The 139,227-nt window shown below is 40.7% G+C and overlaps 4 protein-coding genes across 6 annotated transcripts; 3 read left to right on the top strand and 1 right to left on the bottom strand.

Annotated features, from left to right (window-relative positions):
• Positions 1-19,667: 19,667 nt before the first annotated feature.
• MEDAG (mesenteric estrogen dependent adipogenesis) lies at positions 19,668-34,863 on the top strand. The gene is made up of 5 exons (XM_020788592.3): positions 19,668-22,182; positions 29,195-29,304; positions 30,557-30,669; positions 31,775-32,060; positions 32,723-34,863. The coding sequence occupies exons 1-5, from the start codon at positions 21,887-21,889 to the stop codon at positions 32,827-32,829; spliced, it is 912 nt and encodes a 303-aa protein (XP_020644251.3). The 5' UTR covers positions 19,668-21,886; the 3' UTR covers positions 32,830-34,863.
• Positions 34,864-39,139: 4,276 nt separating this feature from the next.
• TEX26 (testis expressed 26) lies at positions 39,140-56,806 on the top strand. 3 transcript variants are annotated; one of them, XM_072993755.2, is made up of 8 exons: positions 39,142-39,449; positions 43,125-43,209; positions 44,345-44,507; positions 45,110-45,266; positions 47,943-48,116; positions 51,413-51,574; positions 54,286-54,327; positions 56,251-56,806. In XM_072993755.2, coding segments are annotated over exons 1-8 (930 nt in total). In that variant the 5' UTR covers positions 39,142-39,304; the 3' UTR covers positions 56,253-56,806. The 3 variants fall into 3 exon arrangements, with proteins under 3 accessions (XP_072849855.2, XP_072849854.2, XP_072849856.2); XM_072993754.2 differs by lacking the exon at positions 54,286-54,327 and having other exon boundaries at positions 39,140-39,449; positions 43,128-43,209; XM_072993753.2 differs by lacking the exon at positions 54,286-54,327 and having other exon boundaries at positions 39,140-39,449.
• Positions 56,807-60,878: 4,072 nt separating this feature from the next.
• Positions 60,879-109,188, top strand: LOC110076435 (cilia- and flagella-associated protein 337). Its single transcript, XM_072993756.2, has 28 exons — positions 60,879-62,462; positions 67,805-68,084; positions 70,144-70,197; positions 74,147-74,230; positions 74,514-74,579; positions 76,975-77,205; positions 78,353-78,432; positions 79,962-80,054; positions 81,465-81,510; positions 85,299-85,368; positions 87,598-87,841; positions 88,541-88,643; positions 88,723-88,874; positions 89,608-89,710; positions 90,762-90,868; positions 90,984-91,063; positions 91,169-91,223; positions 93,141-93,186; positions 93,330-93,389; positions 98,669-98,831; positions 100,643-100,738; positions 101,566-101,624; positions 102,852-102,993; positions 103,663-103,702; positions 103,786-103,874; positions 106,085-106,269; positions 107,905-108,005; positions 108,083-109,188. Exons 1-28 carry the CDS (start codon positions 62,362-62,364, stop codon positions 108,261-108,263), a joined length of 3,111 nt encoding a protein of 1,036 aa, XP_072849857.2. The 5' UTR covers positions 60,879-62,361; the 3' UTR covers positions 108,264-109,188.
• Positions 109,189-109,940: 752 nt separating this feature from the next.
• Positions 109,941-135,814, bottom strand: HSPH1 (heat shock protein family H (Hsp110) member 1). The gene is made up of 18 exons (XM_020788591.3): positions 135,416-135,814; positions 131,494-131,551; positions 130,422-130,562; positions 129,495-129,617; positions 129,178-129,277; positions 128,744-128,877; positions 127,474-127,718; positions 124,851-125,079; positions 123,323-123,429; positions 122,063-122,196; positions 120,893-121,095; positions 116,862-116,993; positions 116,482-116,619; positions 115,237-115,362; positions 113,921-114,028; positions 113,639-113,758; positions 111,815-111,976; positions 109,941-110,796 (listed from the first exon to the last, which is right to left on the bottom strand). Exons 1-18 carry the CDS (start codon positions 135,520-135,522, stop codon positions 110,599-110,601), a joined length of 2,565 nt encoding a protein of 854 aa, XP_020644250.3. The 5' UTR covers positions 135,523-135,814; the 3' UTR covers positions 109,941-110,598.
• Positions 135,815-139,227: the final 3,413 nt, after the last annotated feature.

The following is a 139,227-nucleotide window of genomic DNA, read 5'->3' as shown; positions in this document are numbered from 1 at the left end:
TGCTTATGCACTAGTTACATCCTTTTCAGAGAAAAACATAGAGCAGAGCTCCACAATAGTAGAGTAGATTAATTGAATCTAGATGGCCGGGGTAAAAGCCGGAAAAATAAATGAATGAAATAAAAAGACTTCAATAAGCTGGTATCATGCTGAAAAGTTGCCCACTATGCATGGGGCCTCCACCATACCTGAAGCAGGAATTTTTGCTTTTTAGTTCTCTGAAGAACCACCTCTGTTCTCCCTTTGCAATCTTGCCACAAGCTTTTATTCAATGTTGGTTGCGTTTTGAAAAGTTACCTGCAATGCGGCAATGCTGCCCATAAAAAAAATGAATAAACACCATTCTGCCTGCGCTCTCCTTTAGATCAAGATCAGTATTTCTCATAAAGCACTTTCTGATTGCTCTTCATATCAGACAGTGCATAATATGTCAGCAGCTGACCTTTTGGAGTGGCGAGTCACTGGTGACATTTGTCACCCATTCAAAGTAAGAGGTTTTACCAAAACAAACAACCTGAACACTCGTGTGCGTTTAGCACCACTGATGCACTGCATGGTATGGTATTTAGTCATCTTTTTATAACCACCTGCATGCCTAGCATAGCAAGATGTATAAACATTGATCATCATCTGTAATTCAATCCAGATTGCCTTTTCTAGTCACAGCAGCAAGGTTGCCCGATCGAACTGGACCTGTGGAGCCACAGTGTCTGTTCTGTGAAGCTGCTGAAAGGTTTTGAAATAAGAAAAGAAAAATCACCCTGTGATGCCCTCAAAGGAATAAAGGAGGATCCTTCAAATGAGAGATGTCCTTTGCCATTAGGCGTGAGTGGCAACTTTAAAACCATAAACGGGGGGGTCCTGTTACCATCTGAATGCCCCAGCCATTCCAAAAGCGGGTTTCTCTCTAGGTGATCCGCCTGCTGCTTTTCTGCTCCTTCCAGCCTCATTATCTCAGACACAGTTGCCACCCCTGCAGGAAAGAACCCCATCCGCTCTTCCATACTGATATGTAAGTGTCAACTCTGCTCCGGGCTTCAGAGGCAGAGAAGGCTTCCAAGGAACAATAACAAGCTGCAAGACGAAGCAACCGTTTATGATTCATTAGACAGAATCCTTTCATTTGCAGACTGTTTCCCAAAACCCTTTTTTCCCACCACCACCACAAAAGACACCTTTGATCATGACCTCAAGGTGGACATCTACCTAGAACGCAGCTTTTTGAAAAAAACCTCCCCTTGCTTTCAATTTTCTAATCAAAACCTGATCTGAGCCTTGTCTAGCGTGTTGGGTTCAGGCAGCCGAATACATCCCGCTACCTACTTTGTGTTGATTTTTGTTCAGTGGAAAGCCTTGCGTAAAGGAGGGCACATGCAACCAATGGTGTCAGCTGAATGTTAGTTAGAGCGTGCAAATATTTATTTAAATAAATGTACACATAAATCAGAATGTTTGATCAATGACTGTGTTAAACATGTTTGACCCATGTTGCGTTATTTTTGCAGAGCCTGGAAATATTTCTTTTTGTATCACATCTCACAGAACACACTCACCCACCCTTCTGGTGCAGTCAGCAATCTAACAGGTTGGACCATTAAGCCATCTGTTTCAAAATAATTCTGTTCTGGTTGGCTGCAGCACACCAGGATTTCCAGCAGAGCTATTTCCCATCACTTGCTACTTTATTTTTTTTAAATTGGAGATGCTTGGCACTGGGATCGAACCAGTAACTGTCTGCACCCAAGCATGTCCTAATCCATGAAGCTAGGTCTCTCTGTAAATGGTCTTTTCCTGAATGATCAGCTGTAACAGTCTGTACTTCTGCCTTATTACATGAAGTAGTCTTGCTGTCTACATTTTATGAAGCTTACAAGTTCTTGGTGTGTATTCTTTCGCCTTAGAACAAAAACCACTCTAATATAGCTTGGCTGGGGAGTTCGGCTGTTCAGTAGCCATGGAACCTACAGCAACAGTCTGGAAAACAGAAACTAAAACAGAAAACAGGCCGAGAAACTGAGCAAAATAGAAGGTCCCACTTGCCGAGAACATTAGTGCAGGGAAATCGCCCCAGAGGGACACCACAGCTGCGATACAAGGCTATCTGCAAGTGGGACTGAAGGCCTTAGAAATGGACCTCAACAGATGGGAAACCTTAACAGCTGAGCATTCAGCCTAGAGGCAGGCGGTGCATCACGGCCTTTCCCAATTTGAAGAGACACTTGTTCAGCAGGCTGAGGCAAAAAGGCAGTCCTGAAACCAACAAAATCAGGGAGCTGGACAGGGGACAGATTGTATTTGGCTTCAGTGTGGAAGGTATTGTCACTCTCGAATTGGCCTTCTCAGTCACTAGACGCTGTTCCAAGACCTCTATTCAGAGCACGTTACCACCGTCTCTCAAAACTGAAGGATCCCTACAAAGGCTAAGATACTTGATACTGTAGAGGCCTAACAGCTCAGTACTTCCCAGCAGAACCAGGTTCCTCCAATTTCATGGAGATAGTAAATCCACTCTGAATTTTGGCCAATAGGAGCTGTCCAAGGTGTGGAACCTTATGCCCCCAATAGGTACACTACCTTGGATAACGCCTTTAAAATTTGGATGAAAACCCGTAACTGATTTTCCACTTTCTCCATCTTTCACTGTCTTTCTAACTTGAATTTACCTTATAGTGAAAAAAGAAATAAAAAAGGTCTGAATGGGTGTCTGTTACTAATGAAACCCTAGATAATACACAAGAAGCCATTGTGGTAGGATGGCCAGATGTAAAAGAGGGCAGGGCTCTTCTACATTCAATATTTGTAAAGTCAAGGGGATTTTCAGAGAAGCTGCTTGCCGGACCAGTGACACCTGCTGAAAGTCCCTCTTCTGCACAAAAATAAAAGGCACGAGAGCTGTGCCTTCTCCTGCATCCTGCTGCCTTACATTGTTTGAGCAGTGGTTAACGTATTAATACATAGCAGAATTCTAAGAAGACAAATGATCTCTATATTCTTTTCTCGTGCAGCCTTTCTGATCATAATATATGGCAACATGTTGCTGCAGGTATTATTTCATCTCACAGATGTTTATGTGTATGCTTGGGCAATTAGATCTTATTAGAACTTACTGACCAGTTTCCAACCAGTGAGTTATGCCTGCATAAATAAAATTGCGAAATTGTGGCCATAGATTTCTGCTAATTGACAAGGTGCTGGTTGTGTCCCTGGGCATAGGCCAAACAACCAGCACCTCATTCATTAGCAGCAATTTGCAGCCTCAGTTTAGGCAATTTCACTTCTACAAGCATTAATAACCAGTTGGATTCTCACCACCGAGCAGCACCATGCCAGAGAAATGATGGAAGTGCACTGCCCTCTGTTGCTATCCTGCTGGAATGACATTGGCCACTAATAGCTAATTTTCATGTTTGCTTTATTTGAAAGAAAGACAATGCAGCTTCTTAAGAGAAGGGTACACCCGCTGCAGATGGGACAGATTCATTACCTCTCTAAGTACTAAACAATCAAAAGTACCTTATAGTTAGGAAGATGGGATTCAATCCTCTGACTAATCCAACATAGATTGAATGACCAAAGCAAAATGTTATCTGTTACACCAGGTGCTTAAATGATAAAATATCAACAGCGATTTAAATGTAACATAATTTATTTGCCTTTTACAAGATGCCCTTTAAATGTCACCTGACATCTTGCAGCATCTATATTTCTGTGAACATCATGCAGTTCCATAATGCAACAGAGATGACATTACACAAATCTCAAGGACTTTGCAACTTGGCTATTGACATTCACTCTATATGTATCAATCCAGTACAAGCTACTGTATATTCCATTTTAAGAGGATGTTTACATAGTTATACTGCTAGTTGCAAGTAACTGCCCATCTACCTTTACTTAATTCAAACATTAGCACAATTCTAATCAACAAAACAGCACAGTTGCCAACGATGTTGTTTTTACCTGGAATACATACTTTACTATATTTGAGGAACCTTAAAAGCTTGTATTAAAAAGGAAGACATGCTTACTATAACATTCGTTTCTGGAGAGTACTTGCTATGTTGTGTAATATTTCTGAATAAACACTCTACTGTATTCTGGAACATTCATTCTGTTCTTATTTTGGTCATCCACCAGTTTATATAAATATGCATTTAATGCATATGTAAGCATGTATGTGTGTCTGAGGAAGTGGGCTTGCCCATGAAAGGTCACATTAAAAATACAGTAGTTAGTCATTAAGGTGCCCCATTGTTTTTGTCTTCATTACTTTTTTTATTTTTCTTTTGCTTTGGAGCTGATATGTTAACACAGCTTAACATGGCTGGCTCTTCTAAAACTGAATGCATGTATTTAGTCTTCCAGTATATTCATTCTAATATTTCTTCTCATTTCTAAAATATCAGTCCCTGCTCCCTCCTTGTTCCATGTTTTCATTAGCCTATCCACCATACCTCAATGTGAGTCTACATAGGCACCATTGGCAAAATCAGACTCTCATCAATGCACAGAACCATAGCTAGAAGTCCTTGCAGCCGAGGCGAATGGCTCCATCTCTCGTCCACTCCAGGATAGTCCCATCAAGAAAAATGAAAAGCAGAATGTGGTCTCCCTGGAAAAAAAATGTTTCTGCTTTGAAAAGGAAAGGAAAGTGATTTGGGCCAAGAGGGACTGCCATTTATTTCATAGAATCATAGAATCATTGTAGGGTTGGAGGGGGCCTTGGAGGTCTTCTAGTACAACCTACTACCCAAGGCAGGAGACCTCATACCATCCCTGACAGATGGCTGTCCAATCTTTTCTTGAAAACCTCCAGCAATGGGGCACCCACAACATGGGGCAGCAAGCTGTTCCACTGCTTAATGGTTCTCACCATCAGGAAATTCCTACTTATTTCCAGGCTGGATCAAATTTCCACCTATTGGTTCTTGTCCTACCCTCAGGTGCAACGGAGAATAAATCAATGCCCTCTTCCCCGTGGCAACCCTTCAGATACTGGAAGACAGCTATCTTGTCTCCCCTCAGTCTTCTCTTCGTTAAGCTAAACATACCTAGTTCTTTTAGTCGTTCTTCATAGGATTTAGCCTCCAGTCTCCTTATCATCTTTGTTGCTGTTCTCTGCACCGCTTCCAGTGCTTCAGCGTCTTTTTCGTATTGTGGTGACCAGAACTGGACACAGCACTCCAAGTGCGGACTCACCAGCGCTGTATAGAGGGGTACTATCACTTCCCATTATCTTGATGCTATCCCCCTGTTGATGCAACCTAGGACTGTGTTGGCTTTCTTGGCAGCTGCAGCACATTGCTGACGCATCCTTAGGCGGTGATGGGATATTTTGCTCCATACACACTCCCTCTATGTGTAATTGCATTTTACCATTTAATTTTTGAAACTTCATTTTTTTTCCAGTTTTAACCACTTTAAATAAATATTTCATGTTTAATTGGTTTTTAGCATAATTTATTGTACTTTTTGTACATTTGTTTTTAATAACTTATAAGCTGCCTTGAGTCCTCTAAACAGGGATGTGGTGGCGCTGTGGGTTAAACTGCAGAAGCCTATGTGCTGTAAGGTCTGTAGATCTTCAGCTGTAAGATTGAATCCAGGTGACGGAGTGAGCGCCTGTCGCTTGTCCCAGCTCCCGCCAACCTAGCAGTTCAAAAGCATGCAAATGCAAGTAGATAAAGAGGGATCACCTCGGTGGGAAGGTAACAGCGTTCCATGTCTAAATCGCACTGGCCATGTGACCACGGAAGACTGTCTTCGGACAAACGCTGGCTCTACGGCTTGGAAACGGGGATGAGCACTGCCCCCTAAAGTTGAACACAACTGGACAAAAATTGTCAAGGGGAACCTTTACCTTTACCTGAGTCCTCTAAGAGCAGCATAAATAAGTAAACAAGCAAACAAAAAACATACAAACAAGTATTATAGGTAAACTTGGCCACTTTGATCCTCACTTTTTATTTATTTATTTTTTTTGGCCACTAGAAGTCACAAGTGAATTTTTAATGGGGAGACAGGACATTTTGCCAGGAGAAAATTGGAGTTGGAGGAGCAGGTACAACTTTGCAAAATACAGAAATGTATATGTGGGGCCACCCAGATCTCTGGAAGTTACTCACCCTGCTGTAGCACATTGTCTCACATCATCAATATTTTTTTTAGCTTTTCAAATTCTCACATGTCAGTTCAGGCATATGCATCTACTCTACATGTTCTGCAGTGAAAAGAGACACACGTGATTCATACAATTTCTGTGAAATCACTGTCTCCTACTTTTAACCACTCTCCTGTTTCTTCTCTTTTTTATTGTGCAAAACAAAAAATATGTGCAAAAATCATACACAAAAACAATCACAAAAAAAACCACCCTCAAAAAATACAGAAAAAATAATAAAGATTAAAGTGTTTGCACCAAACTTGGTGAAAGAATACTGTAGGTCCAAGGAGCTACCCATCTGAAGCTAGTATCCATATGCTACACATCAAGACATTCAAGGGTGTATGTGTGTACAGACATAATACATCTGTCTAATAGTCTCTGACGGTGCACATGCCAAAGACTACAGTCTTCAAACCCATTAAATACAATGCAGTCCTATTGCCTTCAATGAGACTACTCATTTTTAGTGTCTTGGATGTGAAGCATTCCTTTTGCAGCATGTTGAGATTCTTGGAACATAAAAATACTGTAAGCATTCAATCTGAATTTATTAATGCTTGCAAATCTCCCGCACTTCTCTTTAATACTGTATTTTTCAAACTGAAATCTCACTGGCTCTATTTCAGTTAAATAATAATAATCACGTATTGGCACTGCAAGACATAGATTTTGCCACTAGATGAGAGGAAGACATTAAACCAGAGATGGGGACCTTTGACTCTCCAGATGCTGAGCACTGCTGTTCCCATCATGTTTTACCACTGGCCAGGCAGGAAGAGTAGATAAGAACTGGATTGCAATATCTGGAGGACCATCTGTTTGCCAGCCCTACATTAGATGTAACAGTAGGTCAACAAGATCTATGGCTTTCATGGGACTAGGGATCAATGGACACACACACACACACACACACACACACACACACACACACACACACACACACACACACACACACACACACACACACACACACACACACACACACACACACACACTTCTTGCAAAAAGTCACCAGGATCACAAGAACCCTCTCTGACACTTTTTTCACAAAACATTTTTAAGCCAAAATATTTCCATGTAACTCTGTTGTTAAAGGGGTTAGTTTTGTAACAATCAAATCCATGTTTAGCTCACTTCTACTGCAATGAAAGAAATGGCAGGTTGTGTGGGTTTTTTTAAAAATCCACAGCTGCACTGTAGTTTTTAACATAAAGCATTAGTATAATAGTGTAAGGCAACATGGCTGTAAGGACTTCTGAATGTAGATGACAGATGAGGCATTCCTCAAAGTCAGCTCTTTAGGGAGATTTATGACCCATGATTGCTCAGCAGAGCTGGTACACTTACCACATCCTTGCAAAAATAGCCTTTTCTCCCCAGTCTGCAGAATGGGCAGGAATAGTTTATATATGCACTGGGCGTATGATTATTGACCTTTCTAAGTGTACCTCTTGATGCCTTTTCTCTGTTGTATTAAAGGTGGGTAGATACACACAAATGTATCAAGAAATGACTAATGGGCTGTATCAATGCTCTAATCTGCCTTGTGGCAGTAGATCTCAGATTAGGGAACCATCACTGCAGTTACTGTATTAACAAACCAAAACATTTCAAGCAAAATAAGCTATTTAAATAATTTAAACAATTAAACAGAATCTACCCCAGCTAGACAATAAGCCCCAGGTGGCGCAGGCAGCCTGTCTGCTGACTACTTTACCCACACAACCACCCTGCGAAGTAGTTCTGAGTCAGAGACTATGACTAGCCCAAGGCCACCCAGTTTCTTGGCCCAGTAGAGATTTGAACCCGGCTTCAGTGCTCTAACTCAGTGGTCCCCAACCTTGGGCCTCCAGATGTTCTTGGACTTCAACTCCCAGAAATCCTAGCCAGCAGAGGTGGTGGTGAAGCCTTCTGGGAGTTGTAGTCCAAGAACATCTGGAGGCCCAAGGTTGGGGACCACTGCTCTAACTGCAGTCCCACACTGGCCTTCATTTTTCTACCTGGAGTCAGAAGACACCTCCAACAAATGCCTCTCCTCATCCTGGGAAGTAAAATGCAATCCTTATAATAATAAACATAAATAACCACCCACTGGCTGCTCTTTCACAACACCCTAAAGCTGCTCTCCAAGGCTGCCACCTCACTCCGCCTAATGTAGGACCAGCCCCAGCGGATATTTAACTCCACCAGACTTTTGGTCTTGGCTGCGGCTCTATATTTTTCATGAATCGAAAGCAAAAAGATGATCATAGAATATTGCCACAGGGCATTGCTGTCACCTTCTCTTACTGTTCAAGACAAGATGGAAAAGGTGTCACAGGATGCTGATCCAATTTAACAACCCTTATTTCTCTCTAGTCCCAACCTCACTCCTGTCTGGAAGGACCAGAAGCTGCACAAGTCTCAGGTTGCAGATACAGAACAAATAAATATGTTCCTGAATCATGGCTTCTTTCTTCACATCTGCTTGAACGTCTGCTGTCAGCCGAATTCATCACCATCAGATGGCAGTATTGTCCCCAATAACACACTTTTCTGTTCCACCAACATTCCCTTACAATATGAAACATATGGTTGTCAGGTTAATTTTGCATTATACACAAGGAAGAAGACAAAAGAACTACAAAGCACTGAGTCAGGAAACACACACACACACATCTTCAAACAAAATGTCGGGCCTTTGTTACATGGGAAAGGGTTATGTGTGAACAGAAGTTCCTGCTGCTCAAGATGGTATGGATTATTTCTGTGCTAAATCGCTAAGTCTAAATGAGCAGGCATATAACTCTCTGTATGAATGGATAATAAAAAAGAACAAGAAAAAAAATCTTGTGTCAGCCTAACAACTAACAGATTTGTTTCAGTGTGAGCCTTCCACAAATGCACAAATTGAAACACATGTGTTAGTCTTTAAAGCGCCTCAATACTTTTGTTATTTTCACACATGGTGAAACAAACTGACACAGATTTAGCTTTGAAGTGTACTTTTAAAAAAATCTTTCGCTGCAAAATATGGCAAGTGTACTTTAGAAAGAAGAGAGTTATCTGCATATAGTCCAGACTCCTAGTGGCATTTACATATTGTTTGTGTACATAGCAAGCTGTGGCTAATTAATGAGGTGTGCATTTTGGCTAGGCAACTGGGCTCATGACCAGCGCACAACTGAGACACATTCTGTCACCTGGTCAATTAGATGTCACAGATCACACAAACCTTACATGAATGCCAATAAGCTTCTAGCCATTGATGCTTATCCCTTTGGTGACAAAACTTTTGAACATTTTGAAAAATTGCTCTTAAGTCTCAAAACACTTCAAAAGATGGCACAGGATACAAGTCAACTCCCTATAGCCTGAGCTACACAGTTCTGTTAAACTGGTCAGTGGAAAAGGTGCTTTGTGTGAACATGTTTGGAATCGCACCCATTGTGCTCTTGTTGTTTTGACTTGTATACAGCCTGATAGTGTTAAAGCACTCTCTGGGCGACTTGCAATTATACTTTGTCCCCTAGTGAGCTGGGTACTCAGTTTACCAACCTTGGAAGGATGGAAAGTTGAGTCAACCTTGAGCCAGCTATCTGAATCCATCACAATCGAACTCAAGTTGGGAGCAGAGACTAGACTGCAGTACTGTAGTTTAATCACTGCACCACAGGGCTCACCATTGCCTACTTGGTCCTGGATAATCTCCAGGTCGACTCACAGAATTTGTCCATACATGCCTATACATTGGTCGGGAATTCAAAATGCTGAGAGCAGGAGATCGAGAATATTTATATTGGATTACTGAAATTTTGAAAATAGGTGTGAGGTTTCAAGTTCATTTCTATACAGTACTTACAGCAAAATATTTAGCTGAAAGTATAGCAGTATCAGTATTACCCCATCTTGTAAAAGGACCAAATAATATTTTTCTTTTTCACTTGATTACTGATTGGAGGTGTAGATGAAAACCAGCACACCACCAAGCACCTGTTTTGCTAATTTTATGCCCTTTGATAAGGCACGGCCAAGACATTTTAGTGCCTGAAGCACAGGAAAAGATGGCAGTATTTCCTCCGTTCCTTTTGCAGGATCTCCATTCCAGCAAGACTGGCAGTTGAGTGTTTGGTGATATTCATGAAGCTGTGTCCTTTTAGAGAGAGAAATGCCCAGGAAGCTAAGAAATAAGGACTGGGTGTGCCTTGTGTGTGTGTCTGCTACAGCTGCCCCCTAGAAATTGGTGTCTGGGGCAATTGTCTTATTTTGCTTAAAAGAAAGTCCAGGCCAGCTTTATAGAGAGTGTTAATTGGAAGACTGTTCCACAATTAACAGAAAGCTGATCTTTGCACTCAGAATGGATGTTTGTACAAGCTTCCTACAGAGGAGGGCAGACAAAGCCTTGAACGGGGTTCTCTTGATTTGACTCAAAAAATGTTTCTATGACTTTTACAAGCACTAGCAAGCCATATGTATTTGTATTTCCTCTGTTGTAGTTACCTGTTTCTATATAACTTCAGTGCCTTTGCTATTTAAGACCAGAATGGTTAACAAAGTTTAGTATATAATAACTGTCATCCAATACAAAACAATAAAGGATTTTTTAAGTCAAGCAGTTCTGCAGGTTAAAAAAAAAGAAACAAATTGCTCATGAAAACAAAGTTTTTATTTTCAATTGTTTTAGATTGTTCACTTTTTTAATTTGTTTGTCTATAACCTGACAGAAAATTTTTGGATATAGGTAAAGGTAAAGGTTTCTCCTTGACAAATGTCCAATCGTGTCCAACTTTAGGGCGTGGTGCTCATCCCCGTCTCCAAGCCGTAGAGCCAGCGTTTGTCTATAGACAGTTTCCGTGTCATGTGGCCAGCACGGCTATGCACGGAACGCTGTTTACCTTCCCACCGAGGTGGTCCCTATTTATCTACTCACATTTTTACATACTTTCAGACTGCTGGGTTGGCAGGAGCTGGGACAAGCGACAGGAGCTCACTCTGTTGCGTAGATTCGAACTGCTGATCTTTCGATCTTGCAGCCCAGAGGCTTTGTGGTTTAACCTGCAGCAGCACCACGTCCCTCATTTTGGATATAGGGTAGCATATAAATATTTCAACAAAATAAATAACAAATAAATAAAAGGAAAGTAAGGAGGGCCACCTTGCATGAGAGTGACAAAGTTTTGGGTCTAATTCTTCTGACTTAATCCTGGCAAATCTGGTGATACAAATAGCACATTTTATAAACTGCCAGCGATTCCACAGAGCTTTCTGCCAGGACAAGCAGACTGACTAATGAAGGCCATGTTTACTTCTTGATAGCCAATCACAAGGTAAACACAAGTTGTTTTGCAAGATGCTGGGAGTAAGAAATCTCACATTATGATGGTGTTTCAGCACTTCTGGCATTCTCACTTCTAATAATCTGCTTCATCAGGTTTCCCTGAGGTATCATCAGACACATAGTGACTAAGGTGAAATAAAGGAACTCTCTCCTTCTCTGTTCTGCTTTCTTGGTTTTGCTCTTTTCCTTCCCCACATTTCTGAAAACACCAATTACAAGCGGCATTTGCTGAAGCAAATGGAAGTAAGTATCACCACATGTTTAAGAAAACAATAGCACCACGCTCCAGCTCAGGATGACTCCGTTGCAAATGGAAGTAAACATCACATTCCAACCGCCCCCCACACACACACACCTAGAATGAGAGGTAACAATAACCAGTGATTCACTAGAATTATATTTCTCTTTGGCAGAGTTGTAAAAGCTCGGTTTCTGGGATGGGGAAGGGGGAGGACAGGACTCAATGCTGCCACATGTGAAGGAAAAACAAACAAACAAATATGAATAACTTAAAAAGCACTTACCAAAGCCAAACAAAGAGAAAGAGCAAGCCCCAAGATTCTGGAGATTGTTCCCACTCCCAGAAGAGAATTCAGTACTCAAAACATCAAGGCCAGTCTACCCTTAAGGCAGATGGTTTAGCTGCATCATGTGGCCGGTGTTTGATTGCGAGCAGCGAGCAGTGGAAACCTTTTGAAGGGTAGAATGGTGTGCGCCAGGCAGCTTGGTCTCCATCTACTAAGTGATAATGAGTTCAAAGAAGGATTTTTATCACACCATAGTCCTGGCCCTTAAGCTTCTGGGTCAATCTTGGGATATCTTGAAACTGCAGAGCTGGAAGGGACCCTAGGGATCACCGAGTCCAGCCCCTGTCAATGAGGCACAGTGGAGGATCAAACTCCCGACCTCTGGCTCTGTAGCCAGAAACCTAAACCACTGTCCTTATTGCAGAACATCCTATGATGCACTAGTGGGCCATTTATTTTTGCATCTTCATTTGTGTACAGAATAAATAGATATCAAACCCCTTAAGTTATACTAGACTCTCAATGCTGCTGATACTGCCCGTCTTGATTACTGATTGGAGGTGTATATGCAAGAACATATAAAGAATTGTCTAGTTTGTTTATCTCATCTGCTTTAAGGAATAACATTTCTCATTAATGGCTTAGTCAGAATAAGCTAGAAATCCTGCAAGAGAGTAGTCTGGATTCAAGAAGAGATGGGAAGACAGACTTCCTCAATGGCAAAAGTTCTTTTGGGCAAGAGAGAATTTATTTATGCAAAAATGTGCTTCTCTGTGTTCTATTTTATCTGATAAAAAGATAAAAATACAAAGAGCTATAAAGCAGTTTTTGCAAATGCCATGTTCTTGCCCTGAATGACATCTTGCTTATTATGAATGGGTGTATTGTTATGGTTCTGCTAACATGGGGATTGCAGGGTGGCTGGGGTAAAGTATTTTTAATTACAAAAAGGCATTCCCTAATAGCTGTGGATTCTTCTCCAGCCTTGGCATGTAATCATTTTGCAGTACCTGATTTTGCATAAATTGAAACCTTCAGTGTGAACTTTGGAAGAAGTAAGAAGGCCAGACTTAAGAGCCAGTGTGGTTCGTGGTTAGAGTGTTGGACTGGATCTTGTGAGAGCAAGGTTCCAATCCTCATTGAGCCATGAAATGCACTTGGAGGGCGGCAGGTACTTTCTGTGACCTTGACCTACCTTCTATGGTTGTTGTAAGGTAAAGTCTGGAAGAGGGGAGACATCTACCCTGCCTTAGGCTCACTGAGGGAAAGGTACGCTGTAAATGTAAGCAGCACACTTTAAATGTAATAATCAATACATCTAACAGCTATACATTTAATGGAGCAAGCCTATAATCAGATTTCTCTCTCTCTCTCTCTCTCACACACACACCCACCCACACCCACACCCACACACCCACACACACACCCACACACACACACACACACACAGAGAGAGAGAGAGAGAGAGAGAGTCTGGTATTCTCCAGATATTGTTGGATTGCAGCTTCCATCAAATCCCAACGTAGACTACTAATGGTGACAGATCATGGGAGCTGAAGCTCATAATGTCTAAAGCACATCCAGTGGAGGAAGATTGTAATTCGGTGATTCCCATCCTTGGGTAAACCAGGTGTTCTTGGACAGCAAATCCCAGAAGCCCTTGCCAGCACAGCTAGTGGTGAAGGCTTCTGAGAGTTGCAATCCAAGAATGTCTGGGGACCGAAGTTTGGAAACCACTGTTGTTTGTCATGCAAGCTGCATTTGATGCAAGTCCTCCTTCTGTATAATTAATCACGTGGAAGCTTCTATTGGATTGGAGCAAAGCCATGAAATGGAAGTCAGCACCGAGATGGCCTGGAACAGCTTCAAGATGAAGATTGCAATGTGCAGTAAACAGATACAATTGCCTTTGAGAGGGTGCATTAGATGGTGCTATGACTTCTTGGTTCTATTGTATGGCATAGAATTGGAGACTTCAACATGGTAGAGTAAGTCCAGTTGTTGGTTCAGGTAGAGATACCAAATGAGTGGGATTTGCCAAGTCACTCTTTTTGTAAGATATATTGATTTAAATTGGGTTTTTTTTCATGTTGGAACTAATAATTGGATTTAGCATTAAGGTTGTAAATGTGTTTTATGAAGCATTGGCTACACAGCTCAAGGCAGTTCATTGAGAGATGCCTTCAGTGTTGTACCCAAAATAAATTACACTCACCTATTTTGAAGGAGAAAAATTAAGTACATGAGCACATCTATTATTTCTCAAACACTACTTGAAAGCCAAGTAGTGAGGAATAGTCAACAGTGTGTGAAAAGGAGCACAGCAACAAAAGCAACAACAATAAAAAGGCAGCAGAATAATAAGCAAGATGTGCTAAACTGTAAGTGGGCTTTTTTATTAAGTATCTCAAGTCCAAATGCCTAGCCATGTTGCAAGCTCTCTTTATGAGTCACTCTGCAATAAAATAAGCAAGTCTCCATAGTGACTAATTCCTGTGGAGAGGGGGGTGAGTAATACCAGCATATTCTCCACATCCAACATTTTTTGACATCCTGTTTTGATAAAGCTGAGTTTGGTGGAAGTTTCTGGACAGTTTCATCACTTTTCCTATCCCTGTGGTTGAATATTCATTGTAAATAAACTACCATTCTGTCCTAGAATATTGTCACCATCCCATCTCAATATGTGCCAAAAAACACAACCAATGATTTGCTTTCATTTAATGAAAGGTCTCCAAATAGATTAAACTTACATAAGCTTCAGCAGTCACACCCCATGCAAGAATTTCCATGGTGGAAAAATCCGTTGTTTTTCTCTTAAAGATCCCTCAGGAAGAATTTCTACTGAAACATCTTAATGTCTACCCTAACTCAAGCAATGGAATCAAGATTATTTACATGTGCCTAACTCTATTCTGGACTATAGCCACATAGTTTATATAAGAATACTGTATTGTACTATCTTAGTTTTGATTTTGTATGAGTGAGACTGCCACATATTAGAGATGTGTGGCATTACTAAGACTAAGCATAAACTTTGGTAGATTATAAACCACTTTGTTAGATGCACAGAATACAATGTTAATATAATAATTTGGGGGAGGATTTCTATGACATGTCATATTTTTCTGCAACCTATGTTTTGGTTTATGGATGAGTTTGAACATGTTTATGAATAATCTGGTGAGTAAGGCCAGGTTGATCATAAACATGTTTGACTTGCTTATAGGTTCAAATGTAGTTTGCAGAGAAAATATGAAATGCAATAATAATAATAATAATAATAATAATAATAATAATAATAATAATAATAATAATGATGATGATGATGATGATGATGATGATGATGATGATGATGATGATGATGATGATGATGTGTGCTGTGTCAATTCCAATTTATGGCAATCCTTTCTAGAGTTCTCTAGTTAGAGAACACTCAAAAGTGTTTTACTATTCCCATCTTCTCAGGGCACACTGGGACTGTGCAGCTTGCCCAAGGCCACACAGGCTGGCTCTTCTCCCAGGAGGCACAACTCCCAACGGTTTTGTGGGGTTTTTCGGGCTCTTTGGCTGTGTTCTGAAGGTTGTTCTTCCTAACGTTTCACCAGCCTCTGTGGCTGGCATCTTCAGAGGACAGGGGTCAGAACTCTGTCTGCAGAGCCAGCCACAGAGACTAGCGAAACGTTAGGAAGAACAACCTTCAGAACACAGCCAAAGAGCCCGAAAAACCCACAACAACCATCAGATCCCAGCCATGAAAGCCTTCGAGAATAAATACAACTCCCAATCTCTAGCTCTGCAGCCAGATACCTAAGCCAATCAGCTATCCAGCCAGCTATAATCTTAAAGGATTAGTTATACAGTATATGCATGATATGCAAGATTGGGGGTGGGGTCAGAGTGAAACTGCATGCAGAAACTACTGATAGTGACAATTATATGATTAACACAGGCCACTGACAACCCTGTTGGCAGTTACAGAAACATTCTAGCAATATATTAAGATGCAGAGTGTGATCTGTTACCTCATACAACAAACATCTGCTCAGTTGACCAGCTACTCTTTGGGGAGATCTTCTATTAAAAGGGGGGGAATCCATATTTGAACAATATCTGCACATGGGACAATGAACAAGTCCACTAAAGTGTGCAACAGTTCCAGTTCTCCAGAACTCTTCATCAGGTTAGATTACATGGAAGGAAGGAGGGGAAGTAAAAAAGTTAGACCTTACAGTACGTCATAGCCCTGAGGCCTGTAATTAGATATGTCAAGTTGGAGATTGTCTCTTCAATGTAAAGATGAAAAACAAAACTTCACAGTGAAGCAAAACAGAAAAACATAGAGTGCGCACATTTTTGTGGTATTTGGGTTGGTTCTCCTAACAGAGTTATTGCTGAACTGTGTGCTTTTCTTTCTCTCCCCCCTCCCCTTGGATTAGCACAGCAATTTAGAGTTCAGCAATATGTTTATCATTATGGTACACATCACAAAGAGTCGGACACGACTTAACGACTAAACAACAACAACGCATCCTGAACAGCTGGATTCTGTCTGGTTTCCGCTACTAAGCAGTGTGATCCAGGTTAGTCCTTCAACTGTAAGGCTACTAGAGATATCCAGTCATAACTAGCACAGAATTCTTCCTGAAGCCTTAGACAACTATTGCCATTCAGTGTTGACAAGAATCCTGTTAGGCAGACTAAACCTTGAGTCAGCATAAAGCAGCTTCCTATGCTCCTAACTTTGCTTTTTATTTACTTCCTGGCCAGTACAACGTACACTAACACAAGAGTGGCCTTTGTCCTGATCGTCTAGCTCTTAGACAATGCTCATATTTGTCTTCAACAGACTTTTTTTAGTCAGGGTAAAATACAAGCTATAATATCAGCACACTTATCAATTATTTATTCAGTTTGCAATCTCCATCTTCAGACATGCCCATGCTTCTCAGCAGTTTTCTTTGTAATACTTGGGTGCTTAATTCTGATCTCTGTGCATTGTTGTTGTTGTTGTTGTTTAATCGTTAAGTCGTGTCCGACTCTTCATGACCCCATGGACCAGAGCATGCCAGGCCCTCCTGTCTTCCACTGCCTCCCAGAGTTGGGCCAAATTCATGTTGGTCGCTTCAATGACACTGTCCAACCATCTCGTCCTCTGTCGTCCCCTCCTCCTCTTGCCCTCACACTTTCCCAACATCAGGGTCTTTTCCAGGAATTCTTCTTGTCTCATGAGATGGCCAAAGTATTGGAGCCTCAGCTTCAGGATCTGTCCATACCCGATAACAATGGCCAGAACTGCAAGGTCTGCATAACTGGTTATGGCTAAATTTTGGCTGATGACAGCTAGAGTGAGTCTTGCTCATATGGTCATCTTGGTCATACACTGAATTGTGTAACTGACATACGCTCTGGCAACTAGTCAAATAGCCACAATTACCCATAGAAAGTTATATGAAACTTACACAAACATAATGGGATTCTAGTCATTACATCTAAGCATGCTTAATGGTCAGAAGTCAACAGAAACCCCAGTTAGGGGTAGACAAGTAGAGTCCCTGTAAAAATCAGTGAATTAACAAGGCAGGGTGGTGATATAGTTTTAAAAAATGGTCTGAAACCACCTTAATTCTGTCTTTCCTAGGACAGCATCAGTTTCTAAAAGAAAGAAAACCAGTTGGGGAGGGAGAAAGGGAACATGAATTTTGTTCTCCCTCACTATTTCTGTCTTGCTGGCATACATTCAGCAGGTATTAGACAGGTAGGAGATTTTGACACAAGATTATTTTATAGGATTGTTCTGCAATGGGTTTCATTATTTTTCCTCGCCAGATAATATTTTGAACAATCTCTTTATGGTTATGTTATGCTATTGCAACACCAAGTCAGAGATAACAAAGGTGGGGCCTCTCCACGTTACCTTTTGGTTGCTGTACGCCTGCCCTTAAGCACTCTCCTCACCTGGCCTGAACTCATTCCCTCTTTTTCCTGAAAACAAAAGGTGAGCCTCGTGAAACTTAAATGGATGTGCAGACCAAAAGCTGCAGATGTACAGCTTGTGACCCAAACACTGATCAGGATCAGTCAAAGGCATTTTGCTGCCTGAAACAAGGTCATAAGGGCACTGCCTTCCCATCCCAGCTACAGAGGGCAACTGGAATAGAATCTGATTTTGACAGTGGCGATTGGACAGGATCTGCTTAGGGGGCAAGAGCAGACTGCTTAGAATACACTCATAGAAGTAAAGAACTAGGGGTCTGCCAGTGCTGCCTCCTCCACATCAACCAGCATCAGCCACCTGAGGCAACTGTTTCTCTTTGCGTAATGGCAGGGCTTGTTCTGCTTGCAACGGTCTCTTGCACTTACACAATTATGCCCAAGACAAGAGCTGTGGTTCAGTATTCTGATGCTTAAATTAAACACAGTATCATTATAGTAATACATCATTACAAATAAGAGAAAGATAAACATTTCATTACTGCAACATCAGAACAACGTGTGTACAAAGCTTGACAATATCAATGCCAATTAATCATTATTATTCCTTTGTATTATGGAAGTTCTTGCTGCTGTTTTTGAACTATAGTTTCCAGAATTCAAGAGCCAGCATGAGTACTGGCCATGGGATCCAAGCCAGCCTCCAACTGGACAGCTCCTCACCTTAGCTGTGTTTTCCATCTGCCATGTCCTCCTCTGGAGGGATCTTAAGAAGAACTTGGAGAAATGGTGGATTTGCCTTGGGTGATGCCCATGATATTGCTGGTTCCACTCACCTGCTTAACTGTACAGAAAATGTGGGTTCAGTTGTCCGTGATAAATAATTTTTTCCTGTTTTATTTCTTTAAAATTATTTTGGCCCAATTTTTTATTCTAAAATAAGTTCATAGCAGCTGACAGACCTACCAACAGAAGATATAAACTGCAAAGAAAACTTCAAATAAATATAGTTCACATGTTTAAAATCAAATTATCTATCTTCTAGTTTTAAAATTAGAAGACAATAGGCAGGACAAGGCTGGAAGGACAGGCTGATCTGACACAGGCAGCTTGTATATATTTAGGAGTGTATTTACTGAAAAATGAATCCCGTTCAGTCAATGAGACTACAGTATTTCCTGCAATCTGTCCTGTGTGTGTGCATGAGAGAGAAAGGAGAGAGACATGGGCCTGCTCCAATAACTTTTTGTACTGATCACTTTCCATTGTGGATTGGTACAACATTATGGAGTCTTCAGGGCTGCTGTGCCTTTTCTTAGAAACCTCCTTCTGTAGAAGAAGAAAAAAATGCTATAATTTCATTCTGTTAGTTGCTTGTACTTTACTGACAAGTAGCTCCATTCTTTCTCCTGCATAAAGTGATGGAATGCCAATGCTTTCCTCTCATTAATATCTTCCTTTTGTAAGGAAATTTCATTATAAAAAGATCTATTAAGGGACGTGGTGGCGCTGCGGGCTAAACTGCAGAAGCCTGTGCTGCAGGGTCAGAAGACCAAGCAGTCGTAAGATCGAATCCACGCGACGGAGTGGCTACAATGTAGGACTTGACTTAAGAAGGCTTGGATTCAAATCCCCACTCATCTGGAAAAGTCTGGTTACCCTCTCCACTGTCAACATTTTCTAGGCTAACCTACTATAAAGGATTTTGTGAGAAGAAATGGGAGAAGTGCAATTAAGTATATTCTGCTGAGAACTCCTTGTAGAAAAAATAGGATAGCGAAGGAAACTGCAGCAGTTGCAAAATCAGTGCAGAGGTTTTTGTAACAAATATTTGCAATAACTGAATCTCATGATAGAAATTACTGGATTTGAGGTCATTAATAGAACTTTTATTGCAACACATTCTGCGGGGAGAACAAAAAGTTTGTTTTAGCTTGACCTCAGCTTGACTTCAATCAGAAACAGCTTGAAAAATGAAATGAAATACTTATTTAGATCTGAATGACCCTTTGGGACCCCTTAGTCTTCCAGATATAGAAATACGTGTCTTCACAACCAGCTGTGATTTTAATTACTATGAATATTTTTATAGCCAAATTGATCTCATCTGTTTGGTAGTGTTCCATCTAATTGTGAAACATTCAGAGGTATGACCATATTGTGATAATGAAGGGGTATGCATGTATGTGTACATTTTTTTATTGTGACATGATTTGAAGCATTGTAACAAACAGTACATATTTCAGAAATTTTAGATCAAAGATACAGGGTTTCACATACAATAATAATTTCTCTTTGTGACTTTGCGTAAAATTATTTGTGCATGTATTAGAAATGCAAATATCCTATACATGATATTGATACACATTTTTATTTTTGTATTGCTCTTGTGTTGTAAGGTGCTTTGGGTATGCCTCCTGGAAAAGCAGCATATAAATTAAAACTTGATGTTGATGAAAAACTCTTTCCTATTTCTGCACTCAAAATAGGTCAATGAGATTCAATTCTAAGGTATTGCAGGTTTCTCCCGGGGGCCACATTCTTTAAGAGATAATCTGTCAAGGCTGCAGGGTGAGCATAAGCTGAAGCCTATTCTGGGTGGGGTAAGAACAAGTTCTTTCTCATTTCCTGACATTTGGCACTCTCTTCCTCTTTCTCTCCTGCCTGCCCAATAGGCTGCACAGCAAGAGTTAGATAGCTTGTGCAAGGTCTCACCTTACTGAAGGTTTCTGAAATTTACATCACTTGAAACTGGATTGCATGTCCATTTCAAGTTGCTCATCTCACCTGTTTAGGACCACAGACTTGGCACTCACCGTGCATATCCATCATGCCATGGGTGGAGTTCCAACATTTCTTCTTCAAGCCCAAGATGGAAGACCAGACAGGGTCATTTTCACATAGATCAAGTCATTTCATTTGTGAAACCCTGCTTTTAGTCTTGCCCAAAGAGAATGAACAGGAGAGTGGAGGAAGAAATGAATATGATCTTGCTGGCATATTTCCTTGCTGCCGCAAGATCTCAGGATCTCACTAGTGGAGAAGAATAATTCACATCTAGAATGAGTGCGCCTTCAACTGGCAAAACAACCCAGAGTGGTCGACCAGACCAGATGGGCGGGATATAAATCAAATAAATAATAATAACAACTGTATTTGTGAAATCCTGTCAGAAAAGGAGAAGCTTGTGACTCATTGGGATTATTTGCACAATATAAACAACAGCGTCTTTAATTGTGACCCCTTTTAGAAGGGGTTCAAGCTTTCAGGGATATATGATTCGTTAATTATATCCATTATGTTTCATGCTGAAATAATGGTAGTGCTCTTAAAGGTGCCACAAGGCATATTTTAGTTGTTGCCGTTGTGGAAACAGACTGCCTTTCTGAAAACCGGTATGGCTCTGTAGGGCTTTTCAGACAAAAGAAAAATTCCGAGCTGGAATGTTAACCATCCAGGCCTTTTAAAAAGTCACTCCTGCTTGGTGGCCTCTCTCTTCCGCTTTGCCTTCAGAAATGAGACCAGCCACATGATGCCATTTCTTTCCCCCAGACACGCGTCTCATGTCACACGAAACGAGGCACCGCGTGTTTGGCTCCAGCCTTCAGGGGGAACGAGATAGGCGGCGCACAGGCCTACTCCCCAAAGCAATGACAGCAACTCTTACAACGGGGATGTTTTCCCCAGAGGGCAGAGAGGCGACTGAACGGATGAGCCTGGCTGAGGGAGGCGGCGAGCCAAGCCCCGAGAAGAGGACGGGCGCGCACGAAAAAAAGCAGACAGGGCGGCCTAGGCCGGCCTTTTCTCCTCCCCTCAGCTCCGCCCCGGTGTTTTTCTGCCCGGACCGGGCACCGCTTTGCCAGCAGGCTCTTGGGGACGCCGGCGTGGCTCTTCTTCTTCATCATCCTCTTCGTTCCTTCGCCGGTTCGTAAAGACACCGCCATGGCCATCTGGAGCGGCGCCGAGGCCGGCTCGGCCGACTCCTCGGTACGGCCCAGCTTGACCTCCGTCTCTTCGGGGGAGCTGCAGAGCCTCCGGACGTGCAACTGCGAGATGGCCGTGCTGTCGTTGCGGCAGCTCCTAGCCCTGCAGCCTCACGCCTTCCAACTCCACGGCGACACTTTGGCCGCGCTCAACCCGCCGAGCCGGCAGCCCGGAGGCGGCTTCACGGTGCTGAGCGACGGCCTCGTCCAGTTGGACGGGCAGCAGCCCTGCAGGCTCACCGGTTACTTCAAGAGGTAGCCGAGTCCTTTCTCCTCTCCTCCCCGTATCCCGCTCCTCACTGAAACGCCTTGCCTGGGTGGGTGGAAGAGGGAGCTTGCTTTTCCCTCTTTTTTGAGCCAGGGAGATGCAGGGCTTCATAATTAGAGGAAAAAACTGCACCGGGTGGATTTCTGCTTGTCTTGAGATGGCCGAAGGGTCTGGATCCTGAAAAGTAAGGTGATAACAGCCGTTCCTCGTCGATGAGAAGCTGCACAATTTGTACTTTTTATCACTTCCGAAACTGAGATTAGATGCGCTAAATCCAGACTTGAAGCCTGGGGAGGGTAGAGGGTAGCCTTTTGAAAATTATAAATGGGCTGCTATTTTTGGGCTCTTGCAGGTAAGGTTAGTTACTTGTCTTGTTCGCCTGGTCTAACCTTTCCATCAGTAGCAGAGGTGTCCCCTGTCTATTTTTCTACCTCCCCTTCCCCCCCACACGCCCAGGAAACTTAGAAACGACCAGAAGTCTTGTAAAGACTTAAAAGGCTAATAACATTTTACTGGCCCTGTGTTTTTATGCACTGTGGCCCACTTTTAAAGTTTAGGTCAAATTAAATTTGATAATCTTTAAGGTAGACACAGTTGATACTCTAAAAGTTCTCTGTTGCTTTTGCTGCTAGGGGTTTACTTGGCAGTGTTTCTGGAAATTAAATCTCCTAGGTGTCAGCCTAAATTGTTTGTTTCCTTATAATCTGAAGCTCCCAGAAGGTCCATTAGTCAGGTGTGGTGTTGTCTTGGACAATATTCTACCTTAAGAGTGAGGGTGAACTTCAGGTTTGTAGGACCTAGTTTGTTACTAGAACCAGCCCTTTGAGAAGTTACTGTTTTGGACTACCATTCCCTAAGCCTCACCGCCAACATGACTGGGCTTTTTGAAGCTGTTGTTTTTAAAAGTAACTCTTCCAAGCTCTGACTAGAAGAACCCAGAGATTTGTTAGGTGGAGGCAAGTGCAGTCTGTTGAGCTGGGGCATAACCTATTGAATTTTGTGCATGTCAGACGTATGAAATTGCAAATCCTTATTTGAATGAGAAGAGATTGGAAATTCTTAACATACAGTACTGTACTTCTAAAATTAGCCAACAAAGAAAGATTGATCAGAGACAAATAGAGGTGTAGAACATTAAACCTAAAGGATAAGCCGTGAACACAGCTGTGACAGATTTTATTTTTGTAGCTGCTGCTATACTATTGTAGGGTTGTAGTCTGGAAAAAGTAGGTTTGTCAAGCTGTGATCAGTTCAGAAAGTCAAAGTCAACCTTTGAAAGAAATGTTCTGACATTCATAGCTAAACAACAACTCCCCTCTTCAGCAGCGATATTGTTCTTGCTGGATTAGAGATCAGTGGGGAGACTGAGATCTGCATGGTGAGCCCAAGACTTCTTGGTGGTTGACTAATGTTGGAAGCATGAAACTAAAGGAGATGAACCTTTGTCTCTTTCAAGCAAGATGCTTTGGATACTTTGCTGTGATAAAATACCGGTTGGGAAAATAACTCCAGGCATCCAGGTTTAAATGTGTGTTTAGTGTGAGACAGCATCGCATTCTAAAAACAAGGAAGTGATATTTTTATTAAAGGATAACCGATTATTTGATACATGAGGATTTGTGTGTTCAGCCCAACAGTTCAGTCTAAATGTACCATGTCTTGATGATGGTTTTGTATGAACAGCCATGATATGCCTCAGAATTCAGGAAAGTCACTTTTATGCCTCAGCCCATATGGCTATGCTCTTTGGGCAATTCTGAGTTGTAGACTAAAAAGTTGCTTTCCTACTCTTTATGTTGGCTAAGATTATGCGAGTTGAATTCCAGAAAGGTGACTTTTCTGGTTTGGCTCTTCTGGGAAATAAGGAAATTCATATTCTGGGACCTCTGTGTACGAAAACCTCTTGGAGAGGAAAGGCTAAACATAAGTGAGGCCTTTGTTTTGCTACCTTCTTTGATGTAGCTCCTAGAACATTTGCTTCTACCTGCCATAGTTTAAATGCCTTGCAACCATTTTCAGTCTATAGTCTGGCAGTCCTCTGATAAATTGAGCTCCAGGTGAGCCAGAAGTTATTGCCGGCAGGAACTGTGAGCATGCAAAATAACAGTATGTGGTGCTTAAATGGTATGTTACAGCAGTATGCAACCACCAGGGATCAGTTTTATCCTGTAGGGAACTGCCATGGTCTGTATCCCTATTTGTGGATTTAAAAAAATGACCTTGTGGCTTGCTATAGAGGAGACCACCTCTTGGAAGCCACTTTGGAGTGGTGATTCTTTGTCTTCTTTTCTTTTTTCTTTTGTCTTATGGGGGATTTTTGGGGCCTGCAAGAAGAATGTGTAGTGTGGTTCCCAGCCCTGCTTTAGAATGGTCAGAATGGTTTTACAGTTACGGTAGCTGAGTGAGTCAGTAGGGTATTTCGTTCTGAAGTCAGATGTTGGGAGTTTGATTCCCCACTGCCCCCCCCAGGGAAAAGCTGACCTGTGTAGTTTTGAGCAATTTTCACTATCTCAGAGCACTCCAATGAAGGGAGTGGTAAACCACCTTTGAGTACTGTTTATCTAGAAAACCCTGGAATGGATCACCGCAAATCAGAATCAGCTTGGTGGCACATGTTGTTGTTGTTAGGTATTATACTACAGCAACAAACAAGCTGACTGGTCCTTGTACCCATCTTCCTCAGCCAGTGTATTGAACAAACATTCTGTTGCATAACTTTGCACCTGCCTTAACCTGGATTGGACACTGGGACCATTTAATTTATTTCCTATCCCCACAGCCCCAGTTAAGGTTCCAAGGCTCCCCTAGGCTCATAACCTGGATCAGGGGCCAGAAACATTTAATTTACACTATTTTAAAGTTTCCTATTTCCTCCCTTTAGCTGACTGGATAGCTCAGTGGTTTAAGTATTTGGCAGGTTGTGCAAAACAAAGTTGTGCAACAGGATTTTGCCCATTATGTTATTCTTATGTAACTATTGCAATTTTATCAGTTTTATAAAAAGGTCTGGAGCCAGCTTCCTGGTGAGAGGAAGGAAAGAAAGTACTGTACTGTGATGTCCACAAGCATCACATTGGATCTAGGCCACTGCAGATTTTAGTCACCTTCCATGGATAAATAGTATGACTGGCTTAACTAGGACACTGACTCATGGGATTTTATGTGTTTGTTTATGGTACCACCCAACCAACTTTTTCTGTTCCTTTTTGGCATCCTCGGCGCCACCTTACATGTTCCAGCAACCATGTGAGCTGAGCTCGAAGAGAATGAATCTTGCTTTCTGTCATACCGCCACTATGTTTTCCAGGCATTGATCAATTCTGGTTTTAAATTAGAGTAGCAATACCAGCTAACAGCAGAGTGGGGTAGGGTGAGTGAGGTGGTTTGTGTGTGTGACTTAGTATGTTTGTAACTGAGTGGAATATCTTCCTCCAGATGTGTGTGAGATTAGAAGTTTACATAGTGTAAGAAGGAGCAAAACCTATGTGCAAAAAAAAAGTGTTTTGTTTTCACAAAGTGAGGTTTAAAGAAGTGTCATGTGCTAGAGTGTCGGCTGATCTGCTTAAGTAAGCATTATGACGCTTTTCACACACCTTTTGGTTAACTTTTTGTATCTTGTCCCATAACTCTTTAAAGATCATTGTTATGTGCCGTCAAGTTGGAATCAATTTATAGCAACTCTAATAGGGCTTCAGTGAGATATTTAAGGAGTAGTCTTACATGTTGCACTTCCCCCATGAATATCCATGGCTGAGCGAAGATTCGAACCCTGATCTCCAGAGTCCTCGTCTGTCACTCTAGCCACTACATCACAGTAGGTATCTGCTTATAATAATTGTGTGCCACCAAGTCAGTTCTGACTTACAGCAACCCTTTTCAGGGTTTTCTAAGTAGAGAGTACTCAGAAGTGGTTCACGATTCCCTTCTTCTGGGGGTGTCCTGGGACTGTGCAGCTTGCCCAAGGCCACAGAGGTTGGCTCCACTCATGGGAGGCACAGTGGGGAATTGTACTCCCAATCTCTCGCTCTGCAACCAGATAGCTACACCATCGAGCTATCCAGCCAGCTCATACATCGTATGAAAAGATTGATGAGTGAGTTACTTTGAAACAAACTGTACCTGTCTCTTTGTAAACACTACTTGAGGCTTTTAAAGCATGAAGTAATTTCCAGTAATGACTATGATTGTAATAAACTGTAGCTTTATATTTACACAGGCAGGGAGCCAAAGAATCACTTTAGGTTTATGTTAGGACAGCCTTCATCAGTCTGAAGCCTTCCAGATATTTTGCATGGTACCTTCCGTCATCCTTACGAGCAGAGCTATGATGACCGGGAGGGCTATTCGAGGGCTTGGGTTTATTCAGTAAATCTCCCAGCTTTTCTTCTTTGAACATTAGATCCCTATAGGTAAAGGTAAAATTTCCCCTTGACATTTAGTCCAGGCGTGTCCGACTCAAGGGCGTGGTGCTCATCCCAGTTTCCAAGCCATAGAGGCAGCATTTGTCCGGAGACAGTTTCCGTGGCCATGTGGCCAGCATGACTAGACATGGAATGCCGTTACCTTCCCATCACGATAGTATTTATCTACTCACATTTTTACATGCTTTCGAACTGCTAGGTTAGCAGGAGCTGGGACAAGCGACGGGAGCCCACTCTGTCACATGGATTCGATCTTATAACTGCTGGTCTTCTGACCTTGCAGCATAGAGGCTTCTGCAGTTTAACCCGCAGTGGCACCACGTCACATATTTAGATCCCTATACAGCAAGACAATAGTAAATGTTGGCAGGCAGGGGTTTGTTTTCCCCATGTCAGTCTTCAGAGCCATTCCACCGAAGGAGAGTAAAAAAATGCAGGCAATTGTATTGATCAAAACAAACAAACCAGTTCTAGCAGTTTTCATCTCAGCCAGAAGAAAGTATTTTGTAAAGCTTATAGATCTTAATTACTCATTTAGAACCAGACCACAACAAAATACTTTGCATTACGACCAAGCTTATGTATTGTTACTGGGGAAATCCCTCCTTTTCCTCTAAAAGTTATTCTGACAATTACAGCTAGAATCCAAGGAAAAGAAAAGTCTGAGAGAGGTGGCTGACAGCATACTCAACCCTGTTAATAAAAGAAGGAGCATTCCTTGAGTGACTGGAATCTCTGTCTAATACAGATGGAGAATGATAGTTGACTCAACCTGAGATGAAACGTGGCACTACCATTACACCCCAACCTGATTCTTTAAGTTTTCAGTTTCTATCTTGCAACCTTAGTTTGAATTACAGCTGCTGCAGCTTCAGCATCTAGTCAGGATGATCTTTCCTGTTTCTCTCGCCTTCTCTCAACCTTAAACACAACAGCGCCCAGACTGGTGAAGAGTCCCGCAAAGCTTGAAAGCTTGCTTGTCTGTGGTATTTTAACGGTTCGAAAAAGGTATTACCCACATATGTTTTAAGTAATTTGAAAAAGTCCCAATGCTTTATTACACTGCTACTTATACTGTCTCCCACATTGTGTGTGGAACTGTCAGACCCAGAAATTAGGTGCTTGACTCTCCCTAAGAGTCCTACAGATGGCTCAAATTTCCCTTTATTTTAGAGACAGGTTACAGGTCCCCTAGGTCCAAGCCAACATGTCTAGTTGTTGGGTATTATGAAAATTGTAATCCACAAAGTCTGAATTTGTGAATCAGGCTTTGTGGATTACAATTTTCCATAGACCAAAACTGCACTTCACATGCAGTGAGGTGCACTCCAAGGTGGCTTTGAAAGAAAAGTCACTACTCACCTATTAGGATCATGAAGTGATGTGTGAACAGTAACTTCTGTTGTTGTTTCAAAAGACTATGGCGACACACTCTTATGTTGGGGTTGATGTTAAATGAACAGGTTTTTAAAAGAACTCTGGGCATGTAAGCAGAACCGATCTCTAGGACAGAGACCAAATTAATACCAAGCAATGTTACACAAGACTATACTTTAGAGACTTAACAAAGATAAACGAGAATGGCCTCACCAGTACAAATTGATTTCTATACTTATGCTTCTTTGCAAGTGTCTTTATTTTTTGTCAAATTGCACATCGTATGCAATAGATATTTAACTTGGAGCAGGAGTCATTACTCCGTTTCCTGAATATTGTGATATTATATGAGCAAGTAAAAGACATATCCTAAGCCTGCGGTTATTTTTCTGGTGAAGAATGAGTGGTTTGCAATCAAGAGAACCACTGAAGTCTACCTTTCACACCAGATTTTGTACTAGCAATACACACTGAGCACAAGCACAAGTGGGGTCTCGACTTACGAACGGCTCGTCTTACGAATGTTTCGACTTACGAACCGCTCTCATAGGAATATATGGACTCGACTTACGAACTTAGATTCGAGTTACGAACTCTTTTTTTCCTTTTTTTAAAAGCTAAGTCATCTTAGGTTAAAAGGAAAAAAGAAAAAATATCCCCTCTCGTGGCAGAAGGCGGAATAGCAGCTTCCCATTAGTTTCTATGGATGAAAAGAGCAGATACGGATTAAATGGTTTTCAATGCATTCCTATGGGAAATGCAGATTTGACTTAAGAACTTTTCGACCTGAGAACTGCCTTCCAATACGGATTAAGTTCGTAAGTTGAGACCCCACTGTATTTTTCTTACTGCTCCTCCTTGCTGATGTGCATCCAGCCATAGTTAGCTCTGTCACTTTTTTACTACTTGTGCCCCTTGGTTCTCCTCTACTTTGCTTCTAAGTGCAGGCAAACTTTTACATCAAGGGAAGTCCCTGCTTCCCGGGTCAGAAAGCAGTCCCTTAACTTTGACTTCTCAGTGGAGGCAAGGATTCCTGTGTTCTGTGCTGCTGCCCCTTTCTTTGACCTCTACGCCTCCTTAAATTTTCATGGTAGGTGCATTTCAGAGAAAATGATTCTAAAAACACTTAAATCAGCCTTTTTGAATTTTTTCTTTTTGCTTACCATTAATATCTAATATGTGGCCTTCTTCTCCTGAACAGGTATGTAGAACTCAATACCCATTACGACTATAAAAATTACAGAGAGACCATATTGGGGCGTCCATTGGTGTTCTTTGTAAATGTCAGAACAAAACGTACTTCTTCAAAAGGTATGTATGATCAAACCTGCCTTTACAAGTGTAAATGGGATCACTTAGCTTGCACTAAATAACTAAATACAACCCCAGAGTAACTGCTGCTGTCACTATGCTATGGTGTCCTTATCAAACCAGCAATAATATAGTCTATAATATATGAATGAGCTTTATTATGGTCACTGACCAGCAGCTATATCCAGATGTGACTATAACACAACAATACAATGAAAAGTGGCATAAGGTAGCAGATTAATATCACATAGGGTTTTTGTGTCTGAAAAAGGTGGTTCACTCTATGGTAGTAAAACATGAGCCACTGCAGTTCAAGTTGTGTGGTGCTCATTGGAGGCACAGGTTATGTAGCTACTTGTTGGGATACAACAAGTAGCCATGTAACCTTCTTCTGTAAGGGGCTGGACGTGATGACTCTTTGGGCTTCCTTCCAGCTCCTTACTTCTGTGATGCTTTGCTTTTCTGTAAACAGAAATGGACATGGCGCATGGGATCAAAAACAGAGAGTGTGCACACTTCTAGCAACCAATTTTCTGCATTTAGCTGCTAGAGCGCTGTATGCAGCTGTTTGAGTCAGTACTTAGCATAAAGGATCTGTCAGTACTGAAAGCATGAATAGTGTGTCTTAGTCCAAGTACAATAATAGTTTCAGAGTCACATAACATGCTATGAAATTAGTAAACAAACCATATGTACTTGGGCTGTATTTGGCCACATGTAAAAAGATACTACATCTGTGCTAGACTGTATTTACTGTGGGAAGCTGGCGTATAAGAATGCTGTTTCCTACAAACGAATTACAGATTTTTCAAAAGACAAAGCAAAGCAAAGTGTGCTACTTATATGCTGCTCCACAGTGTTTAAAGCACTCTCTGAGAAGTTTACAGATTATCATGCAGGCACATTGCCCACCCCCAGGGAGCTGGGTACTCAGTTTATTGACCTTGGAAGGATGGACGGCTGAGTCAACCTTGGCCATCTACCTGAGGCCATCAAGATCACACTCAAGTTGTGAGCAGAGCCTTTCCTGCAGTACTGCAGTTTAACAACTGCACTCCAAGGCTCTTATAACCACTGTACTATGAAACACACACACATAACACAGCTTGTTTGTTTTGTTAACTTTCTAATGTGTGTAACAGCCCAAGAAGATTGTGGCAGAAATCTTTTGTGCGTAGTCTTAAACAGCATCTGAAATGCAAAGTTAATGCTGTGTAACAGAAAGTACTAACCTTGTTCAATTTGTCATTAGAAAAAACCTATGCTTTGCTTGTGAACACTCGACACCCAAAAATAAGAAGACAGATAGAGAATGGCATGAACAACATAATATCTTCTGTGATAGGAGAAAGCTATAAACTCCAGGTAAGTCAAACAGACTCTTTGACCTGCAAAAGCTTGTTATCTTTAAGTCAGTATCTGCTCTGACTAATTATAAGGGACAAAGGACAATATCAAGCTTGCAACTCAGAGGAGACTTGTCTGGATAACCTACATAGTGCCTAGTCTGAACAGTTATTATCACAGAATAATGGAATTGGAAAGGGCCTATAAGGCCACTGATTGCAACCCCCTGCTTGGTGCAGAACTCGAAATCAAAGCAGATCTAACAGATGGTTATCTGTCTTAGGCTCTCTGCATTTTTCTCCTGTTCATTTCTTAGACTGGTGTCTCTCACCAGCATAATAATATAGGTCATGGTGTTTGTGCAACCAGTGATCTCTGTGAAGAAACTTTGTCTGTGCAATCACAGTGCTGAGAGGCATAATCCAGCATCACTACAACGCTGTGACTTTCTGCTCAGTGAAAACTCGGTAGGATGCTCGCCTTAGTATTTACTATTTACTTCTGCTAATAGAAAAGGGAAATGTTTCAATAATTATATATCATTTCATTTTATATGTTTAGTAAGTCTAGTGCTGGCCCTGTTCTGCCTGCCAAGCATTAGCAAACAAAAGTGCTGCTTAGACTGCAAGAAACATTGGATGTATCCTGTTTTGGATAAGAATAAGACAGTTGGGGGATAACTTTGGTTCAGAGGTGACTTCTAGTCAAATTTCAGGTGCTTAAACGTATCTAGGGTGCAGAACATGTTCTCCCACGAGCATTGTTTTAAGCATAAAAGCAGTTGGGTGGTAACACCTCTCATCTTGTTTAGAACCCTCCTTGAGTGCTACTTTAAAGCAGTTTTTTTCATTGTGTAAAAGGTAATGGATTCAAATGAGTAGTGTATTGGCTTTTTCTAATTATCACTTTTGGAGCGTGATGATAACAATGGCAGCTAAATGAGGTCACCCCATTTTTGGAGTAATATTTCATACAGTAAGTGAACTTTTTTCTTATTAGGACTGTAATCTACATTTAGTTTGAGAGACAAATCTCTTTTGGATTTAACAAATGGTCTGGAAATCTTCCTGGTTGCTATACGTGTCTAATCATCTCTCTCCCCTCACCTGCCCCCTTTGTACAGTTTGATTTCCAGGATGCTGTAAAGAAGTTTTTTCCTTCAGGAGCCTATCTTGTGAATGAAGAAAGTTTGAGCTTCTCCTATGAATTCAAAGTTGATGCCTTATTTGATTTCTTTTACTGGTTTGGAATCAGCAAAAGCACAGTTTCAGTGAATGGAAAAGTTCTTAATTTGTCCAGTACTAATCCAGAGAAAAGAGAAATGATAACGAAATTTCTGGACAAAATGAGTGAACCAAATCTGCGTTCAAACAGCTTTTCAGACAGAAAGTTCAGTGTTACTTCCAGAGGTAAGTTGATGACCTGCTGAAAGAGATAGTACACTATGTTTTTCACTGATAAGAGAGACGTACTCTCTCTTCTGCCTCTTGTGCCTTCAAGAAGCTACTTATATTTCAAAGCCTGGCCCTTTGATGTTATCTCTTCACTAAATCCTTCTTCTGTTTCTATACATTTGGGAAGACAATGTTTCTCAGTGTTCCTTACATTTCCAAAGAAGCTGTTTGGAAATGCAATTGCAAGACTGTAACTACTGAAGCTAACGCCAGTTTTAAAAGGCTGTGATTCTTGGGAATGAACAAGTAATTACAGTAGGACCACAGTATCTACGGGGGATCAGTTTGAAGCCCCCCCCCCCCGTGGATGCCAGAAAACATGGGAGTATTGAATGATATACATTGCATTGTTTCTGTCTTCCTCTAGTGGCCAATTCTACTCTGGAAATATGTATAAATACGTATTTCTGGGGTTTTAAATTTAGTATTGTCAGGCAATGAATAAATGAATCAGTGGATACTGATCCTGTGGATAGGAGGTCCTACTGTACTGAATATTTTCATTTTTGATTTTGTATTTCCTATCTCTGCTTCTCAGTATGGTATCCCAAAATCATACACATTACTATTTCCATTTTGTTAGACATATTGTAACTATTTCTTTTACTATCTTGCAGCTTCAATAGATGAGGTATTTAACAGCAACTTGACTCCACAATCATCTTGGACTGAGTCTCCTTTAACTGTTTGGACAGTTTCAGGAGTTCAGGCTTCTGAAGATTGACCAAATACTGTAATTGGATTTCCATACTTTGGAGAAAGGTACATCAGAAAAAGAGTGACATCGTGGAATCATTATTGCAGGAGTACTGAAAAGAAGATGCTGCTCTGCTGCATCAGACTTCAAAAAGCAGAATATTCTTGGACTCCACTTGCTTTCTTTGATTCATGAAAGCCCCTCCTGTTCCGCGAGATGGTGCTTGCAGAAATGGTTCTTCACTCAGCATATTAAGAGTTATTTGGAAGACAGAGCTTTCTTGTTATTGCTGTTACACCTAAGTATAAAGCTAGAGTGCTAAAAATTATTTTAAAGTTAATTTTTAGAGTGTTTTTAAATAACAAGTTCTAAATTTGAAAAATCATGAGCAGCAAGTTTAAAACCACAAGTAGTGAGCTGTTTTATAACTGGTGTAATACTTATAACTGTCTTATGCCAAGTCTAAAGGAATTTGAAACTGACTTTATGCTCAAAAATATAAATCTGTTTGAAACTAAATTTACTGAGGTTTTTTAAAAATTGGCAGTAGTGACCCTGAAGAACTAGCAGAGACACTACTTGAATGAAAGTGCTTTTACATGATATTCAGAAACCTGTTACCTAGTTTGTAGATACGTTCTGGTTGATTCAGTTAGATTTTGATTATTAGGTCTAGATTAAAACAATACTTAATTGGTGAGAAAATATGAGAAAGTAATTTCAGCTCCATCACAAGCCTCCAGAATCACCTCTAGTCAAAATGATTTATTTTCTGTGTTTCTACCTAAAACCCCTTAAGATACATTTTCACTTGTTTATAGAAAACATTTTGAAAGAAACTTGTGTCAAAGAAGAGTTGAATCATTTTTATGCTACTCTTATGTTCTCTGAAGTAATAAACAGTGATGACCAACTCTTGGCACTGCAATTCATATAAAATGCCTTATTTCCTTAATACTGTACTACAGTTTGTGTTGATGTTAATTTTTAACACAGATGGGCTCATTATTTTGTCCTACATTTTGTTTTTTAAATATCAATTCATGGAAATATAGGTAAATGTGTATTGCTGTTTTGAAATAACTCAGTAAATTTGTTTACTTTTACAGATGAAATATGCACTACAATTTGTGTGAAGCTTTGCGTTCATAAAAGGGTTCCATCAGAGAAGTCTTAGTTGCTATGTGATACTGAAAAAGTGAAAAGGGCCCCACCAATCATGTGTAGAAATACCCCATTCAGTTACAAAGTTGTGCATAATACTATGAAGCATTGTAGAGGGTGACTACATGGTGTGATTCCTGGTTGAGAGACTCCCACCTACCCTTTAACTTGTAATATTTGAATACTTTTGCTATTGTGGATCTCCATCCTTATCCAGAGGATTTTTAAAAGCCAAAATGTATTAATCCCCCAAGAATCACATTCCTAGATATTTATTTGAGGGTTCTGATACTGCCCCTTCCTTTTTCTTGAAGGACTGTCTTTTATACTTATCTAATTAGTGCATACTTTGCATACATAGAACTGCCCCGGTGTTCTCCCATGCAAAACCAAAATGAGTAGCCTCCAGGTGGCTGCAGCCTGGGATAAATGTCTGTCCTTTTCAGACACTAATAAAACTGGTAAACATAATATGTAACTGGAGATTGAGTCAGAATTTAATAATCCTCTGAGGTTTTTTTTTAAAGCATTGCATACTAAAGAAGGTTCTTTGAGGCAAGGAGATTAATGTACAGCTGAGTGGGGATGTATCACTTTTGGGTGTATCTGTGGTGAACATTTTACCTTTTCTGTATACCATAGTATTTGAACACAATGTATACTGCCAGAGTGTACAAGCCAGAAGTGCTGCCCTTGGATATTTTAGATCTATTAAGATTTTACTGCAAGGGGCCCTTTTGGCATTGCTTGATATGCTTTTCATAATGAATGAGTCCTGCAATATGTTTTCTCCCAGGCTCTGTCATGTTTTAAATCCTGATCAGATCTCTCTGTATAAGTGACCGTTTAATGCCTTTGTATATCCTTGTTTTATAATAAAAGGAGGTTTTTAATGGATCTTTTCATTTCTCTTGCACCCTAGTATTTGTACATACTACATAATAGGTGGTAAGAAGCAATATTCAGAATTATCTCACAGAATATAAATTATGACAAGGTTTGAGTGTGATCCTACTAGTAGCTCACAAGAGGGTTTCAGATAGGTCAGCAAAAGATGCTGATGCAACAGCAGAAATAAAAATGTCTTTACAAATTAGGTTGTTAAAATCTTCATGTATAGTAAGACAGATATAAAGTTCCTATATCAATGCAGATGATGATTCTGGGTAAACTTTTCTTGGTTTACCCAGAGTCTTTCATCTGTACATTCTATTGCTGGCAACCCTGCAAAGGGGATCCTGCATCCCCTTCCCAGTAATAAGTTGGTCACAAAGTCAGGGGGCAGGTACCTAACTTTTTCTTCACTTTTATCCCTCTTAACTCCCATCCAGCCACAATGGAAAGAAAAGACTGCACTTCCCAATGGTCTCAACTGATTGTTTTGAAGTAAGTGTGTTGTTAGTCTGTGGAGCTCCTTGCCACAGGTATGTGGTGATGGCATCTGGCCTAGATGCCTTTAAAATGGGACGGACAGATTCCTGGAGGAAAAGTCCATCGTAGGTTACAAGCCATGATGTGGATGTATAGTCTCCAATCTTAAAAGGAAGGTACTGTACATCAAAATGCCAGATGCAGGGGAGTGGTGTCAGGAGACAGGTATCTAGTTGTCTCCTGTGCTCCTAGAGGCATCTGAGGGGGCCACTGTGAGATACAGGAAGCTGGACTAGATGAGCCCTTGGCCTGATCCAGCAGGGCTCTTATGTTCTTAAGCCGAGAAACAAAATGGAGTCCAAGGGCAGAAGAGATGGTACCTACTTATTTGCAGCTGTCAGATGAGTCAAGGACAGTTAGATAATCAGTGAGGCAGTGGGGGCTGTGCAAAAAATATTTTTTCATATAACCCATAAGGGGCTAAAGTGTTCAGCCTCAATATCCAATTGATTTCCCTTCTCAGTAAGGACCTCTCCTGCTTCACAGGAACCAGATCTATCTAGAAGTAGATAACCTCCCTTCTGCATTTGCACTTTGAATCTATGGTATAGACTAAATGGTCATGGAACAACTGAGTGGTTCAAAATTGGGAAAGGAGTACGGCAAGGCTGTATATTGTCCCCCAGCTTATTTAACTTATATGCAGAATACATCATGCGGAAGGCTGGACTGGAAGAAACCCAAGCCGGAATTAAGATTGCCGGAAGAAATATCAACAACCTCCGATATGCAGATGATACCACTCTGATGGCAGAAAGTGAGGAGGAATTAAAGAACCTTGTAATGAGAGTGAAAGAGGAGAGTGCAAAAAACGGTCTGAAACTCAACATCAAAAAAACTAAGATCATGGCCACTGGTCCCATCACCTCCTGGGAAATAGAAGGGGAAGATATGGAGGCAGTGTCAAATTTTATCTTCCTGGGCTCCATGATCACTGCAGATGGAGACAGCAGCCCTGAAATTAAAAGGCGCCTTCTTCTTGGGAGGAAAGCGATGACAAATCTTGACAGCATCTTGAAAAGCAGAGACATCACCTTGCCAACAAAAGTCCGAATAGTCAAAGCTATGGTTTTTCCTGTCGTGATGTATGGAAGTGAGAGCTGGACCATAAAGAAAGCAGACCGCCGAAGAATTGATGCCTTTGAATTGTGGTGCTGGAGGAGGCTCTTAAGAATCCCCTGGACTGCAAGGAGAACAAACCTATCAGTTCTAAAGGAAATCAACCCTGAATGCTCACTTGAAGGACAGATCCTGAAGCTGAGGCTCCAGTACTTTGGCCATCTCATGAGAAGAAAAGAGTCCTTGGAAAAAACCTTGATGTTAGGAAGGTGTGATGGCAAGAGGAGAAGGGGACGACCGAGGATGAGATGGCTGGACAGTGTCTGCGAAGCAACCAACATGAACCTGACACAACTCCGGGAGGCAGTAGAAGACAGGAGGGCCTGGTGTGCTCTGGTCCATGGGGTCACGAAGAGTCGGACACGACTAAACGACTAAACACACACACACAAAGTTCTAAAAGCTTGGTGTGTATCTTAGATGCTGTCATTAATCTATACTAGGAGTTTACTGATCTTGTGTGCAGATTCATTAATATTTCACACTGTTAACTATACAGATAAGGGGGGGAATGCTGCAACTATCCAGGCCAGCTGTTTCTAAATTAATATATAATTTTATGCTTAGGTCCAGAAGCCAAAAGCTAAGCTGAAACACATTGAGCCTTAGCTTTTTAGATACATAAGAATAAAGTCTGTGTTGCCAATATTTTTATACATCTGGAGACTCTGTCTCCCATCTGTACTTTTGCCTCCACCAGTGGATGTACTAGCTCCCTATTCTTTGTTAAAACTCAGCAGAACAGACATCTCTCATCCATATATTTTCATGTTCTTCCTTCAAGCCCCATTCTGTCTTCAGAACAGGGAAATGCTTGCTGCTGTACCTTCCTGTGTGATCAATCTAAAACCGCGGCTTGGCAAAGTGTACAAAGTGTTAATATTTTTCCTAAAATGTTGCATCAAACCCTACTAGCCTAACAGACTGAGTTGACTATGATACCAATAACTACATTTAAGAAATAAATTCCATTTAGTCTTCATGATGTGAAACATAATCTGTACCAATTATTGACAAAACAAACAAATATCCATGATAAGGTACCTAATACAGTTTCAAGATTAATACGATGACTGCTTAAATCCATTATGGATTTAATGTACTTAAGTACACAGTACACTTCACTAGATGGCAATCTGATAGACTGTATAATTTTTAAAAATATGTTTTTACCATGATGTAATGAAATACAGCAATAGCTGGCTGAATCAGCTCTTCAAAGGGATTACTCCAGTGTTAATCATGCTCTCTAACCAAGTGCCCAGAACTATCCACCCCATGACTATTTTCCATTACTACAACTTGCACCAGAAACTTAATACTAAGGCAACAATGGTTTATATTGTATAAGATTATATGAAAATATTTTCTAGAGCCAATGTTATGATAAGGCTTGCATATAAAGCCAGTTTTAGCAGACATACAAGACTCCTGTGCAAGACTGGGAGTGGGCAGCAAGGACTTGTCTACAAAAATATGTGAGATAGGGATTATAAACAGGGGTTTGAATGCATGACTCTCACACGTTAGATCCATATACTTACCACTGAAACATACTGAGTCTGAAGTAGCAAACCAGCACTGTATGTTTTACTGTAATTTAAATTTATTGCAATCCATGCCTGAGCTGAGGGAGTATTTTTACTTATTTATTGGATTTCTATCCCACCCATCTAGACCAATGAGCAGTTAGTTAAACAAATTCACAGTCTTTCCCTTACATTTCTCTCCAAAACCAATCCTCATAATTTCCCCATTTTCTTTCTGCCAAAAGGCTTCCTATCCGTTTAACAGCAATACAGAAATAAAAAAAATCAAACCTTTAGCTTTTCCTGCCAAGGAAAGCTGCACTTACTGAATTTATTTCATGCCAACTATTTAAAATATAGGGAAAGAAATCTGGCAAATTTAGCCTGTCAATACATTAAACGTTATTTATTGCTATGTTTATTAGGATAACCTGAAGTAAAGGAGGACCAGGATCCTGTGCCAATTTCCAGGGGTGGAAATGTGTTCGTCTGTTGCCGTAAAAATTACAAAAGTGCATCTTATAGATTAACACATTTTATTTGTCAAAAGCTTGGGTGGGCTGTAGCACCCCACTGCATCACATTCATGGACAGTAGCCTTAGTTGGCCAATTTCTGACATTGTAGATGCCCACAGTAATTGTGTGTTTTTTTTAATGGCAAGCAAATAACTATGTGCAAGAAAGGCAGTGAGAGAAGTTGCCACTCCTCTTAAAATTGAGACTTTAAATCTCAAACTCAAGTAGGCAAGTTTAAAATGAGTTTTGTGTTACTTTGCGGGGGGGGGGGGAGGGAATAATGGCTTTATTGCAAGAAAGCCTTAAAGAGCCCATTCCATCAAATTTAGATTTTTAAAACAAATGCTCCCTCTCCTCCTTCACCGAGAACAGTTGTCCCTTGGCGATGCCACAGGATTATATCCATGATTTATACAGATGGCATCACAAAGGTCCCAATCCCTTCTGCTTCCCACGTTGGAGCCGGCTCTCGTGAAACCCTCACTGCCCTGGCAAGGGCAAGACGGGTGTCATTTGCTCTTTCTCCCTTGGTCACAATACTACGCCTGGTACCGGGGCAACCAGGAGGGCGGGTGGTGCCTACACCAGCCGTGCCCATTGGGTCCCTCATTTCCCGGCAGCTTCGCCTCAGTCCCGGCGTCTTCCCTTCCCCTTCCTTATCCCCGCTCCAGCGCCGACATTTTATACCCCGACGGGAGAAGCGAGTCTGGGCTCGAAGGAGCCCTCGAAACAGGCAGCGTACATGGACGGCGTTGAACGCCCTCTCCTGCCCCCGATTGACGGGGCCGCAGCAGCAGCGGCTCCCGCCTCCGTCGTCCCCGCGGTCCCCGCTTGGAGACCCCGGTCAGCCAGAACAACGGCGCCACCACCGCCATCGCCTCCTGCCGGTGAGAAACTCTTTTCGCGCGTTGCCCGGGTAGGACGTGAAACAGCGAGGATTAACCGCAATGCGCAAGCGCAAAGAAAAGGAGCATGCGCATAGGATAGATGGTAGTGTCTGTAATAATTTCCATGCTACTTGAATACATATAGAAAACCTCACAGCTGGGCTTTATTTGTCTTTATTAGGACGAGCCAAAATGCCATAAAATTATGCAAGCGTTTAAATTGCCCAGACCTCTTTATCAAACTAGGCAGTGCGAAAAAAGTTGGTTGTAATAGGAACGAGAAAAGCCTCGTTTTGGGGCACCCAAAGGCTGACATGGTTTATTGTGTGCCCTGTGCCATGCTCAATTCTATCTGAGTTTTGAAGAGCTGAGAGGCTTGTCTGCTTTTGCTGCATTTTGGTCCTAATAAAATTGTAAAATAAAATTGACTCAATTGTGGAACTGTAAATTAGGCCCATTGGTGCTTACATGAAGTTTGTGTGGCCGAGATCATCCACATTCTTGTGATTCTGATCACCATGTATGGTTGTGAAAGCTGGACAGTTAAGAAAACTGAATTGGGAGGGGGGAGATTCATTTGAAATGTGCTTTGCTGATATCCTGGCTTACCAGAAAGATAAACATGTGGCTCCCAAATCAAATTAAGCCTAAAAATGTTGAAACAGGCTGTCCTTTGGTCACAGCAAGAGAAGACAGGAGTCCATGGAAAAGAGTAATGTTGGGAAAGAGGAAAACCAAATATGAGATGGACCTAAAAGAGCCCATGGGTTTGCGTCTGCAAGAGCTTGGCATAGTGGTTGAGGATAGGATACAGTATTTTGGAGAGGGCTTATTAATAGAGTTGCCATGCATCAGAGGAGACTTGATGGCATGGTGACAACAATGAAAATACAGCCAATTGACAATATATTGGGATGCATCTTCATTATTCCATTATCTTTGTTGTTCAACTGGACACATAATTCGCACACCTCCAGGTTGTGCCACTTAGCTCTGGAAAATCTTATATAAACCCTGGTAGGACTCTGGCCAGTATTTTTTCTTTCCTTCTGAACCAGCACAACAAACTTTTTGAAAAATAAAATTGATAAAGCAAGGGAGCAATGCAGAAGTTGGTTTGGGACAGAACATAATTTGTCATGCTGAGTCTTGCCAGGGAGAAGCTTTCACTGTACGTTCTGTGTAGTTGGAATGTTCTGTCGTAAGATAAGGAGAATTTGAAATATTTTGTTAAACTATTTGATCTGGGAATGGCCCGATTCCAGAGGCTAGATACAGTGTTGAAACTCTCACAATAAAACCAAAATACGAGAGCTAGTGTAGTTAAAACCTTGGATTTGGACTGGCAAAGCCAAGGTTTCAAACTTCCATTCCATCCTTTTGAAGCCCATTCTGCAACTTTAAGACTTCACTCCATTGTTTGTCTTGTGCCTGTTTTAGAATTGTGGTCTTCCAGGGAATTCCTGAGTCTGCCGCACCTAGATGCAGGTTGAGGGAAACGAGCAGTTTGAAGGTAGAAAATCAGCTGAGTTTGTAGAATTAAGATATGCTTCCCTTTTGTAGTGTCCTCTTGGAGACTGCAACTTGTATGGTTGATTTAAATAAAGTACCATGTTTCCCAGAAAATAAGACAGGGTCTTGTATTAATTTTTGCTCCAAAAAACGCATTAGGGCTTATTTTCAGGGGATGTTTTATTTTACAGTCATGTCATTTTTTGGTTGCTGCACAATGCTGAACAATGGTGGAGGGTGGGGTTTCACTTAACTAGGACTGATTTTGGGGGTAGGGCTTATTTCAGGATATTACGAGCATCTTGAAAAAACATACTAGGGCTTATTTTCAGGTTAGGTCTTATTTTTGGGGAAACAGGGTAGAAGGGGGGCTACAAGCAATTCGCATTATATGCACTTTAGGGATGAGCCCAGAACACCTATATACTACTTTTCTGGCACCTGGAAAGATTTTTGACATGGATATTCAAGGAGTGATTTACCATTGCAATTCCTCAGTGAGTTTCCATGGTCAACTGCAGTTTGAACTGATGATCTCTCCTATCATATTTCCCCCCAAATAAGACAGGGTCTTATATTATTTTTTGCTCCAAAAATGCAGTAGGGCTTATTTTCAGGGGATTTTTTTCTCATGTACAACAATCTACATTTATACAAATACAGTCATGTCATCTTCTGGTTGCTGCGCAGTGGTGGAGGGCGGAGTTTCACTTATATTATGAGCATCCTAAAAAAATCATACTAGGGTTTATTTTCAGGTTAGGGCTTATTTTCAGGGAAACAGGGTAGTCTGATACTCTATCCACTATACCAGTAGTCCCCAATCCTTTCAGCACCATGGACTGGTTTAGTGCACATGTGGGGTGGGGTGCATCTGTGCATGCATGCCGGGGGTGGTGCATGCAGGGAGGGGGAAAGAGATTTGTCTCTGCGGCCTGGTCCTGCCAAGGACATGGCCCAGTACTGGGCTGCAGACCAGGGGTTGGGGACCGCTGTACTATACCACACCGGCTCTCTTCTCCTGGATTATAAAATCCAATGGGCCTTCTCTGCAGAGAGATGAGATAAGCCATCTGATTCCAAACTACTATCTATTTGTTAGGGTGTACTAGGTCTTACATCCATTTAGACTGACAGTCCCCCCCCCCCCGTCAGATCTCTGAGAATGCACAGTCTGTGGTGAGGGGAATCAACATATGACACTTCCCCAAAAACGGTTTCCTCATGCAGGGCCAGTGTAAAGAACCAGCATAGGCATGCCCATTAAAAACAAAACAAAAATGTACTTTATACTGGCTGGGAAAGTTTTACAGCTCTCTTGAAACAAATTATTAATATATGACATCCCAGTTGTATATCATACCTTGTAAACAAAAGCATTGCTAAGAAAAATACCTTTAGTCAACCTTACATATTTTTATTAGAAGTTTATAACTTAATAACTTTAACTCTATAATATCTTTAATCCTATGACTGGTTCACAGTCAATATTAAGCACTTTTGAATCCAACTGATTCACAAGATTAGACCGCACCTCATAACGATGTTAGTCTGTTGCAACAAAGACAATTTATGGTCATCTGGTACCTTAAAGGTTAACAAATTTATTATGGTACTTATAGGTCAATTTCCCTCTCACTGTTACAGGAATTGTTATGAGTACGATTTTATGAATGATATAGCTGTCTTATATGAACGGACTCTTGAGATTTTGGTGAAGAAAGGAAAAGTTATTGCATATTGTCTCTTTAAACTAAATCAGAACAGATCCTGAATGTTGCTCTTAAAAGATTCTGAATCAGTTGGCTGATTCTAAAAGAAGGAGGAGGATGCAGAACAGGGAGTTTCGTGAATGGGCTAAACTGTAAGGTGGTTTTCTTAATTGAAAGATGCGCTAAATATGTGATATATTGATTTGACTAGCACTATTATTATCATTAACAATAAGCAACACATCACAGGTATATGTGAGCAGAAAAAGAACACAATGCGGAGAGAGACAGCCTTTGCTGCACATCTTGACCTAGACATCCCCCATAAGCACCGGGACATCTGGAACAGTTTGGGGGAAATAGGTTAACCATAACATTTGTTGTCTTTGTCTAGTTTTAAAAATAATAAGCTGTGTTTAGAATTTATAGCACTCACAGGTACTGTTTTTAGTAGGTAAAATAAAGTGGGACCCTTATGAAACAACAATGAAACATGATTTTGTCTTTATACCTGCAACAGATCCCGAAGCAGATTGGTAAGATGGCATTGATTTAACTAGTTTAAACATTTTGATAATGTTTGGAGGTTTTCTTAAAACTTTATTACCTTTGTTCTGTGATACGCTTTGCTAATGTGTATCTTGAAACATTGCAGTCTGAAATTCAAATACGGTGTCATCCATAATTAGAAAAGGAATGCTTGGTCATTCAGTTTTCAGCTAAGGAAGACAGAGTAACTTGCACTCTAAAATGTTTCGGCTGTTCACAAACTTTGAAAGAGTTTCCATCACTAGGCTCTTTATCCTCTTTTTGTTTGCTCTGCTAAGTGCTGTTCTCCCTAGATTAGGGTTACCACTTCTCGGGACACTGGCTAAAGTCTCAGAGAACTGCTGTTCTTCTCTGGATCTCCAGTGAGAAGATAAATCTCAGAGTAAGCAACGTTGGTGGAACAGAAAGCTTGATTTTGGGAAGTGTAAAGTCTGGGCATTCATCTCCATTAATTCCCAGCTGATACTGAAGTTTACTGACTCAGCACAAAGATGTTTGTATTGACACAATGGAGCTTAGTGTGTGCACTGTTGACTCTCTGTAGTCCTGTCTCCTTAGTTCTGGCTTTTTGCCATAGTTATGTTAAACCCATTCTGCCATCTGAAGCAAGGCAGGGAATGGAGCAACAACATCACAATTCATGGTGCTTCTGGGCACACAAGCCCTGGCAGCAGCAGAAAGGAATAGGTTTTGAAAGGCTGAGAAATACAAATTCAGATAAATAATCGATATTATAGTTGCACATAGTGTACTTAAAAGCAGCAGCAGCAGAATCAACCAAGTTTTTTTACTATATGTTGCGAGTATTAGTGTCATTATAAACCTCACCTTGATTGCCTGATCTGGTGTTGTAGCAGGAGTTTTTCTCGCCCTCCGTAATTTAGAAATTGATTTGCTTTGTTTTCATCTTTGGGAGCTTACCGTGGCTTTGTTTGAATGTCTGATTCCTCAGATACAAAAGTCCATCTGAATCCTGGCCCCAGAACAGTAACGCAATTTTAGCTTTTTAAGGATGGGTAATTTGTAACATATAGCATGGACCTGAGAAATAACTCTGAGCTGAAATAATTTAAAGGTGATTGATTTATGTGCTTGTGTTGTTGACTCTGCTGCTTCTTCCAGTGCCAGAGCAGGGAAAGGTTATGTCATTCCCTTTCAAGTTGATGAACCCACTGCAAAGAATATCTACAAAGATGAATACTGTTGGAAACCTTATTCTAAAGCAGAACCCATAAGAAGTGGTTCTGCATCAGGTATAAGGAGAAACAATCCCCAGCCTGGAGAAGTAAGTATGGAACATAGTGGGTTATAATTTGTATTTCCATATATTTCATAGACAATTCATATTTAAATTTTGTCTTGCCTATTGCAATTTGGCTTCTAAACTGCTTTTGGGGGAAAACACACACAATGTTAATTGTGTAGCACCAGCTAAAAATCAGTGCCCTTTTCACTTACAAGTAAGAGCAGCTGAGCCAAATCTAGATCGGGTGATGTTCATGCCATCAAGTCACTTCTGACTTGTGGCAACTCAATGGGTAAAATCTTCCTGCATAGCTATGTGGGCTAACTCAACGTTATGCCTCCAGTAGCTACAATAGCACCAAGATGGAAGTGCTATTCAATGGACCTCCTTGTGACATTACTGGATTTTAGCCAATGTAAAATGCATGAAATTAGGGTTAAAAACTGAAAGCATGTAAATAATAATTTATGGGAAGAGTCAAAGTTGGGTAAGTAGAGAAGTGTTTATATTTTTAGCCTTTTTAGAAACAGGGAAAATAGACTGCTAAACAAAAGTGAATATTCAAGTTGGAGACCTGTTTCTTGGTTATCATCTACATTTGCATGTCTGTTCTTTTTTTCTCTCTGTGATTGTGTTGTTAGCGTTTCCTGATTTGGCAGATGCCTCGAGAGGAAACACTACTGCCTACAGATAGTCTTGCACCTTGGACAAAAACTGTTACTAAACAAGAGATTGATGAAGTATTAAAAAAGCAATATAAAACAGCATATGCCAGAGATTATTTAGGAGTACAACCTGGTAAGGACTTTAGTTTCTTCTCCATCTACCATCTTTGTAATACAGTACTTAAGAGTTCACAACAAGGAGGTCTGCAAGGAAGAATAGGAGTGTTGTGCAGAATTATTGGAATAGTAAGCAAAGAATATGCATTCTCATTTCCTAACTAGTCAGATTAGGATGAGCACAAGGCAAATTGTGATCCACTAGTAAATTGTTGGGTCCAGAGATGGGCTCTCACTCAGAGGTAGTGGATCAGCTTTCCTGCCCCACCTCCAATTTGCTGTCTCTGAGTGGGCACCCACCAGAGGAAGCAGAGCTTTGAAGTGTTAAACACCTGTTTGTCCAATAAACAAACTGGCACAAATTGCCCATCTCTAATTGGATCAGTTGAGCCCTGGGTGAACTTTCGCTGGGTACAAACGTTTCCGAAAGTTTGTACACTTCATGGCACTTCTAATTAAGTGTTACCCAATCGCTGACATAGCAGTTTTGATTTCCCGTTTTACAGTAGAAAGAGCAGTGAGGTTCCTCTTACAGTTTCTGAAATCGGACAGCTAACAATAATAAAACCACAAGTGGAGCATGTTAGAAAGACAGGGCTGTGAGCTTAGTTTTCATAGTTGGGGGGGGAGTTTTCTCTGCCCTACTTTTTGCACCTGACTCAGACTGGTGGATCCAGAGATTCAGGTAAAAAAATGGCAAATTTGAAATGTCCATCATCCTGAAAAGGCCAGTCCAGACCAGAGGGGAACTTTGCAAACAGAAGTAGAGATGGCTTAAGCAGTCAAGCATGTATGACTAATGGCTATCACAGCTTTGAATGTTGCCAATCTGTTTGCTTTTGTTTTTGGCTCATTGGGAGAAAACAAGAGACTTTGGTTGCATGTTGACTTTGCAAATAGGTGGACATTGTATCTTCAGAGGGATTAACATGCTATCCTCTCCAGTTGTGAAGCTGCCTAGGCCTATGAATTTGATCATCCTAAGGACCAAACAAGATGTAACTGCCTGTCCCAAGTCCATTATGAGATCTGCTTCTTCCTCTTTCTTAAAAAATTGGTTCAAAGCGAACTCAGAGGGCTCGTTTAGTTTTGGAACTGTAGTACTAGGAGGGGAATTAGCTCATCCGTTTATATTAATTTTCTGAGTTAAATGACACACACAAAGTTATTAACCATAGCTTGGAAAGTTACTCCTTTGGACCACAACTTACAGAACCCTCCAGCCAGCATGTCATGCAATGCCATGTTGGCCAGAAGATTCAGGGAACTGTCATCCAAAAAAAAAAAAATTACTTTTCCAATATTGTGTTCAGGGCTACAAACTCTGCTGGGTAATTCTGGGGGTTGTAATCTAGAACAGCGGTCCCCAACCTTGGGCCTCCAGATGTTCTTGGACTACAACTTCCAGAAGCTTTCACCACCACCTCTGCTGGCCAGGATTTCTGGGAGTTGAAGTCCAAGAACATCTGGAGGCCCAAGGTTGGGGACCACTGGTCTAGAAGTCAGCTTTTCCCAATTGCTGACTCAGTGTCACTGGTCATGTTGGCTGGATAATTCTGGGATTGTTGTCCAAAATGTAACTTTTCAGAGTTCTGTATTTACAATGAGGTGTGGGAGGCATGTGTACCTGTCCTTACTTCCCTCTCGTCAGCTTTGGGTGGGTCATTTCAAACAGATAAAGGGTAACCCCAAGTCTCAATGTTGTAGCCTTGATCCAAACCCCACCACTAACACACACAAATGCTTTTAACAAAAGAAAAATGCATAAGGTGGAGAAGTCAGTTTTCTACTTTTTAAAAAATTCATATTTAGCTGCAACTCAGGTAGTTTCTGTTCAGACCAGTAAGCATTCTTGAAGTAGTTGTTGTGGGTTTTTCGGGCTCTTTGGCCATGTTCTGAAGGTTGTTCTTCCTGATGTTTTGCCAGTTTCTGTGGCCGGCATCTTCTGAAGATGCCAGCCACAGAGACTGGCGAAACGTCAGGAAGAACAACCTCCAGAACACGGCCAAAGAGCCTGAAAAACCCACAACAACCATTAGATCCCGGCGGTGAAAGCCTTCGCAAATACATTCTTGAAGTACTTTGGTACAAATAGTTAAACCAGTTTGTATTCAGTGCACGCAAGTAATGTTAGCGTTTATTTCCAGTACCCTTATAAAGAAATCTAAGTGTACAAGTAGGTACATTACTGATCATTTCCATACATGGTGTCTAATTGCATAATAACAAATTATGAGCCAGGTTGTGTGGTAAGGAAATAGCTGAATTTGTAGATTCAACATACCAAGTTGACTTTTTAAAGATGCTGCTGATCTCAGGGGTCTCATCTCACACTTTTCAGCCAACTCATTCACATGTCATTCATCTTTCTGACATGACCTTAACAGGATGACATATCCTTAAGCAATGTGCCAGGAAGATTCTTCTTTCCTGTCGGTGAATGGCCTGCTGTAAGAGAGTGTGAGACCAACAGTACAATTTTATGCCTTTCTATTTAATTCTATACAATTCAATGCTATTCATGATCAATGTACTGTAATGAGGCTTACGCTTCATGTGCATGTACAGAATTCCAGGTTAAATGGCTGACAGCCATTTGTTTTTCACATTCTTCTTCCTCTTCTTTACATACAAAGAAAATAACTTATTATATCCTTATATGTATTGTGTCCTTGCTGTTTAACCTTTCCAGGTGATCCAAGAGATGTCGTCGTTGCTGCTCCAGATTGGAAGGCATTGGTCCCGAGGCCTCCTGATACTGAATTCAGACGCCATTACCAGCCCCAAGTCTATGACCCTGACTTGAGGGACTTCACTTGGAAATATGGGTGTAATGCAAAGCGGCACATTCCAGTGAAAGGCACTGGTGAGAATGGCTTTGGGTGCTGTGGCTACTATCATAGTACAGAAGCAGTTTTTCTTCCAAAATCCAGCTAGCAGGGTTTGGCTTTTTAGCCTCTGTTTCACACTTTGGATTAGTAATAATAATACATTCCACACTGGACAACACCAAACCTTTCCTGGCAGTATAAATGGCTGCCCATTCAATTCAGCGTTGATTTCAAAGTTCTAATGATTACATACAAAGCCCTAAACGGTTTAGGACCTCAATACTTGGCAGAACGCCTCCTTCCACCTAGATCTACTCTTATCACCTGATCTAGTCAGGAGGGGTGACTGAGGAGCCTAACGCCGAGGGAGGCCTGGAAAGAAAAAACAAGACTCCGGGCCTTCTCGGCAGTGGCTCCCAGGCTCTGGAATACGCTCCCCCTCTCCAAGATTCATCTGGCCCCCTCGCTGGGCACTTTCAAAAACCAACTCAAGACCTGGTTATACAGACAGGCCTCCCCTCCAGACACTACGTAATTTTCTCTCTCTATCTTTATCTATTCTGTTTTGTGTTAATGTTGGAAACTGTTATTTTATATTAATTGTTTTTATTACATGTTTTGTGAGCCAACCAGAGTAGACTATGTCTAAATGGGCGGCATATAAGCTCAATAAATAAATAAATAAATTTATAAATCTATAAATCTAGAAGTATGCCTTCTCAGCCACACTAGACGCTTTTCCAAGTTCTGCATACAGAGCATGTTACCATAGTCTCTCAAGACCAAAGGATGCCTAATCTAATCTAAAATCTAGGTTAAATAGACAGGTGAGGCGGGTTCTCTGTTGTACTTCCTTTGCTCTCCACATTTGAAGATGGACTTTCTGAAGAAAAGGGCTTCTTTCATGCATGGTTCTCAACACAGTTCACAACTTTGAACCCTGTAACCTTTGTAAATCATAAGACAAGCTCCACACATGGAGGAAGCTCTCCTTATCAGAAGACCACCTTCCACGTGAGGAGAATGATAGAAATGTAAAAGGATGGAATAGGGGCACCACAATTTACACTGGTAATGCCAGAATAGGGCTACTGCCATAGACATTTTAGCCATGAAACCTGCCAATTTTGAGTGCCATCAGAAGAAACAATATTTTGAGAAAAGAGCTCTTGTAATTATTTAAAAATCCCATCAAACTCACAACTGTGTAATGTGGCAACTAAAAGGCTGAATTAGCCTGAGGCTCTCTAGTCCTCTGCCATAGGGATCCCTGGCTGCCACTGCTGCCTCTTCTCCTCCATCTGTCTATCATAAGAACTTCTGGCATCAATTGCTATAGCCGTGCCCTCAGGACATGTTTAGCTGCGGTGCAGTGATGCTTAGGGTTGCTGAGTGATTATTCTGCAGTGTGTGCCATCCATCTTGGGAGTCAAGGTAGATAATTCAAATGGCATAGAGAGCATGTTCATACTCCAGTGCCATGAACCAAATAAAAACGTGGATGTATAGGCAGGCCTTCCCTTCCAGTTAATTCCTGTCCTCTTTCCTTTTTTTTTTCCTCTTTATTTGATTTATTTTGTATTATTCCCATTGCAAAATCGTTTAATTAATTAATTGTTATAAATTTTTCTTGAACTTGTTATGTTTTATGTTGTAAGCCGCCTAGAGTGGTCGAAATGACTAGATAGGCGGGGTATAAATACAATTAATAATAATAATAATAATAATAATAATAATAATAATAATAATAATAATAATAATAATAATAATAATAATAATAATAATAATAATAATAATAATAATAATAATAATAATAATAATAAATAACCTTTGAGCTTTTTGTATGCCAGATAAAGCCTATGTTTACTTCTTGATGACAAATCCCACACAGAACAGGCTAATTTGCAAGCTGTGGGAGGTGAGAAAAACATGAATTATGACAATCAGGAGTCTTTCAACATTTTAAAGGAACTTCTTATGGTATGCTACTTTTATCATCTAGTTCATAAATGACCTGGAGACAGGGCTAAGCAGCGAGGTGGCCACATTTGCAGATTACACAAAACCTTTCCTGGTGGTGAAGACAAGAAAGGATTGTGAAGAGCTCCAGAAGGATCTCTCCAAACTGAGAGAATGGGTGGCAAAATGGCAAATGCATTTCAATAGAAGAAAATGTAAAGTACATTGGGGCAAAAAAATCAAAACTTTATTTATCAGCTGATGGGTTCTGAGCTGTCCATGACGGATCAGGAAACAGATCTTTGTGTGCTGGTGGACACCTTGATGAAAGTGTTAACCCAGTGTGTAGCATAAGTGAAAATGGCCTATTCTATGCTAGGTATCCTTAGAAAGGGGATTAAAAATAAAACAGCCAACATTATAATGCCATTGTACAAAACGCTGCGAAAGCCACACCTGGAATATTGCATACAGTTCTGGTTGCCGCACTTCAAAAAAGACATAGCAGAACTGGAAAATGTGCAGAAGAGTGCAGCTAAAATGATGACTGGGCTCGGGCACCTCCCTTAAGAGGAAAGGCTACAGCATTTGGGGCTCTTTAGTGTAGAGAAAAAGCACCTGGTGGGGGACATGATTATGACATATAAAATTATGCTGGGGATGGATAAAGTGGATAGAGGGAAGTTCTTTTCCCTCTCATGCAATACTAGAACCAGGGGACATTCACACCAATGTAGTGTTGGGAGAGTGAGAAGAGACAAAAAAAATTTCTTTACCCACCGTGTTGTTATACTGTGGAACTCCTTGCCATAGGATATGGTGATGGCATCTGGCCTAGATGCCTTTGAAAGGGCATTGGACAGATTTCTAGAGAAAAAGTCCATCACAGGTTATAAACCATGATGGGGATGTATAATCTCCAGGCTTAAAATGAAGGTACCTCCAAATACCAGATGCAGGGGAGGGGTATCAGGAGACAGGTATCTAATTGTCTTGTGTGCTGCCAAAGGCATTTGGTGGGGCCACTGTGAGATACAGGAAGCTGGACTAGATGGGTCCTTGGCCTGACCAAGCAGGGCTTTTTAAAAATGTTCTTAGGTAGTTAAAAGCTTAAGTTTCCCAATAACTGCATTGGTACAGGAGTGGCAATTGCACGAAGCAAGGTAGCAATGTCAACTGTGGGTCCACTGATGAGGGTAGGTGGATAACATGTTCTATCTCTGCAGGCACCACTTTGAGGACTTGTGAGCCAGACCACTGCAAGGGAAGAATATAAGTGGCACAGGGCAAAGAAAAGAAAGACAACCAATGACTTGTGCTTGACTTCATTATGTCTCATTTTCACATGTCTTTTACTGGCTTGCCTTCACAGTTCCTACAGTGACACTGGCTCAAATCTGGAATCACGAACGCACTAAACAGATGTCCACGTACCAAAGAGATTTTGGGAAAGATTATCAAGAAATCATATCAGTTTTGAATTGTCTAGACCCAGATGAAATTAAAGCATATGTGGACAAATCTCCACAGCCAGGTAGGTTGAGGGTTGGGAAAGAAAACCAACAAACAAGAAAGATTGTAGGACAACATAAGTTGAATATTTTTCATTATATCTCTGAATATTTTTCTGAGTCCTAGGCAATTTGAAAAATACAAGTGGGGTTCTGGAGCAAAACTTTACAGTGTAACCAAAGATCGGCAATGTTTTCTACTTTATTATTATTATTACTTTAAAATGTATACTGTATTTTCAGCCACTGGAGGGAAGGGGGATTTTTCAATTTAAATTTTTTTAAAACATTAAACTCATTTTTTCACATAACAAAAAGCCACTCGAGCAATACATAACTCTGTTGTTTAGTCATGAAGCCGTGTCAGAGTCTTCGTGATCCCATGGACCAGAGCACACCAGGCCCTCCTGTCTTCCACTGCCTCCCGGAGTTTGGTCAAATTCATGTTGGTCACTTCGATTACACTGTCCAACCATCTCGTCCTCTGTCATCCCCTTCTCCTTTTGCCCTCACACTTTCCCAACATCAGGGTCTTTTCCAGGGAGTCTTCTCTTCTCAAGAGATGGCCAAAGTACTGGAGCCTCAGCTTCAGGATCTGTCCTTCCAGTGAGCACTCAGGGTTGATTTCCTTCAGAATGGATAGGTTTGTTCTCTTTGCAGTCCAGGGGACTCTCAAGAGTCTCCTCCAGCACCACAATTCAAAAGCATCAATTCTTTGATGGTCAGCCTTCTTTATGGTCCAGCTCTTACTTCCATACATCGCCACTAGAAAAACCATAGCTTTGACTATGCAGATCTTTGTTGGCAAGGTGCTGTCTCTGCTTTTTAAGAAGCTGTCTAGGTTTGTCATCGCTTTCCTCCCAAAAAGCAGGCGTCTTTTAATTTGGTGGCTGCTGTCACCATCTGCAGATCATGTAGCCCAAGAAAGTAAAATCTGTCTCCATATCTTCCCCTTCTATTTGCCAGGAGGTGATGGGTCTAGTGGCCATGTCAGTCCAGAGGGAACTGCAGAGGCACAAGCAAACATTGCTGTATTGTTGAAAACAACCTTGTTGGCCTCAGTAGAACTAGAAAAAGGCCTCTCCAGACAACCAGAGTTCACTCTACTCCTTTTTAAAATCTGCGTCTTTTCCGCCATCGTTATTTTCCAAGATAGCCCATTCTGTTTCCTTCTCTGTCCTCCCACCCCTCACCCCAATAAGCAGCAGCATGTGGTTGCTGAATATAGTCTTCATTCACTGGGAAAGCTGTTTTGTAGCTCCCTCCACCCAAGATCTATCTTTTAAACCCTGCAAACCTTGGGTTTCTTATGTGTCTACTTGTACCTTTCTCTTGTGCATGGGTAGTACTCCAAATGATGGTGTAATTGCTGCTCTGGATTGGATGAAGTTGGTCTCAAGGCCTCTTGAAACTGAGTTTGGACATCATTACTAACCCCAGGTTCATGCCCCCTACTTAAGGGACTTTAATTAGCCACATAAGTGCCAGCAGTATTGGGTGAAGATGGGAAATACAGACAATGTGTGATATGTGTTTCCAACTGGTATTAAAGTTAATGAACAGGAGGGCACTGGGTAACAAATGTGTGAACTGATGAGTGCTGGCTAGTGAGAGTTAATGAGTGAGAGCAAGTGAATGACCAACTGTGGATAGCAAGAGCTGGCTGGTTAAAATGAGTGAATGAACACATACTGGCTAATAAGTGTGAGAGAATAGGAGGAGGCAGATTGGCCAAGAGGGAGTGAATGAGTGAGGATTAGCTAGTGAAAGTGAGAGAATAGATGGACACTGGTTGCTGAAAGAGTGGGTTGAGTGTTGGCTAGCAATAATGATTGAGCAGATGGTGAGAGCTGTCAAAAGAGTGAATGAATGGGAAGGTACCTTTATGTGTCTTTTCCTCCACTCTCCTTTAAAAGTCGCTTAATTCTTTCTTTCTTCAACGCTCAGCATTCTGTGACATAAACTGTTCTCTGACTCACGACTAGACTGTTTACCGAACTTCCCCCTCTAAAGGTATTTCTAGAAACCCTCTTGAGTGGCTGTTGGTTATCTTCCCCTTGAGTGGCTGTTGCTGTTTTGATAGATAAGTGGTAGCATTCAGAGATTTTAATCAGAAAAAGAATGTGAGGTGATCATTGGAATGATGTCCTAGTTGTTCCCATCCAGGTGGCTGACTAGGTCCAGATCTTCTTTGCAACAAAACCACACCAGGCATCCCATTACCTCCTGTTGAGTTTGATACAGTAGCTGAATTGTCTTTGCTTTTTGGTGACTGTGTGCAGAACTACTGAGGTAGCCTCTCTCCGACCCCTTTTGTAAAAATGCTTGTTATTCTTGTAGATTCTTTTTCTTAGACATTGCAAGGTTCTGTTTTTCTTCTCTGTTCCACGTTGGTTGTGATTGTCTCTTCTCTCTCTTTTAATAAAACTGACTCTGTGCCTTTAATGGTTGCATGGTAGAAATTCAGCAGGCTGCATTTCCCCCCAGCATGGCAAACTGCACCTTTTGAATGTCTACATGTCATGCAACTGCAGGGGTGGACAACCTGAGAATTTCCAGATGTTGCTTGATTACAATTCCCATCCTCCCCGACCATTAGCCATGCTGGCTGGGGCTGATGGAAGCTGGCGTCCAGCAAGATTCAGAGTGGAGCTACAGGTTCTCCATCCCTGGGCTAAGGCATAAAGTCTCTATCAAGGAGGGAAATGTTGCAATCCTATGTTTTGTTTTCCAGGTGTTTGTCATAAGAGGCCCACAAGGATTTTCCCGGAAAAATGTAGGTAGTGATCAGTGCTGATGAAATCGTGTTCACGGTTGTTGCCTCCTGCCCTGCTCCTTTTACTAAACAGGACCTGGGGAATAACAAGGCATGATGAATTTGTGGACGCTAAGGGTGCTGGCAGATAAGCAGCAGCAATAGCAAAAATGACAGCAGCAAGGCCAAGAGGCTCCAGAGAGTGGAGATAAGGTCCCTTTTGTGACATGGGCTTTCACACATAGCATTGCCACACAGTCGTTCTGTGGCATGGGCATTGACATGGGATTGTTCTTGTTAGAAGCTTTGAGTGGCTATTATGGAGGCTCGAAAGTTTTATAAAACAGCTGTAACGAAGAATGGGATGAACAAGATGTGCCCATGCAACACGCAGATTTTGAAAAACAGAAATAGCTGCTGCTAAGGAGAATGATGAGCTTTGGTGTTAGAACAGGTGAAAATTATAGGGAGGGAACTTTTAAGACCTTCCTTCCCTCCTGTGATTTTGTTTAATATTAACACTGATCCTCTGAAACCAGTGGAAGCTAGTGGCTCTGATGTCAGTGGAGTCATCAGTCAGCTCTTGTTTTTAATCCAGATTATTACACAAACTGTCCAGGATGCTGAGCTTTGTCTCCAAGATAGATTCAGCATCTTGGAAAGTTCCTTTAAAGTTCAGACCAGGAGCAGATTTATCAGCCAACTGACATCAGAGTCTCCAGTCTCTGCAGTCTGGATCTACTGAGATTCAGAGGTAAATTCTCATTGATGCCAGTAGCAGCTGTAGAGGAGTGATTATGTGTGAGCAGCACAGTGGGGAGGAAAGAGTTAAAACTTCTCCTGGATCCTGGTCATAGCAACTTCATCTCAGCTATTTTCAATGTATTATTAAATTAATAATCCTGTTGTGTAACTATACCTATGTAACACAAAGTTGTGCAAGCAGCTGCAAAATTCCCTCTCAGTCTGAAATTATATCCAGCAATCAATTCTACAGGAATGGTTGGGCATCTACTCTGTTCCCCCAAAAATAAGACCTAACCTGAAAATAAGCCCTAGTATGATTTTTCAGAATGCTCATAATATAAGGTAAAGGTTCCCCTTGACATTTTTAGTCTAGTCATGTTTCCGACTCTAGGGGGTGGTGCTCATCCCACTTTTCAAGCCGTAGAGCCAGCGCTTGTCCGAAGGCAAGTTTCCGCTGTCACATGGACAGCGTGACTAGGGAACGCTGTTTTACCTTCCCACCAAGATGGTACCTATTTATCTACTCACATTTACATGCTTTCGAACTGCTAGGTTGGCAAGGAGCTGGGACAAAGTGACGGGAGCTCACTCCGTCACATGGATTTGATCTTACGACTGCTGGTCTTCTGACCCTGCAGCACAGGCTTCTGCGGTTTAGCCCACAGCGCCACCACGTCCCTGCATAATGTAAGCCCTACCCCAAAAATACTACACTGTTGCTCAGTGTAGTAAGTTGCTCTAGAGTAGGTTCATTTGAATCAATGGAGAAGTTGACTTACTGAAACCCCACCCTCCATTGTGCAGCATTGTGCAGCAACCAGAATATGACATGACTGTAAAATAAAACATCCCCTGAAAATAAGCCCTAATGCGTTTTTGGAGCAAAAATTAATATAAGACCCTGTCTTATTTTGGGGAAAACATGGTAATTTCACAGTTAATTGCACAGTCAGGCTTACCATGCAGACTACTTGTGTGTAACTCTCTTGCACTTCTGCAGATATAATTTTATGCTACACCACGTGCAGTAGGACTGCAGCCTGTTTATTACAATTTAAAACCAACGAGCACCCATGTTTTAGTATGGCCCTTTCACAATCCATCCATTTCCTGTTCAAATGTGAGATATAGGAGTTACCAGTACTTTCCTCTGTATATTCAAGCTTAGTAATATTCTCCTTTCATTTGTCTGTGCAGAAAAAGAAATTCTTCAGAACTTCCTTGAGAAGGTCTATTGGAAAAAGACATTACAGAGGCCTCCTTCTGCAAAGAAGCTGGAAGAAAATCCAGTCAAATGCATCTGAAATCTCTAAGAACATTCAGCCATATCCAGCATGGTTGAATCACAGCTGACCACTGTCATAACTTCCCTTTACAGCAAACCATTTGAAGAGACACAAGAGTTACTTTAGGCTTCCTTTGAAATTATAACATCTATAGTAGTACCACTATCTTACTGATGTTTAAATTCATTCTTATTGTGAAAGATGCTGTGTGTCTGATAAAACCAAATAATTTTCCTTCACTTAGTTCTGCTTTCTCTGAAGATGTGATTTCTCCACCTTATAATGATTTCCTTGTTATAATGCTGTCACAATTTTAAATAAAATGATAAAAAGGCTACAGTTATTGAAAGAAGAAAAGAACATTCATTGTACCTTTAATTTTGCTCTCTTGCAGAATTAAATTAGTTTCTGGATCTCAGATATTTTAATTGAGGTTGTGACTCTATTAAACAAAATGATTAATCATATGAGTTTTCATTAATTAACTAGTTAATCCACTCTGTGTAGGTAAAATAATTTTGAATGTAAAAATGCATTTTATAAAAAAATCTGATACTGGACATAATCTTAAAAAATATCCAGTAACAGATTCTAAGGTTTCAAAAAAGTGACATTATCATTTTCATAATTTAACTCTTCTAAAGCATCTAAAATGCTGTAAGCAATGGGAATCTAAAGATACAATGACAAAGGGAAAAGAAAGTGGAGAGGAAGAGAAAAGCAAGCACTAGAGATGAAAATCTCCTCTGGCCGATAGGGTTAGATAGACTGGTCTTCTTAGAAGAAGGGATGCAACTCTTAGTAGCAAAGACCAGCATGTACTCTTAGGCGGGATATAAATAAAATAAAATAAAATAAAATAAAATAAATAAATAGATGCCTACAAGTGGCAACCTGAACTAGTACTCATTGCCTGAAATCCTATTGCTCAGTGTAGTAAGTTGCTCTAGAGTAGGTTCATTTGAATCAACGGAAAAGTTGACTTACTAAATCCTCATTTATTTGACCTACTCTAATATGACTTACTGATGAACAACAGGATTTCAGCCATAATATGAGAGCTCTGCTTTATCACATCACATCACATCTCATCAAGAGTAGGAGAGAGTTTACTAAATCTTCTCAGTGTGACCAAATAGCTCTTGTTGGGGTATAGAAAAAGAAATGGCTCAAGATTTTTCACTTCTTAGCAATCTCCCCAATGGAATATATTGGCCAAAATCCTGTCTCAATCTTATCTCACCAAAAAGAAAATAGGATAATTAATTTGTCCCTGTTTGAATTCCTCATGTGCCAGTTGGCTGGCTTGGCATGCAACTAAGAATCCAAGCAGAGATTCATTAATTGACAGCAATTAGCTGTTGCAAGTTACACTACTTACTTTCTGCTAGCATACATATGGAACAGGATTTTAGCCATTAACTGTCAAGAGAAGTATCTGTGTATTCACACCATCCTTTGAAGACACTGTAACAGTTTTCCTTTCTCTGCTGCTGTTGCTACTGGTCAGCAGCAGAGATATGGAAGCAAGGATGAGGACTCGCAACTTGCTGTTGAGTCCGACTTAAGTAACATTAACGACTCAACTTGGTGTTTTTTTTAAAAGACTCAGACTAGACTCACGACTTGGACCCATTTTTCTGAGTCATGTTTTCAAGTCTCTAGGCCATGCAATCTCCCTCTCTGTTCTTCCTTGGTGATCAATAAACACAATTTGTGGGGGAAGGTGCTAGGGAGGACATAGAGAGAGATGGACTCCCATGGTCTCCCTCTCTGCTCCAGAGCCCTTCCTAGCTCTTGAGCAAGGGCCCCACGCCTGGATACATGCACACTGCCACAGGTTAGGAAGCCTCTACAGCACCTGTGGAGGGAGACAAAAGACCAAAATGGCATCTGCTGTTGTCAGCGCTACCACTAGTGTTGGTTCCTGCCTGGCCACAGAGGGGAGCAGCAATGGGGCCAGCATGGAGGAGGACTTGGACGGTAAGGCGAGGTGGATGGTGATGTTGCCACTGGAATGGCCAGGGAGAAAGCGGGTGCAGCAGCAGCAGGGGACCTTACTTGGGGGGGGGGTTGGGGACAACTCCCAGAATTCCACAGGTAGGGACTTGTGACTCAGACTTGAGGCTTGAGACTTGGGCCCAAAGATTCAGACTTGGACCTAAAGACTTGCCAACGTCCATCTGGAAAAATGACTTCATTTCACATTTTAATAAACCATATAAATACATTTAAACAGTTGGAACTCTAATTCTCAGGTAGCTCAAAAGAATATGCCCATGTGTTTCTAAATAAATATATTATTTAACATATCCACTTTTATTTGTTCTTTTGATCCTAAGAAAAACATCTGGTTGCATAAGTATTCGGGAAACAACTCAAAATATTCAATATCAGAAAATAATTTTCACGATTATTTTTGGAGCACAATTCCTCTCAGTGCCACCATTTACCTCAGTTCTTGCAGCTGGAGTACTACAACTCAGTCCCTGCCCAGTTCTTGAAGTTATTGTACATATTTAACATTCTTAGTTTTTTGAAGCGTATACAAGCAGTATTTAGAGTAAGGTGTAGATGTGAAATGGCTCTTTTTATGTCTTACAGTGCAATATGTTCAGATTAATCTAATATGGGCATCATTTCACAATTTGTTGGCTGCTGCTGTGAGTGCATGTTTTCTTTTAAGCAGTAATCTAGGAAATAATATTTGAGAAGGGAAGTGGGGAAAACCCCTTGCAAGTCAAGTTCCTGTGTGTTGTGTGACATAAAATGGAACAAGACATTTTGGATTCACATACAGTTTAGCACATTTGTTTATAGATAGATACATGGACTTGGGGCGCATTACTACACAGAAAAGCAGATGCAAACTTGAACACTATGTGATTTGTTTTCACTTTATTTTTTTTCAGCAGCCAATTAAAAAAAATAGGAAGGGCGATGCAGGCGTACACGGTTTTTCCCTAGTAACAAAAAAGCTTCCAATATTTTTTTCATTTGCCTTCTGTGTTGTCAGGACATAAACCAACCACAAGATTTGGCTCTTGCGCCAGTGATTCACAAAATGGCCCAGGTCAGGTTGGGCTGGTTTGGAGACTGCATGCTTCATTCATGCCCAAATCAGAAACTCACTATGGAAAATATGAAGTTTTGTGCCTCCCCAATAACTTCTAAAAGCAGCAGACAGACGTGAGCTTTACCAGAAAAGCGGTGCCTGCTTTGTAGTGCCATATTAAGAGGAAATTCCAGAATACTTCAGCGCTAGGAGACCTTGTGGTAGGTAGAGAAGTGAATGATTTTCATTTTAGACACACACTGTTGGAAAGAGGGGAATCCTCCATGTCTCGTCCTGATCCAAGCTGCTCTTCGTTTTAGAAGGACTTAAGAATCCCACACTCAATATTGAAGAAGCAGCAGCTAGAAAGAACACGATGTGAGGCTCCAGCTAATTTCACATATATGGAATTAGGTAAAGGTAAAGGTTCCCCTTGACATTTAGTCCAGTTGTGTCCAACTCTAGGCCGCGGTGTTCATCCCCGTTTCCAAGCCATAGAGCCAGCATTTGTCCGAAGACAGTTTCCGTGGTCACTTGGCCAGTGCGACTTAGACACAGAACGCCATTACCTTCCCACCGAGGTGGTACCTATTTATCTACTTGCATTTTTACATGCTTTCGAACTGCTAGATTGGCGGGAGCTGGGACAAGCGACGGGAGCTCACTCTGTCACGTGGATTCGATCTTACGACTGCTTGGTCTTCTGACTCTGCAGCACAGAGGCTTCCACGGTTTAATCCGCAGCGCCACCACCCTGAGCTGGAATTAGGTACCAGCTGCCTAATGAAAAGCAGCAACAGTGGGACACAAAGTGGGCATAGCCCAGTTAATGGCACACTTATATTCTGTTTGGTTATATACTTTTTTTGTTATGCACTTTGTTCTTTTGGGGTGATGCATGAGTGGCCACCCCATGGCCTCATTTTAATGAAACCTTGTGCTAAATCCTCACAACCAAACAAGAATTTGCATAATCCTGGAGCTGAGAGCAGCTCCTGCTGACAAATGCCTTAGTTACATCCTGACTGGTTTACTGTAACTACGTACATGAGGCTGCCTTTGGAAAGTGCTTAGAAACTCCAGCTGGCCCAAAACACTGCAGCCAGATTGGTAGCTGGGGCTGGTTACAGGGATCACATAACACCCCATCCCCCACCTCTGGTTACAGCAGCTCCACTGGCTGCTGATCCATTTCTGGGCAAAATTCAAAGTGTTGGTTTTAACTATAAAGCCCTAAACAACTTGGGTCCAATCTGTCTTAAGGACTGTGAATTCCTTTATGAGCCTGCCCATGACTTAAGATCATCAGAGGAAGCCTTTCTCATTCCCACCACCACAGATGCATTTGGTGAGTCCACTGAACAGGGCCTTGTCTGTGACTGCACCTAGACTCTGGAACTCTTTCCCACAGGAAGCCAGGATGGCCCAATCCTTGCTGTCCATCTACAAGCAAAGACCTTTCCCTTCAAACAGGCTTTCACTTAGTGATATTTGTTTAGCTTTTTTTTTAATGAAGCTGTGTGCATTGTTGCTTTGAATCTGTTTTTGGTGTTGATTTTGTTAACCACTTTAATGTATTTGTTTTGATATGTGTATAATGACTCTTTTTAGCTTTTAAATATAGTCTTTTAATGATGAAAGCCAGCTTGGGTCTTTTTAAAAAAAAACCAAGGGTAGCATAAAAATTATATAAATAAATTAAAAATAATATTCTGATTTCCACTTTATTATTTATTTATTTATTTATTTATTTATTTATTTATTTATTTGCAATCTTTTTTATCCCACTTTTCTCCTCGAAAAGGACCCAAGGCTGCTTAAAACACTGAAAGACAATATTTAAAGCTCAAAACAATGAGTAAGCAAAGGTGGTTAACATCATTAAAAGGCAATAATTAATGGTGAGAGCAATAAGTATAGAAATATTAAAAAGGGAAAAAATGCCACTCTGAGAAATGGAAAACACAAGTAGTCCTAAAAATCCAGTCAAAGCAGTAATGCATAACAATCCATCTAAAAACCTCACACAGGTAGCTGAGGGAAGGCTTGCCTGAAGAGAAAGGTCTCTGCCTGTTTGCAGAAGGACAGCAAACATGGGGCCAGTTTGGCCTCCTGTGGGAGGGAGTTCCAAAGTCTGGGAGGAGTCACAGAAAAGGCCCTTTTCTGTGTCACCACCAAAAGCCAAACAGTGGTCTAGAGCTGAAACAGCTTCCTCAGATTTAGATGGCAAAGAGAGGTAGAATTGGGTGTTATTGGCATACTGGTGACACCAAACCCCAAAACTCTGATAATCTCTCTCGCAGGTTTCACGTAGATGTTAAATAACATAGGAAACAAAACACAACCATGAGAGACCCCACAGGTCTGCGGCCAGGGTTTTGAACATGAATCCCCCAGCACCACCATCCGAGTTCTCTCCTCCTGGAAGGATCAGAGCCACCGCAAAACTGTGTCCCCAAGTCCTATTCTAGAAAGACAAGTCAGGAGGAAACTACGGTCAATAGTACCGAAAGCCACTGAGAGGTCCAGCAAAACCAACAGGGACATAGATCCCCTATCCAGTCCCCAGCGTAGGTCATCTACCAAGGTGACCAAAGGAAATTCCCTTCTTCCAATCTTGAGCTATTTCTAAGGTTTGTTTCTGGACTTTAAACTCACTGTCACTTGTGAGTTGATTCTGTAAATTGTGACAACATACAAATATCATTTACAAAAACCCACAACAGGGGAACTCTACATTGATCGCACAATCCTTAGACAAGGTTTTGAGGATGCTCTGCCTGCTATGTGTATTCCCAGTTCTCTTTTCTTCTGATGCTTTGAAGCTCAAGGGAGGGACGAAAGCAGCAGTAATCTGAGCTGCGTGGCCCAACCTACCAGCAGGATCTGGTCCTTTAGGGAAAGAGGGTGCAGCTTGCTGCCTAAGGAACTGCAAACAGTTTGGGATTGTACAGCATAGTACCTGGAATGGAGAGGGTAGCTAGTCGTTTTGATACCATCACGTTACTGAGGAAAAAAGTACGACCAGTTTCTGCTTCAGGGAAGTTAGAAACATCTACACTTAGCAGGTAAAGGAATATGGAAATGAATTAGGAAATTTTTTCTCTCTCTTTATATAAACAACATTTCTTTGCTGGCTTAAAAAAATAGCAAAAGGAATTTAGTGTGCTGTGTGAAGCCAAGAATAGCTAGCGATCAGTATTGTTTGGAAACTGTTTGCTGTTGTCAAGATACCAAAGCAGTGTTTTCTCCTTGTGAATTTCAGTTTTCTATACCAGGTGGTTCAATTTCTTTGCTTAATAAAGATTCTGGTACATTTCCGATTCCTCCGTATGTCTCTTTCACTTGCAGATTTCTAAAATGCGTTTTAGTTTTGTTTTGTTTGTTCAGCCTGCTTTGCTTGGTTGGAAACGTGCTGTGGATTATAATTAGCTTCACCCCCTGAGTATTGGCTGACATGGGAAAGTATCTTGAAATGGTTTCTTAAAGATAAGCAAAAGTTAAGCCTTCTTCAAGACAAGTGAGAAGCAATGGAAGAATTAAAGGCATATATGAAGGCAAAGAAAAGACATTTATTTAAAATTAAGAATATTCCTATAAGAAATTCTTTGCAATGATTAAATATATTTATGTATTTATTTACTTTATTTCTATTCCATTTTCTTCCCATAAAGGGACACAACCTAGGTTATAAGTGACAAAAGACATACATAATTAGACTGCAGTTTTAAAATAGGACTAAACATATACCAATATTAAAAAGACACCCATCAAAACATAATGGAACATTAAAAACATAATAGAACAGTAAAACATACTGCCTCGCCCCCAGTAAAATTAATTTCTCACCAAGGCAGTCAGCTGCCAAAGGTCTCCTTGAAAAGGATGGTTTTCACCTGCCAGCAGAAAGACAGTTAAGGAGAGGGCCAACTTAGCCTTCCATGAGAGAGAAAAATTTTAACTTGGGAACAAAACAGTAACTTTTTTGGTCTTTGACTGGCAGTGGTAAATTTGGAAGTGCAGGTGTTCATCATGACACTCCCAATAGACCCCTTTCAAAAAAGAGAGTCCTAAAGTTCAAACTACCGGGTCAGTTGGCATTAATAAATAAGGAGTAGATTTTTTATAAGGTTAATGGCTCTTAATTGTCCATTTGGGATCAAAGCACTCTGAAATACTTTGTATTATAATGGCATAGCTTGCAGCATTATTCTGTACCTTAGGAACTGCAGATAAACTCAGAAGGTACAGTACAAGGAACACTCTGGAGTGGCTGACGATTTCCTAGGTCCAGCTATTCAGAAAATCTGGGATTTAAAAATCTGCAGGCCCTGACACTAATGCTGGTTGAAAGGAACATTTAATTACGGTAAACACCAAACAAATGGCTGAGATGCTAAAAAATGAGTACAGTATCTATCTGCCCTCTCTATCTAGGTATACACCCACATCCTCTATCCTGAGTTATATTAAAGCCTTAAAAATGTTATGTTGTTCTTTAGGATAATGGACTGAGTTCTCAAAATCAACACCCTCAAAACCAACATGTTGCTGCTTGTGATGTGACTCAGATTTCATAAGGCAGGCAAAAACTGTGTTTGAATGAATTCTTTCCATAGCTTCCTACCTAAACATTTTGAGATGCAGCTTTGAGGCAATTATTACAGCCAATCGCTATTTTCAGAAGTGTGAGTGACTGGAATGTGGCTTTCTAGCCTCAGTATCTTCAGCAGCAGAATCCCAAATTTCTTTGTCTTCTCCATTTTAGTTGAATGAGTAAAAAAAGTTTGTAAAGAAACTCTAGTAAACTCCATGCTGGTTTGGCACCAAATGGCATGGTGCAAGAAAGGAACAAATGTTTCATGTGGGGGAGCTCCCGCTAACAGGGCCTTTCTAAGGCGGCCTCCCATCCACACAATGGCAAGACCAAATCCTGCTTCAGTTAATCAGGGTTGTTGTATCATGTGCACCACATCCTGAGGTCTTCCTGTTCCTGCTAGTACTTTGTCAAAGACATGCTCTATTTGAGTGTTTCTGTGTGAGACCGTTATTGCTTGTTATCATTCTTGCTGCTGATATCTATGTGTTGGTTGGAGATTCTTGGTATTGTAATCCAAGAGTTCGGGATATCACTGGGTATATGAACTGCTTTCCTTGTGGAAGAGAATTCTGCAGCACAAACTCCTGTGTTTTTTTAGTCAGTGTACATGTAGCCCAGCAACAATGAGCAGTAAACATAAAATGAAAACAGCAACCAAACTACCACTCCATTCATATTTGTAAAATGGGTTTACTTTTGATCTGACCTTCAGCCAAAACATTATATTAAGAGGAATATTTGAGGTAATATGTAAGAGGAATATATACACTGAGCATCAAAATCACATAAGGGAGAATAATACTGCTCTTTAAGCAATTATGTCAATAGCCCCTGGTTGGTTATTTAACACCTCACATAATGAGAAGAAAGTAAGGATATATGCTTTGGATTTGCCCAACCCAAGAGTTTGTGCCACTGGAAAACAGAAAAGAGCTTTTTGAATAAAATCCTTTTTTTAAAAAAGAACATTTTTTCCAATAGTGCACGAAGTCCTTCAGGGTCCAAGTGTGAGTACATGTCATCTCTGCACTTCCGGAAGTTGATAATCCCTGCTGTACAAAGTACAGAAAGACTACTTCCTTACACTTTCAAGGAAATGGTCTGGATTACTGCAGTTTAAAAATCTACATGTCCCTGTTTTCACGTTTATTAATAGCAAGGTTCAGGCACCCAAAACAGGTAACATTATTTCACTCTTCTTTGCTTCGTTGAATGTATGAAAAAATAGTCATGTTCAAGTGGGATAAATGTGTTGAGAATTTTGATTATAACATGTATTCTCATAATATCAGCAGAGTAAGGAGATATTGGTTAGCAGAGATATTTATGACACTATGACACTGAGAGAGCAAAACCAACAACTTAGTCTATTCACATACAGTATATACATAGAGAATAGGCATTCCTCTGGCAGCATAACATGACATGAAGCAACACACAGTGTAGGAAAAAGTGATCTGATTTACAGCAGATAAAGACGTTCATTTTACACATGACTTATGTACAGATCTGTGAACAATCAGAAAATACATTACAGTACAGTGGTGCCCTGCATAACGACTATAATCCGTGCAGCAAAAATCGTCGCTATACGGATTCGTCGCTATGTGAAATAAAAAAGCCCATAGGAATGCATTGAAACCCCTTCAATGCATTCCTATGGGCTTAAAACTTACCTTTTAAGTGAAAATCCTCCATACGGCAGCCATTTTAGCTGCTCGGTAAGCAAGGAATCCGTCCCTGTTTTACCCGGCGGCCATTTTGGAACTGCCAATCAGCTGAGGAAAAATCATCGCTATGCGAAAATCGGTAAGCAAAACAGCTTACTGATAACCGCAAAGCGATTTTTCCCCATAGGAAACATCGTTATGCGATCACAAAAGCAATTGCAAAAACATTGTCGCTATGCAGATTCGTCGTTAAACGGGGTGCCCGTTATGCGAGGCACCACTGTACTTCATTTTCTGTTACACAAAGTTTCATCATGCACCACAGCTGTACAACATTAAGTCTTAATCCTTGATACCCACACCTGAATACAATCAGTACAGTGACTCAGATAAAATCAGCCATTTTACATTAAACTATACAACATTAATATTTAATACATTTTCCTATCAAAATCTCAACAGGATGGGGACATGATTTTATCCACAAGCACAGTTTCAACAAAAAAGAGGAAATTATGAAGCTCAACAAAACTTGGCTCCCAGCTATCAATCATACTATGTGCAAAAGGTCAACGAACTCTACCCACCCACAAGGACAGGGGATCACTACACACAAAAGACCAGCTAATGACACCCATCAGCCACAGGAACAGATAATCTCTTCCCCTTAGCACAACAATACACCCACAACAATACACACTAATCATCCATCTACCGAAAAAGACAAAAGCCGATCTCACAGCCATAAACACTGCACTCCCAAGCCAACTACACTAGAGCACAGGTTGCTGTCCTCTGAAGATGCCGGCCACAGAGACTGGCGAAACGTCAGGAAGAACAACCTTCAGAACACGGCCAAAGAGCTCGAGAAACCCAGAACAACCATGATTCTATACTTATTTTCTTTTTTATTCTATTTCTTAACTACTTAGAATAGTGCCCGGCACTAAATCAGTGGTATAGAAATTTATGAAATAAATGAATATTGTTATATTTAAACATTTAACGTTTTCTAATGTGTGGAACTAAAGTTGATATCAACTACTATTGATGTGCCCTCAATCCCAAAAAACAACCATCAGAGCAGGAATACACTATAATGTATTCTGAGGTAGCATCCTCACGCAGCTTTCAGGTCCCAATTGTGCCTGTCCTCAGAGCAATAGTAATTATAATCTTGTGCCATCAAGTCAATTCTGACTGACAGTAACCCTTTCTAAGATTTTCTAAGTAGAGAGTACTCAGAATTGGTTTATCTCCCTGGAGGCACAGGGGAGAATCAAACTTCCAGCCTCTCGCCTGGCAGCCAGATACCCACACCATTGAGTTATCCAGCCAGCTCTTCAGAGCAATACTCAGTGCAAAAGTGGACTGGGGGGGGGGGACACCTCAGTAAAACAAGCACATCCAGTAACATACCAAACTACATAACTAAATCTATCCAAAACTCCACTATTCAAGACCAAACCAAGCTATGCATGCATCCAAAGGAACTGTTCCATTAAAATTCTCTGGAGAAACATTGTACCATACAGGCATTATAGCTAACTCCTGAGTGGAAGAGGAAAATCCTTAAAGGAAAATCCTTAAAGGCTTATTATGTGTGAATTTTGAGCTTTCATAACAGGAGCCTCCCTTCATCTCCCAGAGTATGCAAATCAGTTTGTTTTGTTTTGTGGTTGGTTTTTAGGATTTAAGTGTAGGATTCCTTTGAAATATGGAAATATATGTCTGAGTCACATCTGCCTAATAGTTAAATCCTTTCAGTGCTAATGACAGGATATCTGTAACGTCTGTTTCTGCCCTCAATATAATGTAATGCTGAAAATCTCCACAATGGTGTCATGTAATTTCCCTTTATTTTTGTGGCGCACAAATGGAGGCATGTTGAGAATTTGAGCATATTTGTATGCCTCAGTCTCCCCCCCCCCCCATTTTGTAATATAGTAACTGAAAAATGTGGGGGGCATTGGTAAAGACAGCTGTATTATTGAGCCTTGTAAAATGAATTCTGGCTCCCAACCTTGCTCTGAGGTACTGTTACTTTTCTAGCTGCTGTTGCCATTGCTAGCAACTAATAATTAATAAAGAATAGCAGCAGTGCACTGATGGCTGCCTTTTGCTGTTTGTACTCCAGCAGCATCCTGAATGCATTGAGGGAGTCAGCCGCAGCTGCTGACCCTCTGTTTCGACGGGCTCAGACTTCATTAGGAGGCCCCAGGCTGCAAGCAAGATCTCTGGTTTCAGCTGGCAGTGTTTCAGAAGCCCAGGAAGAGATACCTGAGCTTCCAGAATGGCTGATGAAAGAGCTGCTCAAAGGACAACAGAGAAGCCATTCCATTGGAATGATGGAGAACATATCAGACAGTGAAGCCATTCATCATCGTGTCGACTCCTCCAGAAGTCAGTGGAAAGGCAAGGTAGAGTGAGATCCTTCTTTGGGCTTGAAAGGATGGTAAAATTGTGAAATACTGGGAAAGGTCGCATAAGAGGGTATGGTAGTATTATACATGGAGACATAGCAGGCAAAGTAAAGTAGATGCCGCAAATAGCAGATGGTAAGAGAGAGAAAAGGAGTGACAGAAAAATGCTGGAGAAAATTGTTATATGTGCACCAAATAACCTGGCCAGTTCTTCAGACTGTTTACAACTGGTGGAGTGAAGGAACACAACATGGAAGTAAGATTCAGCAGTCAGTCTGGTCAGCTTACACCCATGGAATGGAGAGAGTGTCGTTTTGTGCACTGCTCCAGGCAGCAAAATGTCTGAGGACAGTCCTATATGGCGAAAATCTGCTTTAAATTAGTTCTTTTAATAGCCTTCGGATGAAAATAGGTGCTCTTATTTCCCACTGTGTGACAAAACTGCTGTCTATGTCAGGTTAGGTAGAAGAACAGCACACTTTATGGTAATTGTGGGAGTGTCACCTGAAAAGCTCTTGAAGACACCTGAAAGCAAGAAACCACCATGAACATGAAGCAAACGTATGGTGGCTTGTACATAATTATCCCAAATAAGTGCATTTGGGATGAGAAAACAGGATCAGTTTCACCATCTCCTGCATTTCGGTTGTTAAATTTTCCAGTTCTTTCTGTCCTCATTTTGGGGGTGGGGGGGAATCAGATTTTTGAAAATTCTTTCCAAACCAACCAAGTGAGAATTTCTCTATCTGAATCAGCCAAATTCAGTGGGCACAGTTATTTCCAGCATGGAGAGAACCATTTTGTGTTTACTGTTTTAGGCAGCTGGCTGCAGAGCCAGAAGTTAGGAGTTCACTATGCCTACTGACAGGGGCTCAACTTGATGTTCCATAGATTTCCTTCTACCTCTGCAATTCTAAGATTAATGCTAAGATTATCTGCTATATAGGCGTTACAGATGAGGCACCTTTTAGAAGAAGGGATTGTAACTTTAATTCAGTAACATGGTGGGTGAATACTCAGATGTGCCTTCTCATTCATCCCTGCTTGCCAAAGCACTTTCCTTTCAAGAAAGTGGAGGGGGAAAGAAGGCGCTTCCCCGCCACACACACTTTCTGTGAGGAAAGTGCTTTCATCCCTCCACTTTCTTTGCAAAAAGCGCTTTGATCCCTCCCCCCTCCTTACTACCGTGTGTAAAACAACCCTCAATTTTTCTTCTAATTATTTTAGAAAAAAAGTATCATTTTATACATGGAAAAATATGGTACTCAAAATGAGACCGTGTATCTATTTAAAAAATAAAATTCATATGAAGTTGAAAAGTGTGGACCAATATGATATGTTATTTCCTTCGAAATTAATTTATCCAAACTCCCCATTGTTCTTCATGGTGTCAGGAGGGGCCAATTTCAAAGAAAGCAACATCAGGGAGAAGATACGGTTTACTGATTATTATTATTATTTTTTGAAACAATAATTATATTGCTTGGTTTTATGATTCTCTTGTGCACTACTCTGGGCCCATTTAATGAAAGAATTGGCTATGGAACTAGTTAACCCATTCCTGCCTTTTCCTCACACCCAACCCTGTCATCCCAATTGGTTTCAACTTAAATGACATTTCATTTACATAATTCTGTAGCAAACACATATCTGAAATTCTTTCTTGGTGAAAAGTTGATGGGTGGGAAGTGGATCATGGAAATTTGTGTGGGATTTATTTATTATTCATGTATTTTTTTTAGAAATTATTGTGTCTTCCTCCTACTTATTTTAGTGCTTATCTTCTATGAGTGCACTTTTTCTCTTTTTTCATAATTTCTATTAGGGGAGGATTGGATGAATTTGTGACAGTAGGTCTTGAGACCAGGTAAAATGCAGGTTCTGTCTTAAAATATAGTGGAAGATGCTCCTGGGTTAACAAAAACGGCACTGCAAAATGATGGAATTCGTACAAGGGTCTCCTTGAAGAGTATTCAATCCTTAGGTGCCTCAGAGTCTGAAAAAACACCTGTGTATTTTAATTATTCTTTGCTTTTTTTCTCTCTCTCTTTCCAAGATTGAGGAGCATGTAACTCTTGAACAGCTTCAAAAAATACACACAGCTTTTCAGGTATGTTAACACCATAATGAAATAGTACTACTGTATATGTTATAGTACTACTGTATATGTTATAGAGGCTCGTAACATTGTCCAGGAGGCAGCAACGAAAACCATCCCAAAGAAAAGGAAATGCAAGAAAGCAAAGTGGCTGTCCAACGAGGCCTTAGAAATAGCAGAGAGGAGAAGGGAAGCAAAATGCAAGGGAGATAGGGAAAGTTACAGAAACTTGAATGCAGACTTCCAAAGAATAGCAAGGAGAGACAAGAGGGCCTTCTTAAATGAACAATGCAAAGAAATAGAGGAAGATAACAGAAAAGGAAAGACCAGAGATCTGTTCAGGAAAATTGGACATATTAGAGGAACATTTTGCGCAAAGATGAACATGATAAAAGACAAAAATGGGAGGGATCTAACAGAAGCAGAAGACGTCAAGAAGAGGTGGCAAGAATACACAGAGGAATTATATCAGAAAGATTTGGATATCCCGGACAACCCAGACAATGTAGTTGCTGACCTTGAGCCAGACATCCTGGAGAGCGAAGTCAAGTGGGCCTTAGAAAGCCTGGCTAACAACAAGGCCAGTGGAGGTGATGAGAAGGCACATCTGATGGCATTCCAGTTGAACTATTTAAAATCTTGAAAGATGATGCTGTTAAGGTGCTACATTCAATATGCCAGCAAGTTTGGAAAACTCAACAGTGGCCAGAGGATTGGAAAAGATCAGTCTACATCCCAATCCCAAAGAAAGGCAGTGCCAAAGAATGCTCCAACTACCGTACAATTGCACTCATTTCACACGCTAGCAAGGTTATGCTCAAAATCCTACAAGGTAGGCTTCAGCAGTATGTGGACCGAGAACTCCCAGAAGTACAAGCTGGATTCCGAAGAGGCAGAGGAACTCGAGACCAAATTGCTAACTTGCGCTGGATTATGGAGAAAGCCAGAGAGTTCCAGAAAAATATCTACTTCTGCTTCATTGACTATGCGAAAGCCTTTGACTGTGTGGACCACAGCAAACTATGGCAAGTTCTTAAAGAAATGGGAGTGCCTGACCACTTTATCTGTCTCCTGAGAAACCTATATGTGGGACAGGAAGCAACAGTTAGAACTGGTCATGGAACAACTGAGTGGTTCAAAATTGGGAAAGGAGTACGGCAAGGCTGTATATTGTCCCCCAGCTTATTTAACTTATATGCAGAATACATCATGCGGAAGGCTGGACTGGAAGAAACCCAAGCCGGAATTAAGATTGCCGGAAGAAATATCAACAACCTCCGATATGCAGATGATACCACTCTGATGGCAGAAAGTGAGGAGGAATTAAAGAACCTTGTAATGAGAGTGAAAGAGGAGAGTGCAAAAAACGGTCTGAAACTCAACATCAAAAAAACTAAGATCATGGCCACTGGTCCCATCACCTCCTGGGAAATAGAAGGGGAAGATATGGAGGCAGTGTCAAATTTTATCTTCCTGGGCTCCATGATCACTGCAGATGGAGACAGCAGCCCTGAAATTAAAAGGCGCCTTCTTCTTGGGAGGAAAGCGATGACAAATCTTGACAGCATCTTGAAAAGCAGAGACATCACCTTGCCAACAAAAGTCCGAATAGTCAAAGCTATGGTTTTTCCTGTCATGATGTATGGAAGTGAGAGCTGGACCATAAAGAAAGCAGACCGCCGAAGAATTGATGCCTTTGAATTGTGGTGCTGGAGGAGGCTCTTGAGAATCCCCTGGACTGCAAGGAGAACAAACCTATCAGTTCTAAAGGAAATCAACCCTGAATGCTCACTTGAAGGACAGATCCTGAAGCTGAGGCTCCAGTACTTTGGCCATCTCATGAGAAGAAAAGAGACCTTGGGAAAAACCTTGATGTTAGGAAGGTGTGATGGCAAGAGGAGAAGGGGACGACCGAGGATGAGATGGCTGGACAGTGTCTGCGAAGCAACCAACATGAACCTGACACAAATCCGGGAGGCAGTAGAAGACAGGAGGGCCTGGCGTGCTCTGGTCCATGGGGTCACGAAGAGTCGGACACGACTAAACGACTAAACACACACACATATGTTATTTCATTGTGAAAAGAAATGGTATCCCAAGGGCACTTACCAATTGGAAGCAAGCTTTTTTCTACTGTCAGTTACGCACGAATAATAATAATAATAATAATAATAATAATAATAATAATAATAATAATAATAATAATAATAATAATAATAATAATAATAATAATAATAATAATAATAATAAAATTTATTGTCATTGTAAGTATATACACAGTATACCATACAACGAAATTCACAGACACCCAGAGACCAGACACATGCACACACATAACATTCCCCAAACACTCCCCACCCACTAGAAGTCCCCCACTAAAAATACAAACATCTACACCTCAGGCCAAGTAACACAGTCCAACTAATTATTCACTACTGGTGGTCTTTAAGCTCATTATTAATTGCAATTATAGCTCTAGGATAAAAACTATTTAGAAAACGTGTGGTCCGAGTCTTAATTGTTCTATATCTTCTGCCAGACGGTAACAGTTCAAAAAAGTTATAAGCAGGATGGGAAGAGTCTCTCAGGATGCTGTGTGACTTCCTCAGACAGCGGGATGTGAAAATGTCATCCAGGGTTGGTAGCTGGAGCCCGATGATATTCTGGGCAATTTTAATGGTTCTCTGTAGAGCTTTTTTGTCCGCTACAGAGCTACTCCCAAACCATGCCAGAATGCCATAAGTTAGGACACTCAAAAATACCGTAGTTGATTTCAGTTTGTAAGTATGCTGTTGTATATATGCTTCAGAATTGTTTTGAATCTGGGGGAAGAAAATATTGAAGTAAGGTTTTTATGGATATTGTTTAGAGATTTATGTCAGCAATATAATCACAGCTCAATAATAATATGGCTCAATAAGAAGCTTACGGCATACACCAAGATCCAGGTCTACAGAGCCTGTGTCCTGAGCACACTTCTGTACTGCAGTGAGTCCTGGACCCTTCATGCACGTCAGGAGAGAAAGCTGAACATGTTCCATATGCATTGCCTCAGACACATTTTTGGTATCACCTGGCAGGACAAAGTCCCAAATAGAGTAGTCCTAGATCGAGCTGGAATTATTAGCTTGTATACATTACTGAAACAGCAATGTCTACGTTGGCTTGGTCATGTTGTAAGAATGGCTGATGGTCGAATTACAAAAGATTTCCTGTATGGAGAATTAGTGCAGGGACATCGCCCTAGAGGGAGAGCACAGCTGCGATACAAGGATATCTTCAAGCAGGATCTGAAGGCCTTGGAAATGGACCTCAACAGATGGGAAACCCTGACATCTGAGCATTCAGCCTGGAGGCAGACGGTGCATCATGGCCTCTCCCAATTTGAAGAGATCCTAGTCCAGCAGGCTGAGGCAAAGAGGCAGTCACGAAAGCAGCAAAATCAGGGAGCTAGATGAGGTACAGATTGTATTTGTCCTCAGTGTGGAAGGGATTGTCACTCTTGAATTGGCCTTCTCAGCCACACTAGATGCTGATCCAAGTCCTCCATACAGAGCATGATACCATAGTCTCTTGAGACTGAAGGATGCCTATTACTATTACTGCTGTATATGAAACGTCTATTAAAGGAACAGCTGTAGGACAGAACTAAAAACTATTACCCTTAGGAGTGACATCAATCTGCCTTGAAATGCTGAGTTTCATTGCTGTAGAAACCCTGACCCCCATATCCTGAGGACACCTGTACTGTGTTTTTTTTTGGGGGGGGGAGAAGGGCAGTCTGCAATATTTTTGCATTTTATTTTTGTGTTCTGTTTTTGTGTTTGTTTATTTTGAATTCCCATGTTTTAGAGACAGAGAGAGAGCAATATAAGACCACACTTAGACATTTAAGTTATTGTCTCATCACATCTACTTATTGTAGCAGTTTATGTTTTTCCATTGCTTCCTCTGCTTTCAGGAATTTGAAAATAGTGGACAGAAATCTTTGGATCTGGAAAACTTCAAGCACACGTTAAAGAAATGTATGGGATCACATAATACAGTAAGCAAACCAAAAATTGAAAGTCATACAGTAAATAGTTTAATGGGGTTTCAAACGGAAGGGATGGCATGGGTGGCGTACAGCCTGCTCTTGCTTCCTGCCCTGCATTTGGCCTCTGACTCCCATGCCACACTTCCACTGATGCTGGTTGCTGTAACTATATTTTTCCATTCTTACTCTTGTCTGTGGCTATTTCTAGGCTCTGGTCCTGAGCAAATATGCTCATGAAATCAGAACATTTTGTGTGTGGAAAGTTTATTATGCATGTATTTTGCCCCTACAGAACGATGAACAAATAGAAAAGCTTTTCATGAAAATAGACTATTCTGCAACTGGCAGAATTCAGTGGGTAAGTGTGCATTGTAGTACCATCAGGGAAAAAAAGTACATAGGATAAGCCATTGTCATCATTATCGTTATCATTTTTAAAAATTCTTTCTACCTTAAGCTAGTTGTAGTGTAACTTCCTAAAAACAATGGAGGCTGAGTTGGGTGTCGGGTTATTTATTTATTTATTTATTTATTTATTTATTTATTTATTTATTTATTTATTTATTTATTCATTCATTCATTCATTCATTCATTCATTCATTCATTCATTCAGTTTGTATCCCACTCCCATTGGTGTCACAGCACTATTCTGAGCAGGTTGCAATTCATAAAATAGGAAAGAAAGATAAAAATAGAGATATTAAAACCAATAGCAAGAACCCTAAAAAAACAGATGGCACCAACTAATCCCAGAGTGAATGGATGAAAAGAGGGGAGGGAAGAAGATGAGGGGAAAGTAAAAGGGTGGTCAGCTGGCGTCGGTGTGGAAAGCCTCCCTGAAAATGTCTTTAATTGCTTCCTAAAAGTCCACAGGGACGGGTCTAGGTGGAGCTCCTTCGGAACCTGGTGCCATAAAGTTGGAGCCACCGCAAAGAAGGCCATGCCTCTTGGCCACCTGGAGGAGCCTCAACTAGGATGACATTAAGGGGAGGCACTACAACTATACACTTTCTACATTTCCCTGTGCTGTAGCTAGCTTATTTTGTAGTTTATACTTTGCTGACAAAGGGAATCAACCAAACTCCAGAAAAAAACTCAACAATATAAACCCCATTCAGACTGAAGGAGCATGTTAATCTTGCTCCTCCTCACCTAGTTTTGTTGCTCTCACACCATGTTGGACAGTGGTTTTCTGGAAAGTTGATCCTGTAGATCCAGAACATTGAGAAACTAGTGTCGTGGATCATGCAGAAATTTTTCACAGGTAGAGGAAATGCTCCTCTTAAGAAATTGCAAAGAGGTGGCCCTGTTAATCTGTTGCGGCAATAGCTACAAATCTTCATCTGGTACCTCAAATGCCAACATTTTGCAATATTTTACTTAGCATAAGCTTTTCTTTGTCTGACCTATGGCAAATAAAACATTGGCGGAAGACTTTTTGTTGAAATGAAAAGGAGCCATGTGGTCAGTACAAAATACAAACACAATAATAGGCAATACCTGTGAAGACAACTAAAAAGTCATAATTCATTCTGTAAGGTTTTATGGATCACGGCCATCCACTTCATCAGAAGTGTACCAGTGTGAAGAACATAACGTCAAAAATTTCATGGCAAAATGGACTTTGCCAGGAAAGTTACGTCCAAAAGTTCTTGACAAGATGGATTTTCCCAGGCACAACTTTCTTAGATGCAAATCAGGAAGGGTACAGCCTGCACTACCGTGTTTCTCCGAAAATAAGACAGGGCCTTATATTAATTTTTGCTCCAAAAATGCAGTAGGGCTTATTTATTTTTTCATGTACAACCATCTACATATATTCAAATAAAGTCCTGTCCTCTTCTTCTGGTTTCTGCATAATGGTGGAGGGCAGGGTTTCACTTAACTGGGGCTTATTTTGGGGGGTAGGGCTTATATTACGAGCATCCTGAAAAATCCTATGGGCTTATTTTCAGGTTAGGTCTTATTTTCAGGGAAACAGGGTAGAGCTGTTGTTTTCACAAGTTACAGCTGAGGTAGCTGTGGATTGGATGTCACACTCCACTTCTTTAACCAAAGAGGCACCGGCCATGCGCACATACATTTCCCTATTTGACTTTTCTCTGAAACAGACATATCTCTGCTTGGCCAGGGAGGGGTGAGACAGAAAAACTGAGTCCTCCATCTGGGAACTGAGGCAGCAATTTAGTAAACTCACTAGGTTTAGCTAACTGGGGTCAGATTAAAGTCAAAATAATATTACCCAGTTGTTGTAGTCCTGCTTCACTGATGTTGAGAGTCTATGTGTCATCTTGTTGGTATGAGTGAGTGGTGCAGCTATTTCTTGGTATCCTTGTAATTATTTTGAAATAAAAGGGCGCTGTGTGGTCAGTACAAAATACAAATGCAAGAGAAGGCCATACTGTTACAGACCACACACACACACACACACAAATCATCCTGTGATCTGTGAACTTTTGTGTTGTTCTCTTCAGAAAGGAGTTGACATTATTATAGGATCATCCTTCATTTATGAAATTCCTAATGGTGAGATGGGCCTGGCTTTCTTCTGTAATTTGTGCTGTGTGCTGCACCACACCGCACTAACAGGATTTGCACCACAGTTGCTGCTGCTTTGTTTATGACTAATAACATAACCTTGGCTGCTTGGGAGTAAGCTTCATTGAACACACAGAGACTCACTAAATGACTATGTATGGGATTGTTGTGCATGTGGACTAAGATAACAAAAGGTTCTTTCCCTCTTTTACTAGCATGACTTTTGCACATACATGTATTTGGAATATGCTGAACAGGATGAGGCATCTGCCCGTCTGAAAGAGATTGCCTTCTCGCTTCCTACTACAATAAAGCAGATCCCACACGGAGAACCTGTGCTGCGCATTTGCTCACTGTCAGATAGCACATTAATTACAGCTCGAGAAGATGGGACGATTTCTTTCTGGTCACCAGAGCTCAAGCTAAAACGAAGCCGGATGGTGTTTGTATGTTAAATGTTCTTGTTTTCCTGCTTTCAGCTTTCTCTATTCATTCACTTCATTCGACGTGGAGAGGGGGGATTTGCTGGTTGGGTAACAGCCTATCCTCCATATTATTTTACCCAGGCTTCATGCCCTGGAGAGGACACTCCAGCTTCATGTACAGCATCAAAACACTAGACGCTGTTCCAAGCCCTCCGTACAGAGCACGTTACCATAGTCTCTCGAGACTGAAGGATGCCTATGATGATATTGTATCCCAAAAGTTCCTTATACTCCACTTGTACTCTAATCATTAAAATCAACCACTCTGTGGTCTGTGTGGGAGAAAGATGTACCCCTTCAAAGCCTTACTACCATGGAAAATTGTGTAATAACAGACAAAGCTACCGCGTTTGGTTTGTTTTAGAAAGGATTTACAGTCCTAGAAGCTACCCGACAGAATGGGTTTGTTTTACAACAAGGTTTGTAGTCCCCATGCATCTCCTTTTCAGTGGACTTCACTATTTTTTGCTGATGCACCTATCAAAATTGCCTGCCCCACTTCCAGAGCAGAGCTTCAAAGGGTTATTTTTTACTTTTAAAAAGTGATTTGTTATTAAACTCGCTAATACAGTGGAAATTTGAATGATTTGTTAGCCAGAATCCTGCTGGTGTTGTGTTAAGGTTTGCATAACTTGCTGCAGCTACAGTAATTGATAAGCTGATTGGTATGCATCAGTCATGTGCCTGCTTATATGCTCACCTGCATATCAAGATGTGTACCCCGTACCTTATTAATTAGCTGTAGTTAGCTGCAGCAAGTTACATTAACATTTGAAACAATGGAACTCACAGAAAAGTTGACTCACTAATTTACTACCCTAAGTAACAGGATTCTGGCCATTCTTTACAATACAGATTATGTTTATATACCCAGAATCTCAAATAAATCTTCTTTTCTACATTATTGCAGTGGTGGAATGTCCCAACTATTCACATAAAAGTCTGCTTCTCTTTCAGCTTTCCTTTTCTGTGTTCCACCTTTTCTGTTATCTACTTCCTCAGTTGTTTTAGTCACATTTTATTTTGAAAATGTGAGAGGCCAGTTTGTAGTATTTATGACTCAGGAGTGGTGATAATTGTTTAACATCTTGTTTTGTTTCATATCTAGGATAAAACACACAAAAAATCAAAATGGCTAATGGATGTTACGGTTATGACACCATATAACAAATTAATAATAGGAACTGGGTAAGTGTTTGATACACAAAAATAAAAGCCCTTCATCATGATTTCTTTCATCCAGAACTTTGGGGTGCAGGTTCACTAGGGAAAGTATAAAGAAAATTACGAACAAGCATAGCCTTCTGGTTTGTGAGTGCAATTCTAAAAACATGGTTGCATATGGTCCCTTATGGCAGTGGTCCCCAACCTTGGGCCTCCAGATGTTCTTGGACTTCAACTCCCAGAAATCCTGGCCAGCAGAGGTGGTAGTGAAGGCTTCCGGGAGCTGTAGTCTAAGAACATCTAGAGGCCCAAGGTTAGGGACCACTGCCTTATGGGACCACTAAAATATCATTAAAATCTGGCTGGGCATTATAGAGCTTGACATTTAGGGGGGGAGGGAACAGAAAAGTCCAAAATCTATTCTGTCTAGATTTTGAAGCCAAAGGATCAGTAGTTAAACTATCTTTACAAAATGTCTCCCCCTAAAGTACCTGCAGAGCTAAGACAAAATAAAATAAAATAAAATAAAAATAGCCCTCCTTGATCATACCAAGGATCACTCTAGACTAGTATCCCACAATGGCCAACCAAATAGATGCCTATGGAAGACCTCCAAGCAGTTCATGAGAGCTGTGACCTTCTCATTCTGTTATCACACAGATATATATACAGTACAGTAGTTATCTTGGGAGTAGGTATAACAACTCTGCTTGGTTATCTTTTTGGCTCAAATATTCTGGGAATTCTAGTCCAAAAAAGTAACTTTCACTATCTCTAGTAGATATTACACCACCTTTTAGGATAGGGATGGGGATTTTTCCCCTTCCAGTTTTGACACCAACTCCCTAGTGGCCAGTGGTGAAGATTTATGAGAAGCATTTCAAAATCACCTGGAAGAGCAGATTTTTCCCATCTCCATTGTAGGAGCACATCTCAGAGTTTCACTAGGCATTGGATTAAACAGTGTTTCCTTTTGTCTGTCCTAAAACTCCAGTCTTTCACTTTCTTTATATGACATCAGATTCTAGAGTTTTGAGAAAACAGGAAAAGGTTTATTCTTTTTCTCCACATTGTGCACAATTTTATACACTTCTGTCATGTCCATCTTTAATTTTTCTTGGCTAAAACACCCCAATTATTGTAGCATTGCTAAAGAGTTACTCCATTCCTCAGTTTGATTGCCCTTCTCTTCATTTGATTCGTGTCCATAATATTTCATGGCCAAAACTGTCTACCATATTCTAAATACAATAATACCATCAAATTGCATAAAGACATTGTGATGTGGAAAGTTTTGTTTTATATCACTTTCTTAATGGTTGCGAACATGAGTCTAAATCATGTAAATAAAGTAAACCAACAGAATTACTCAAATTTACATAATTCTTACTTTACCAAAGCCCCATTGGTGCAATGGGCCTGTTTTAGTTGGGCCAATAATGGCATGGAGGCCTTGGAATCTACTGCTTTCACAACCACCACACACAACTGTTTGCACTGTTATGGAAACAAACCATGATGATAAAATCTGTCATAATTTAATTTTGTCCCAGTGATCGTGAACTTCAGCTATATGAAAACTCTAACTTTGAACCCTACCTTCAAATTAGTGGCCTAGAAGCTATACCTCTGAATGTGGATTATTGGTAAGCCATTGCAAATTCATGTCACATCAGTCAATACTAATTGCCTGTTTTCATATATGTTATTGTATTTACTGTTAGGTTTATCTCATCTTCCACCTATAAAAAAAGTAGCATCTGGTGAGTCCCCTTCTGTGTCAGAGTTCCTTCGGCAGTTCATGGGCTTACCTTTCAGCAGCGGCAGATGTCTGGAGAATGTCTTTCTATTTTATTTATATTTATTAATTAAAATGTTTCTAACCTGCCCTATATCCAGATATCTCAGGTCAAGGTAAAGACAAAGAAATAATTTTTGAAACCATCTCAACAATGTAAAGCAATTTATTTAAAGTCAAATAAAACAAACGGAAGGCAAACCCCACAAATCAACAAGACAAAACCAAGCCAGGGTGAGTGGAGAGCAAAAGTTTGAATGAGCAGCCAAGTTTTTAATTTGATTCCAAAATCAGGCCAAACATGGCACCAAACAAGCCTCTGTGAGAAAACCAGGGTGCCACAGCAGAGAAACCTCCCTCCTTTTTCTCCACGAAATGTACTGCCCTTCATACCAAAACACAGTCTCCCTAACAAATCTCTAGGAATAAACAGGGAGACATACTCCCTCAGGTACCATGGTTAAAATTTCCTGTAATGCTTCAGAATTATATAACATCTAGTGCTTCAGGGCAAAATGGGAAATTTTAAATGGTGGCTTCCCAGGCTGGAAGGTTTAGAACACATTGCCCCACTAGCTACCCCCAAGTGTTAGGCCCTGATGACATCAAGTATGCCTGGGAATAGTAATAATGATTACGGCAGCAAGGATAATCTTTGCAAGGAACTGGAGAAATGATAATCAATTTAACTTGGAGGAATGGTATAGAGAATTATGGGACATGGCAATTAATGATAAACTGACATGTGATATGAAAATAAGTAGAGGCCAAATGGAAAATAATGATTTAAAGAAAATATGGAATGTATTTTTGGAACATGAATTTCGGAGAGGGAGGGGGTTTACACCAAGGAAAGAAACAATGAAATTTTGGAGTGAAAATGGATGGAACGAAGTGTAATGCTAGTCCTGAAGGTAATGGGTGCACATGGGTAATTGTACTTTATTGTATTGTTTTGTTTTGTATTTTATATAGGGGTTTTTTGTATAGTAGTAGGTTTATGTTGTATTAATAAAAAAATTTTTTTTAAAGTATGCCTGGGTAAGGTAAATGAGTCCTAATGTTTCTTCCATGTTCAGGCTTCAGAAAACTGCAAGAGCACATAACCATAAAAATAATGTTTTATAACAAGCCATTGCATCAGAAGTGGCTACTCAAACTTTAGTCAGACCAGAGTCTTTTAAAGAAAGGTGTTCAGAAAAAAACACCTCTATTTTAAGGAAAACTTAAATGTTCTTTCTCTTTATTTTCAATTCAGCTACACAGATCATGATGAATGCATGATTCTTTATGGTGACGACGAGGCAAGTATTTTTAAAAAGCTTTTAGCAAAGAATCTCAAAGTCAATGGGAAGGGAAGCTAGCCTGCAGCACCTCCTCCACAAGACCTAACAACATTAATATAATTAGATTCCTATTGATTGAGGTTGGTCTTGTTCTGCTCCTGTAATCTTTTAGCCATCAGGTAAGGACCTTTCCTTTAGACCAGCATTCGGATGAGCCTTTGGTAGTTGCTGAAGAGGCTTCTAAATGGATGGGGGCTTTGTTTTGTTTTATTCGTGAGTTTTGAACTATTTTAATTTCATTTGTTTTATTTAGTTTTGGGGAGAAAGGCAGGGTATCATTCCAATAAATTGGTCCCTAAATCCAGAATCTTAAATTGGATGTGGAAACTAACTGGAAACTATACAGTGTGTCACTACATTATCTACAAACTGTAGTTTCTAAGCAGTTTTTGAGTAGAGCCACATGTAGAGTGTATTAGAATAAAAAACTAAGTAAGGCATAAACCAATAGGACTTGATCTACCTTCACTTTGAAAGGGTATAGCTAATACCCCAGCTGTAGTTGGGTAGTGGTTTTCCTGGCCACAGCAGACACCCGGCCATCTATGAACAATATTTGATGAATCTAGTCCTTCATAGTAGATGTAACCTCATCTAGAACAGGCTGTACCCCACAATCCCAGACTGGTTTGTCCAATGACTGACAGAACTCTATCCTGTCGCAACTGAGTTATGGCTGGCTTGCCCACATCCAGTTCCTCACTCCATACTGACAGAGGTTCAAGGTTTCCATAGCCTTCTCAGCATCAGCAGAAAAAGAAAGAGCTGGGCCTCATTAGTCTAGCAGTGAGACCTCACTGAAGACATCCCCTTCCCCGTTGCCTTAGTGTAAATATTAAGTACTGTAGGGAATAATACTAAACATGAAGAACTCCATGACCCTATGTCCAAAAGGCCGAGTGGTCATATTCCCATGACCACTGGGAACATTCTGGGAAGAAAAAGCCAAGCACGAGCAGAACCGCCACAAAAGGAATGTCCCCAAATATGAGAATAGACCGTCCAGAGAAGGATGCCATGACTGATACTGCTGGGAGGTTCAACAGAACCATGATGTTTTCATTCTGTCTTGTTCAGTTCCTAGAGAAGGTAATCTGCCAGGGCAGATAAAGCACTTTCTGACTCAAAGCAACTCAGGATGACCCAGCCCACATTGCTGGTGAGCACGAGATACTGCTGGTTAGAAGGGGATATAATTTTCTCAAGGTTACTTCCTAGTTTATGAGTTATGCGTTGCATTGCAGTACACAAGCGGAAATGTTTTGAGTTGTGTCAATGAGCAGTACGTATGTGAATCAAGAAGTGAGCCATTTGCAAAATCAGAGAGAACACAGGCACAGAATGTTTTATTATCATCTCATTGGTAACATTTATCTCTTACCCTATGAAGTGGGTCAGGCTGAAAAAATGCAACTCTCCAAGATCACCCAGTGAAGTTAATGGATGCAGATTGAGCCCATGTTTCTCAATCTTATGACTATACTTTAACCTTAACTTTATTATTATTATGACCTTAGGTCAGCCAAGGCTAAAATACAATAACAAAGCATATAGTATTTACAATTGATACAAAGCAGACTAAAATTCAGATTACAATTAAAGTTGAGTTCATAATCTGATTACTGCATTGATTTTGTCATCTGTTTCCTTATTGTACAATCTGCTGTACAGAATTTTGCAACTTTAGCTGTAACTTCACTTCAGGAATCAGAGAGGAGGAAAGATATCTAAAATTTATCAGGTCTGCCTGGAGGATGTTTTAAAATTGGGGAAATGGGTAGACTGCACAAATTGCTACAACATATGCGGTACAACAGGACACGTTCCACAGTTTCCACCATACCATGCAGGGGCAAAAACGTTGACTGTAAGGGGTATGTGAGCATATTCCTTCTGAACACCTTAACTGCTACATCACAGTTATTCATGCAGTCCAAGATTTATACCTCAGAATCTTTAAATTGGCAAAGGCTTTTGTGGAGTACTTCTTAGATTCTCAAGTGTTGTAAATGCTATAATCTCTCCTCGGCAAGAAGTGGATGCATCCAAAACCTAACTGTGGTAAACTGACAAGTGCTTTGTGGGATGTTGAATCGTTTGTTTTAGAGGAACTAGGAAGGGAACAAGAGGAAAGGAAAGAACAGTGTAAGTCTACCATGCCTCTTAACTTTCTGCCAGATACAGCTGCTATTCTTTTTTAACATGAAGAGACAGAAAATCAGTTCTGAACACTGACAAGACAGTGTTACAACCAAATGCCTCTCAAGATTCTGGCTGAAATCCTGTTGTTTTGTTACACATGCAGAAGGCAAATGGCATGACATACAGTTGCTTCTCAATGGCAATTAACTAGTAGCTCCTGGGATTCTTGAGTGTATGCCAAACCAGCAGGCATGTGGACCCCACCAGCCAGCCATTAATTGCTCTTAATTAAAAAACACCAGCAACCACTCATTCATTGCTAGCTAGAAGTGACTGAGTGTTGCACTATTTGCGTTCTGCATACATAACAAAGCCACAGGATTTCAGCCTCTGTATTAAAAATCTCAAAGATGCACAGTTGTGATCTTTCTTGTAATTTGTTTTCAACATTTGGACAAATTGCTATAATTTGGGCTATGTTTTCAATATTCTCAGCTTTCTTCTCTTTTTTGCTATTGCAGGGATGTGTCAATATTTTGCTCTTATGCTCTGTTGGCGAGATCCTCAGGCAAGTGCACAAATTTTTAAAATATAGGTCAAAATCCTATTGGTGGTCATATAGGGTACACGTAATTACAGTTAATTGATGAGACACTGGGGCATATCTCAATTATATGCCTGGTACACTCCCAATTAGCAACCAGGATGCACTCTGATACTTTGTCAAACAGCTATAATTAACCATAGCATGGATATATATCTACGATATGCTTGTCTTCCTTAAACATGTTTCAGAACATGGAAGAAACTGCCCAAATTGGAAAATCTTCCCAATATTAGTCTCCAGAATGCAGCTCTTTCTCCAAATGTCACTTACATCCGTTGGAAAGTTCATGGTGATTGGATTACTCAGGTAAAATATTTGTCCTACAAAATAGACATAGGGGATTATAGAAGAGGGGATTATATTCAATTTGTTAGCATTGAATTTGTTTAATATTTCTTACACAATGTACTTACTCTGAGCTAGTATTTTTAATATGTCACTATGGGAAAAGCACTGATTCATTTGAAATGTGATGTTGGAGGAGATCTTAATGAATACCATGAACCACCAAAAACATAAATAATAGAGGCCTAGATTAAATTAAGCCTGAGCTCTCATTAGAAGCTAAAATGACTAAACTAGGCAATTGTACATCGGGCATATGGTGAGAATTCAAGACTTCATGAAAAAGAAAATAATTCCAAGAAGGATGAAAAACAGAAGGAAAAGAAGAAGCCTGAACATGAAATGGGCTGACTCCAGAAAGAAAGTCACAGTCTTCAGTTTGCAAGATCTGTGCAGAGCTGTTAATAATAGGACATTTTGGAAGTGATAAATTTATAGTCACCTTCATTCAGAAGTGATCTGGTGGCACATAATGACAACCTGATGTACTTAAAGACTTAATGCTTAGCATATACTCAAACCAGCTTTAGCTTTTCTTTTCAATAGATTGTTCTATGAAGGCAAATGAATGTTCACGATAAAGCATTCTTCTCTAACTAGTATTCTATACCTAAGGAAATAAACAAACAATATTTTTCTCCTCTCTTTTTAGCTGAATTACTATGATTCTATTAAAGCAGTAATTTCTGCTTCAAGCCATGAACCCACAGCCTTAGTAATAGGTAATTATGGTATTGTTTTTAAATATCAAACATTGTTTCTGTGTGTTTGAGTTTGCAATTCAATTTCTCTTCCCCCCCCCCGTGAATTTACTGTGCCCCACTCACACTGCCTTCGCAGCTAGCCATCTGATCAGTCATGCAATTGCCAGGGAGAGTTGGGTGTCACAGAAACTCCTTTTTTGCTGCCTTTTCAGCCAATGGTTCCTGTGTGTGGAAGCAGGAATTATATATATATTTTTTTTAATTAAAAGATAATATCCTTCTATTATAGGATCAAATGTAAAATTATTTGATTCTGTGTCAAAGAATGAGTAATATGAATAATATTTTAGTTGGTGGATGGTTGTTTTGAGCAGATGTGTTTTGTTCTTTCCATATTTTTAGGGGAAACTGTGAACCTGGTTTATCAGTTGCTATATATATATATAAATAATCATTTCAAAGGAAGGGAGAGATTAAAAAAAATGGAATGTGAGCTGCATGGCGACTCTGCAGCAACCTGAATTACACTGACATTATCTAATAAAGAGCACCAACTCTTTTAAAACAGCCTGCCAATATTCTTGTTACTTAACTTTGCCTTGTTCTCAAATATTAGTTTAGTTTTGTTTGTTTGATTGATTGTTTGTTGCCTTCTGGTCTCAGCTGGGTTCCTGAGCTCTGTGCATGTACAGTATTTGAATTGAACAGGCTCAAATCCCTTCAGTATCAGATTCTTTTCTCATTTGCCTAATTAGTTTCTCGCTTATCTGTCTGTCTGTCTATCTGTTTATCTGCATGTTTTTCTCCTGTCATAAAAGGCATTTTCATGTAGCACAGGGATAAAACTTACTTGCATAATAATAATGATCTATCATACATCTGCTTTGCCGCAGATATTGTTAGCTTATCAGTACTGTACATTCGACATATTGATTCTGAGAAGCTCATTGCAGCTTCATTTAGTAATTCCTTTATTTTTTCCCCTTCCATACAAATTTTTCTATGCACAGATGCTTTAAACACATGAAAACATTGTAGTGTGTTCGAATTCGTGACCCACACACAAACAGTAATTGGCTTTGTATGTCTTTATTGGCCTTCTCCTTAACTGCTGATTATTGGCCTTATCATAAGGATGGGGAACATGTGCCCACTGCCAAATATCTCTTTTAGACTGTGGTTCCTATGACTCTTCACTGTGGGTTGTTCTGGCAATGTCTTGAAGGCAGACAGATGTTTTCCACACCTGCTCTGTGATCAGGCTGAGTCATGTGAAGTATTCTACATGGGTGGAAAGTTTAGGGTTCTCTGTTTCACCCCTGTAACACAACCCCATGTACATGTGAGGCAATAGTAATTTCAAAATGCTACTGTGAACTGACAGGAGTTCCCTTCTACCTATTGGTTATGCTTGAAAGTGGCATGCATCCCTGAGGGCTCATTAGCCAGACTGAGGTGGTTAAGCTCAAAAGGCACAGCACGAGGGGTGGAGGGATGGTGGAGCAGTCCTGCTGCTGGTCTCATTTTCCTCGCTGCCACCCATCTGCCTACATTGCTCAGATACTTGCTTCTCAGAGGAGGATGAGAAGAAGGGTGGGTAGCGGGGAGGAGGGTGGTGGCCATGCTTTGCTCCCCATTGCTGCAGCCACCTACCTGCTTAACCTGGCTGCCCCTCTGTTGACTATGAGTAACTACTGGCCCCAAAATTCTTCAGTACCAAGGTATTGTAGAGAAGGGTAGCAAAAAAATCAAAGCAGCAAGACAAGTCCAAGAGTCTGTGTGCAATAAACTCCTTCTCTTCCTTCTCTTTCCTGGCAGGCATTGCAGAGTGACAAGTGCAATCCATTTTGAGATTTCTGTTTGCTGTGGTCCATAATAAAGAGAAGATCTCTTGTAATCAGTGCCTATTACCAAACCTCATAGCACCTCTTATTAGCTATAATTCCCTTCTACACTGAGCAATATGTAAAATCATGCATTCTACTGTGAGCAGAAATTGCCTTATCTTTAAGAACTTTGTATAGATTCTGTTATCTGCTGAAGGACATTCTATGGTAAACCATAGAAGACAGTATTGATATTAAAATGTTGGGAAATCTGAAAATCCATGCACTGCAAGCATTTGTCTTCTGTTTCTTTCATTTTGTTTGTGGGTAAATGCAGCACCCTAAGACATATTGATGTTCATTCTGAATAACAGTGTTACAAGGAGTTTGGTGCCTAAAACAGACCTATATCCTCCTGCAGGTTGCGTTGTGGGAGCTACCAATGTTGAGCAACAGATGAAAGAACTAAAAGAGCACAGAAAAGATTCGAAGACAAGGAAAGTGCAATCCGTCTTAGGCACTCCCTCCCACAGAGCCGAGGGGGATCAGATTGTTTTTCGAGTCCATAAAGGAGTCAAAGCTTTTGCACTTAGTAAAAAGAATAACCTCGTCATAACTGGTGGGATGGATCGAATCATTCGGATGTGGAATCCATATATGACTGGGTAAGATGTATTTGCAGCAATTTTTGGAAGGCTGTGTTATTGTCATCTTCAGACCCACCCATGAACCATGAAAATATTTGCAGAACAGATCAATGGATGTAGTTTTTCATAGAGTGGTCTTAATCGACTAGATAGGCGGGATATAAATAGAATAAATAAATAAATAATAAATAAATAAACGTGTTAATAGTCCACAATGAAATCTATACACTCTTTAAAATGAATGAATTCTAAACCACTCTTACTGATTTGGAGACGATGTGGTAGTTATCACAATGATACACATCCACCTACAGTAATACCTTATACTCTCTTAGGAACACAGGACACTGCCTTATTCCAGGTCACATGATTTCCTAGCACTTACCCATTTTCCTCATTCTGAAATTGGAAAATGTCTTTCCTTAGAGTTTACTGCCACCAGAGAAATCCTCAGGCTAAAATATGCTGGTATTGTTCATCCCACCCTTTTCTTTTCACTTCACTCACTGCTGAAACATGGGTCCCAAGAGCCCATGTGAAGCTGAATGTGTCCCTCTGGCTAAAAGAGGTTCCACATTTTTATAGTACTACAATCACATCACTCATGTTTGTTTACTGTTGAATTACAGCAGTGTCAGTGCTGATGACTCATTTCTGTGTTTTATTTCATGTTTTGTTTGAAGCTGCTCAGTGTTTAATATTCTGATCCAATTCCAGACGGCCAACTGGCATGCTCAGAGGCCACATGGCCCCTATATTCTATGTCCACATATCGGAAGAGGACAAAATATTTTCTGTATCAACAGACAACACAGTTAAGGTCTGTCTTTTGCTTTTTGTGTTATGCTTGTCATTTTCCCTTGCTTTCTGTTTAGAAGGTCACAGTTCTTTCCTTGCAGATATGGGACGTTGAAGACCAGACATGCTTATTCACAACCTGTGCAAAAAACAATGGAATTAAAGGGGAGATTAGTGCTTGTCATTATGTATCAGGCACCAGATTACTCTGTCTAGCCACAGATACACTGGCTGTTCTCCACTTAAGATCACGGTAAGACAAAGGAAAATCGCTAGAACCTGAAAACTACAAACATTTGAAATGGCATGACGTGCACCTAGGAAATTAACTTTTTGAGAGCTGAGTGCAGAAAATAATATGTTTTTATTACTATTACTTCTCTAAACAAGTAGATTTATAGAGTTCAAAGAAACATTAATAAATAGTTTCAGGTTGGATTACACAGGGAAATAGATTGCGTTTTGGACTGTTTGTGGAGGGGTCTAATGTGATCTGTGTCCTAGCGATTCGCACCTTCCTCCCATCTGATTACATCTTGAGTTATTGTTTCAGGTAGTTCTCCTTTCAAGCGTCAGTTGTGTTGTGTTAACACATGAAGAACATGCCAGTACTCATGTAGATCAACATTAGTCTAAATAGCAAATAGTATTTATTGGAATCAATGCAGATGATGCAATCAATCAATCAATCAATCAAGTTTTGCTTTCTTTTACAATGCCCACCTCCAAAGCAAGATGGGTACTCAGTTTACCAAGCTCAGAAGGATGGAAGGTTAGGCCAACCATGAGCTGGCTACCTGAGCCCACGATCAAACTCAAGTTATGAGCAGAGTCTTAATTGCAGTATTGCAATTGAGGCTCCTCTATGTTTTTCCATCATCAGGTTCAGAGCTGAATCATATCCTCCCATCCGGATAATGGATAGAACTGCACTCCTACTGTATATACTTCAATAATTTCTTTTATTTTTATTCTCCACAAGCCAGATTACCTTCAGATCCTTACATGGTGATTTCCCATAAGAAACCAGTGTTGTGTTGCAAATTCAACAAGGTATTCCGGCATGTTGTGAGTTGCTCAGAGGACTCTGTAAGTGAAATGATGGTGTAAGACAAAGTTCTCTCCATGTGTTTCCCCACTTTGACTTTATAGCGAAACAAGCTATGCATATATTATTGTTGAATCCAGATTTAATCATGCTTGGAGCAGAGCTATTGAAGTCATTGGGACCAAATTATTTAACTAACAACACTGTTAAATCAATATGTAATGACATCCAGAAGACCTCCTTCAAGCTCCTTTGCCTTTGGAGGCTAGTGGGAAATGGATCAAGGTTGAGCTAGCCTTCTTCTTGCATTGTTAAAACTGTGGAGCTTGCTACCAAAGGTTTAATGCCTACCAATATAAAGGGCTTTAATGGAGGATTAAATAAGTTAATGGAAGATATGGCCTGTGGAGAGAGAGAGGGGTTATTTGTTTGTTTGTTTGTTTGACTTTTTGCATATTTTTTCATGCAAATCTGTGAAAATAAGAGTCAAATCAGATCAATAATTACTATGTCATCAGCAAATGTAACTACTGTATATTAGTGTTTAAAAGGTACAAGACCGAACAATCAGAATGCAAATGAAGCCCATGTTTAACACCAGATGACTACTTACAAAACAAAATAAGCTTGTGCAGTGACTATCAGACTTCTGAAGATAAGATCATTGCTTCTGACAATGTGCTCTCTGTTGTATCTGTTTTGACCTCCAGAGATTGTTCTACAGATCCTCCTTTCGTTTGCACAGTAAAATACACAAGCCTGTGCCATGGCTGTTCCATTGCCCTGACTCAATCTCTTTTTGCTTGTGATTACCATCTGTGTATAGAAAGTCACCATATACCAAGCCACTCCACTGGCCCATCTAACTGTTGACAATGACTACTAGCATTCCTTCTCTAGAGTCTCAGATGGGGTTATTTCCTAGCTGTATCTAGCGCTATGATGGATTGAACCTGGGGCATTCTGCATGCAAAGCAGTAGCATGAACTACTGACCTTCCTTTGTCATGACATGGTGACTGTTCGTTCAAACACAGCAGGCTTTCAGATCTGTTTATTCATACGCTTTTTAAATGTTTGTGTGTTTTTAAAGGTGGTCAAGGTATGGGATTTCGAAAGTGGAAAGCCCTTGTTTGAATTTGGTAAAGCTCATGGCAGCTCTGCTATCACTTGTCTCACTTTTGATTCTAGTGGGAGGAGGTATGTTTACAAATGTACCCTTTGAAGTATTCTGTGTACATTTTTTTTCTGTGTAAACAGTCCCCCTCCACCCATGTAGAAGGAATAGTGATATACTTTTAAAATCACCTTCTAGACTAATCACGGGAGGAAGAGATGGCTGTTTGAAAATCTGGAATTACAACAGTGGGCAATGTTTGAAGACTTTAAAAAGGGGTAAGAAATCTACGTACTTGCTGGTTAAGAGCTGGAAATTTTATGTCAATAATAATCTTGTACTGCTTGGATGCTTCAATGTTTCTGCATTTTTCTTCCCTCCAGAAGACAGAAGTGAGGAAGTCTGTGACTGCACTTACGTGGAGGTGAACAAAAATAAGTAAGCAATCAAGAGCATCAACACAGCTTGCTGCAAGACATGTTATCTTAGATCAAGGATAGCTAGCTTCTGTATTACCAGGCACCTTGCTATTCTCCAGACGACTGGTTGACAGCCTGACATGCATTTTTGCCACACTTAGGGCTGAACTGCCTGTTAGAGACAACTCATCATTAAAGGGAACTTCTTAAGTGCTAATTGCACGTAATAATTGCAGCAGATAATTATCTGCAACAGATAATTATTGCTTGTCTCACCTCCTGTAGTTTGCAGATCAGCTTTCTTTGTTGTTCGTTGATCTTCAAAACTAGACCATGTTTCCCCCATACAAGTGTGATTTTTCAGACACAAGTTCGTGAAGCACTCTCAAAAAGAATAACCTGATTTCAGCTCTAATGATGGGCTATTCGTATCTGTAAAACAGTCCCAAAGAGATCTTTTTGTGAGTGCTTGTTATGAACAAAACTTGCAAAAGAATATTTCAAGATTACAGCTCCTAGAGGCTTCCAGAGAGTATTGGTGAGGACTATGATAGTAATATTCCAGAAAAGTAACTTTTCCAAGCTCTGATGTCTTAAATTAAGCCAAACTGTTACATCATTCTGCCAAGTCATAATTCATCTAAACAATAGAAGTAGTGGCTGTTGGCTTTTTCTGAACTCCTTCCTATCTACCGAAGATGCTATCTTTCGTCTAGAAAAAAAGATATTAGTTGTTAAGCTGTAGACTTTCTCTCTGTGGAAACAGAAGCTCAGTTACTGTGTTATGGGGCTTACTGTCTATCTCTTGTGCTTCAGCAGTGGTTTGATATGCAGACATCAGCAGTTTAGAGACATGAAGGGGCTAAACCTAAGTCATGGTTACACTACTCTATTGAAATAAATCAGGGGATGGACCGCACGGGGGTTTGAATTTGGTCTAAAGCCACATGGTAGTCACATGGTTTTTGGGTCGGTAGGTGTGTTCTCTTGGGAAAAATTTAAATCATTTTAAGCTGTCTTGTATATTGTTGGAGCAGGGTGCAGGGCCTTTTAAAACCATTGTATCAGAGGCTTTGTCCTGCACTCGCCCACTCTTGTGCTGGTGGCCTCTCACAGCCACTAGCCATTGTTTCTGTGGTGTTATTTTAAATCAGTGGTTCTTAACCTTTGTTACTCGGATGCTTTTGAACTGCAACTCCCAGAAACCCCAGTCAGGACAGCTGGTGGTGAAGGCTTCTGGGAGTTGCAGTCCAAAACTCCTGAGTAACCCAAGGTTAAGAACCAGGGTTTTAAATCATTGTTTAATTTTTTAAATTAAAGGCACAGTGCTAGCATACAAAAACAGATAGGAGAAAAAAATTAAAACAGAGATTTCCCTGCAGCCAGATACAAGCCTATGGAGACAGCTAGACAGACACAGAGGCAGTGGAGAAGAAGAGGGAGCAAGGGAGCAGATCCACTAGGCTTGTGAAGGAGAGGCCAGGGCTGAAACTGACCAGAGACATTGACTAGGCTTGTGAAAGTGAGGGAGCGTGGAAGGCACAATAGCCAGTGGCAACCCTGCCCAAACAATTTACACACAGAGAGGCATTCATGTATGTCAAAACAATTCAAAATAAGGTGATTTTTACAAGTGATTTGAAATAAACAATTCCCTCACAGCCAAGTGAAATATTTGGCTTTCCAACAACAACAAAACACTTACCAGGCAAAAAAAATTCCATGCTTCCATGTGTGTCATGTAGGCATCTTTTTTTAAAAAAATATCAAACATGCTAAACCCGATTCAAACATAGTTCCCCCCCCCACATCTAACCACACTCACACACTCATAGTCATTTAATTGCTGCATGTAGTGTTGTTATAGAAGGGAAAGGGAGCCATTTTTAATTGTCAAATATATCTGTTAATATTTATATATTAATTCTTCTTTCAGGTATATCATAGGAGTTGGATGGGACAGAAGAATAAACCTATTTTATGTAAGTAGCAAAACAAGAGCAGAAACAAATTGTGTCAACTCTCAGTTCTGCATTCACATTGCTACACTGCACTTCTTGTCCTTACTTGTGTAAAACTAATATGCACATTTGCATGCTTTAATTTGGATATTGGTTTGTTTTAGGATTCCACAGACAACATGCATCATTTTCAGACCCCTCAAGCCTGCTGGCAGGATGATATAGTAAGACCATCTCAGTGTGCTTCAAATTTAAAATGTTTTGTATGTATTAAAAATATTAGTTGATGTTGCACACAAGGGATGATTATGATGATGGTGATGATAATAATAACAATGCATATAAGTGATGTTGAGGGCTATGCAAGCCATGTTTACACAAAATTAAGTCCTATTGGCTTAGTGAGGCTTGTTGTCTAGCAAATTTGTTTAGGATTGCTCTGTAAATGTAGGTAGAAAAAAGTAGCCATATGATCTATCTGTACAAACAAAATCCTTGACTGAATAATATCTTTGCTGAATCGAGGAAAATTAACAAATGAGGCAAGTTTGTGAGTTCTTCATAACTCTTCCTTAGATGTAGATGGTGTTCATATTGCAGTAGGGGATGAGGGAAAGCTTTTGAAAAAATATCTTTATATTCAAAACAACAACAATAGCCTTGTAAATCAGTTTTCATAGGTAAGGCGCACAGGCTTACAGGGTAGATTTGATTTAAATTAAATGGATTTAAATCACTACTCCTTCATGGATTGCTGCCTTGTCGTGGCGAAGGGGCTTGAGTAACTCAGAGAAGCTATGGGCTATGCCGTGCAGGGACACCCAAGACGGACAGGACATAGTGGAGAGTTCCGACTAAACGCAATCCACCTGGAGTAGGAAATGGCAAGCCACTCCAGTATCTTTGCCAAGAACGCCCCATGATCAGAAACAAAAGGCTAAAAGATATGACGCTGGAAGATGGGCCCCTCAGGTCGGAAGGCGTCCAACATGCTACTGAGGAAGAGTGGAGGACAAGTACAAGTAGCTCCAGAGCTAATGAAGTGGTTGGGCCAAAGCCGAAAGGACGCTCAGCTGTGGACGTGCCTGGAAGTGAAAGGAAAATCCAATGCTGCAAAGAAAAATACTGCATAGGAACCTGGAATGTAAGATCTATGAACGTTGGGAAGCTGGAGGTGGTCAAACAGGAGATGGCAAGAATAAACACCGACATCCTGGGCATCAGTGAACTAAAATGGACAGGAATGGGCGAATTCAGCTCAGATGATTATCATATCTACTATTGTGGGCAAGAATCCCGTAGAAGGAATGGAGTAGCCCTCATAGTCAACAAAAGAGTGGGAAAAGCTGTAATGGGATACAATCTCAAAAATGATAGAATGATGTCAATACGAATCCAAGGCAGACCATTCAACATCACAATAATCCAAGTTTATGCACCAACCAGCATTGCTGAGGAGACTGAAATTGAACAATTCTATGAAGATTTACAACACCTTCTAGAACTGACACCAAAGAAAGATGTTCTTCTCATTCTAGGGGACTGGAATGCTAAAGTAGGGAGCCAAGAGATAAAAGGAACAACAGGGAAGTTTGGCCTTGGAGTTCAGAACGAAGCAGGACAAAGGCTAATAGAGTTTTGTCAAGAGAATAAGCTGGTCATCACAAACACTCTTTTCCAACAACACAAGAGGCGACTCTATACATGGAAATCACCAGATGGGCAATATCGAAATCAGATCGATTATATTCTCTGCAGCCAAAGATGGAGAAGCTCTATACAGTCAGCAAAAACAAGACCTGGAGCTGACTGCGGTTCTGATCATCAGCTTCTCATAGCAAAATTCAAGCTTAGACTGAAGAGATTAGGAAAAACCACTGGGCCACTCAGGTATAATCTAAACCAAATCCCTTATGAATACACAGTGGAAGTAAAGAACAGATTTAAGGAACTAGATTTGGTGGACAGAGTGCCTGAAGAACTTTGGATAGAGGCTCGTAACATTGTCCAGGAGGCAGCAACGAAAACCATCCCAAAGAAAAGGAAATGCAAGAAAGCAAAGTGGCTGTCCAACGAGGCCTTAGAAATAGCAGAGAGGAGAAGGGAAGCAAAATGCAAGGGAGATAGGGAAAGTTACAGAAACTTGAATGCAGACTTCCAAAGAATAGCAAGGAGAGACAAGAGGGCCTTCTTAAATGAACAATGCAAAGAAATAGAGGAAGATAACAGAAAAGGAAAGACCAGAGATCTGTTCAGGAAAATTGGACATATTAGAGGAACATTTTGCGCAAAATGATAAAAGACAAAAATGGGAGGGACCTAACAGAAGCAGAAGACGTCAAGAAGAGGTGGCAAGAATACACAGAGGAATTATATCAGAAAGATTTGGATATCCCGGACAACCCAGACAATGTAGTTGCTGACCTTGAGCCAGACATCCTGGAGAGCGAAGTCAAGTGGGCCTTAGAAAGCCTGGCTAACAACAAGGCCAGTGGAGGTGATGGCATTCCAGTTGAACTATTTAAAATCTTGAAAGATGATGCTGTTAAGTTGCTACATTCAATATGCCAGCAAGTTTGGAAAACTCAACAGTGGCCAGAGGATTGGAAAAGATCAGTCTACATCCTAATCCCAAAGAAAGGCAGTGCCAAAGAATGCTCCAACTACCGTACAATTGCACTCATTTCACACGCTAGCAAGGTTATGCTCAAAATCCTACAAGGTAGGCTTCAGCAGTATGTGGACCGAGAACTCCCAGAAGTACAAGCTGGATTCCGAAGAGGCAGAGGAACTCGAGACCAAATTGCTAACTTGCGCTGGATTATGGAGAAAGCCAGAGAGTTCCAAAAAAATATCTACTTCTGCTTCATTGACTATGCGAAAGCCTTTGACTGTGTGGACCACAGCAAACTATGGCAAGTTCTTAAAGAAATGGGAGTGCCTGACCACCTTATCCATCTCCTGAGAAACCTATATGTGGGACAGGAAGCAACAGTTAGAACTGGTCATGGAACAACTGAGTGGTTCAAAATTGGGAAAGGAGTACGGCAAGGCTGTATATTGTCCCCCAGCTTATTTAACTTATATGCAGAATACATCATGCGGAAGGCTGGACTGGAAGAAACCCAAGCCGGAATTAAGATTGCCGGAAGAAATATCAACAACCTCCGATATGCAGATGATACCACTCTGATGGCAGAAAGTGAGGAGGAATTAAAGAACCTTGTAATGAGAGTGAAAGAGGAGAGTGCAAAAAACGGTCTGAAACTCAACATCAAAAAAACTAAGATCATGGCCACTGGTCCCATCACCTCCTGGGAAATAGAAGGGGAAGATATGGAGGCAGTGTCAAATTTTATCTTCCTGGGCTCCATGATCACTGCAGATGGAGACAGCAGCCCTGAAATTAAAAGGCGCCTTCTTCTTGGGAGGAAAGCGATGACAAATCTTGACAGCATCTTGAAAAGCAGAGACATCACCTTGCCAACAAAAGTCCGAATAGTCAAAGCTATGGTTTTTCCTGTCGTGATGTATGGAAGTGAGAGCTGGACCATAAAGAAAGCAGACCGCCGAAGAATTGATGCCTTTGAATTGTGGTGCTGGAGGAGGCTCTTGAGAATCCCCTGGACTGCAAGGAGAACAAACCTATCAGTTCTAAAGGAAATCAACCCTGAATGCTCACTGGAAGGACAGATCCTGAAGCTGAGGCTCCAGTACTTTGGCCATCTCATGAGAAGAAAAGAGTCCTTGGAAAAAACCTTGATGTTAGGAAGGTGTGATGGCAAGAGGAGAAGGGGACGACCGAGGATGAGATGGCTGGACAGTGTCTGCGAAGCAACCAACATGAACCTGACACAACTCCGGGAGGCAGTAGAAGACAGGAGGGCCTGGCGTGCTCTGGTCCATGGGGTCACGAAGAGTCGGACACGACTAAACGACTAAACAGACAGACAAATCACTGCAGGGTGGATAAAAATCAATGATTTTATTAAATTATTTTATATCTGATTTGAAGAAAATTTTAATTTAAATATAATCTGATTTGAATTTTAAAATCTTTTAAATTTTTTTTTAAACATTGATTTTTATCCACTTTGCAGTGATTTAAACTCATATGATTTAAATTAAATCTGGGCATAGAACAATAACACCAGAAACAATATCCAGGCTTTGTACCACAAAACAGAAGATGAGATTTATATTCCTACAGAAAATCTAATTACTGTCTAAATCAGGGGTGTCCAACCTTTCACTTTCCCAGGGCCACATTAGAAGATGAAAATTTGTTTTGTGCCGCACATAAATTTGGTTTGGGCCACATGGGGGGGCAGCCCTAGCCATCCTCCGCAGCCCCGCTCCAAGCGCGCTAACCGGCAGCTGTGATCTCAGACAGCAGAGGCTGCCAGCTTCGACTCCGGCGGCTTTATGGGTCAGGAGGGGGTCCACCTATTGACGGGGATGGCACAATGAAGTCACGCAGCCCCCCTCTCCCTTCCCCTCCCGCTCCTTCCTTCCCTCTCTCTCCCCCTCTACTGTTGTGACATGCCCCGGCCACATTCCAGCCGCAAGCGCCGGCAGTGTAACTTGAAACTTTGGAATTTCTTTTAAAATAAAAAATTGCACTGGGCCACATTATGAGCCAACCTGGGCCGCATGCAGCCCTTGGGCCGCAGGTTGAACAAGCCTGGTCTAAATGGTAGTCAGACCTAGTGACTGGAAGAGACTAAATCCACAATTTGGCAATGTGATAGTAATCCGATTGTTTTGGAAATGACTTTTTCATCCTATATTTATGGGAGAGTTATCAAATATGGCTTGATATTCAAATAATGGCTTCAGGGTGTGTCTACTGGAACTTTTGCCTCCCCCTCCCAAGCTTTTATTGGTGTGCCATGCAGCTTGGTGGTTGGGAAATATTAACTGAGAATAGCCAAGTTTCAATTCATTTCAGATGCACACTTTGTGTATATTTGTATACATTTTCCTATATCCAAATATACACAAGGCTCATTTGAAATGAAGCTAGTTGTGCTTGATTGTAAGACTGTGAGCTACTGTCAAATACAGGTTGTCAGTTTTCCTATAGAGGATGTTTGCTTGTAACTTTAGAAAGAGAGCACAGTAAGGTGTGTCTCTTTAAGTCAAAATCCACTGAGCTTCCTGTAATTCATTTATTCATGGATTTGTTACACTTTAATTTGTTACAATTTTTAAACTGTTAGAAAAATGAACTAAATGGAACTTGGAAGTCATGTACATTTCCACTGATAGTAATTTGTCTACCAGATTCAATCTATGGTGTTGTAGTATTGTTGTTGTAGTAACCATGTTTAAGATTCCAGCCTGGCTACTGATTGTAGTACTTCTATCTAATATGGGGCTTGTTTGCATTACTGAATGACCTGTTGATTCATGCATTTGCATGAAATACAGTTGAAAAACAACTGTGAAACATGAGGAATATGGAACAGCATGACTTCCTTCAGTTTTTCTTTTTCTCCAGAATCGGGGACATAAGGAAGACATTCTGTGTGTTGCACAGTGTCCACCTGCTCTCCTTGCCACATCCAGTTATGATGGTGAAATTATTGTTTGGAATATGCACTCAGGTCACATATGCCATAAATTCCACACTCCAATTGCTCCTTCCGCTCTTGGTACCGAATGTAAGTTTACCAAGAAAGATTGCTGAAAACAGTCCCCACCTCAGTATGAATCATTCTGTATGAATCGTGGCAAATGGAACTAAATGGAAATGGAAAATGCTGGAAAGGTTTGAAGAGGAAGCCTATCCCAACTTTTTTTTTTACTGACAAGTAGGCCTGATGTGGTGAAAGCATATCAGTTTCTATCACACAAGGGTGCCATGTGATCAGCCCAATAAAAGTTTTTATGGGTTTGTTTGTTATACTTCTAGTTATTTCCTGTTTTACTGATGGGTGTATAGGAAGTAAACTTCCCTCTGGTCTAAATACTTAGCTCTTAAAACTAAGCATCCAGATTACTTGTCCAATGTAGCCCTTCCAAATCATATTCTGAGGTTATTTCTGTAATGATCTGTAAATATAAGGCTTGATTTCTAATCAAACCAAAACAATCACTGGCTGTACCATAGGATGACACTGAACTACTTTAGCACAAACAGCTCTTTCAGTGATGGCCAGAAGTCATGCTACATATACAGAATTGAAAGGAAAACCCTGTGGAGGTAATCTTTACTAGAAAGCTAAGTAGGCAGGGTTGGATAACAGTGTGGGATTTTTATAATAAGTTAAAGCATGAAAGGCTAAATTACTATATTTTTCTGTGTATAAGACTCCTCCAATTTTCTGACCCAAAATTAAGAAATTAATATTTTAAACATAAAACATAATACATTTTTATTTTGTAGTTAGGTAACATTTACATACCAGTACTGTCATCTTATGCCTCACACTTTAACTTTATTCAGCCTCTGGGCTCAGAATGCTTGGGCATTACGAGTCCCTGTTGCATCTGAGCACTGCCTGCATGCTCTACCTTCAACGAGGTGTGTTCCAATTGGTTTGTTTAGCATCAGCTGATGTCAGTTCCATAAGGCTTGTGATTGGAGGAAGCTAAGTCTTCTGACTGTAGGAAGCTAAGCCTTGTGATTGGAGGCAGCCTGTTTACAGAGGCAAGGTACGGGCCGTTTTGTTCTCTCCTCAGCTTACTTCCGTGTATAAGATGACCCTCAATTTTTTAGTCTAAAGATTTGACAAAAGTATCATCTTATACATGGAAAAATATGGTAAATGTCTACATTAGAAAATGAGATTTAAAAACAGGCCAAGACCATCTCAACAAACCTTACATTTTATTTATTAATCTTAAATTAGATGCAGTTGGGATGGAAGCTTATGACAAATGAGACTTGTCATGACTCTTAGGGGCAAGGCACTGTTAGAGGGATGACCAAAATCCCCTGTGCCATAGTGGGTAGTGCCAAGACTGCTGCTGTCACATGTTTGGGTTTTTTTTTTTCAGTGACAGTGACGACCTCCTCTTTCTCCTCTAAATGTTTGAGAGGGATAAAAGTGGTAACGGGTAGTCCCCATGCAGTGAGAAGGAGGCCCTTCTCTTCCCATGGTGGGAGATTCTGGACCTTAAGTGTCCAAAACAATGAAGACCAGCAGCCTTTTGAGGATGTCCATGTACTGTATATAATTAATGTTAAACAGTTGGGCTATTTGGTGAGGTGTCTATTGTGCAACTGGTTATGGAACTGACTGCACAATAAAATTAAAATTGTGCCAAATTCACAAAGCAGAGTGCCCTTTGTCAATTTCTAGAAAGGAAAGAATTTGAGATTGAGCCTCTAGTATCTATGGCAGGTAGAAATTAAATGTTTGGGATGTTGTGCACCTGTGTAGAGCTTATTGTAGTATTCTGAACACTTCTTAAGAGTGAATGACATTTTCTTTCAAGTGAGTAAATGCTGTCTTTTTGCCTTTCCTAGCTATAGATGGAACTGTTACTCAAGTAATTTTTCTAATGACTCGTGCTGTGAAATTTGAATCATCCGCAGCCTCTCTTCTTTCCAATGGGCCACAAGGTATGAATGATGAAACATTTAGTCAGTAATATGCAGAACAACCCTAGGCAGGGGTAGACAGAGTTAAGTGGCAAGTCATCTAAGATCTTAATGGGGGGGGGGAATCACTATTCCATGTCTAGTTGCTTGTCTTGAAAAAGCTCCCATGACTGTAAATGTCATATAGGAGAGTAATCTATCTACTGTGGCTTTTATCATCATTTCTCTACCATCATAGCAATCCTAAGGGGTGAGCGGTGGCCAAGAGAATGTGGGTGCTGAATTTTACATTTTAGTTTTCCCTAACTGGCCTCTGCTTTAATAATGTGATTCTGATTTACTCCTAAAGAATACATTTGTTTCACTCATACCCCACATAAATTGTAACTCTTTAATTCACCTTTGAATGTTCTTCTGCCAGTAGTCAGGACTCCATGGTGGTATTAGACTAGGTGTATTTTCTAATACCTGTCGACTGGGGGGTGATTATTAAAATTTTGACCCAGTTCACACTGCAAGACTTGCATGTTAAGAACATGGTATGAGTGAATCTGTTCAAAAGTTTAGCAAGTGTTGAAAGAGTGACTTGGTGTATATATGGCAATATAGTTTGGCATCCTATGGATTTAGATACTTTATGGGTTCATATTGTGAAAGTAAACAACCACAGAATGGCTTCCTCATATGTCTTGACCTCTGCATCAGTTAACCCAAGATTTATTGTGGAATTATAATTGCATAAACAGGGCTTCAGACAGTTCTGATCCCAAGAATGTTTGGTCAGAACATTCTGAGAGGTTGCTACCGAACATTTCCTACACCTTTTAATATTACAATGTCTTTTGCAGGTTCTCTGCACTTCTGGAGCCTGGGCACTGAAGATCCACTTCTAGCACATTTCATACCTGTAAGTTTGGCAGTCAGAAGAGATTTTCTGCTTAACTGCAGTGGAATCTCATTTTCTGCCTTGAATTTATTAACATATATGTGTGCATACTGTTGCTGATCAATTGCAATGTAAATCCAAAATCACAGTAGCTAAGTCTTACTGGACTTGCTACATCCAAGTACAATGAACAGATCGCAAATAAGTAATAGCAGGTTGTGATGAACAGGCTGGGTAGGTGGGACTCATTCAGCCCTGGAAGGCAGCTCATCTAGAAGATGGAAAACTCTGATTTCAAACCCCCACTGAGGCCCTGCCATCGCCATCCATGCCATGAGGGAACAGGCCAGGTAGGTGGGACGTCAGCCCTGGAAGGCAGCCCATCTAGGAGAAGGAAAATTCCGATTTCAAACCTCCACTGCCTTGTGGCTATATCCACTGATGGAAAAGGCTTCAGGAGTTTACCTCAAGGCAAAATCCAGAGCTGGAATCCCGGAGGCAGTTCATGTCATTCTGTCAACTCCTGCAACATCGCTGAAACCAGTTGTATTGGCTCTTGCCTTTCCATTGGACTATTTCAGTGACATGGAGAGGGGGGATTTGCTGGTTGGGTAACAGCCTATCCTCCACATTATTTTACGCAGGCTTTGTGCCCTGGAGAGGACACTCCAGCTTCGCGTACAGCATCAAAACATTTGACACTGTTCCAAGTCCTCCATACAAAGCACGTTACCATAGTCTCTCAAGACTGAAGGATGCCTATGATGCAGTGTAAACCGGGGTTGGGCAACTAAGTGCCAAATTATAGTAGATATGGAACACCCAGATACTTGTCTGTTCTATCTTAAACTTTGCTCAACCCCACATTTTGTAAATTAGTTTGCATTGTTCTGTGATCAGTAGGCATGGGCTTGAGTCTTATTGCTCACACATGTGGCTCTAAAAATTCCTTCACAGGAAGAGAGATGATTAATTACAAGTTTAGCATATCTTGTAGTTTGATCCTAAGAATGCTTAAGGAATTTGAGTTGTATGAATTTTGATAGAAACTGAGTTAATCTACATCTACTGTAGATAGATGTATTTGTTATATTCATTATTTCATTTGTTCTAGTCAATTTAGATGTGTATGAAGTCCTAGGTTGTTCTGACACCCAAGACTGGGCTTTAGAGTATCCCTAAGAATATTGAAAGTGGCTTCTATTGAGTAATTATTAATAATGTGGCTTGTGTTGACCTATGTTCCAGTCCAGAGGAAACTCTCTGATCAGTAGCATTGCTGTGACTGCCAATGATTCATATCTGTATGTCGCCGATGAGGATGGGTATGTGTACATCCATGACATCCAAGAATATGCTGTTCAGGATCCAGAAACAGAAGCACCAAAATGTATGTTCATATGTATGTTTTAGCTTTGGGGTTATAATGGAACAAAAATGGGTTGAAAAATAAGTATGGAATGAGTCACTTTGGAAACCCACATTTTGATATTCTTTACATTCTATGTAATAGATTGTCATTCCTAAATGTATCAGTTGTAGAACAAAGTCAATAATAAGTTGATTATATTAGATGGATGGCATTTTCCTTGGCATCCTCAAATGTAGCTAAACAGCTGTTCCTGGTTCAAAAGCACCATAAAGTCTGAGAATACCATTCCCTAATCTTTTGCTGTCTTTAAAGAAGCTGAGATGCTTTTAATCCACTACTATCCAAGGTCTGCACTTAAGTTTCCTCTGGAACTTCACAAGGGATTCTGAAATGGACTTCTGGGTCAAGCACAGGAAAAATTGTTAGGTCCAGGGACTAATGCAGTGATTTCCGCCCCCACCACCAAAATTTGGCAGCAACCAGGAAACCCCTCATTAAAAGCATTAAAAACTAGTTTCTTGGCACAAAATTATTGATTTCTAAGTCTGTATCTTTTGCATCAGGTTCTAGCTAGTTGATCTCAAGGTCCTAATAAGAAATTATATTCTGCAAGCTTAGTCTGCCCACCCCCATGTATATTAATATGTATTATATCTGTAAACATAGTTATTTTGCTATATGTTTCAGATGTAAATCACTGGAGAGCTCATTTGAAGCAGATTGTGTCGTAAGTATTGATTTAGGTTTTAACAAAATAATGATTTGTATATATACATGTCTAACCATTTACTTTTCTGGCTTAACAAACAGATTAGAGGTCATAGATGAAGACAATGTCCTGTTATCCTGTTCTGTCGATCGTACTGTTCGCCTCTGGAGCCTGCAAGGAGAATACATTGGTAAATCATATGTTCACAAAGCACTAAAATGTATTACACCTCAAGGGCAGTTGACACTTAAGCAGAACGAAATCTGACAGCTATAATGATAAGGTGGACTTAAACACACACAGTGCTGTGCTATTATTATTTCTCCAGTATATTTAACAGGACTGATAACAGGGTGCTTTTGAGGATGAATTCTCCTATTTGGCCTTGCACCACCTGAAAGATCAACAAACAAATGGTACTATGAGCTTTTTCATCAGATATATTAAGTGGATTAGTTATACAATTATATTTGACATTACATTACATTACATACTCGTGGCGCAGTGGTTAAACCGCTGTACTGCAGCTAAAACTGTGCTCACGACCTGGGGTTCAAATCCTAGGTAGCCGGCTCAAGGTTGACTCAGCCTTCTATCCTTCCGAGGTCGGTAAAATGAGTACCCAGCTTGTTGGGAGGGGGGGGCAATGTGTAGCTGCATAATTAACTTGTAAACCGCCCAGAGAGTGCTTGAAGTGCTATGGGGCGGTATATAAGCAGCACGCTTTGCTTTGCTTTATATATGAAGGCCAAGCAATAGTTGTTTTAAAAAAATTATTCATTTTCAATGGGGTTAGGATTGGGGGTAGGGGTCTGGGGGAATAGATAGGGGTAGGGGAAATGTAAAATTCCAGAGAGCGAGAGAGAGTACTTTTACATCCATTTATACAATTATACTAAAATAAAAAGATAACAAACAAAAACAGGTTTTACCAGAATTGCTATAATTACTAATCTCTCCATTCCCTAATTGGACCTTCACATTCTTCTTTTATCCAATCCATATTTCGAGTCCAGCTGTAAAATCGTCCCCAGTTTTTGAGTCCTTTTTGAGATGACCTTTCATTTAGTGGTTCTGTTAGTACATTCATCTCCACCATTTCCAGTATCTTTTCTGTCAGCTCTTCTAGGGATGGTATTTCTTCTTTCTTCCAATATTTCCCATATAGTATTCCTAGCTGAAATAATTGCATATATTATCAAATATTTTATTTCTTTATCTACAATCTCAGGCATAATATTCAATAGAAACAATTCCAGTTTAAATTGTATGGCACAAGATACAAATTTTTTTCAACATTCCATGTACTAATTTCTAGTAATTTTTTGCTTCCCTACATGTCCACCAAACATGATAGAAAGTACTCTCTTGTATTTTAACATTTCCAACACTTGTTAGAAATATTTTCATACATTTTAGAAAGTTTTGCTGAGTCATATGCCATCTATAAAACATCTTATATTTTCTTTGAAATTTAGTGATTTTGTTTAATATTATTTTGCCAAATTTGTGTCCAATGTTCTAAATCAATATTATGACCAATATTTTGTCCCCATTTTATCATACAGTCTTTCACCACTTCAGCTTCCATTTTCATATTTAAGAGATATTCATACCTTGTCATAATTATTTTATCACTTGTCCCTAGCAGTAATTTATCAAATGTCATTTGTTCTTCATCAAAGCCCATTGTTTTATCTTTTATACACCTTGAGTCTAATTGTAATCTCATCCACCAATCTAGAAAGACTTTCTGCTCCTCTAATTCCTCTTTAGTCTTTAATACCCCATCTTTCTTAAGCAAATCTCTATACCTAAAAAGTTTTGTTGAGTGCACTAAGGTTGGCTGTATAAATGCTTCTAATGGCAACCAGAAGATGACATGACTGTAAAATAAAACATCCCCTGAAAATAAGTCCTAATGCTTTTTTGGAGCAAAAATTAATATAAGACCCTGTCTTATTTTTGGGGAAACACGGTATGTATTATGAAAAGAAGGACACCATTATTACTATCGGATCACTGGCAGGAATCTTATTTATTTGCATAATTTCTTATAGCTAATTGTGGATAACTAATGAAGTGCTAAATTGCATCTCAGTGGAAAAGCTGCACACGTGACCCGCTTTGTGAGATGTTGTTTGATACATTGTCAATAGTTTAAATAAGCTGCAGCAAGTTATGCAAAAATCTATGGAAACACTGATAGGATTCTATGCATTGTTTAATCTAAAATAGCATGAGCTTGAGTTACTAGGTAATATTTCTTCTTCTTCTTTTTTTGAAAACTCGCGAGCACAGTTGTTGTTCTTCACCAGAGTTGTAGGAAGAGCTGCCTCTATGGAATGCTGTTTCTTCAGTATGCCCATTTGATACTTTTCCCTTTCTTTGTCTCCAAAGGAACTTTTGGCCAAGCCGAGCCTTGGGAAATTTTTACCCCATCATCCTGGAAGCATCCCAGAGTTCCATATGAAATTCTGATAGATCCACAAAGTATGCCCAGCCATCCTGTGCTAGAAGATCAGCCTCCTGGTGTGCAAATCGTGGGCCAAGATAGAAGGACTCAGGATGTTTCTACCCGCAAGGTCTGTGTTATCAACAGAAAACATTGCCATGTTGTGATACAGTGCTGTTAATGGGATGAACATGGCTAGAGATTGTTAAGGATGATGGGAGTTGTAATCCAACAGCATTTGCCAGGTCACATATTCTGTACCTCTGAATCCACCACCTTTTATGGATACTTTGACGGGGCCGACAAAATGGCACACCTTAGAGAGGCCATGGGACAATTTTCATTTTGGTTGACAGCTCAAGAGCCCCACCGCCCCTGAACTGATGGGGAGAAAAGGCTGCTGGAAATTAGTGATGCGGTCTGCCCCTGAAGAACAGCACCATGGCTTTCCAGCTGTTTCCCCAGCTTCACTGCTGTTGCTTAATGTTTATTCCAACATATTTAACTTACTTATTAGTTTAACTTCACAGCTTTCTTTTTGTTTAAGAGTGCTTTTCTATGCCTTAATTGGTTTAATTGTGTAAAGATGTCTTCCAACAGAGCGTCTCAGCTTCCTTCCGCGTTGGAGAGTACAGTATTTGCTATTTCCCATTACATGTCTCAATGGGTAGGGACTGTTTGGGCGCAGGAGAATCACAGCTCAGTGGCTTTTTAAAAAGAACTATTTCTAGGGGACCCCAGTCTATAACAATCAAAGACATAATTTAGGAATGCATGCTGGATTGCATTTCTTGAATGTAGTTCAAGGACACACCTTGAGGTATACATTTTTCTAATTGCCAAGATGGGAGAGATTCCTGGGAATACTGTTTTATAATTTTCAAAAGTAATTTTTTCCTATTAACTTATTACAGTGTTTTTAAAGTGAATGATTGTCATTATGTGGCACAATGCTGAGCAAGTACCCTGTGGCATTCATTACTTGCAGGACTGCCCATTGCTTTAAGCACCATGGGGCAGTATATAAGCAGCACAATTTGCTTTGCTTTCTGTTGCCTTTTGATTAGGGAAGCTCTTAAGACATAACAGATTAGCAACTCCTGACAAACCGATTCTAAAAACGTTAAGATACTTTTAAAAAGTAACTTGTGGAAGTACTTCCACCTTTGTTCTTTATGACTGTATTACTTTTGAAATATAACTTTATCACACACTCGTTATCTAAAAAATTAACCATTACCATGTTTTCCCAAAAATAAGACAAGTTCTTATATTAATTTTTGCTCCAAAAAACACATTAGGACTTATTTTCAGGGGATGTTTTATTTTAGTCATGTCATCTTCTAGTTGCTGCACAACGGTGGAGAGCAAGGTTTAACTTAACTGGGCTTATTTTGGGGGTAGGGGTTATACGTATTAGGAGTATCCTGACAAATCAAACCAGGGCTTATTTTCAGCTTAGGCCTTCTTTTCAGGGAAACAAGGTGTATTACTTCTAATGCATTACTGTACTTCTAAGCTCTGACCTTCTCAGACAAAGCAGACTAGGCTTCACCCATCCTTGTTTGAATAACTCTGAAACTGTGTTTATTGCAATGTGCTCCACATAAGACTACATTTCTGCTTTGCTGATGAGGGTGGATGCATTTTAGTCTTGTGTCTCAGGTCTGATGATTCTGCCTTACTTGCTGCTTTTACTGCTCCAGCGATGATAAGCAAGTTATGAATGTATGTAATGCAGCAGCTGCCATTTTGCTTTTATCAGGAAGCAAGACGTACATCTCAGTCCTTCCAAGTCACAGTTACTGATGAGGACATAAAAGAAGAACTCAAGAAGCAGTTTTACGCACAGGTTTCAAGCAGAAGGTGAGTGGAAACCCAAGCCAAAACCTATTTTAACAGTGTGCCATAATACTGACTTAGCTGCTATTTCCTTTCTCTAGGCTGAAGTACGAGCGATCTACGCTTTTGAATAGGCGGGTTCACCACAGGGGAGCAAACGCGTACCATGCAATCAACTATTATGAAATTCACCATTTCCCAGGAAACTGTGAGAAGCCTGACTTGTCTGTCCTTGGCACAGATATTTTCAGTGCTAGTTATCAAGGAGTAGCTGAGCCATAAGATACATAGCTAGCACAGTGTTTACCTCATCCCTGGAAGAAGGTCAGTGGAAGCCCTTGTTCAATCCTTCCCATTGTTTCTTTCTCCCTGTCTGAAACCATGTTCAGCAAATGTAACTTTAAAGTAATGCGCTTGGCAGCTCTGTAAGAGAATGATGCTGTTGTTTCACACCTCACAAAACAGATCAATACATTCATACTGGATGCAAGTGGCAGTGCTGTTACCAATTATAGGTTGGTTTGGGCAGAGAGGTGGGACCAAAGCAATTCTCAGTATCACTCAGAGTTAAACTGGCGAAGTGTTTTGTTCTGAAATGAAAGGCATGGCAGCCAAATGGTATCTGGGGTATTATTGTTGTGACTTGTATATCACCCTAAAGCACTCTCTGGGCAGTTTACAACATAATTATGCAAATAACACTTCCTGCCCTCCCAAGAGCTGGGTACTTATTTACTGACCTTGGAAGGGTGGAAAGCTGAGTCAACCTTGAACCAGCTACCTGAACCCATTGGGATTGAACTCAGGTTGGGAGCAGAGGCTTGACTGCAGTACTGCAGTTCAACCAATGTCCCACAGGTTCCCCTTCCTTACTAGAATTTTACCATGCTAAGGATAGATTGTAAAGCAATTCCCCACAATTGAATCTGCCCCAGAATCATTGCCCATCTCTGAGAGCCCTGCATCAAAATCCTGACATCAGAACCCCAGTGGCTATAGAAAAGTCATTCTTACTGTGTGATGTGAAGAACAGAATTATGTTCACTTGCTTTTGGGTAGGCCCACAAAACTGATATCACTCAAATTGGGGAAAAAATGGAATTTTGATATGGCAATATGTATAGAATGGATATTAGTATGTCATTGTTTCTCCTCTTCCCCTTAACCTCAATCTTTTTTTTCCTGTTACCCTATGTTAAAAATAAAATATCTTTTAAAAAAGTATCTGTCAAGATCTGTAAGAACTATTATATTCACTTAGTCCAAATCTGTGAGACTTAAGTACATTTGCTTACATTACCCCCCCCCCCCCAACCCCCCACCGTTGAAGGCTGGAGGGCATGAAGCTCATTGGAAGCAGCTTAAATCGTATGGCACAGCAGTATGTGCTTCACAGGCTGGATTGACATTTTTATGCAGCTGCGTGCCTGTGCTCTAAACTGCTGACAAAACTACAGCCACCGACTGACACAGTGAGCACATTCCAGCTTAGAGACGTAGCACTCAAGCCGCACTGTATTGGATCCTAAGTTGGTCGCACACAGGTTTCCACAGAAACAAATGGGACAAATTAAGCATTCAGACTTGACTTGGACCCCCTAGGAAACAAATGTAACTAACCTAACCCGGGGAGAGAATGTTGGGCCTCACAAATGCTTTGGGCTTCAGTTGCCAGAGGCCATGGTTAACTATCAGGGAATAAAAGAGACATCAACCAGAACAGCTGGAGAACTAACATTTCCTACCCCTATAAATTAATCTTTTTACACTCATGATTTTTTTCTTGAAAAGGTGCACAACCAAGCACTTATTTTCTCCCGCTGAAACCAACAAAGTGCAAAAGTTCTCACTAGGGGCTATGTCCTTGGTCTAATGGAGTAACCTTTGGAGGTGGTCTCTGAACTGTTGGCTTCTGAAATCAAGACAAACAGCTGCATTGGAAAATAAGCACTACAGAGGCACAAAGCAAATATTTTAATAACTATAACCATTTCAATGAACTTTATTAAAGCTCACTAAAGGCATCACAGGAACTTACAACATGATCAGAGCTATTACCTCCATTTGGCTTTCCACACATGAGAATGTGTACGTTGAGCAAGAGACTAAACTTAAAGCAATTCTGCATGCTGCTTCACATATTTCGTCTCAGCTTTTCTTCTAGCAAACATTTCGGACAATAATACAAAGAACTTTTTCTTTAAGTTTGGTTTTCATGTAGGCTTTTGATGGAAATGGGAAAAAAAGTCCAAGAATGAAGAAAGAAAAACTACCTTGGCATTTGCAGAAGTTTTATAGGTGCAACCCTTTTGAAAGAGCAGTACTTTTTGTTAACAATTCCTTGGTATTACAGCATCAATTGAAAGACTGTATTCCCACACAGAAGATTTTAGTAAGTGTTCACAATTCCACAGGAATCTGAAAAGTTACCAAGGCAATTTTCCTTTTCGGATTATCATGATCTCCACGTTGACTTTCTCAATACGTTCATTCCCCACATAATACAACAAAACTCCAAAATATAAATAGTTCCCCCAAACATTACATTTCCCCCCTTATCACATAATACAGCTGATGTCTTTTTCCACAATGTAATTGCTCACTGAGGTGTGTCAGTCTAGTCCAAGTCCATGTTAACTGAACTCTCGTTCATGTGACAGTCGCCGTTCTGCTGCGCTGTCTCAATATTCTTAATTTCTTCTTCTAAATCTTCATTTTTATGAACAGGAGGTGTCTCCATGGGCTCTTCCCTTTTAGGAGAGTCCACTTTGGGCTTTGGTTGGGTTACAATTGGCTCACACAAACTGTACAACTCCTATAACAGAAAGGAAAAAAGCACACCCTTAAATACATGTACAGGCGGCATACCTTGGTTTACGAAATTAATGTGTCCTCCAGGACGTTACGTAATACAGAAATTTTGTAAAGCGATACACGGATTGAGCTAGGAATGGGTGCAGCGCTAGAAACCTTCAGGCGCAATGAGTCCTGGGGATGCCCTTTTGTACAGCAGGAAAAAAAGGTACGTAAACTGGGGCATTATTTTCTATGGATTTTGGTTCGTAAACCGAAAATTATGTAAACCAAGGCTTTCGTAAACCGAGGGATTTGCAACCAATGACAGCTGTGTTTCTCAGCTATTTTCAAAGTAATATCCCAATTAATCAACAGCAGAAGTGTTCCTGTTGACCAAAGCAGCCACCCTTTCTCCAAGGATATCAAGCAAATGAGAAATGGACAAAACAGGTCATTGCACTCAACTTCTCCCCACTCCTGAAGCAGCACAGCAATAAATCACAGACTGAGTGGGAGCTACGTAAACACCACCATCTAATCCTATATAGTTTTCCCCCACTTTGTCTTCAAAACTGATGTAAGCAGCTTCTTCTGGCTCTTATATTAAATCACACATAGGCTACTGTGGCCCTGCAGATGTTTTGGACTACAACTCCCATCAACCCTAGGGAGCCAATGGTGGGAGTTTATGGGAGTGGCAATTCAAAACATTTTGAAGGACAGAAACCCACCCCTGCATCAGACAGAGCAAAGCAATCATGCCAAACAACAGATTTGGAGGGGAAGGCTTAATGGACAGAGCAGTGTGTGCTATGTGGCCTGGCCTGCAGCGTGGTGAAGGATACTGCCCTGCTTCCAATGCTGAAGCAAGATTCAATTTGAAGACAAGTTCAATCTGTACATGGAATAGGGAGGGGTGCTAGTTTGTCCTTTGCCTCAGGCAGCAAAATACCTTTGGCCATAAAAACAAACACTTGAGCAGTTGGGAGTTTAGCTTTTTCTTCAGCAATTGAATTGGCACCATAATTAACACTTACCCTCAGCTTTCCTCTGATTTCATTTACACGGACAATGGGGTCCTTATCTAGACTCTGTTTTGCTTGTGCATTGATCGTGTTGTTTAACCACTCCATTGTTTCATGGACACACTTCTCTACTTTGCTCATTTCAGCTTCATCAATATGGATGTACTTCTCATCCTAAAACAGGAAAGAATGGAATACATGAGTGATTTATAGTGGACCCTCGACTTACAGACTTTTCGAGTTACAGACTTCTCTGGCCACAAAATTTAGATTCAACTTGCAGCCAGAGAATCGACCTACAGACCAGAAAAAAAACAAAATGGAACAAAAACGGAACAAAAATGGCCGGTTACAGATTTATCGGTTTTCAATGCATTGTAGGTCAATGGAGATTCGACCTACAGACTTTTCAACCTGCAGCCACCGTTCCAATACGGATTAATTCCGTAAGTACAGGGTCCACTGTATTGTAAATCACAGGCTCCTAAAGCATCAGTTAGCTTTACAATTTTGACACTAAGAGCCACTTGGTGTGCTCACTTAAGTCCTGAAGATCAAAGACTTTTGCTAATTGTAGAACAAGATGTCCAAGTGACGTATTTCCTGAGTTCCAGGTCACATGCAAAAGGGGGAATTTCTACTCTATTTTCACAGGGAGAATGCACACATTCTCCAGATGCCAGGCTAAATACTTGTTCCTGCTGTTTTTATAGGCTAATATCTGAAATTATTTGTTACAAGACTACTCTTGTAAAGTCTGTTACATCTCACCTCATCCCATCATTCCTGTATCTCATGTATAAGAGAGGAACTTGGGCGATGCTTGTAATTGTCCATGCTTTAAATACAATCCTTTACTATTATTAAGTATGTGAGAAAGCTAAAAAAGCATAGATGACCTTTGCACTTAGCTACAAACCATATAAGGGATAATGTAAATGTTATTGAAATGATCAGTCAACATGAGTTTGTTTTTAGGCTACAGTGGGCCTGTGGAATCAGCAAGATGCCAAACTTTAGATTAGAAACAGGATGTATGATATTCATGCATCTGATGGCACACAAAATCAGCATCAATTATTTCCCATTTATGACTTTTAAGAGGAAATAAGTATGTCTGCAAGAATACCTTTTAGAGTCATTAGTTTGCAAATCCGAATGGGCCTTTACTGCATTAAGATCACAACTTTATGAAGGGATATACAGTAGTGCCTCGCTTAGCGAGGTTAATCCGTTCCGGATTAACCCTCGCCCAGTGAAACATCGCTAAGTGAACTTAAAAAGCCCATAGGAACGTATTAAAACTGATTTAATACCTTCCTATGGGCTTAAAACTCACCGTTCTGCGAGGTTCCTCCATTGCGGCGGCCATTTTGGATGCCTCGTTAGCGAGGCAAAACAGCGGTCGCCATTTTGTTTTAGCAGCGGCCATTTTGGAGCATAGCGAAAAAAGCCCATAGGGGCCATCGCTGAGCGAACGCTCCCGCGATGGCCCGCAACCCCTCGCTATGCGGTTTCATCGTATAGCGAGGCGCTCGCTATGCGAGGCACCACTGTACAAGGTAGTGCCTTATAAGGAAATATAACGTTTTTATAAAAAATCTGGTTTGGTTAAGAGTACAGAAGCTTAGCAATCCAATAACAATCTAACTAACATACCCAACAGAACCTGTTTCGGATTAATTATTCCCTACCATGCTACCAGTTGTGGGTTAGGTAAGGAGTTGATAGAATGATCTCCTCACATAAACAAACCTCTTTTACAGTTTTGTAATGCAGTGCAAGAACTGAGAGGGGAGCTTCTAGGTTAAATCCACTGTGAGTTAGATTGCATACCTTGTTCCGGTACTCTTCGGTAATCCTGGCATAGTTCTGAGCCTTGTGTCTCAGTTCATCCAGCAGCTTTGGCCGTTCTTCTGCTTCTTGGTATCGGATTTCAATGGGAGTCCCAAATTTCTAAAGGCATTAGAATAACAAATTATACATTTAGAGTGCACAGGTGTACAAATCTACTCAAAAGTAAGTTGAAAGACTTCTACAGGGTTTATTGTTACATGCAGCTGGAACATAACTGAAGTCTTACTTCCCTTTAATTTCTCAAAAATAAAATTGCTTTACCTTTAGTTCAGCAAGTTTGTCCATATAGACTTGTTTCGGTTGGTCCTCTCCTTCTTCATACAACCAGTCTTCTACCTCTGACAGTAGTGTGGAGAAACTCTGATGATCCTAAGTTTAAAATTTATACATAGCAAGTATATCCATGTTTTCAACTTTTCATAAAACAATAATTTATTGTACAGAAAAAAAATGGATGACTGGGGAAAACAATAATTACATTAAATGAAAACAACAGAGACCAACAATGTCCAAGGCTGGACTACACATCTATTGAATCACTAAAAAGTAAGATGAATCTTTGCATTCTCCAGAACTCCTTCTATTGAGTTAAAAGTGGTTAAAGCAAATACTATAGCTCAAACATTAAGCCAGATATGATTCTGTAATCTCTACAACTTTGGGTGCCATGATCTTAGGTTTCTTCAAAGAGAATTACACAAGTTTGTGGAGTACAAGTTTATCAATGACTACTAGTTAAGATGGCTGCACAGCGTTGTCTAGGAACAGAAGCTGCATGCAACTATTGTCTTTCAAGGGAACAACAACAAAGCCTATTCAGGCATTCAGCAAAGGGTTAACTGGGAAGTTTGAGCAGATATGACAACATTGTGTCCCCATGCCCTGGCTATTACTTTCTCCATAGAAAGAGGAAACTTTCTGTTAGATGGGAACTCTCTCTACAAAACTAAGGATCCTGAAAAAACCCTGGTTCTTGAGCCTCTCCATGCAATCAAAAACAATCCCTAATGGCCAAGAGAGCTACCATGTGTAGCAAACTGTCTCCTCTTCCAGCTGTCCCTCCTGCCATGGACGCAGGTCATGAACTATATGCCTTTTTCAAGTTGAATATCTGAGTAGAGCTTAGGAACAGGCTACCATCTCTGGCCAGAATCCTATTTGCTGCTTCCATTGTGTAAATGGCTGAAAAGATTCTGAACTTGAGCAAGGAGGTACCCAGTATAACTCCTTGCACAAATGCATCTGATGAACTGGATTTTGAGCAACAGAAGCTCATATTCCAACAAATGTATTATCTTTAAGGAGCCACCACATTTCTTCCCTTTAATTTTGCCAGTTTGTACAAGTCCAAAAACTACTTGTACAATGCAATGAACTTGCATAGACAGATAATGCCAACTCCCTGTTGTGCACAGCTTCTCTGAAACATCTGATGTTTCAGGAAGTTTTCAAGCCACCTTTTTTTTTAAAAAAAGTATATATTTAATAAATAGCTATTTAACTTATGAATTACAGACCACCCTAGAAATGTTTATGTATCTTCCTTTCAGCAGCAACTTTTTGAATAAATGAAATACCTGTTCAGAGACAAATTTCTCATAGGATCCAGAAAGCTTGTCTCTAAAGTAATAAACATACTCTTCAACAGCATTCTTTGCATCATTTCTCTCCTTCTCCAGTTTGTCTTGCATAATCATCTTACCCTGTACCAAAATCAAGCAATTACAACAGAATGAGTCTCAGTACTGAGTTGTATGAGAAAAGCAAGCCTCCTACTGCAACACTTCGCTTACAATACACCTTATAGTTCAGTGAAAGGCAGTGCTTTCTGACATTTTAAATTTCTGTTTAAGAGTTGCCAAATTGTTAATGATTAAAACTAATTTTTAAGCAAGACAATATAATACAAAATAAACGTTTATAATAGCTGCATGAGCATTTGACCTCATTTACACAAACACTAACAGCACTGCCTTAACCGTATTTGTGAATAAGCCACTCAAGAACACATAGCAGGGGTAGAACTTTCTATTATGAGTCAAGCTCATACGCTCAAGCTGCTAGGCACAAAGAACCAAATGATACACATTTTAATTGTAGAGTATGCAGTTCAACATTCCTGCAGGTCTTAAGGACTGCAACCTAAGCCCAGTTAATACTGAAACCATCGGGACTTATATCTGAATTAGATATGGGCAAAACCCAAAGAGCCATGCTTCATTCGAAGCATGCTGCTTATCACCACAGGTGCCATGTGGAACCGTCCCCCTGCCCCCTGGCTGGCTGGCCCACTCACAATGCATCGTGCACTGCCAGGGTCCATCTTCTCTGACGGCACTCCAGTCTGGCCAGGAGCTTAGCCTGCCCTTCCCTGCCCTCTCTGGCAGCTGACCACTCCACAGCTGCACAGGGGGAATGCTGCCGGAGGGGGCCAGGAAGGGCAAGCTGAACTCCTGGCTGGACTGCCACCAGAAAAGGAGGACCCCAGCAGCACATGATACCTTGTGAGCGGGCTAGCCACCTGGGGTGGTGGTGGTTGGGGGATGACACCACATGGCATGCTTCATACAAAGCACAACGTGAATTGTGATCTCTAGTTTAAACAACAGAGGCAGAAACAAGAGTATTTAATAACTGTAATTTCCTTATTTTTTTTTAAAAAAAAACAACAATGCATTTTTGACAGTTCTTGGTGGGTCTCAGGCAGGTCTTTTGTATTGCATGATGAAGTCCTAGCAAGGCAATGACCCCAAGAGCCAATCTCATCTCAATCACAAGATGTCCAATATTCAGATGTAGATGTCAACAGTGATTCAACACACCTCTGTTTCGATGTACATATTGAGCAGATCTTTTCCAAGCTGCCAGACCAAGTTCGCTTCAATAGGCAACTCAACATTCTTCACTTTCATCTTTGGTTTCTTAGCTTCTGGGGGCTGATCACTTTTCTTTTCATTTCCCTGGGGGCAAAGAAAAGAAGGTGTCATCAAATCAGTAATAAGACAGCCATTCCGCAGAGACCTTTTGCACAGTGCTTTGCAACATGCACAATCTAAAGCATTTCAACAGACTCAAATAATTTTTAAACAATCTGGTCAACTTACATTGCTAAAGCATTTATCTGCTTATTTTTTCAAAAGGAAATTATTATAAATAGTTAAAACCAAACTTTTTTTCCAAGTAAACACATTGAAACACTCACTTTTTCAGCTTCTGGGGTTTTGTTTTCTTCAGGGGGAGCCTCAGGAATAGGGGGAGACTGTGATGTCTGCTGACCATCTGTTTGTACCTGGGGTTGAGCTCCAGCCTCATTGTTCACTTGCTGGATGTTCTTCTGCAATAGGAGCCCAGGCACAAAAGATGTGAATAGTAGACGTGCACGTAATTAGAAATCATTCAAGAGTGACACTGTATTTGTGTGTGATATGGCTTAACTACAAAAGTTATCTTGTGGATCTTTCCTACATCAAGAGAGTTTCTGAACCTGCTGGAGGAGAGCAGGGCATGGCCACGCTCCTGATTGTAACTTAGTTCCTGGCCAGTGGAGCTTCTTTTCTTCCCTGTAATTCAGACAGGAACCAGCTGCTTCACTCCTTTTCTTCCTTCCCCACATGGAGAAGAGAGAAGAACAACAAAGTGAACTGAGCAAGTAGCCCACAGCCGCTGGCCAGCCCCTGATCTGGAGAGTTACTCAGAGTCTGCAAATTATGCTGAGAAGCAGCTGGTTACACTCCTCCTTCTTTTCACTGTGTGGGAAAGAAAAAAAGGAATGAAGAGCTTTCAGCCAAGACTTCCAGGATCTGGTGAGTCTCTGGAAAGCAGGACTCAACAAGCAACATCCAGAAAATACCAGCTGAGAGTGATAAGGGAATCCTTGCTTTCTCCTGTTACTGCTCAGTGACAACAGAGTGGTTCTTTCCCAACCAGGAGACACTCAACCCTTCCACAGGCCAATGCAATGTCCCCCTCCACAGGCAGGCACACACAAACACGCACAAACCATCCATACTGGTATGAGACTAACCATTCTGCTGACCAAATGACACCACGTATCATTATCTCTAACTTCTCCTTTGAAGCTGCAGAATTACCTCCCTTCCAGAAGAAAATGTCTTGCTTCTCACACCTCACCTATCTCATATTCCCCTAGCACAACACACCAAGTAGTTCTGAGGTCTTCCAAACACACAGACTCAGGAATTTGACTCAGGCCAGCAGACACAACCTGAGGCTTGCATTGAGACTAAGTTCATCTGCTAGGCCTAGCAGTGGATCTCATGTCACCTGATACCTGGCCCTTTTGATTTGCAATGCAATGAATGTATTCTATAACTTTAACTCAAGCTCCTTCCTACTGGTGGTGACAAGGGGGCAGGGGGACACCACTGTAAGACTGACGGTGAGAGCAAGAATGTTGGTATTGCTCCCCACTGAGTCAGCCAAGCTCTTTGCCAAATGGCAAGGGCAGTATGAGATAACCCGCTGGGTCAGCGAAGTGGATTATGAGGTAAACATGGTTGACAAGAAGAAAAAACTGCAGGTACTCCATGCAAATCTGTTAAAGTTGTGGGTGGATAGGGAGACTTTATTTGGAAACTGTGAACGAGATGGAGCTGGGACCAGAGGCCCCTTCTAATGAATTAACTCCAAATCCCTTGGTGGTGGTGGACGATCAGATAAGCCCAGGACAGCTAGATCAAGTCCAGGCTTTGGAAAGGGAATCCCCAGATGTGTTCTCAGTACAGCCAGGATGTACGCACTGGGTGGAACATAATGTCGAAACTCCCTCAGGGATGGTGGTGAAATCAAACAAAAGGACCTGGCCCAGACAGCTAGCTCATGTGATTGAGAAAGAGATAAAGGAGATGCTGGCATTGGGGGTCATTAAACCAGCTAAGGAGCCTTGGCGCAGCTACCCGGTGGTTGTGCCGAAGGCAGACGGGTCAGTAAAATTTTGCATAGATTATCGTAAGGGCAATACCCTGTCCAAATTCGATGCGTACCCAATGCTGAAAGTGGGGGATTTATTAGACCAGCTAGGGGGCGCCAGATACCTTTTGTCAATAGACCTACCGAAGGGGTACTGGCAGATACCCCTAAGAGACCAAGACAAGGAAAAAACTGCTTTTTGCACCCCAATTGGCCTTTTCCAATTCTCAAAAATGCCTTTTGGTTTGCATGGGGCAGCTGCGACCTTCCAGCGCTTTATGGACCAGGTGTTAGCCTCGGTGCAGGATTGCGCCATGGCATATATTGATGACATTATCATATTCAGTTCCTCATGGGAAGACCATGTAACTCACACGTAGAGTGTCAGGGGAATTGAGGAGAGCAGGGTTAACTGCCAACCCCAAAAAATGTAAAATAGCTCTTCCTAAGGTGGAATATTTGGGGTTCACAGTGGGAGGGGGTGAAATTCTACCACAAGAGAAAGTCACCAAAATAAACCAATGGTATCACTCCTGTACCAAAAAGGAGGTGCAGCAATTCCTTGGACCGGTCAGGCACTATCGACAGTTTGTGCAGCAGTTCTCCACTTTGGCAGCTCCCTTGACAGACCTTACTCAGAAAAAGGCTGGGAGATGGGTACGATGAGAAAGCATTCCAAACCCTCAAGTCCATCTTGTGTGAGCTCCCCACGAGGTTTGCACCGGATTTCAATCTACCCTTCACCCTTTTCACCAACACTTCAGATTTGGGCCTGGGGGCTGTCCTGGCCCACGTGCATGAAGGTGTGGAATACTCTGTTTTATATCTTGAGTCAAAAACTGACCCCAAAAGTCATCAAAAAGAAGGCCCTAGCAATTTGGTGGGCGACCCATTCCTTAAGATCACTGGTTCTTAACCCTGGGTTACTCAGGAGTTTTGGACTGCAACTCCCAGAAGCCTTCACCACCAACTCTGCTGGCTGGGGTTTCTGGGAGTTGCAGTTCAAAAACGTCCGAGTAACAAAGGTTAAGAACCACTGCTTTAGATATTAACTGTTGGGGGCCTTAATCACAGACCACGCACCGTTACAGTGGTTGGTGCAGATGAAGGATACCAACTCAAGGTTAACTTGTTGGTACCTGGCAGTTCAACCATTCTTCACAGTACAATATAGGAAGGGAAGGGACCATGCTAACGTGGATTATTTCTCTTGGCAGGGTCCCTGAGCAAAGAGTGAGGTGGAATGGATGGCCCTCTCGGATGGGGTGGTATGTAAGACTGATGGTGAGAGCAAAATTCCTCTCATGGAAATGTCATCCCTCCCGCCCTCTACTGACAAGGAAGTGCAAACACTATCTATCCCACCTCCCAGGAAGATAAGACCACCTGGAACAGATCATAGAAGAAAAGCTGAAAGGAATGACTGTTAAAGAAAGCAGGAATGTTTTGGTGGGAGCGGAACGACAGCCTCGAGTAGAGGTAGAGCGGGGCTTGTAGATATAAAAAGGGGGGATGGAAATCTGCCTCATGGATGGGAGTGGATCTGGTTGGAAGATCCATGGATGGGGAAGGTAGAAAAACAGAGTCCCAAAGGAGGAGGCAGATGCAAGGAGAACTGAGAGAACCCCTAAACCCTCTTATTGGGGAGAGCGGGAGACAAAAAAGTGGAGGAGGAAGTTAAGGGAAGAGAAGGAAAAGGTGGAGAGGGAGAGGAAAGAAAGATTAGAATAGCGGATAATGGAGCTACAGCAGAGGGGTCCCTCAGAAGACTATGGCTGGAGGATTCCCCCTCACGAGACCAGGTCTGGACAGATGACCGGGACGAAGACACCGTCCCCTTACTGGAAGGGGAGACAGGACAATGACTGAACTCGGACTTTACACTGGACTGGCCGGGATCCTGGAACACTCAGGGGTGCAACCCCTTTACAGTTGAAGAGTGGCACCCCCAATCTAACCTGTTGTTAGGGGGAGGAAACGGTTGGAATACCTTTGTTGACACAGGTTATTTGTTAAACAATCCAATAAATGTTACACCAATTTCTAAACCGAGAAATTCTGTCAATTTATTTGAAGAAAAACCGGAGCCTGAATCTGAACCCTTACAACCACGTAGAATCAAATTTGGCTTTCAATGGATTCGTCTAATGCCATGCACCAGAACGTACTAAAATTAAAACAGTCTGAAAAGATAGCAAGTAAATAGTCTGTCCCTCCCACCTACTCCACAACACAACTTTCTCCTTTTCCTGAAACACTGAATAATCTTTTAGAGGACACTCTTAAGTATTAAAAGAAACTTACATCAAAGTTGTCAGAACCTGTTTGGTTCTGGTGATCTAATTCAGCCTCAACACTGGGACTGTCATTCTCTTCTGCTTTCATCTGCTCCACCTTAGATGCAGTAGAAACACTAAAAATGCCATGAGTGTTGATGCGAACTTTGACCTTAATTTTAGTTTTTTCTCCATCAGTCAGATTTGCAATATTCTGGATAACATATCTGCCTAAAAATTAAAAAAGAGTAAAACAACCCAAAAGTAAGCAGTGAAATCTTAGATTACTCTCTGAATCAATGCAAGTTTTCAAATGTTGTTTGAAGACGTTTAATACTGTGTGACACACAACAGCAGGGGGAAGAAAGACAATCCACAATTATATTTTTAATTTGTCACTGTGAACATATCATGTTTGTTACTTCCGCATGCCTCTAAATGTAAGAAGATTGTGCAAAACACATCTTTTGGATACACAAAGGGCTTCAATGATAATGTATGACTTAAATCCACAGTACCACAATTTCTCTCTCCTTTTTCTGGCAGCCAAGAGCTTCCTGAAAACAGAACCTGACCCTGAACATTTTCCAGGGAGAGGGGGCAATAAGGAGATGGTCTATATCAGTGGTTCTTAACCTTTGTTACTCAGATGCTTTTGAACTGCAACTCCCAGAAACCCCAGTCAGCACAGTTGGTGGTGAAGGCTTCTGGGAGTTGCAGTCCAAACCTCCTGAGTAACCCAAGGTTAAGAACCAGTGGTCTATATCCCAATACTAACACATTCTACAGTCTTGCTGGTGGGGGTCTACTCTGAATGCCTACCCTGCATTTTGAGTTACAAAAAGTGAAAGCTTATACAGAAACAGTGAAAACAGACTGTTAAACTATAGTAACAGATTTCCCATTGTTTCCATCGTATTATTTGGCAGCAATCCATTGCTTTCAAGCAACTTAGATGGAGCCGTGTGTTCTTAAAGAATATTTCTTCATTTCACTGATACCTGAGAACTAGCCAAATAACTTAAAGCATCAAAAGTGCCTCAGCTGACCCATGGGTAAGAAGGGTGGACTTCCCACTGCTTTCCAGGCCAGAAATCCCTGTATGTGCTGATGTAAAATAATCACATACCTGTATTAAACACAACCAAACAATTTGAATCTTTGACAAGAGTCTCTTCAGACATGCACAACTACTTACCAATTTTACTTTCAGGGTAGGGGACACCATTGGAACCTGAATAGAAAGCCTGAAGTTCAAAAGGACCTTTTCGGTAAAATGTCAAGACTTTGGAGAAAGGTGCTGGATGATACCTGCTGAACACTTCATGAATGCTACAGTCAAAACAAAAGGAGGGTATTAGTTACAAAAGCATCATGAACGATCACTTTGTAATACTATCCTGGGCTTGCTATACCTCATACTTTTCCAATTATCCATATGAGACACACAGTGTTTCATGTTATGAGTCTAAAATTCCATACACCTTGTATATTGATAAATCCAGATGGCGTTGCTATCTTCCCTAAAATAGTCCAGGATTTTCTGTGTTATCTTAGCCTATGCTAGCCAATCTATTAGGAGGTTCTTCAGTATAACACTACTGATACAAATGCAAATTTTACAAGCCCAATAGCTAATATTGCACTTGCTCATTTTAATGGGGTCTAAACAACACTGGTGATCACTCATCTCTCTCTCTACTATGTAGTAACTGAGAACAAAGAATAAGGCAACTGCAGCTCAAACCAAGTCCTGAATCACATCTACCAAATTATTCAGAATTGTTAGTTGAACCACAGATATGTCTCACTTGTACACAAAGTATATGATCATAGAACTAATAATTATTGATAGATTGACTGATTAATTCAGACTTATGCCAATCCTTTTCAAGGTAGAGACTGCTCAGAAGGAATTTACTGCTCCTGTCTCCTGTGGGTGCTCTGGGACTGTGCAGTTTGCTCATGACTACACAGGCCGGCTTCTTCTCCAAGGACACATACCGGAGGGACTGAACGCTCAACCTCTGGCTTCACAGCCAGGTACCTAACTCACAAATAGCCATGCTTAAATAGATTTTTAAAGGTGTATTATCTAAGCCTGAACCAGATTGTTTCAATATGTACAGCAACTGCTGCTGATGACTACGCGACATGCATCCTTGTGCCACCACTTCCACCATCAACATCAAGTACAAAATATGTAAACTAACGGCACTAGTTGTGACTCTGCCACCTCTCCAAGCAGTAAGCAGTGAACTGGAGAAAAATTCACTCACGGTGATATCCTATTTTTCACTTTACCAGAGGTTATGGGGCAGACAGAACAAGGAAACTCTGGCTGTCTTCCTCTAAGCATTGCACTCTAAAAACACTTGAAAGTTGGTTCCAATTTAAGCTGCATGTTAACTTTACATAGCAGTTGTGTTAAAACATGTAACGACAGGTTGTTACTTACCCATCAGCATCTTCACATTCTGTGCTCCACTTCAATGATATTGGGAATGTAACTGCGTCTGTGATAGAGAACTCTCTGACTTTAAAAGCTGGAGATAATATTGCACACTAAAAAAAAAACCCAAAGAAACAAAATACAAAACAAGTTATTATTGCCTTTCCATCAACTCAGATGCAACAATAGCTAACTATTGACTATGAAAGCCTAGTATCAAGATGTTGGGGGGGAAACCTGTGGCTCTGCAGACTCCATTAATCAGTTTTTTTTTGTTTAGAGACTCCTGACACCCTGGTTCATATACTGTTTCAATGCCCTGCTCATTCTCACCTCCATTTTCCCCCCTGAAACCTGGATCTCTTATTTTTCCAATTCTTCTGAGTCAATTCTTTCTGTTTTCATGAGTGATGAATTTAATTCCCTGACCGCTGCTGTTGCAGGTTTCTTATCTGCAGTTCTGAAATTGTCCCCTGCTTCTCGCTCCTAATTTGTGAAATTTGTTTAATTTTACTTCTCCTATTCTGCTTGTATTGTTGTAGTTTGTAAATGCCACGAAAGGTTTCAGAACAGAACATCAGAACAGACTCCATTAATCTCAACTAACACAATCAAAGCTCAGAGATGATAAGTCTGATAGCTCAGTGGTTTATATATCTGGCTGTGGAGCCAGAGGTTGGGAGTTTGATTCCCCAGTGTGTCTTTGACAGGGGCTGGACTTGATCAACAGAGTCCCTTTCAGCTCTAACAATATCTTGAGGACCACAGGCTTCCTATCTGAGAAAGTTATCTAACATGTAGAAACTGTATTTTTAATGGTAACAGTTCACAACATAATTGCAAATGACCTGGAAGTATTTCCAGCTACTGAAATGAAAGCCATCATTATTCATGTTCGTCTATTCCTATTTACTCTAGCAACTACCCTATGATATAATAAACTTCCAGAAGCAGCTGTGTTAACCTGTAACAACCAAAACACCTTTGGTAACAAGTGGAAGAGAGATCAGATTTCTTAGGACATCTTAGAGAAGGAGGGAGGAAGGGAGGGGGACCCGCTGCCATGTTTTTTGAGACGGGGAGAATTTGCAGCAGAAAATGGTACTGAGAGGAGAGAATGCTCATCTTTTTCCTAGTTCCTTTTCTTTCCCTGCTCATCACCTAGCAGTGAAAGAAAAGGAACGTGGAAAAAGATATGGAGGTTCTCTCCATGGAATTCGTAACCTGTGAGAAAAAGAAGCTGCTCTATGGATGGGACAGATTTTGAGCAGGGAAATACTGGGTCCAGAAAGTACAATTGTAAAATTTCTCCGCTCTAAACGTCCTTCTAAAATGTGCCCTTTTTTTTGAAGCCATGAATGACTCATCTCAGGAACATATTTGCGCAGAAGTCCGACAGCAGATGAATCTTCCAGATCTTTTCAATTGCAATGTGTTTTCAGTAGGGATTTTTCAAGCTATGCCTCTGAACAGTTGAACTAAGTCTAAGTCTAAACATCTGCCAGTGGAGAAGGAACTGCTACCCTAAACATACCTGCAAAGCACAGCCTCTCGCAACCGCTTCATCTGCATTCAGTGTTGTGCTGACATCTTTGCCAAAAAACCTCCCAATCCTCTCTTTGACAGCAGGAATGCGTGTGGCTCCACCTACAACTTCAACAGCACATACATCATCCACTTTGAGCTGAATCTGGTCCATCAAAGAACGAAGAGGAATCTCAATTCTTTCCAACAAGTCAGCACACAACTCTTCAAACTGGGATCTAGAAATGACAAGTTAAGAAAATAACACCTGAAAGTCCTTTGTAAGCATGTCAACAGCTCTAGTACTGAGACTGAGATCAGAGACACAACCTATATTACAACATAGGAAGATGAAAGGAATTTGATTGCCTCTTGGGTCTGTCAAGAAAAACACTGTGAAGGCTAAGGGAGGCTCCAGCATCTTCTCTCTATCAATACACAACAGTAACTAAAGAAGGTCACACTTCAACCAACCAAACTTGCCAGAGGAGATATTCTTTACTATTCACCTTTCTTGTACAATAACTGGGGTCATCAATGAAACTGAGTTGTGGGAGATTCAATCTAGCTAAAAGGAAGTACATGTACACATTGTATATCTGAACTATAGCATTCACTACTAAAAGATAGATTGCCATCCACTTGGACGGTTTTTAAAAAGAATTAATTAAATTTAAAAAGAATGCACTCAATAGCTACAAATCTTCCATATTGGCATCCTTGCATTTCTTGTCAGAAAATGCAACCCTCCTCTCTGATAATTGTTCCAGTTGCAAATGTTTTGGTACTCACATGTTCATTTCTTTGGTTTGTGTTGGAACACAAAAAACAGAGGGGGAGAAAGTCAAATCTGATACAATCCCACACAGAAACCCAAAAATGCAATGGCCAAAATTATTGGCACCCTTAACGTAATATTTGGTAGCATTTCCTTTGGAAAAAATAACTGAAATCAATCACTTTTTGTAACCATGGGTGAGTTTCTTACACCTCTCTACTGGAATTTTGGACCACCCATCTTTTGCAAACAGCTCCAGGGCCTTCAATGGTGCGGCTAAAAAATATATTGTAAATAAATAAATAAATAAATATTTGAAAGATGCCTTCTCCCAACTGCTCTTTTGAGATCTCTCCACAGGTGTTCTATGGGATTCAGATCTGGACTCACTGATGGCCATTTCACAACTCTCCAGCACTTTGTTTGTAACCATTTCTGAATGGTTGAAATGTATTTCAGATCATTGTCCTGCTGGAAGACCCATGAGCTCTGGTTGAGACGCAGCTTTCTGACTGGTCAATATGTTGCGCCCCAAAATTATTTGGTAATCATCAGATTTCATGATACCGTTCACATAGTCAAGGCATCCAGTGCCAGAAGCAGCAAAGCAACCCCAAAACATCTTTGAACCTCCACCATGTTTGACTGTAGGGACTGTGTTCTTTTATTTGAATGCCTCATTTCTTTTTCTGGAAACAATGCCATGATGTCCTTGACCCAAAAACTCTACTTTTGTCTCATCTGTCCACAGTACGTTCTCCCAGAAGGATTGTGGTTTTGTCACATAAGTTTTGGCATACTCCAGTCTTGCTTTTTTATGCCTTTGTGTCAGCAGTTGTGTCCTCCTGGGCCTCCTACAATAGCATCCCTTTTCATTCAGATGGCAATAGATAGTGTGAGCTGACATTGTTGTACCCTGTGTCTGCAGATCAGCTTGAATTTGTTGGGAAGCTAATCTGGGTTCTATATCCACCATTTGAACAACCCTTCGTCATTTTTCAGTAATTTTGCTCTTCCGTCCATGTCCAGGGAGGTTAGTTACAGTGCCATGGGCTGTAAACCTCTTAATGATATTGTGCACAGATCTCTGGAGATGGGACTTGTAGCCTTGAGATTGTCAATGTTTTTCCACAATTTCTTCTCTCAAATCCACAGACAACTCTTTACACTTCTTTTCTCCGTGCTCAGTGTTACACACAACACAAAGGTTGAGTCAACTTGTCTCCATCTTAACTGGTTATCAGTGTGATTACTATATTGCCCACACCTCTTACTTGTCACAGGTGTGTCTAAATACAAATTAAAGGAGCATCACATGCTTGAAAAGCAGTTGTTTATTACAATTCAGACAGGGTGCCAATAATTTTGGCCACTGCTTTTTTGGGTTTCTGTGTGGGATTGTATCAGATTTGACTTTTCTTCTCTTTTTTTGTGTTATTCCAACGCAAACCAAAGAAATAAACATGTGAGTACCAAAACATTTGCAACTGGAACAATTTTTGGAGAGAAGGGTTGCATTTTCTGACAGAAATGCAAGGATGCCAAAATTTTTGGCCATGATTGTTTGTGTCTTGCTGCCAATCATGGCAGTGGCAGGCAGGCTCCTACTGTGTTCATATCCTGCTTTGGCGATTTCTAAAGGTTGACCGTAACAACAAAAAAGAGGATGTCAGACTAGATAGGCCTTTGGTATGGCCTGGCACATTTTTAAAAAAAATATTACAATATGTATACATGCATTCATTTGCTTTCTACACTGCCCCACTAGTGAATGCACCACTCTGGCCAGGTTGCAAATTAAATCTTAGAAATAGGAAAGTTCTAATAATATATTTCCATTTCACTACAATCTTACCTATTCATCTTTCCAGATACATCTGTATCATTCATGAAGCATTCAATATTAAGTGGAATATCTGTGCTATTTGAGCTCATTAACTTTTTCAGCTTCTCACACTCCTGATGCAAACGAAGCAGGGCTCGTATTTTTGACTTAGGGTCCAGTTTGTACTTGGCTTTTATATCAGCACAAAAGTAATCCACCAGTTTTTCATCAAAATGTTTTCCTCCTAGAAAGGGATCGAAAGTTGTACCAAGCACCTGGTTTGAAGACAAAGTTGACGTATTAGTTGCCCTACCCAGCAGCATCATTCTTCTCCAAAATTACAGAACTGTAGAAATGGCTGAGATGGATAACTTTCATTCCATCATTCAAACAATCAAAACAGAAAGCACTGGACAGGTTTTATGACTCATACGCAAAACAGTTTAACAGCCTGATCTAAAACTTGGCAGTGTAATGGAAGAGTGGCTGAGGATGGTCTCTATCAACTCTGAGGTGGGAAAAATAAGACACTGCTTATTTGTAAGACTTTTAAACTTTGAGAAATGACTTCATCAATGTCAGAAGCATTTCTTTGTTTTCTTCTAATACAGTTTGGTGGGTTTAAACAATATTTGTTCTCTTTGCATTTAAAGTTAAAGTTACCACAGTACATGCAATGTGCTAACAGCAACTTTACTGAATTTGTACTTGGGGCATTTTAGGCTCTGAAAGTCATTAAGCCTTTCCCGGGGTACCCTCGGTAATTTGCCACTCCGGTAAACAGTCATATTAAAAGTGGCCAGTTGAAGATGGACAGAATTGGTGTATTACACACGGTCGCGAACATGCATGTTTCAAAGAAAAGGCAGAAAAGGAAGGAACTGCATGAGGTAAATTGGGCAGCTGAGAGTATATGTGGTTCTGCCGAGAAACTGTAGCAACAGCACCTCTCGCTACCTTAAACACTATTGTTATTTTCACATTGGATGGATGGAGAAGATTTTTTGCCGAAGGTTCTGGGCAAACACTTGAAATGCTGCCTAGATCTCTCAGACCCCATTAACATATCCACCCACTGTTTTTTTGTTTGTTTTTTGTCTGGCCCCTTTCATTCCTGAAGGACTTCTATGACATGAAAGCCAAAAAAAAAAATATTCAGATCAAGAAGTATAATTTCAGCATAACATCTGGTGGTCAACGAGAAATTACCAACACTGGGACCAGAAAATGTATCTACATACTTTTCTACACCAAACATTACATATGCACTAGAAAGCCACTGGGTCCAGGTTCTTCCTACCTTCAGTTTACCCTTGTTAAAAGCGCAGGCTGATACTTGAAATGCTGAATGCCCCATATCGATGAACACCACTAATCGTGGTTTGTCTTCTGGACCTGGAAGGTCCTGCTTGTATATCCCATAGTTCAGAGCCACTGTGGAAGAGAAAGAACAATCAATGTATGAGATGCAACTTAGAATTACTTTCAGGAAATATTACTAGAAGGTCAATAGCACTTCCAGATTATGAAGAATGTTTGTAATGTTTACATCACAGTGGCAGCAAGGCAACACTGCATTAACCAGCCTTTCGCAACTGGGCATTTTCCAGACGTTCTGGACTCCAATTCCCACCATTCCGCAACCCAACGCATCTGGGGGAATCATTCCAGAGAAGACTACACTAATCACGGGGGTACAATCGGACACTGCAGTTAATTCAGTGCTTTGCTCACCTGCTGTCATATCATTCATTAGTCTAAGACAATTTAAGCCAACAACCTGGGCAGCATCCAGCAGAGACCTCCTCTCAGCATCAGTAAAAAATGATGGAACCTGAAAAAGAAAACACATGAGATATATTCGCGAAGGCTTTCACGGCCGGGATCTAATGGTTGTTCTGGGTTTTTCGGGCTCTTTGGCCGTGCTCTGAAGGTTGTTCTTCCTGATGTTTCAGGTTGTTTAAAAACTGCTCAGCAAAGGCTTCAGACAAAAACATTATGATCTGCACAAGAGGGGACAACCACATTCAAGATTAAATGGAACTACTTACTGAAATAACACAGTCTGTCACAGGCTTTTTGAGGTTATTTTCAGCAGTCTCCTTAAGTTTAGTCAGCAGCATAGCTGTTATCTGCTCCACACTGAATAAATGCTCCTCATCCATGTACCTTACCTTTGGAGATATGACAGAAAGAAAAAAGTAGTAAGCATTTCAAATCTATCCATTATTGCTTGCGTCCCTGGGGGAATAAAGATAGGGGAGAGGGGAATAACAAAAAAAAAATGCTTTTGGGATGCTGATTACTGATAGCCCTTCCCAATTTTTGTTTAATTTTCCAAAAATGGAAACTGTTTTATTAGCATTGTGTAGCTGGTGTAAAGAAACAAAACAGTCTGAGCAAGCAAGAACTCCTACGGTACAGCATTATTTTTGAACCTTTATGTTGCCTCAGAAAGTCTTGGGGGCAAAAAACTAAACATTGTCACAATTAAAAACAATCCAAATCAAATTGTTGAGACTAACAAAAAAGGCTTAAAATGTTAGAAAGAAAATTTATGCCACAATGTCTACAGCTATGCGTTGTAATAAACATAGTTTATAATGATGAGAAAGCATTCTTAACTATAGCCATCCCCAAAACTGGAGGTTTTGAGAGTCAAACTGTGAAAAAGTAAAGTTTCCGGGTTCTGTGCTGCAGTATCATGTAAAACAAACTGATATACTTCTATGGCATCCCACATGGGGCAAATTCCTCAGGAGGGGCTTCCTTCTGATTAAACCACTGTTAATCCCCATCCAATGTGTCACATCTATACATATATGTAGGCAGCTCTTAATTTTTTTTAAGTGCATGACCTTTCCGAGCACAAAATGCTCATATTTAGTTTAGCATTTTCCTCATCTTGAAACCCGACTTAAATCTTTAAATGCAGATGCCAGAAAATTGTAAATATAATACTGTACAGAAAGCGTTACCTTTATCCCAACACTTCCATTTTTCATTGGAACTACACAGTAGCTCACATTCTCCTTCTCCTTCTGAATAAAAGGATCATTATAGGCGCGGCCATGGAATCTCTTGAAGTTAAATACTGTGTTGTTGGCATGTGTAATCAGCTGCAAGAAGAAGAAAGACAAACCTCACCATCTTTACAAAGGAAGAAAGAAAGGGGCACGAGCCAGGGTATAAACACCAGAGATTAATGAAGCACATACTGTACATTTTGCAAGTTCCATTTGCTACTGTAGTTAAAGATATGAAAAATCTGATTAGGGAAAAGGGGGAAAGAGTAAAAATAATTCATGTCTTTCTCTCTCATTCTCTCCACAATCACACAGAGTAATAGACTTACCAAAGTACAGAGCATTGTATTTTCTCACAAAAAATGAGGCAGTTTGTTTCTTGATATACATATTTAAAAAAATGAAACCAGATAGCTCAGTGGTTCAGATTTCTGGCTGTGGAGCAAGAAGCTGGGACTTTGATTCCCCACTGTGTTTTCAATGGGAGAAGAGCCAGCCTGTGTGGCCTTGGGCAAGCTACACAGACCAAGGACACCTCCCCCCCCAAAAGAAAGGGATGGTAAACCACTTCTGAAGTACTTTATACCTGAAAAACCCTGAAAAGGATTGCCGTAAGTCAGAATAGACTAGTTGGCACATAATTATTAGGCTGGAGAGGGTAAATCCTTCCATTAAGCATCCAGTCTGCTTGTTTTTACATAAGCCCTGACCTACACGTGGTTCTTTTCCATGCTAGAATGTACTGGAATGTTGGAATCTAGTTTAAGCAGATAATTTAAGAAATGAATAGTTTACCTGATACTTTAAAAAGGACATGTAATTGTCCCATGAGGAGAGGTTTCAGTCAAGCCATAGTCCAATTCTATGGACTATGGGGGAGAGGGCCTCTCTGTGTGGTAAATTTTTCGGCAATCTTTATGTGCAAAATATTAAAATACCTGTCCATAAAATACACAACATATTTTCAAAGCAGCTAGTTAACTAACTAGAATATATTTGATTATGTTATTCTCAGGTAACTTACTTGATTTTTAGCAGCTACTCCAATCGCTCTGTTTTTAGACCCAAATGATACCACTGACCTGGAAAGAGATAAATCCACCAGTGATTAAAATACATAAAAGAAGGAATTCAGTTTATTGCATAGTAGACTTAACTACAGAACAATGAATCATTAATAATAATAACAGAAATAATAACAAAGGACCCTGAGTGGCAATCATCTAACTGTAAACTTCATTAGTAATTGAAAGTACAGACTTTATTTTTATAGGAATGGAAATGAACCTTGCAATTCAAAATGTAATAAACTTATCTGTATCTGAGAATAATACCCTAAATTTGTCTTGATCACATCTTCCTTGTTGATTAAAATACATAATTATCATTGGTGATGCTATCAATATGACATCCATGAATATGAGGCATCTTTGGGATTTTATGAAAGTTGCATAGTGTTCTGAACTGTGTTCTGAACAAGAACAAAACATAAATCAAAGTCCCATGGCACCCTGAAAAGTACTGTGTTTCCCTGAAAAATAAGACAGGGTCTTATATTAATTTCTGCTCCAAAAAACGCAATAGGGCATATCTTCAGGGGATGTTTTATTTTTTCATGTACAACAATCTACATTCATTCAAAGACAGTCCTGTCATCTTCTTCTGGTGGCTGCACAAGGGTGGAGGGTGGGATTTCACTTCACTGGGGCTTATTTTTGGGGTAGGGCTTCTATTACGAGCATCCTGAAAAATCATACTAGGGCTTATTTTCAGGCTGGGTCTTATTTTCAGGGAAACACGGTAGCAGATATATTTCACGGTGAGATTTCATGGATTACAATCCACGCCTCAGACAAATCAGAAACATGCAATAGAATAAACAGCTTTCCATTGTGAGAGATGGACAACATTTTTTAACACCAACAAGTTTTGTGATAGGTTCCAATCACTTGTTATGTATAGATGTCTCTGTAATTATATATTATTTATAAACTTGTATATAAAAAAAGCAAAAGTGTAGTGCTTCAAGCACTCTCTGGGCGGTTTACAATTTAATTATGCAGGCTACACATTGCCCCCCCCCCCCCCCAAGCGAGCTGGGTACTCATTTTACCAACCTCGGAAGGATAGAAGGCTGAGTCAACCTTGAGCCGGCTACCTGGGATTGAACCCCAGGTCGTGAGCACAGTTTTGGCTGCAGTACAGCGGTTTAACCACTGCGCCACGAGGCTCTTTTACACAGATTAGAGATAAACACTACTCTGAGTGGTTTGCATCCAGAGTTGAATAAACACAAAACAAAAAAATATAATGAGAAACAAATACAACATATCAATAAAATGACAACTGAATAAATAAATGAAAGCCACAGTGGCAAACAGGCAATCTAAAATGTTCTATCATAGTGCATTAGGCCTTAAAATGTACTAATTTACTACCTGTCAGAATCACTACAGAAGAGTAACATTAGCCCACAGCATTATGAAGCTATCACTTCCACAATAATTTGTTTACTGGTGTAATTGGTTGTTAAAATTACTTGAGTCCCAACAGAACTCTACAGTCAAAAGCTAATTTAAATCTTAAAACACTGAGAATGTAAAATATGTAAGGACTAGAAGTGTCCACAAAAAAAAAACTTGATTTAAGGGAAAAAATGTCACAACTATTTAAAGAAATTCCTGAGCCATTAAAACCCACTGGTATTAAGTCAAGTTAAAACAACATTCAGAGTGTTGAGCTCTGGATAATATAATCTTCAGTTTTTGAAGCAGTGAAACACTATATTGAGTAGTATTTGCCACGTATTAATTATGCTCTAGTTACCTTTTAGACTTATTATTCACAGCCTGATAACCTATTCTTTACTAAGGAATCCCTGGCATTTTGCTCGTTATCTGTGCCTCCATCTGGTCACAGGGACTCTGTATACAAATGACAGTCACAGAATCTCACGCCTGCATCTGAGGAAGAAGACTTTTACACATGGCCGCTGCATTTTGGCTTTAATTTTGTTAGATAAATCATGACACAGTGTAATATATCACGTACTGTTGTTCATCTGAGGCTGTATTTACCTAAATTTCAGACCTGCTAAGGACTAGTTGATTTTTAATTATGTCTTCATAAGTAAGACAATAGAATGCAAATAGGGTGTGCTTTTTTTCCACATTACTGTAAGTACTATGGGACATAAAATTACACGAATCTCATGAATGAATCTATTTTACTAGTTAGAATAATCAGAGAACTTGAAAATGTTTCTTAAGTGTACATTTTAAGAACTTTACATTTCTATACATGCACTTATGTCTACAGATACAATATCCTTCGGATTTTTAAAATGAACCTTTTTAAAAGCAGACATACCGATACTAAGAAAATACCTTTTTAAATCACTTTTTTCCTTCCCCCAACTATCAAACATTGTCTCCTGAGATGGCATGGGGATGCAGAATGAGATCCATATGCAAGGTCTACAAAATTAGTACTTGTGGCCAGTAGAGCTAAGCACACCTACTGTACATGAAGTGTCACAAATTTTGCCCCAGAAACTGAGGTTACCTTCAGCTATTAATAAACAATTAAGTTTTGTGCCACCTTAAATACTGGCGTGCTTACTGCCATGCAAGATTCCACTTCATCAAATGCCAGTATGGGCGGATGTCCCCATCTAAATCCAAGCTCCACCATCTCAAGTAAACCTGGAAGGTGAAAAGGTGCAGGTGTCCCTAGTCTCCCAGGACTATGATGTTCCAACCGCCTATGACCCTGCAGCAACCTGGGCTGCTGCTTACCCAATCTAAAAACGGGCTAACGAGAAACCTAGTTAGAGCTTGGTTTTCATCTGGGGCAGCGGAACTGCAGAAGCTTCCAGATCGTACTCTAAGCTGGACCCATCCTATCAGGGCTGTACAAGAACCCAGCAGGCTCCTCCTTCAAATTGCATCACTGTCCTCCCCACCCGCTTCTTTATTCAGAGCATCAAGAATATCCACCCAGCTCAAACAAAAATACACTTAAGGCAAGAGGCAGAGCAAAGAAATGTGGAAAATCACTGCAGCATCACCTCTGCCCCCCCTCCTCTTTATAACCAAGGAACAGAGAATGGGGGGGGGGGGGAATCGATCTCTTTAGCACATATACACTAAAGGGGGGGGGGAGAGAGACATTTGCCTCTATGATGTCTACCCATTCCCCACAATTCCCAGAAAGAAAATGTAAATAGGAATATCGGATAACCCTGAAAATAGGAACCATCCCCGATAAATGCCGCAGAGCTGAGGCTGCTTGTGTCTGAAATTAGAGACATCCACCACTTTCTGCACAGCTGTCCACATCTTAACAAAGAGACGCGATCGTTCTTGGGCTGCATTCCTAAGCACGCAGCCCAGGGAAGAAACACCCATTTCGTGACATCAAGGCTTTCTTCTGAGGAGTACAGACAGGACACACAACGCCACTCCCTGAACGCAACTTATTTGAGAAACCAACCCTCCTGAATTCAAGCGAGGCCTGTCAGTTTAAACCCTAAAAGCCTCTGCGATACCTTTAACGGGCATCGAGATTTTGCGAGTGAAGGCTGACATTATCAACGGATCGCAACGAGCCTTGTTTCCGAGGCTGTGCAGCAAATCTGAAGAAATATAGTAAATATATTTGGGGGGGGGGAGTGGAATCCGCAGTCCTCCTCCTTAAAAAAGAAAAGTCTTACGGACGAACAGTTTTTGTCCTAGGACCACTTCCAGGCGGGGAAGCCCGACAGGACTCAAGAGGGGCGACACCCTGTTGACACGTTTTTAAAAGGGGTCGGTTTGCAGCGCCAGCAATTTCACTCCCGTTTCCACTCCGGACCCTCACCTACCCACCCAACCCCCGAAGCGGGCCCGGAGCCTGGGAGAGTCTGTCCCTCCGTTTGCCCATCCCGCCGGCGGCCGCTTACTTACGGGGTGCATCGGTCGCTGAACTCGTTGGCCACCGTCTCTATGCCGCCGGCTCTGGCCACCGCGATGTAGCAACTCTGGCTGCCGAGATCGAAGCCCACGACAGCCATGGCTCCCCGGGGCGGAATCGAGCGCTCGCTTCAGGCTCCCGCCGGCTCCGAATCCGCGGTGCGGCCGCCTCTCCGCCGCGGCAGAAAGGGGGAAAAAAAGCCCCGCTCAGGTACACGGAGCCCGGCTTTCCCGCAACCGCGCCCTCAATCTCTCCCTCTCTCTCTCTCTCCCACCCCCCCACTCCCGCGCGCGGAAAAACGCCGCCTGCAGCCAAAAGGTTTAAATATGACAATAGGCAGAAGTTTCCAGAAACTGCGACAGCTACTCGCCGGGTCCACGTGCGGCTTCCGCTTCCGACTTCTCGGCCGTTCTGGAACCCTCTCAGCCAATGGCAGGCCCCGGGAGCCGGTGACGTCTACTGTTGTCTGGGCGACGACCGACGCCACGCACTCCTGGGCCTTCAAGAACGTAGAAGATTGTCGCAGGTAAAAGGCGGGGATAGTAGAGGTCATATGAGGGCATGCGCAGTTCTTTCAGAGAAGGAGCTGAGGGAAACTACAAGTAGGATAAGAGGTGTAATTATTGCGGTGTATGGACAGACGGTGGCACAGAGTGATTCCTTTATGTTTAGTTGGTTTCCTGGCTTTCAATATTTGCTCTGTGTCTTTACCTGGCCATTCTATCTTCTGATTCCCATATTTTCTACAACAGCTGCTATTAGGGTCATGATTTTATTACTGTTAAATGTGTAACCCATAGTACAGTATTCTCATTCCTAAGAGCATTTAGTTGCAATCTTTATATAAATTCAAGAAATGTGTGAAGCAGAAGGATTTCTTGGCTGAAAAACGTTGAAGATTGATTTGGTTAGAGCACAGGTTATTATTCTTGCAGCAGTCACAAACCAAAATTGAAATCCCTCCTGTGAGACAAGAACAAAGAGTGTATCTGCACAGGTATCACACTGGCTGCACATGTATCCATTTTGCATTGACTTCAAAGTGTTAATGCTTACATATAAAGCCCTAAACGGTTTAGGACCTCAATACTTGGCGGAATGCCTGCTCCCACCTAGATCTACTCGGATCACCCGCACGAGCCAGGAGGTGAGGCTGAGGAGCCTAACACCGAGGGAGGCCCAGAAGGAAAGGACACGAAAACAGGCCTTCTCGGCGGTGGCTCCTCGCCTCTGAAATAACCTTCCTCTGGTTATTCGTGCGGCCCCTACGCTGGGCACTTTTAAGAGTCAACTAAAAACATGATTGTATGTTCAGGCCTTCCCTCCTGTCAATATTTATCTTTTTCTTTATTTTTTCTTTCATTTATTATTTGTTTTATTATTGTATATGTTATGGACTGTTTGTAAAATTCTTATGTTTTCGTATACACTCTATTGGAAGCCGCCCAGAGTGGTCGACCAGACCAGATGGGTGGGATATAAATCAAATAAATAAATAAATAAATAAATAAATAAATAAATAAATAAATAAAGTATAACACCTTGGTGCTACTTCAGTTGCCATGCTGGGTATGGTAATTTAATGATATACGTATATGCAAAGGCTTTCTAAGACTTGGTTTGCTTTCCTGAATTAGAATAATTCTAAGTGCCCCCGCAAACTGCACATGTTCCGTCTGTAGAGTCAAAGAATGTGCACAAGATCCTTCAAGAGGTGAAGCCCACCACACAGATCCTGCACTCTTGCCCTTCCTTGCTCATAAAAAAGCTTGGGATAAACTGGCTGAGGGGATAAAAAGGGAGAGATTAATACCTGTCAACAAGGTGCAGTTTTAAAAGTGGGATCAAGCTGGTATGGAAGTTGTGCTATAGGATTATTTGTGGAACAGGTGTTGTTATGGGATTATACCAAATGACAGGGCAGGCCTACAGCATTTTGCTGTCTGGAGGAAAAAAGATGTTAGTATTTCTTGTTCCATTAGGCTGTTGTTTCATATTCTATAAGTGGAGAGGTTGGTATGTACACTGACTGAAATCAGTAGTAAGTTACTATAAGAGCAGACCCATTGAATCAGTGGGGTTTCAGTGAGTAAATTCTTATTTATTAGATTTCTACCCCACCCCCCTAGACAGCGTCTACTCGGGGTGGCTTACAATTTCTTCTGTAAGTTCCACTGATTCAGTGGTCCTCTACTTCCAACGTACTACTATATTTCAGGTTATACTGTATATGCAAAGTGGGCATGTAGACTGCCATTCATTATTGCACTAGACTTCCATTCACTTATTATTGTTATTATTTATTAAATGTTAATACAACTCAGAATTTTCCTTCTCAGGAAAATTCTGAACCCAAACCCCCATGCCAGGAGGAGGAGGAGGAGGCGCTGCTACCACCCATGCGGCAAGGGGGCAGCCCGGGTAGGTGGGACTCGTTAGCCTTGGAAGGCAGCCCATCTAGGAGAAGGAAAACTCTGATTTGAAACCCCCACTGATGGAAAAGGCATCAGGAGTAAACCTCGAGGCAAAATCCGGAGCCAGAGTCCCGGAGGCAGTTCGTGTCATTCTGACAACTCCTGCAACATTTCTGGAACCATTTGTATTGGCTCTTGCCTTTCCATTGGACTATTTCAGTGGTGTGGAGAGGGAGGATCTGCTGCTTGGGTAACAGCCTATCCTCCATATTATTTTGCCCAGGCTTCGTGCTCTGGAGAGGACATTCCAGCTTCGCATACAGCGTCAAAGTCCTCCATACAGAGCACGTCACCATAGTCTCTTGAGACTGAAGGATGCTGTGATACCACTCATCTGGCCGATGGTCACTCTGGATGGTTTACAGCAATGACAATAACATATATTACCATCAGCATAGTTAAAAGTTAAAATTGAAATTAACATTGCAATTAAAAACAGGCATTGGTTAAAGATGATAGGCTAATAGTCTCAGCGGCCTATTCAGATGGGATATTTTGGAAAGCCTGTCGGAATAAGAACGTTTTGAGGGATTTCTTAAAAGGTTTCCAGAGAGGTGCCTGGGTGAATTTCAGATGGCAGCTCATTCAAAACCTGAGGAGCAACCTCTGAGAAAACCCAGTTCCTTGTTTTCTCCTGGTTGGAAACAGGTGTTTTGCCATGTACTGAGATTCTGTTTAGGACTTTATAGTCAGAACCAGTACCTTGAAGCTGATATGGAAGTTGATTTAAAGTGAGGGTTCATTATAGTCAGTCCATATAGAAGCACACAGATAGTAGACCAGTTCTTGGAATATTTTATTACTAATTTAAGGACTTGTAGTTGAATGACCAAACTAGAGTGACAATTAAAAGATAAATATAAAATTAAATGTTCATATTCAAGATCCTACCTTTCTCTTCATACCTGTTCATTATAGTTCCTAAATAAAAATCCTGTTTTGAGTATTTAAGCTAGTCTCTCATTATTTGTTTTATGTGGAACTAGGACTATGGAACCCAGACTATTAATGAAGGAAAAATACACCCACATCACACAAAGCTATGCTTTACTAATAGGAACACAGCATTTTATTACGAATAAGAAACTTTTTCACATAACATGTGAAGTGTGTAAGATACCAGCTTGTGGCACGGGAGACTCTAGCTAAGACAGTATAAAAGGAGCAACCCCAAAATACATGAAATAACATTTGGGGAGTGATTGCTATTGCAGTTTAATGCCTTCTGTACTGACCCTATGGAGTGGTGTGTAGGATTCTAGGCATTGTCTAAAAAAGGCACTTGAGACCATTGGAGGAACATGTGCCCCAGCTAGTGTGAAATTGGTGGA

This window comes from Pogona vitticeps, chromosome 3 (genome assembly GCF_051106095.1).
Source record: "Pogona vitticeps strain Pit_001003342236 chromosome 3, PviZW2.1, whole genome shotgun sequence".
Taxonomy (NCBI): Eukaryota; Metazoa; Chordata; class Lepidosauria; order Squamata; family Agamidae; genus Pogona; species Pogona vitticeps.
Note: the sequence above shows the minus strand (reverse complement) of the source record. Positions and strands in the feature narration are given on the sequence as shown.

Coding starts and splice junctions, on each gene's coding strand:
- LOC110076435 (XM_072993756.2), top strand. CDS start 62,362: ATGGAGAGGGTAGCTAGTCGTTTTGATACCATCACGTTACTGAGGAAA. Junction 87,842..88,540: donor TGGAATCCATATATGACTGG/GTAAGATGTATT, acceptor ATCCAATTCCAG/ACGGCCAACTGGCATGCTCA. Junction 102,994..103,662: donor AGAAACAGAAGCACCAAAAT/GTATGTTCATAT, acceptor TATATGTTTCAG/ATGTAAATCACTGGAGAGCT.
- TEX26 (XM_072993753.2), top strand. CDS start 39,305: ATGGACGGCGTTGAACGCCCTCTCCTGCCCCCGATTGACGGGGCCGCA. Junction 43,210..44,344: donor ACAGATCCCGAAGCAGATTG/GTAAGATGGCAT, acceptor TGCTTCTTCCAG/TGCCAGAGCAGGGAAAGGTT. Junction 44,508..45,109: donor ACAATCCCCAGCCTGGAGAA/GTAAGTATGGAA, acceptor TTGTGTTGTTAG/CGTTTCCTGATTTGGCAGAT.
- MEDAG (XM_020788592.3), top strand. CDS start 21,887: ATGGCCATCTGGAGCGGCGCCGAGGCCGGCTCGGCCGACTCCTCGGTA. Junction 22,183..29,194: donor CTCACCGGTTACTTCAAGAG/GTAGCCGAGTCC, acceptor TCTCCTGAACAG/GTATGTAGAACTCAATACCC. Junction 30,670..31,774: donor GAGAAAGCTATAAACTCCAG/GTAAGTCAAACA, acceptor CCCTTTGTACAG/TTTGATTTCCAGGATGCTGT.
- HSPH1 (XM_020788591.3), bottom strand. CDS start 135,522: ATGGCTGTCGTGGGCTTCGATCTCGGCAGCCAGAGTTGCTACATCGCG. Junction 127,719..128,743: donor TTAACAAGGGTAAACTGAAG/GTAGGAAGAACC, acceptor TCTTCAAACCAG/GTGCTTGGTACAACTTTCGA. Junction 111,977..113,638: donor CCGAAGAGTACCGGAACAAG/GTATGCAATCTA, acceptor TTCCTGTTTTAG/GATGAGAAGTACATCCATAT.